Source organism: Paramormyrops kingsleyae, chromosome 18 (assembly GCF_048594095.1).
Source record: "Paramormyrops kingsleyae isolate MSU_618 chromosome 18, PKINGS_0.4, whole genome shotgun sequence".
Classification (NCBI taxonomy): domain Eukaryota; kingdom Metazoa; phylum Chordata; class Actinopteri; order Osteoglossiformes; family Mormyridae; genus Paramormyrops; species Paramormyrops kingsleyae.
In genome coordinates this window covers 22,879,785-23,001,680 of record NC_132814.1, presented here as the reverse complement: position 1 = coordinate 23,001,680, position 121,896 = coordinate 22,879,785, and the positions used below count along the sequence as shown (strand labels likewise).

At 44.8% G+C, this 121,896-nt stretch overlaps 1 protein-coding gene and 1 long non-coding RNA gene across 2 annotated transcripts; both read left to right on the top strand.

Moving 5' to 3' along the window:
* The first annotated feature begins 650 nt into the window (after positions 1-650).
* On the top strand, positions 651-81,435 carry LOC111855220 (chemokine-like protein TAFA-2). Its single transcript, XM_023834024.2, has 5 exons — positions 651-1,146; positions 45,811-45,924; positions 70,679-70,828; positions 71,702-71,826; positions 80,611-81,435. Exons 2-5 carry the CDS (start codon positions 45,813-45,815, stop codon positions 80,620-80,622), a joined length of 399 nt encoding a protein of 132 aa, XP_023689792.1. The 5' UTR covers positions 651-1,146; positions 45,811-45,812; the 3' UTR covers positions 80,623-81,435.
* LOC140579526 (uncharacterized) lies at positions 7,300-9,765 on the top strand. Its single transcript, XR_011983512.1, has 2 exons — positions 7,300-7,720; positions 9,520-9,765. It is a non-coding gene; the product is annotated as an uncharacterized lncRNA (long non-coding RNA).
* Positions 81,436-121,896: the final 40,461 nt, after the last annotated feature.

Genomic DNA, 121,896 nt, shown 5'->3' with positions numbered 1-121,896 from the left:
CTTACAGTCAACCTCGACATCAGAAGAAAAATCAATGTATACCATTATCGTCAAATAACATTAAAATGTATCATGTTAGCGAGCTCAGTAGTTTAGTTTACGGAGAAGCAGCAGGCTATAGGAAGAGGGAGACGTTTCTTGCCTCTAGGACACACATCGTCAGGGGGTTTCCTCTCCCAGTCCTCGCAGTTTACAGACAGGGGATTCCCGCTGACGTCACGCCAATGCAATTGCCATCTTTTCACAAATTTTGGTCATCAGTTCCTATTTTTGCAATCCCAAAATTCACCCTATATTAAATTATTGTTTTGCTTTGTATTTGTTTGACAAACTACTAAAATATACGTCTAATTAATGTCAGTTGCCTTTGAAAGGATATCTTAAATACATTTAATAGAAAAATTTTGGAAGTTTTGTCGTTACCGTTATTTCATACATACTACTTTTTATTATATAGAAGAAAATAACATAACAACTTCTGTTTGCATACAATACAAGCATTTTTTTTGTGTTTTATTTGGGGAGCTAGTCTCTTTGTTATGAGACCACTAGGTGGCGCTACACCACCGTGTGGTGGAAGCTCCTCTTTCCGCGTCCCCTGAGAACTATGGAGATGCCAGATGCAGAAAATCAGTGTGTTTCACACCGCGTCCCGATCCGGCCGCGGCGCGTCGAACCGGGCAGCATCCTTACCCAGAAACGCATCCCTCAGAAGCGCGAAAGAAGGGAAAGAAAGAAAGGAGCAAAGGAAAAAAAATAAATGGAATACAAGCTGGGCTGCTGCTGGTGAATATGTAGCTAAGCATCCATTTAAAGTTTTTAATCCTGTTTTTCTTTTTTTTTTTTTGCTGAGATGAAACACTGAGAAGGACGCGGAACTTCCCGGACCCAGGCATCACAGCACTTCACCTGTGCGTCCGGAGAGGGAGTTCGCTCCGGCGGGGAAAAAAGGCACCTTCATTATTACTGAATCGGGGCTTTATTATTGGTGATACTTAAATTTCAAGCCAAGCGCGCAGGTGATGTGTCCCGTGGGAGCCTTTCCACTCGAGGGAAAGGGCACTTCTTGTCGCTTTATGTTTGACAATGGAGCGCAAATGAAAAGAGCATCTGCTTTGGATTAAACTGAAAAAGCCGCACCAACAGGTATGTATGGGGAAACGTATACATGGTTACTGTATGCTAAGCGTTCTCTTTAATGTTACACACACACACACACACACACACACACACGTTATATATATATATATATATATATATATATTAATGATTGCGTCTAAGAATAATACGATAATACGCTACGATAATAGTGGCTGAATGGCAAGGATGGATATTTGCTGTCTTTCTCGATATGCTTATATCTTGTGGTATGCATTGGTGTGCTTGTGCTTGGAAGGTGTGTGTGTGTGTGTCTATGTAGAACTGTAAAACTGCCGTTGATATTATATTCTGCTACTTTGTGTAACCTACTTTAATTTTGGAAATAGTATATTTATCATTATTGTTGTTGTTATTATCATACTTATAATTAGACAAATAATAATTATTTTTATTATTATAATTATTATTGCATCATACATGAATGTCAAGCAAACTTGTTTTCTTTCTTTATAATTTCTTTGGTGCTGGGTGGGACAAACAACGCGCGTGTGGTCCGATTGCTGCTTTACAGTTTCTAAGCTGCAATTGCTTCTTCATTGCTCCATGATGTCCCTAGAGCAGCTGCATGAATTAATATCAGGAGCACCTTTGTCAGTCTGAAAAGCCATCTCCAGAAAATGCGCTTCTGCGATCCGCCTTTAGCGCCACCTCTGCGCATAAAGTCAGTTGTATTAAGCGCGCGAATGAGCTCCCGCGGAGCGGCGCGCGGAAAGACGCAGTGGAAAAGCTGACACTTAAAAGGCAACTTTCTTTGGGAGAGTATCCAGCGCGGCACGCAGATTTTTAAGTTTGGCTGTCACAAATCCCCTTTACAAAATGGAATTTATAAAACTGCAGCTGTTAACACCCCCCCCCCCCCAAAAAAAAAACAGCTGGAATTTAAAAAAGATGAACACATGAGCTTAATATTATAATATTACAATCTCATTTCAGCTTTGTGAAATACTTGGAAATTCATCTCCACTGCTGAGGACAATCGTTATAGTTCGCTACGTGGGAAAATGTAGCTACATTCTAATCTTACGCATTAGCTTATAAGGCCGTTACATAGGTACATCTATCAATAAATATATCCGATGTTAGAATAGTGGTACATTTGCTTGTAATTTTTATCGCCTGTTATATGGATGAACAGCGCTTCAGGATGGTGTTTAGAGACGAATCGTCTCCATCCCACGTTGGAGCGGCGATTGACGCGCGTTGACTGCATAAGGAACTCAAGGCGAGGATTATTTATCTATCTATCTATCTATCTATCTACCTATCTATCTATCTATCTATCTATCTATCTATCTATCTATCTATATTTATTTATTTAATGGGGGGGGGGGGGGGATCTCTCTTTTTGGGAAACAGGTTGCCCCGTTGGCTGCTGTCTTTTTACTTTGTCCTCCTCTGATCCTGGAAATCGAGGTTATGACACACTATCCCACTGCACAGCACATGCAGAGATGGACTGAGTTTTACAGAATCTTTAAATCTAATGAACGTTCTACAGCTGGTGGATATTTTTGGTTGCGATTCAGCCCTACATTACTAACATATCTACATTTTCATTTATAAAAACGTCCTCATTATCTAACATGCATTAAATTCCTGTACAACATTACTGATCTGGCACTAAAAACAAGTATTGTTAATGACACGCGCCATTTGTTATCCGCATAAACAACAAACAAATATAACGTTGATTAAAGGTTTAAAAGGAGGACAACGTGACGTGAGATACCCGAAACGATCTGTGAGTCAAACCGAATCGCATAAAACAGCACTTGCCACTGTTTTCATTGCCATCGTCTTGAGTCATCGTCATATCATCTTCTAAGAATGGCAGGAGCTTGCGCGTGTCTGTGTTTGTTAACCTTTTAGGTATCTGGTGGTCTTTTAGATATTTGGTGGTGGAGTGGATCGTGGCGGGGAAGCTTTCCATGTGACAGATGCGCCACATGAGGCCAGAAAGGGCCGGTTACATGTGTGGCGGACGTATAAAAATAAGGCAAGCTCTGACGTTTCTCAGCCACTTTAGCGTGACATCTTTACTGACATCTTTTAAACATCCCACAGATCTTGATGGAAACAGAATCATCTAGACAGCTGTTGGCCTTTAAATAGCTACGCTAACAGGGCTGGGGTTTAAAACTCGGCTGCTCCGGATTGTTATTCCGTTACGTATTGATAAATTAGACAGCTAAGAAAAGGTTACTCCTCCAATAAATGCAACTAATGTATAAATAACAGGGGGAGAAAAACCGCACCATTAGACAGATGTTTTGAAGGAATTTGGGTCCGTATAGACTGGATGAACTTATCAGCGAAACGAGGCTGCGATTTCAGCGGCACTGAGCTGTGCGGTGCCCCGCCGTGAAGACCGCGATTTAATTTCTTTTCGGCAAATGACTTGAAGTGCTCCGGCATGGCAGGCCTCTAATGAGAGCGGCTGTGGGGCGAGCAAGCGGGGAGGGCAGCGGTAATTTTGTTTGGGAACGTGAATTATAGGTCACGTTTAAGAGGGCTCCGTGAGGGTCTTCCCTGCTGCTCCTCACTGCTCCTCATCCCCCCCACCTCTCAATCTATCTACCCCCCCCCCCCCCCCCTCACTACTTCATTGTAAATGGGTGTTCCTACAGTCAAGGCCGTCCGGTGGTGGCAATCTCTTGTTGTGAGCTGCGTATCAAACCCACCAGGGTTAATGGTGGTCTCCCCGGCAGGTACAGAAACACTGAAGCCCTCTCTCACACCCATAATATGCTACCATACAATTCTCCGGCACCTTGGTCCCTGTAGTGGCTTTGTAGTGTGACTTGGGTGGAGTATTTGTATGTGAATGTGTCTCTGTTGCTTTCTTGCTCTGCTATTGTTTGGTACTGATGACGGGCAGACTGGAGAGCCAAACAGGTTTGCGTTCTGAAAATTCTCCACCTCTACCAATTGGTTTTCATATGCTGATGCTGGTCTCTTCACCATCCATCCATCCATACACACACCCATCCATCCATTATAAGCTTCCTTTACCTGACAATAGAATCAGCGCTATGCCCCCCCCCCCCCCCCCCACTCTGCCTCCCCCCCATGCCTGTCGTTAAATCGCATTTAATAACAGGTGATTTGTCTGAAAACATGTGACCTACAGGCCAGCGTGAAGGAAAGCATGTCTGAGTGCATGGTATTCCCGCCATCTGCTCACCGGCGCCCCCCGGCTGAAAGGTCAGGCATGGAGGAATTGATCAAGAAAGTTCAGCCTCATAAATGTCCAGGGGAATTTGCTGCATGGGCTGTTAAATCTGTTGGTTCTGAGCTTGAAAATCAGGGAACAGATGAATGACCACTGAGCCCACAGTCTAGCAACTAGAGACCCAGAATGGGATGTACAGTAGGACTCCTTTGCACAGATATCTGTTCTATTCACTGGGAGCTTCCTGGAACAAAGGCATAGCTTGTATTTTTATACAGATATCCCTTTTGGGGACGTGCATATATTTATAAAAATGCTCATATATACATAAAGCTGATGTGGAACTGTAAGGCAGTTTTGTGATGGTGATCCATGATGGCGGAGCGCCCCCTGGAGGCTGATATTCTGTGGTAGGGTGCTCTCTGATATGTGACATAGGGGCAGATTTTAGGATGCTGGCATATGACCATAAGGCAGTGTTTACAGTGCTGACTTACAATTGCGGGGGTGGCCTTTATATTGGTGACTTACGGCTATGAGGCAGCCTTTATAGGCCTGACATACGACCGTGAAACAGCCAGTGAAAAGCTGACTTACAGCCGGGATGCGACGTTTACCAGCGTGAGTTACGGCAGCGAGGCAACAATCCTGACTTTAAACCGTGAGGCATCCTTTACGATACTGACTAATGACCGTAAACCTGCCTTTACGATACTGACTAATGACCGTAAACCTGCCTTTACGATGCTGATTAATGACCGTAAACCTGCCTTTACGATACTGACTAATGACCGTAAACCTGCCTTTACGATACTGACTAATGACCGTAAACCTGCTTTTATGATGCTGACTAATGACCGTAAACCTGCCTTTATGATACTGACTAATGACCATAAACCTGCCTTTACGATGCTGACTAAAGATCGTAAACCTGCCTTTACGATGCTGACTAAAGATCGTAAACCTGCCTTTACGATGCTGACTAATGACTGTAAACCTGCCTTTACGATGCTGACTAATGACCGTAAACCTGCCATTACGATGCTGACTAATGACCGTAAACCTACCTTTACGATGCTGACTAATGACCGTAAACTTGCCTTTACGATGCTGACTAATGACTGTAAACCTTCCTTTTTCAATACCGACTAATGACTGTAAAACTGCCTTTATAATGCTGACTAATGACGGTAAACCTGCCTTTATAATGCTGACTAATGACCGTAAAACTGCCTTTATAAAGCTGACTAGTGACCATAAATCGTGACTGATTGTGGGGGATGTGAAGCAGCTACTATCGTCGCTGTATTTGACCACGGTTTGACCTTTGTAATGGTGACTGTGGGTCAATGTCTGTACTGCAGAGACATGACATTATTCATGGTTACACGGTTCAGGGTTTTAAGCTCAGCTGTGATCACAGTTGACCTTTACAATGCCTCGGCTTGACCGTGGCTTGACCTTTATAATGCTAAAGCATGACCGAGGGTCACGCTGTAGGTCCCTGTGATAAGATCACAGCGTAGCCTTTGGGATGTAGAGACGTGACCGTGAATTAGGGAGGGTGACTGGGTCCCTTTGTGCCACTTCTGATGGATTAGCGGCATGGAGGTACAGGCTGGCATTTCTGCCATCCCAAAGCAGCCCCTAATTTGAACGCTAGATGTGGGGGCATGGAATCTGACTCAGTGCTGCATCTCCCCCCAAAAAATGGTATTGATTTCCCACCATGAGTGACATGTCATTATGAGGTGCCGTTCTGGGCCTTTCTGCCTAGGGTCCCTCCATCCGCACCTTAGACCCAGACAATCTTGCGTTCAGTGAAGGCACAGAACAGGACGAGAGCCTTTAAGAGAATCGCACATCGGAGCTGTTTGGAAGTCGGGCTCTCGTTTTCAAATCACGTAGCCGGCCGGACTTCTCTCGTTTATTCTAACATTCCCAGTAATGAGGCGGCAGAAAAGCTTTCACTTTGGTTTCCTTTGAAATAACAAGCGTACAGGAAACATTCCAGTCCCCTTCCTGTTAAATCTGACCGGCGTGACGTCTTACGAGGATGCGATAGCGGGGGCGGTGGCAGGTAGCTGTGAAACGGCGTCTCGGAAACTAATTAATCGAGGCGCAGCTTCACGAAACAATTACTTTTCAAGGACGAGGCTCATTTTCCCTGGACGGGCTGTGAGATGCAGTCACCGGTGTCTCTGTCACACGCTGTCACGCGGCATGCCGCACCGTAACGTGGGTGCCTCTTTAGATGGATGATCAAAAGAGGAAGGGCCAGGTGAAGGAAAGGGGATGGAGGCGAGGCCAGTGGGTTTCCGTTGGAAGGAGGCGTGGGGCGATGTTTTCGGGGCTTTCTTGTTTATTGTGAGGTATGAGAACAGGCAGCCCAGTGATTAAGGAGCCTTCCTTCTCACCTCGAGATGGCAGCTTCTCATTGTGAGGCTGTACCACAAAAAAATACAATATTAGTCTAAATGATGTTAGTGATCCTCCACCTGTTGTATGTAACAGTAATGTATGACCAGCTTCCTCTTGGAGCAATGCGGTATCAGGATGGAGAGTGCCCATGGTAGTTTTGAGGGCAGAACAAAAAATGATTGAGTTAGAGAGATAACCAATCAGATTATATAGGAGGCAGGTCCAAGCAAGTAGAGGAGGCAGGACCAACCAATCAGATGTCCTGGTTCCGCCTCCTCTAGTTGCTTGCCCCCCCCCCATACAATCTGATTGATTATCTCTGTGAACCAATCATGTTTTGTTCTGCCCTCAGAAAATTTTAATGTTGGGCCCTTGAGCAAGGCCCTTAATGCTCAAAGGTGTGCCAAATAAATGAGACGTAAGAAATCGGTGGAGCTGAAGTTTCAGGCCACGTGGGTTCTGCCCCAGTAGGGGCCACTATAAACCCTGACACAGTCACTTACGCGTAATTAAGGTATATAATTATGCGCAGTTTCAGCTGTGGTTAAGAAGCTGGAGACAGTCATGTGGAGAGTGTGAATCAAATTCTGACAAATGGAACTGCACCTCTGATATGATTGCTAGCCTGCATCGTAGTGATGAATATCCGGTTGTAAAAAATGATTAGTCCAGAACTTAAAATATGTGTCGTTAGCGCGGCTCTCGGTGCCAAATTATGCGAGGCGCGCACCGTCAGCAGGTACGGACCAGGCTGCCGAGAAAACCGACGGCTGGCAAAGAAACGCCGTCGATTAATTATGCCGTAAAGACGGACGGCTGCTGAAGCGAGGTGCGCTTCCTGAGCCCTTGCTGTCGGCGGCGGAGGAGAACCAGCCGTGGCGGTTTCTTCCAGGTCCCCGGCGGGGTTCTACGTGGGTTTGTGGGGATCAGCCAAAAGGCAGAAGCCCGTTTCTGCGAGTTCGCACGGTATGGACCCTGCGGCCGCGTTGTCTGCTCTGCGCATCGCTGATCTGGCATTTTCTCGCTTTCGCGTCTTTCAGGGATTGACGGAATTCTTCCCAAACGAAAGCCGTTTTTTAAAAACTTGTATTGGAACGTTCTTATAATAGTCGGCGGACAGTGATTCTTGGGAAATGGCCGGTTTTGCCTCGGATAACACCAATCGATTCTGTCTTGCTAAAATTTTTCAAAAGTTTCAGTTCATTTTTTTTGATGATGCGAGCAAACTGCATTTTTTAGAAAACAAGGAAATGGGTGACATTTTCCCGGGATGAATGTGAAAGTGATGATGGATGGCAAAAATTTAATATTGGCCGACTTTTTGGGTGAAATCATTAGATTTTTTTTTCCACGTTAGGATTTAGAAATGATTTCTAATTTTACAGAAGCTGGCCCACAATCAGCTTGTTCTTTATCATTATTAATCATAATTTCAAGAATGAAGTATTCCAACATTTTACAAGTTGTCATTTTTACTGCAGTAATAACCAGTCCTGATAAGCTGGTAAGGACCAACAGGTATTACCAGTTTAATGGTCTGTGAAAAGTGCCATTTTCTTGCCACTATATAAATAGTTTGATGTCTAACATGAGTAATTTTTCACGTTTAAATGCTGCAAATTTTCAGAGTGATTCTATAAAAATTGATTATAAGTCACATCTGAATTGTTATATGGAGAAAAGATGATCAAACTCTTCTCCAAACTTTAATTCCAGTCCAGACCAATGAAGCCTCTTTTCCAGGCTGGATACCATCTCAGCCAGTCAGTTGATGGCCTCTGATGCTGATCAATTAGGATGTTAGTTTAAAAAAAAGGGGGCTTGACACTTTGACAAATATTGTGTAAAGAATCAATCAGATCAATCAGATTTTTGAAAAGAAAGGAAACTGAGAAAAGGTGTGAACAGTTTTAAGGCCAAATTCCTTCATAGAGTGACGTGACTCATCAAGGCCAATGTGATTTTCGGAAGAGGCATATTATAATAACTTGCCAACTATAATTACCCATATGTCTGTTTGCTGTGTGTGTGTATGGAGCCTACAGGGGTAATTTAAGGTAATTATGCTCAGCAGTCTTAATGATTATCCATGCGTACATCTGCTTTTCCAGTACAGGTTCACAGAAACGTCTTGAACCCTCAAAAATGACATGTCAGTGTTCTAGTAATGCTGTCCCTTATGGTTTGGTTAAATGAGGTCCCAGGTAACTAAACCCATGTAATTTTGCTGAAGGATGTTAAGGTCAGTCATCCATGTTCATCTTACCTACTTCGGTCATGAGTCCTTGTCATAAAATGTCTCCTGTACTGTTTTTAACAACAATATTTCTCATTCACCATCTGCACCAGAGTTTAGGGTTGTGTGCTGTTGTTAATCCAATCAGGATACACAAACTGTACTTAACTACTAGTATTAGGAATGTCATCTAATGAGTTAATATTAATTATATAATATTAGTGTTATAATTATTGTTCTCTCCTATCTTTTCCAGTCTATGTGCTGTGCTTTTGGAAGGTTAATGAGTGCAGTGTAGATCTCATTCTTAGTGTGATGACTTTTGAAGCACCGTTTAATAGACTGAATGGTGTGCTTGAGTGATGTGTGATGTTTCTCCTCATGTTGGGCAATGTTGGGATGTTGCTGAGGTCTACAGGCCAGAAACTGCAGGCAGTTACCCCGCCCTTGCAGAAATGTTTTGCACACTCCACTTTCATTCAACATGACGCCCCCTCCTCAGAACAAACCATCGCTTCACTTCTTCCAGTTTGACACGTCGCAAGCTGTTCAGATCCTGGCCAGAAGCCGGACTCAAAAAGAGCCGAGAATGTAACTGGCTTCTTCCTGTGGGAGTCTTCCGGAAGCTTCCCTGGTTGACCTGTGGGCGGCACGACAGTGTGACTTGTTCCCCCGCTTGACAAGTTCACTCTGACCTTCCGACCTCCGAATCCACAGAAGATTCCGGATGCTGGTCGGTGTCCCTATAAACTAAAACACTCACTCTGGTTCCTTATGTCTGCCTCGATTTAATCATTCAACATTAAAACAAGAGTTGTTTCAGAATCAGAAACATTTTATTTGGCAAGTACAGAAAACACAAAAGATTTTGCTGCATGTTGTGTACAATTACACATACAATCAAGACAACACAAATAATAAAATAGAGAGAGAGATTAAAATAAAAATGTGCAATTAATAAATAAGCATACAGACATGTAAAGGTGAAAAACCCATATGTAGGGCAGAAAGAGCCTTTGGGTGTCTGGTAATAAGCTTATGAAGTCAATAAGAGTACAAAATTCATTCATTGGTGAATAAGACCATTCATCCATAGTTTACAGTTACTTTGTATTTCTCCCTCATAAAGAATCAAATTGAATCTCACACAATCACACAAGGAACATAGTCTTGCCTCTTATCAAGATTACCTCTTGTTTGTTTTGCTGAAAAGCCTAATTAGACCATTGGTTACACTCTTTGTGTGAAATGGAAAACAAAACTGTGGGAGCAGCTTTCATTCTGTAATTTGCAGGTGGAGGTCTTTGATTTCATGCCAGAACTTTGACTTTGGTGGCCTTTGACAGACACCGGTGACGCATCCCTGAGAGGGAACAGTCACTGTACCTTTGAGTATGTAGTACTCTCACAATCATCCTGTTTCATATATGTGTGTAAGAATCAAGTGCTAAATTCCTCAGAAGACCTGTTAAGCTGTCACCCGCTGGCCAATCTGTGGTCCTCTGGGTGGAGCTCCCGGAAGGAGCTGGTGCGTCTTTAGGGCGAGGAAGGACTTGGCAAAAAGCTGAGGAGCTGGAAACTTCTCCAGCAATTATCGCTGATATCTCGTTAGCGGCAGTAGCGTTAGAATTGCTTGCAGCTATAGTGGCCCCCGACGGCCGATGTCACTCGCTTGTGGTCACGTACCTGCCCCAGGGCTGCTCGTCTGATCACCTCAGAGATTTGAACACTGTGGCAGTCAGGGTGGACAACAGACTGACCGATTGTGGGCGTTTCAGCGGGTCAAGTGGCAATCATACAGTTATTGCAATTAGCATGGGCAGGGCTAACATTAGGTTAGCTTTTCTTCTTGGGTCAAAAGTGATTGAAAGCGAGTTGCCTTACACTCCCCTAACTGCTCCTGGCTGCAGGAGTATGGCCTACCTCTCTGTGCTTGGGCTCGATCATGGTGCAAACCGTCTCATGTTAATTACGATTCCACAGGTCCCGACTTCTGACAACCGTAATTAGCGGCATTATGTAGCTTTAGCCTGTAGCTTTTGTTCTTTTAACACCTGACCACCTAATTCATTTGAACTTCTAAAAGACCTTTTAAAGGAATGGCTGGGCTTTAGCGCTGGTTAGCCGCCGGCTAGCTCCTTCCTGCTGCTTGGCTGGCCTTACGGCCTCCCCCTCTCATTAATTGATAACTCTCGCCCGTTGCCGGGGGCCTAATGCATTTACTGTTCTCGTTTATTTTTTGCCTTTTTAACTCGGATGGTTTTTCTTTTCCCCGACTCATCCTCCTGTCTGCCAGGTTGCGATGGGAGCTGCGGTCCTCTTGATCAGCCATTAGGCCGGGTTATCCCATGTCTGGACTCCAAAGTGTGCCTCTGGAGAGCGTGGCCTCGTGAACACCAGGCAGTGGGGGTGGTGGTGGTGGTGGGGGTGGGGGCGGGGGGGGCATGCTTTTAAAGCTCAACATTCCATCATGAGGAGCCCGAAAAGGAGCCAAAGGACAAGATGGATTTTCAGCGTCTTCCATCTTCCATTAACAGGTGCTGCTGGACAATCACGTTACGGAAATTTAAGCGCTGTTTTAGTTTTCAGACAAAGCAATGCATGTGAAATTTGAAATTATCTTTCAAAACATGTTACTGTTTACTGGAACTTGTATTGGAAGGTTAATTGTCCCTAATCAGCAACCGTTAGCTGTGAATTGCACTGCGACTTTGCAGGGGTTGGTTGTTGGTTGTGTGTTTGAATCCCAGCCCCAGCTGTGTGTGTGAAGCTTGCATATTCTAACAAAATAGGTAAATCGGTGTCTCTAAATAGCATGTAGCATGTTAGTGTGATGGACTGGCATCCTGTCCACGGTGTCCCCTGACTTTCCAGGGACAGGCTTCCCATAATCCTCTGTCGGATTAGTCGTCTCATTTTGATCTTTGCTCAAAGACTGACGGGGAGTGTCATAATGGGACACTTCTTCCCTTAAACATTCCAAACGCTGGTACATCTCTGCCGTTAATCCCTGATCCTGGCTCAGTCTCCCTCTACAGTGCAGCGGATTCAGGAAGAGCGGATGGATTCTGAACTCTGCTTTGGGAGTGACTGAACAATCAATTGAGGAAATATAGAGGCAATTACAGCATCTCCCCCTCACTGATAAAATAACTGCAAGGGAGGGGACATAAATAAATAAAGTCAGATAAATAAATGTACTGGGGCAGAAAGGTCTTAGCCACTGTGACAGTGGTGTAATTAATGAGCTGTGTCAGATGGCCCTAATTAAAAGCAGCAAGGTCCACCGTATCCCTTTCAACTATAATTTCGAAGGATCCAAAAGTTTTATTTTTCCCACAGTAATAAAAAGTTGCATTCAGAAGTCCATAAACTGTATTACACCTGAAGGTGCCATGAGATGATTTACAGAGGACCCGGCGGGCCGACTTTGAAATTATGCTAGTCAACAAAAGATCCGACGTTTGAAGATTTTATACGTCTGTCGTCCCCTTGGCGGACGGCATGATTAAATCTGTCACTTTGAAAAAGGGGAATTTATATGGAAAGGAATAGTGTTTTTACTGGGGATGTCAGGTGCTTTTCAGATTCTGACGAAAAAAATACAGCGCATAAGGCCTACTTAGGAAATATATTGCCTCCGTCTATCATTAGTCATTAATGGCGGATTCACCGTAACGCAGCGGCATGGGATTATCATCGGTGACGCAACGGCATGCAAACCCTAACAGAAACGTGTCTTTTTTTAGAAAGTGCTGGCCTGGGAAAAAAGAGAGTGAGAGGAAATAAAGAAATAAACCTTCAAATAGCAGGAGAAATCGGGAAAAAAACAATGAAATATCGGCAACACACGGGTGAAACGAAAAAAAAAAACAACATAAAAAGCAACCGGTGGGGAAGGAGCCGAGGGGAGAGGGCTTTATTCACTAGCAGCTGTCAAATAATAAAGGTTATTAAAGGCGGAAAATCAGCCCGTTTTCCAACCCATGAAATTATTTTAACAGCGTTCACGGCAATTAATAAATGAGGATCCTGTTCATCGCATCAAATTAAATGGAAAATTAGTGTACCCTGCAAGATCATCAACAGTCCGATTTCAAACGCGTGTTCCTTCATTAAACGTAATTAGACATTTACCCCTTTGAGCGCTCCTTCGTTTGGAAACGCCGTCTCCGGTAGTTCGGAGTTCAGAGTCGTCTTTATGTAAAGACTAGCGACTGCTCCAGGGTTTCAGGAATGGAAATGTATACCTACTCTGCAGAGGCTAATTATGTAAGCTTATGTATGAACTTTAAAGCAGTTTAAATTGCCTTTATATACCATGTGACTGAATATTCCGTTTTATTTGTCAAATATTTTATGACATGCTTTTATTGTATTATTTTGTTGTTTTTATGTTGTTGATTTTATGCAAGATTATACAGGGGTTCTAAAATTAATCAATATAATGTAAGATGTTGCATAATATGTACCAAATCCTTTTACTTTTATAAATAATTGTGTTATCCTAATCCTCTCCCTTAAGAGGATTTTCTGAACATTTAAATTTTTAATAGAAATTTGTTTTCTTGTGATAGCGTATTTGTGTGACTGTTCGGCTGCACAGTTTTCTTTGTGTTCTTGTTTAGGCAGGAAAGTTTGAGGACAACAATAATCGCTCTCTGTGTAAATGCTTATTTCCTGGGCCTGGTGACTGTGGCCTGTAGGTAAGCTGGTGATCAGTCTCAGTGCACCTTATCCCTAGGGGAGCCGCATCGTACGATTCCTCTGTTGTGATTCATACTTTTTACATTGATTACCTGTTGATGTCGAGATTCTCTGTTTGACTTTTGTACATAGAAATTCTTATTCGCACCATCCAATCCGTTACAGTAACAGGACAAGACAGCACAACACAAACCAAAGGCAGTCAAAAAAACATCAAAGTAGACCTATAACTAGGAATAAAACAGGTTTGTGACCATTCCGGAATGCATTCGTCAATTCCAATCCAATTCAGAAAATGGAACTGGAGTTTAAATCTCCCTGAGATTCAAATTCAATTCCAATTCTGTTCCCCATAGTTTATTTACGATCTCAACTCCAGTTCCATTTGCTGATTTGGATTGGAATTGATGAATGTATTCCGGAATGGCCCCAACCCTGGAATAAAATAATATGGAAAGCAAAGTGCAACGTGCAAAGTAATGCTCTGTCCATTAATGTGTACTGTGCCTTTTAGAGTTGCTGGACTGCAGAGGGATATAAATATTTTGATCTCTTAATGTAAAAATGAATATCTCTGTAAATTTTTAAATATATTTATAATGATGTTCTGTAAAAATACTTTTGAATTTTGAAAATGCCAGAGATGTTATGTGTTTTTAGCATGTAACTGGTGCATGATTGTTAAATCATACTGTTCAGTATGATGAAAGGATTTTTTTGCTGCCGTTATTAATAACTGAATGAGCTTCCCCAAAGTGTAAAAAAGACAGTGGTCTCCAGCAATGTTTCCTCTGCAGTGTGTTGATCATGGATTTCCAGCTGTCTAAAATTGTGGCTGAGGGGGAATTGGATGAGGGAGGGGGTGTGGAAAGATCTCTCTGGTTCCTCCGCATGTCCTCTAGTTGCGGCGCATCCTACGGACGAGTCTGCTTCACTTTCTGCTCTGCTGCAGAGGGTTGTGTGTGTTCTCACTTCATGAAGCAGTTCTGCCTTTGATTTAAGTCTCCGGGTTACCTAATGGAGATGTGGCTACACTGCCGACAAGGGATTCGAGCCGGCGACCTTCTGATTACAGTCAAAGGGGCATAATCTGCTGCACCACGTACTGCCCCCTGTTGGAGACCATGGAGGGACACAGCCATGTCCTCATAGCTATGGTGGTGGCCATGCTTTGGCACGGCATATTTGCTACGGTGATTAATTTCTACGGTGACAGATGACGGCTACATGAGGCCAGATGGGTGAAATAAATCGGGTGGAGGAGGCCGGGTTGGCAGATCAGGTCTCCGAGTAAAAGCCCTTTTACCCCCTGTGAAAAAAAAATCTACGTCCCTCGGCCAGAGTGACAGATGGATCAATCCATCACCGTACTGCGGGGGGAGTTCATTAAAGTCTGCGAGATGACCGGCACCCCGAAACAAGTGGGCTGCAATGGGACTGATTTGCACTCGACCGTCGTGATAAAGCCCAGATGGAGGATTTCCCCCCCCCCCCCCCCCCCCCAAAATGTGGTTGGAACCCTTCAGTGATGGATGACCTCAATCCCCCGATGGAGACATGAGATAACCCACAAGTTTTATAGGGTATGTACTGGCATAAAACTCACCACTGCTGATAGGGCCGCCATACCCAAAGACTAGCTCCTCATTTATAATTAATAAATATGTTTAGAAATACATTTTACTATTAGTTTAGTCTTATTTTTCTCTGCTGCAGCGTAGCTGAAATAGTATCTATGTGTGCATGCACGTTAGGGATCGGCTCATTATGATAGGGGCAAGAGAGAGATAGTAGGGGTCAAAGGTCACAGGCCGCCCATGGAGCCAGATGAGTTTCCTGTGCTGATGTGCAGTAGGTGCAGGCGTGCGATCTGCTCTCCCTGCACGAGCTGAGCGGCCCGAGCTGGCCCAGTGCCATCGGGCCAGACGTTTGACTCCCTGGTGAGAATAAACAACGGTGGTGGGCGGAACAGCAACAGCAAACCCCTTGGATGCCTGCACTGTGGCTGGGGGGGGGGGCGGTGCGGGGTCTCGGGCTAAACCCTCACTGGACGGCGGGTATGGACTCACGTCCCCTGGGTTTTTGAAGCGCTGCAGCACAAATAACACTCTCGCGAAACGCTTAAAAACCTTCTCTAGCGCAGTGCATGGAGGGCCCTTGTTCCTGTGTGTGCAAATAAGCCTGCCACCCGCTCTTATCGTGCCGGGAAGCCTTCCTGGGCAGCGAGCACCCCCGAAGCTTATTTGGTATGCTCCCTCATGTCTATCCTGCGTGATTCGGCATTCCAGTTGCCCTCAAACCTCCCCAGGTACCATTGCAGACCCGACTACCAAAGGACGTCCCCGCCTGGTTCCACTCACCCTCCCTCGCTGACCGGGGGGGATGTTCTCCAGCTCTGGCTGAGCTGAAGCTTGGCCAGAGTGGTGTGTCATGGGGCTTTGAGGTGGCGTTACGTGGCCACCCTGCCTCACAGTTGTGGTGTTCAGACAGCGTTAAGGGGGCTTCCTCACCGTGGCGATGCTAAGCAGTAATGTCCATCAGGAAAAGTGCCCGTTAATAGAGGAAATGCTTTTAGCACCATTAAATTCACTTAGGGGATAATGGGGAACCTATTATTCTTTTTAGACATTCATCTATGAGCGAAGCAGGGTTCATAAGCACCAGCTAGCTATAAAGAGGCGCCCTCTAGTGGTCATTCTGCACTGATTTTTAAACACTGATACATTTGCTCTTGGCTTCTTGGAATTAGGCCCAGAAAGAACAACGGAAATGAAAAACACCACCTGACCCGTGTCAAGAGGAGTGTCGGGAAAATCACAGGCATTTTTTCAGAGGCTTATATGCCTTCTGACTGTAACATGGATGATTCTTGAAACACTGAGAAAATTGGTGTTGTGTAACGTGCTTGTGGTTTATTAGTTTATGAGAAGTCGGTTCAATCACCAGATGGCCATTTAAAACCCATTTTCAGTGTCTGTATTGTTTCTGCTCTGATTTGAATAGTTATTTGAATATTACTCAGCATTGTGTCTACAGAATGAAGAGCACAGTGTGCGAGGAAAGATATACATCCACAGAGCTTCATGCTCTTAACTTTGGGTTATAAATGAACTGAAAATGAGAGCCTCAATGGAACATTTCATGAAATCTCTCGTTCTTCTCTGGCAAAGAGTCAGAGTCATCAAGCAGAGCAGCTCCTGGTCATTTTCAGACACAACAGTCATTTGTGATCAAAAGTTCACCAAATAAAATGCAGCATATTTTCTTGAATCACGCAGTAATTATGCCCAGGAATTGTCCGTATTCATGCAATTCTCGGAAGTCGGTGACGTGCATTTCTGAAATCTGTGTTCCACTTTATGTAACTGACATCATTTAGAGCAAAAGAAAATGGAAGGGAGGGGCACCTGGGGGCCAATCCCATTTGAGGGGGGAGTGGGCACCCTATGACTGGCACACGATCAGCACCTATGAGCCACGGCGGCCACAGACTTCAATTTTAATCAGAATGTGTGAAATATGCTACAGTTCTCCTACCATCTTCCTGGTTGTGCCAATTCTGACGTTCTCTAAGGACCTTCTTCTATATATTGAAATATACAGACATTTAATAACTGAGCAACCTGCTATATGACTGCATTAACTCTGATGTATAGATATCGATGCAGATATACTGCGCTATTTTTGCTGTTTGACTGCTGTACTGTAACACGGCTGGCCTGCTAGAGGTCTTTTTGGTGAATATTTGATAACTATATAGATCTAGGAAGCGGTGCTTCACCATTTCATTGGATTCTTCTTGGTCGACACAAATGTTGATTTCCCAGTTTCCCTGGTTGAGCCGGCTGACGTCAGTGATGTCGACAAAGCTGAAGTCATTGAAGATTGTGAAATGGGGGGTGGGGGGGACCATCTGCGGGTGAAAGCGGAGGAAAAGCAGAGGAAGGTTCCACATCTGCTGGAGTCCGTTTCATCTGCCTGTTTCTGCGTACCATGGTACCTAGCAGCGATGTCCCCCTGTTAGCGGAGCCAACGGGCGAACAAAGAGCCAGTGCTGATTAGTTTGAGTCTAGCAGCAGGTATAGGGTCCACAGAGAAGAAGTTCTGGCATTTTTGCTGGTGGAAATTTTGACTAAGCCAGGCCTTGCCCAGAGCCAGGTGACAGCGCTGCCAGGGGTCATTCTTCCCTGTCCTTAGAGTGTGTCCCTCGCAGAAGTCAGGGTGGTCATTGGCCTCAATCCTACTGAAGCAGCTCCCAGGTACAGTAATGCTATAGTACAGGTGGGTCCACATGTAGGTTCACCATAACAGCACAGTTTGCATGAATATTCCATCCATCCATTTTCTTTAACTGCTTGTCCTATGCAGGGTTGCTGGGGGGTCCAGAACCCATAACAGAAGCTAGGCACCAAGCAGGGAATAACAGGGGGGGGGGGGGGCAGAGGAAACGACATGCAACATGTAACATGCAAACTCCACACCTTGACCCGGGGCAGAGATTTTCCCAAAAGTACTAACCATGTGGTGCGTCTTAACTGTTAGCCGTTAGCTCGGGATGGGTCACGCGGAGTCACCCACCATGTGGTGTATATTAGCTGTTAGCCGTTAGCTCAGGTAGGGTCACGCAGAGTCACCGGCCATGTGGTGCGTCTTAGCTGTTAGCCGTTAGCTCGGATAGGGTCACACGGAGTCACCCACCATGTGGTGTATATTAGCTGTTAGCCGTTAGCTCGGATAGGGTCACACGGAGTCACCTGCCATGTGGCGTATATTAGCTGTTAGCCATTATCTTGGCTAGGGTCACGCATAGTCACCTGCCATGTGCTGCGTCTCAGCTGTTAGCCGTTAGCTTGGGTAGGGTCACACCTCATCTCAACGATTTACATATGTTTTTTTTCGCCTGTAAGGGGGACGATGCTCTCCTCTCTCTCTGTACATTCACGTCCGCTCTGCCATTCGCCAGCCCAACTGGCATTTATATCCCATAACCGTCAAAGTCAATAATGACTAGCTGGGTGTCGCCGTTGCTGAGCACGAAGCTTGGCAGCCTGCCGTGGAATCGCTTTTCAGCACCTCACAATATCTAGTGTCTATCACAGGCATCTTGACGGTCTTTCTCTTGTCCCCTTTTGTGCTTTGTTATTTCACAATAGGTAAGATATTCAAATGTTTAGCCTTGAGAAACAATGGGCAATACATCCGATGATAGCCGTTTGTTTGGAAGTCCAGCAGAGCCTCGCTTCAGTCTGTCAGTAAACAGGTAAACATCCTTTGTCTCCACAAAAGAGTCCCATATCTCAGTGTCAACACATTTTATGAAAGCAGGCAGACTTTCATTGACGCTGCTGTCGTTATTGGCACTATTGATGAGGGAACTCGAGATTTTTGCTGCCTTGAATGTCTCTCCAAACATGAGAGGCACGTGAGCATACAGACGACATTTGCACAGTATTTCTGGATTGAATTAAAGGCTTGAGTCATAATTAAACTGTACGGGTTTGCTGACCTTGTATATATGCTTTGGACATCCATGAGAAAGCAGACCCTTTTGTTATGTCGACTAAAGCATTGTTAAATCCCCTTTATTTCCTCTAGAGGAAAATTAATAATCCGATAAGGAAACGTTTGCTCAGTGTTTCAGGAAACTGGAGCTCTGACTTAAGCTGGATATGTAGGATATTTATACAATGAACGGGCAGGTGTCAAAGAATTTTGATTCATGCATCTAAGGAGAAAAAATAAAGACTTCAAATTTGAATCTTGGGAATTTGGCTTGGTTCTGGGTGGTTATTATTCCTTGAGAAACCGCACGGAAAGTTCCATGTTGTTGTCGGCAAAATCCAGCTTCTGATCATTGGACACAGCCGATCTGTGCTAAGTTAAAGGCTGGGTAAACGACAGTCGAACGTTACTAAGGATGCTTTTGCATAGTGCTGTTTACAAATATGCTCTCAGTGTGAGCGATTTTTAATAAATATTGTAGTAGCGGAATAATCGACTTCGGTCCAGGGTTATGTACCTCTGTTTCTGCAACATGATACACTTTGTTGCAGTAACTTATCGGTCTTGCCTGGATGAGTTAATGACTGCTGCCACTTTTGCTACTTAACTACCATGCAGCAGAAGTGCAAAGCCGGATTTCTTACTTCAGAGGAGAAGTCCGACGTGATTTGGTTTCATGCACGATACTGGAATGGTTTTTCGATGTTTTCATAAATATTTTTTTACCAATACTGTACCTTGCAAAACTATGTAATTGTTTGTCCTGGCTTTCTCTAGGGGCCCCAGCTGAACACTCAGCGGCCCCTGGTTGGACCCCTACTGTCACTCACCTATTCAAAACTTATCATCAGCTAATGACAAGGTTGCGCCCTCTGTATGAATGAAGGCCATTCTTATGCCCCCTACCTTAAAAAAATCCAGGAATCGCTCCCTGGTTTTGTCCTTCAGTGGTGCCGAATTTTGTCAGTCCTACAGCACCGCCCTGGTGGGCTAGACACAAAATGCGCTGCCCTTCGGAGGTTGAAAGGAGCCATGTTCCTGTCCCCAGCCCTCTGTCGGCTTGTGCTTCAGTTTCCGTCGTTAATGTGCGATTCTGACATCGCGGCTTTAGCAACATAACTCAGCAGGTGTCAGGCCAGCAATGGTAACGGGCTGCACTTCCTGTTGGGGTCATACAAGCTGCAGAGGGAATAACTTTGTTTCAAGTATTACTGCCTAATACTTTTAGAATGCTGAAGGACTCGATTCTGGTGGAATGGGAAATGGGCACGGCAAGAAGGATCCGGGACTTTATTTGTGGAGGAGTCAGGAGAGAACTGGTTCGTGTTCAACAGAGTGGAAACACACAAGAAAGAAAGTAGGCAATGGTCAGTGGAAAGGGTGCCGGTAGGGTGTGGGGTCAAATATCAGGATCTGGGTGAAGTTGAGGGAGCAATCTTGCTAATAAGTCACAGGTGAAGTGGAGGAACAGGCTCATCATCCCCACATTTACAAGATATGCTCACTACTCCTCGACTATCCAGCTAAAGTCATATACTATGCAGGTAAAACCATCTTTAGTCTCAGTACTAAATGTTATGCATTTGCAAAACAATATTATGCTTCCTTTATACAAGCCAAATGGCTGTGAATTGTAAAAGTAACAAAAACATTTTTATTGAGCCATTTGCCTGAATATAAATCGGCACGCTCACAACTCCTATTGTCTAGAAATACTGCATTATACACGAGGCTGCCTGAAAATCGGCACGCGAACAGACCTGCAGCTTTATTATGTATCATCATGCATGCATTAGGCATCGCATTGCATGCATTACAGAAAATAAATGAACTAATGCTGAATGCATGCCATTGAGGTTCGCTGCCTCGGATGTGAATAGCTTCTGTTCTTCGATCCTCCTCCAGTCATTTGTGGCATCTGGGCAGATGAGTGGTACCCGTCGGGGCATGTTTAATTCTTGGGGAATCCAGTGTGAATTCTGCGTCTTTTAGGTGTGATGCGTTTTCAAAAGTGCCACATAATATAAAATGGAACTTAATTGATCTGCGCGTGGGGAAATTTCTTTGTCCGGTAGCAAATAAGAAATACGACAAATGATAATGTAAACAGAAATAAATACGACAAAGAATAATGTAAGTAAAGAGACAATAAATGCATAAAGGGAAATCAGTAATAAAATAAGCCGAAAACTAATAGATTAAATTAATTAGAGAACTGTGCAAAACAATGTACTACTATGGTAAATATAGTGCAGCTGTTGTGCGAATGACAGTTGTGAAAAATGGAATATGTACCTTCATGGTGTGTTTGGAGTCTGTACATGCTGAATACCGCAAGGGGAGGTGCGTGAGGCTCAAATTTGAGTGTCTGGTTAAAGAGACAGATTAGTGATGGGCACCTGTGCACCGATTAAAGCAGACTTTGGCTTCCTTCCTGTAGTTTTATTCTCTATTGCTTGAAGAACAGGAAAGTAAAATAAAAGCTACTGGCAGAGATTCTGAGGACGCTTAACAGAGGCTGCGGCACGTAAAGGACGGCGCTAGCGGTTAATGCCCGCCGCGCCACAGCTAGCTAATGTCAAACTCTGTCGGTGGGCTTGAGGCCCTCAAAAGTAGCGAATACTGACAAACCGCAGAAGGTGTCAAGGTGGCACTGAGCCGGCGGCCTGCATTAGACGTCGTCGAGGGGCTCACGTGCGCTGAAAGGGCTACAGAAATTCTTTGATATACCCGCCAATCTTGAATTGAGCGAGACTGAGGAGTTATAGCCCCTTTATGAGGATTTGAGAAAGTGGAGAAAGAAATCGACAAGTATATATATGTGACAGACCTTGGGATGCTAGCCAGCACTCGAGATTTGGAGGGAACATTAAGGACTGGCTGTTAAAAGCTGGCTACACGGAGAGGCTGTGAAGAGAAGGCGGGACAAATATGCCCAGCGAGCAGAGCGACGTCTAGACGTAATGTCGGGACAATCAAAGGCAGCTCGGGCAAAGCTGACGCGTTTCGGTATGTGACCGCTCTTGCTATTGGCTGGAATCCTGTCGAAAATGACTCAGCAATTAGCACGTCGGGGGCAAAGTCAGGCGCCCCACAAAGAGACAAGACAGGTCAGTGGCTAAGAGAGGAAAAGCCCACTGACGCAAAGCGAAAACCGACCTGCGGTGTGATACACGAAATGGATGAGGACTAAGAGTCGATGTCACTGGATGGCATCACAGCGACAGTCGTTTGTCTTCTTCCCATTTATTTCCCGAACACAGACACTGTGATTGGAAAGACAGTCTAAGTCTTGGTACATATAACAAGAACGAATCACAGCCATTCTGCAAAAAAGCAGGCTGTACACATTCAGCTTGAGAACGTCTTGATATCGATAGCATCGCAGGAGGAGTGAGTGAGCGTCATCCATCAACGGTGGGGCTCATTAAGGAGTCTATAAAAATGTCTTTGAGGCAGATGTTTGACAGGAAGCTACTAGATACAGACGGATGCCAATCATCAGCCCGGTGAGGCCAAGCATCCACCGGGCTGCAGCTTCGCAGATGAAGGGCTTAATGCTCGACTTGCACTGGCACTAACAAGGAGGAGTCAAGTGAACTTGCAATCTCTATCGATTTAGGGCCATTAAATAAAACCTTGAAACGAAATCGGGTTCCTCTGCTGGCTGACGTCTCACCTGACCCGTCAAAAGGCAGGAGTTTTCAGAGTGTGATGTGGCAAAGAGGTCCGTATGATCCAGGCTGATGTCCGGGTGAAAACAAGTATGATGATGAATCAATGGCATTTGCTCACAGACGTCAGGAGGAACATTGTACTCGATGCAGACAATGTCTTAACCAGAAGATGAGGGGTGCTGTACATTGTTGTCGACATACCATGAGCTGCGGGTTTCCGTAGTTAAATTTAAAGCCCTTACAGCTGAGGTCTCAAACTAACAGCCTGTGGGTCAATTCTTCGTTTTCTATCTTGTAATTTTTTCATGTAAGTCTGCAGACTTGTTTCCATATAGATTAGCAGAATAAAGACGTATGTTTTTTGTTTTTTTTTTGCTTTATCTCGTTTCCCTTTCAGCTCATAAAAATAGCTCAGGTGCCCCCCCTTAGGAGAAAAGCTCTTAGATAGTGATCCGCAGATCATTTGAGTTTGAGACTCAGAGAAACCAAACCCAGAAATGTGAGGGTGTGCAAAGCTTCCTGGGGATGGTCAAATTTCTCCTAACCATTGGTGAACTTCCTGTCTGTGAACTTCACTAGGATGTCAGTAGGACTTTGTGCCTTAACTGCAGCTGGGGACTGTTTCTTCACGTTGGAAGAAAATGGAAATATGTGGCAGGGGTGAGAATGGCGTGACTGAGAGACACTAGTGCTGGAGTCAGAGAGGTGGGATGTTGTTGTGAAACTGTGTCCTCACCTTTCATTTTATTCATTTGCTCTTTCTCGTCAAATCCTCCATGACACCCCCACAGACATCAGTCGTCAGTCGCTGATCATGTGATGCACTTCCATTTTGGGTTTCAGTTCTATAGTGTCAGTCTTCCAAGCATTTATACTGCAATACCAAGCTTCAAGCTTACAGATTTGCAAAAAAAGGTGGCATCACTTACTGTAAGCTAAAATGCACTGTCTGGGAAGCTAGAAACAACAAATAAGGATGACACATTTTGAACAGTCTGACATTTCTGAAAAAAAAATTCCTCAGCCTACATGTTGTGAATTCTGTCAAAGGACACCTCACGTACGTCTGTGTAGAGCAATTTCCCAGACCGCAGCACTGGGGATTCGCACGGCTGATATGCACGACAACTAAAAAGCTTGAGAACATTCTATTTTATTAGAAATTATGACCGTCCCACCCTGAGACCTCCCAACCGGTGAATCTCACATTCGGTATTGCTGGGGAGGCACATGCGCTGGGAGACGCGCTCTTTTGATTTCCACTTTCATTATACTTTCCTCTTTTTAGACAAATGAGGCAGCCTGTACTTTTAGTCATACCGCTGCGACTGCTTCGTAGATCACCTCGCGTCGTGCCGCACACCTGAATGTCACAAGCATCCAGATTTACCGCTGCCTGGAATCATGCATTTCCCTGAGTATCTTTTGAATAGGATGCCTGTTCTGGAATCAGTGAGCGCCTGTGTTTGCGTGGATTTCCTGTCGCTGCCCCGGATTTGTTCCTAAATGGCTCTGTGTGTGTGTTTGTGTGCTCCGTGACGGACTGGCGTCCCGGCAGTGGTGTGTCCTGACTTTCTGAGCCCAGTGATGATGCTCTTTATTACTTTATGTGTTGATCCTCTGTTCAGTGGAATATTCCGCTTAAGTCAATTTTTAACCGAAAGTTCTTTACTTGCCTGACTAAACAAGCATATTACACAATGACCCAAAGGATCTTCTGATCACTTACTCTGTACAGGGACAAATGGGACATGGAGCATATCCCAGGCTACACACAATCATACTCTTCAGGAAACTTAGAAACACCTTTTAGGCTACCTGCATGTCTTTGGACTGCAGCAGTGATCCCGGCAAACATCTACGCATTCAGCAGCAGTGGGATTCAAGTCCCCAGCCGTAGTGGTGTGAAACTCTAAGCCACCGAGCCAGAATGCCCGCCTGTTAAATTGATTTCATTTAAAGGAGTAGAGTTTAAGATTTCAGTCCGATGGTTCATAGCGCTCCCTCGCCACCACGCAAGGCTGTGCCACTGGGTGCAGGGGGCCTCAGCTAACGACCACACTATGCTCGAGTCTCTTCCTGCGCCGAAAATTACCTTTCGCTCGATACTTCGGCATGAGTTCAAACAAAAACAGACAGAGAGCATTGCTTCCTGTGGCTCCTGCCATTTTTTTGCTCGCCGTACTCCTCTGCCCCCCCCCCCCCCTCGAACCCACTCACCAATATAAATCACAGAGAGAGCCTGGGGTCCGTCCTCCGCGCCTATCTGCTGGGAGTCTTCAAGCACCGCCGGGATAATGAATACCCTTCGGATAATTAGATAGTCGCTGTATATCTGTCAGAATGGAGGCCGTCAGAACAATAGCTAACATGGAGGTAGCGGGGGAGGGCAGCCTTCCCTGAGGTGAAGGACAGATGTTGAGGGTCTCTTCGTTAAAATGTCCCATGGCATCTGGCTTCCGGCTCTGTGGGCTACTGACAAATCGCTAGTTGTGCGTGTGAGCACCACGTAGCTTCGACGCCCGAGATGAGCCGTCGGACAGATGTTCTGCTGGATGGTGGACTTTTCAAGTGGTAGACCACCGAACCGATCAGCATAAAAGGTGCCTTGGTCCAGTCCATGGAGACCTGGCAAGGTAAAGGTTTCGATGCTAAGCTGACTTAGCAACCTGAACTGGGCTGATACCTTCTCGAGAATGCTGAGCGCGACTGAGCTGCTCCTTGATGTTCAGCACGACTTTGTACAGGTTTGGATCCATGTATATTTCAAAGGATGCAAATAAATGCACAGCCTGTTTAATCAGAGCCTGGCTTGGCAAGAACCGAACCGACTTCTCCTTTGCTAAGGTTAAAGGCCAAGGTAGGCTTTGAAGATCACTACGGGTTTCTGCACGACTTTCGTCCTTGAGTGGAATCTACGGCAGCCCAGGGTAAGACCTCACCTCTCGGTACCGGCTTGGCGGCCTTCTGTCAACGGCCTTTGTATGATTCATTGGTCAATTATGTGAGCTTCCGCCTTAGTGCTCAGCGACAGGACCCGTCTCTTTGCACAAAAGTAAGCATTGCGTAAGAGCCAGCAATGGGGAAAGAGAGTCAAAGCCCAGGGGTTGGCCAGTCGCTTGTTTGGGAAGTGGGCTAAACCAGCTGGTGACCAAGCGCACAATAATCTCCCCTGGTGTATGCCTGGAGGCATCGCTGCTATAGGTCGAGGCAAAGCTGGATTACATAACCAGGGCTGTGTTTGCTATTAGCTTAGGTCCATCTAGAACAGGAAAGTGCCTTTGTTTGCTGAGGCCTGGAGCTGTTGTGTAGTAGAATGGGACCCTGCGTTCAGGTCGGGGTGGGAAGGTGGTTTATCTCCTGAGTTTTGACTCCCACTGACTCTTGGCATGTGTGTGTGTCTAACAGACTTCCACAATGCCCCCATGCTGGCGGGACAACTTGTCACCTTTCATCAGTGACGCTGCGGCGTTTTCTCCCATAATGCTTTGTTTGAGTATGGCAAGCCTCTGCCTCTCACGGTTTAAATACTGCAGCAATTGTCTTGTTTCCTCCTGGGGGCGATGCATCGTCCCGGCTCTGGCGGCGGGTTTAAAAGGCGGCGGCTTTTACGCATTCATGAGGCGGCAGTGCTTTTCAGAGATTGCTCCGGAAAACGGCTCTGCCATCGGCGATCGGTGCTGCGGCGTTCTGTGAGAGCGCCGGAGATAAAATTATATTGAGAGGAATAATCTGAGGGGCCTGAAAGGTTCTGATCCACTCCGTATTGGGGAGAATGGCGTTGTCTGATCGCTGTGCGGCTAAGCGGGTTCAGCCGGGGCCTGTCTGGTGGAATGGTGACAGGAGGCGAGATGGATCTCAGGAGCTGTGTGATTCCCGCCCACTTAATCCCCCCCCCCCCACATCTTTAAGCAACTACGTTATGAGGAACATGCAGGGGCGGGTTTATTATTTCCGGAGCCCCACTCCAGAAGTCATGTACATAGCTGGCAAGTAGAGTCAGAATAATGTATCTAGCTGGCTGGTTAGTAGAACATGCTGCTTCAACATCTAAGAAGGAACGTGTTTATTTAATATTTAGTGTAGTGACTGTGTTTGGCCAACAGGGGGCCCCCCAAAGCTCAGGGGCCTCATATTAATGCATGGATTGAGTGGGGGTAAACAGCGCTGCTGGGTATAAGGGTAGAATGCGAGGGTGTTTCTTCGGGGGTGTGTACAGTGGAGGCCCAGTTTGTTCAAGAGCTATATTCTCTTTCCCGTGAGCGTAAATGGGGTCGTGAATGAAATGGAGGATTGAAAGGTCAGCCGTGTTTTTTTATCCTCCAGGAAAAATTCGTGCTCTTTGGATTCTGAGGTGTTTTGAAAAAGTACAGAGAGATGCAGCCCACGATGTCCTACACGCACAGGATCGGACACTCATTTCATTAACCTGCAAATGCCACATTCGAAACAAAGTACAGCAACTAGCCGAGTATAAAAATCGGAGGAGGTGCGGATTTCCTCGTGTGACGTCTACATCTTCTTTTCCCCAGACTAAGCGCTTTGCAGTTTGCCCGCGAGGATCTGGTGTGATATATTACTGCCGTGATTCTCCATTTTCCTTACATAGCTGAAAGTGGTGGAAGGCTGGTCTGGAGTGAATCTGCGTGTGAGTCCACGACTGTGTGTATGTGGCGTCTTACCAGACCATGGTTAGTAACCGCGGAAACCACGTCTGGAATGAGCTGTACATCCATCTGTGACAATCCAATCAGATACTGTGAAAGATGGTGACATCCACACACTCTAGGGTACAGAGCTGGCACACTCTTTAAAAGATGGACAGAAGGTGAATGTGTTCAAATCAACACATTACACACTCATGAGCTGGTACTGTTTTGCTGAAAAAAGATGGCCATCGTATGCAGGTGCCCTTTATAAGAGTCATTGCAGTGGTAAATATTTTTGTCTTTATTTCAAGGTCAGAATTGTAGATTCTGTATGTATTCCTCACTGGGTAATCATTAGGGACGGGCCATCCCAGAGAATCATGGGTAATTAGTCATTGCCCTTTGCTGTCACACATACTTCATATGCCAATACCACCTGAATCTTTCTACATTTTGCTCACGGTGGAATTTCCTTTGTGCAGTGCATTGCAGTGCAGTGCAGTGCAGTGTGTAGCACCAGCGCTTCTGCCTCGGATGGGAGTTGGGTACCTGCCCCTTGTGTCTTAAAGCTGCCCTTAACCTGTGCCCAGCGATGCACTGGCATTCCTTCCAGGGTATACCCAGCGATGCACTGGCATCCCGTCCAGGGTTAATCCTTTGAAGTACTGGCGTCCCATCTGGGCATCCTGTCCATGGGTGTCCTCAGCCTTTTACCCTATGCACCCTGGAACCAGCTCTAGGCTCAGTGACCACGTTCTCCATAAGTGGTTGATGGATGGATTAACTATACTTAAGTTTAGCAACACTGATGCAAGCTTGCTATCGAAATGAAATGCCATCCTATTAAAAACAAGCGTACCTTTAAATAGAAAACAGAAAGGTAAGCGGGCATTTCAACGAAAATGTCTGTGGCAGCGTTAGGAATGGAATCGATCACCGGCGACTTAGTTGGGGGTGTTACTATGGAAACACGAAGCATCCTGGGTCTAATTAGACGTGGATTTTGACCTGTCCTGATGGCCTTTTGCCATATATGTATAATTACTTTGTGGAGCCTTTCTGCAACCAGGATGTTCGTATGACACAGGTGAAGCCTATTTGGTAGTTTTGCCAGCCCTATACTCAAGGTTTTTATATTAGAAGATTTAAGGTGAATCATGAAAGAGCCAGAACTGATTGTAGCACTGAGAACATTTGATATGTGAAAGTGAACACACTCCAAGCCTCCAGCGTGTGTCTCACTTTCACATGGCCAGTAGGGGAAGTATTTCCGTATCTCTGTCTTCCTAGGGTGTCGGATGTGTAGGGGGGGCCCTCTCACCTTGTGTGTGGGGGTCCAGAGAGCTGTGTCAATGAGCATCCTTCGTCCAAACCATCATTCAAATGCTGTCTACTTTTAGGAGGATTTTAAAATCAGATGTCAAAATCAGATGTCAAATGATAAACTGATATTAAAAATGTTTTGCTAAGTGTGTGCAAAAATGTTCCTTTGTAATCAAAGAAAGGCCTCGTTCCCAGTGCTTCCGGGAATAGGCTCCAGAGGCTCCATGATCTGGAATTCCAAACGCACCTAAGGAACATGGATGCATTGGGATTATTAATACTTTTTGCTGCAGTGCATCAGTGGGCAGTGCTATGATCTCACACCTGCACTGTTCAAACCCCCAGCTGCAGGAGTAGTCTTCTGTCTGCCCACAATCCATAAGAAGCTGACGATTCACTTTCTTTTTAGTTACTTGCTTAACTTGTGCCTTTGTCCAAGATCACTGACAGCCATTCAGGTACCTCTTGGTCATGGTGACGGTGAACCTTAGGTCACACCTGCTTCCTGGTTCTTATGAAGTCTGCTTTCCATAAACGTAGGTCTTTCTTCCCCCCCACCAATTCGTAATATGGGCCCAATCCCTCAGTAGGTCTGACCTGTGACCTCACTGTCGCCCCTCTATGACATCACTCTTACAGGTCAGAGTTTGGTTCAGCTGCAGCCGATTCTGAAGGATTATGAGTTAATGCTGCTTGAGATTAAACTCATCCCATCGAAGACACTTGCCTGTTTGAGTCCACTATGGTTCTTTAACTTGATTAATACCCCTTTTTCCATTGCCAGATTTAATCTATTTGCTTTCAGCTTCATCCCTTCTTTATAGAGGCTCATGCTCATCAAATTTTAATTAATTTCACTTGATAATGATCCTTGGAAATAACGTTCTGTCATGGCTTAGACATCCTCACCAGTAGGGGGAGCTTGTTGAATCCTAGACATGTGAAAAAAAGTTTTTGTCGGTTTATGTATATTTATCAACTTCCATTGATAAAACATATTTAGCAAGTTCCCTAAAGCAGGACTCTGGATGCCCAGACCTTTTGGTAGCCAATTAGACTGAGATCACAACCTGAACAGCACGACTCGTTTATATGCATCTTAAAGGGCGAGTTTGAGCACACTGAGCTCCGCTGAAAGCTGGCGTGAGAGTGCAGTAAAGCCACTTGTGCCCTCTTCCTGTTGTTTTCCCCTGTCGCAATTACAGACCTTCCTGCGGCAGCACAAGCGGGCATTTCGGAGATGTCCGGCCACAGCATTCTCCTCCTGCGGCGCCGCTTTTCCTCCCTCTCTCGCCCGAGAGAGAGTCATTAGCACGACTGTCACATCGACGGCTGCTGGCATCGCTCGCCTCTTAACAAGAGCCCCAGCTGAATATGGCTTTAAATTAAGGACTATAAAACCCGGTGGCCCTGCGGTTGGGAGTCTGCACAGCCCCTGTTTTGAGATCGGGGAGCGAGGTGACATTTTGGAGAGGGTGTGTTGCATGAGTAACGCAACGGACAAGAACTGCTTTAACTGCAAAGGAGAGTATTTTAAATAAGCAAACTCATAGTGAAACAAGGTCATTGCAAATATGCATGAAAGTCCGTGAAACAAAACACATTTATCCCTTGACAATCTATAATGAATGCCTTGATTCCTAAACTGATTGGCTAATCTAAGAATGATGAAGGCTTGTATATAAGGGCAGTAATATCCAGATTTTATCCTCTTCTAGAGGTCAAGTGCCACAGTGTTTGTGTCTTGCTTTGATATCAAAATTGACCATCATTTCCAGGGCAAGGAGATTTACGTCCAGAAACACGGCCAGTCAACAGCGCAACAGCTGTCTGTTGAATTGTTTTCCTTCCTGTCTGGCAATTCAATATGCTGACAACACACAGGCTGATTCTATAAGCAGCAGGAACATTTGCATCATTAATTACAGCGTGCTAATATCTAACACACACACACGTTTTGGGAATTTAGAGATGATAGATAACTTTCTGCATGTTTATGGACTGCATCTCAGTGCTCAGCGTCACATTAGTGCATTAGCATTGAGTGCTAGCTATAACGTAACATAAACAAAGTTCAGGTATCTGTAGGTATTGTCACATTAGCATATTAGCATTAAGTGCTGGCTAGAATGTTATACAGACAAAGTTTGGGTATCCATATATATTGTCACATTAGCACTGAATTCTGTCTAGAACGTCACATGGGCAGAATTCGTGTCTCCGTGCTCAGTGTCACATTAGCGAATTAGCATTGAATTCTTTCTAGAACTTTACGTCAACAAAGTCCAGTTACCGTGCTTACTGTCACATTAGCGCATTAGCGTTGAACATTAGCTAGAATATGTTATACAGGCAGGTTTTGCCGTCCGTGTTGAGTGTCACATTAGTGCATTAGCGCTGAAGGCTGACTCCGCCCAGCCTATTTTGGTTTATGTAGCCAATCGGATCGAAGCAGAAACAGAAGACATGCTAGGCCATATTCTGCTTCTTTCGGCTATCGAATTTCACGTGCCAGTGGAAACGGTCGGCCCGCCATTGGCAGGAGCCCATGAGCCTGCCTTGTGTGCATATATACAGCACAAATGATCACTGGCCCTCCATTCCCTGTTCATCTAATCCTCCGCACTTGAATATTGGATTTAGTCGTCCATTACACATGGGAAAGCCGGAATTACTCCGCAAATGAACCAGTCATTTCTGAACCTTAATCCTCCGAGTCTATTTTTCTTTTTCCTATTCCCTAGGGACTCATTTTTTAACCATTATCTTCTGCCTAAAATGTTAACCGGCTTGCCGACCCGATACGAGATGGAATATCATTAAGTTAGCGCAGGCGGTGGTGGGGGGGGACACACAGTCCTTCAATTAAAATATGACCGGTGGACCAATGATAATTTTGCACCTTCGTTTTGACGCAGCAGGACACTGTGGATGCTCCACAGAGCACTTTAATTGAATGAACGGAGGCAAGACCCCTGCTTAATAAAGTGTAGCTTTTTCTAGCTAGTATGGGGGGGGGGGTCACTAGCTAATGCCAGGGTCTGTAATCATTTTTTCTGATGCCAGGAAGTGAAGTGGATTATTTTATTTTCCAGGGTTCTCCGCACCTGAAGCCGGCACTCCAGGTTCCCGGTTTTCAGAACAGCTGGATTTTACCGACGTGGGGGCCTTTCTGCTTTAGTTGTACCGCCCCCTCACTTGTTCTCAGGTATAAAGCGTGTCAGTAAAAATGGCCGTTTTCTTGACGGCACAGTCTGCGTGTACATGATGCATTGTCAGCCGGGGCATCCCGCTGATCATCACCTCCCGAGATAGGAACGGTTCCGCACCTTATGCGTTTAGTAGGCGTCTCTGGTTGGAGGTTTAAGAATTTCGCCGTTTCTGAAGAAGTCGTTACACCTTTCTGAGGCCAATCAGACAGTCTGTCGTTTAAATTACGGCATGTGGATTTACTGAGCCCTGCGGGAGGTTTTCAGAGAGCAGGTGAGATTTAGTTCCTGAGTTTTTACACACGAAAGCCTATGCGTTACAGATGATTGGCTTTCAGGATGTGCCGCTGGATGGGGGCGGGGTGGGTGGGTAGGTGGGTGCCCTGCCCCTGGTTGAACAGAAACACACACGGCTGATTTATTAATGGCAGTGTCTGAGCCCTGATATGCGTAATCGGGGCCCAAACATGGGGGGGGCGGGGGGGGGGGGGGAGCTGGCAGGATGTGTTGGAAATGAACGCATTAGAGCGACGGGCCTCATCGTCTCGTTAACAGTGCATTTGACACTGTAATTAAAAATACCAGCGTGAGGCTGCTGGATTGGCAAGATTCCTTAGGGACGATATGACGACCGGGTGGGGGGGTGGCGAGGGTGTGGTCGCCTCCACTGTGTGTGGGGGGGGGGGGCACCTGGAACTAATCTTTGCATTTGGTGTCTAAAACAGGCAGCATATCGCAGGTATGCCATCAAACACACGTGATGAGGCCTTGGGCTAATATGTTCTCTTTTTTTGGCTGGGGGCAGCGTATATAAGTTTACTGGGCCTGTGATCAGAAGGTTGCTGGCTGAAATCCCACAGTCAGCAAAATGTTCTCGCGTTTAGGTTCCAGAGCAAGGCTCTTAATCACCAATTGCTCAAGCGACTGGCTGACTCTGCTTTCTCAAAAAAAGACACTTTGGGTAAAAGTGGGGTGCTAAATAAATAAAATGTAATATAAGTACCTGTCCTCTGTGACGCCGGGGCCTACAAAGGAGAGCAGAGAATCGCCTGATTTTTAAGACCCTGCTTGGAAGACGCGGTGCTGCAGAGTGGCATCCTGTCGCATACTGGGGCCTGCATGCAGCCAAAATCGAGCGTCGCATAATTTTAGCGTAGCCGTTATGGCGGGCTGCGGGGCGCTCCCTGATCCTAGAACAGCGTCAAGATGCCATGGCTCTCCTCACCCCCCCCCCCCCCCCCCCCCCGGTTAAAGTGCTCATTAAAGCCAGTGCAGGTGTCTAATGTGCATTTACATTTTGATGATCATCGCCCCCAGCGCGGCTTCTGCTGTGCAGCCCTGAGGACGCCCTGCTTCTGTTTAGCCAGCTACAGGCTAATAAATATGTACTAAACGAATTCCCACATGCAGTTTGGTCCACGCTCGATAGAACAAGAACAATAACCATGCGCTTAGGTGTAAAATTAAAGATTAAAGAAGGCGAGGGAACGGGAGCGCCGCAGAGACACGGGGCGATGGCAAGGAGCGAAAGACCCCCTGGGAGAGAGTCAGCTCTGTCAGGTGATGGGACAGTCTGTGCTAAGACACAGGAAGAACCCAATGTCTGTGTCTTACTAGTTTTCAGTAAATTACACAGAGGGTTGGACCTCTGTGTCTGTGAGCAGAACGTCCCTGGTTCAAATCTCATGCTTGATCGAGTAGTCACATCTCCACTGGGTCCTTGCACAAAGTCCATAATACCCCCTGAAAAATGGCTCAGGGGTGCTGGATAGACAGCTCGCCCTGTGCGTAGACCCCAAGCTTCATTCTCACCTTTATGTGTGTGCATGTGTCTTTAAAAAGCAGAGCATGATGGGATATATGAAAATTGAATGCCAAATATTAAAGCTTCATTGCAAAAACACCTGCACTCATCAGGTCAGAGGTCATCATCTAGACCAATTACATGTTCCGTGTCCTGCTACTGGTCAGTGTCATGTGACTTACTACTCCCGCATGAACGCTAGCTAAACCTTCTCCGTCACCATTAAACCCACTGCTGATTTTCACACCGTTGCTGAATAGCACCGCACAGCATTCATAGGTAATTAGCCCCACTGCTAGGAATCCAGAGTGAGAAATTTGTCTATCCGACAAGCCGACTTCTTGAGGCTTCTGTTCCCTCCCCGCCTGACATGCTTTGACTGCTTATGAAAAATAAATAATGCACCTTAAGCGTAACTCTGAAATTTGACATGACAGCTTTGGAAGCCCTGAATTTGCTTTTCTTAACATCGCTTGTTAATTACCATGGTGTGGTCTGGCTGTAAGCTCCCTCTGGTTAGGACGAGGGATTATTTTAACCATTGCCGATACCTTCCGGACTTTACTGAGGATCACTGACAGCTTGTCGGCATTAGCTGGATTCCTGTGTCAGGTGGGAGGACCGTAGTGTTGTTCTGGCAAAATCTCCAGTTATCCCTGTATCTAGCTGTCAGCCCTGTACCCAGCATCCGTATCCTCAAGCCATTAGGATTCTCAACCCGAACATGTGCAGTGACTTGTTTTTACAAATGTTAATTGTTTCTGCCTCTTCACTGCATCATACTCACCTTCCCACATCACTCTTTACTTTTTTCACGTTTGCATATACTGCCATTTGCACTCTGTGCACAATACCATTTGCACTCTGTTTTCGGAATGATATTTCTATGCATAGCTTTTTGTTTGTCTTCTATTCATCCCGTGTTTTCGCCTGATACCTCCCATCCATCCATTTTCTGTAAATGCTTATTCTATTCAGGCCAGGGGTCTGGAGCCTATGGACACGAGGCAGGGAACAACTCAGGATGGGACACCAACCCATCACAGGGCACACTCACACACCTATGGGCAACTTGGCCGTTCCATTTAATCCCAGCTTGCTTTAGGACTGTGGGGGGGGGGAACCAGAGTACACATGGAACCATGACAGAGACTCGAACCCTGGTCCCAGAGGTATGAGGCGACAGCGTTAATCGCTGTTCTATGTACCTTTATCCATACTCTCTTTTTGCACAGTTGTAGCAAGTTGTTCCAATATAACAGCACGTGTGAGAAATAAAGTCGTGAATCTTGAATAGGGGAGCCTGAATCTTATCCTAGACTGGGTCCACCTTGGCCGCAATGCCATTCTATGACACATAGGGCAGACGCACTGTGGGCTGTTTAGAGACAGAAATTCACCCAACAGCATGTTTTTGGACTAGAAGGAGGAATCCTGCATGGCAGAGAGGAAGCGCACAAAATGAGAAGTGGGATTTGAACCCAATCCCTACAGGTCCGATGCACTGGTCAGAGGCTGGTTTGTTGTTTGTGGTGCCCCACTCAAGAAGTCACTTTGGGCCCCCTGCCTCGCCAGTGTAGTAACTGTTTTTGCCCACCAGGGGGCCCACGAAAAATGTGTGGTTTGAGTGGTGGTACCGACCATCACTGGCATCAGTTCCAGTCACTATGCTGCCCTGCTCCAGTTATGGTCCAAACCCTAACAGAAAGCAGTGGGGTACATTATAATCCCACCAATAAGAATGTTAGACGGCCATTTACGGGCATTACGTGATTCGATAATAACAGAGAAGCTATTTTGAAGAGATGGAAGATCAGAAAGCTCTTAACTAGGAAGCAATATTCACAGGACCTCTATAATAAAGGGAGACCCCCCCCAAAAAAGAAAATTGAAGGCACAGAATTTGCATACGGTAAAATTTCCGGAATATTAAACAGCCAGACATGAGCACAGCCGCACCATTTATATCGTAAATGAAACACTGAAGAAGGTGCAGGGACAAACATTACACTGTCAGGATTAATTTTAATAATTGAAGAGACTTCAGTCTAAAGTCCCAAACAGGCAGAGAGATATCGAGATTGTGTATAATTCAAGGTGACCCCCACACTTCCTGCTTTTTTCCGTCCCTGTCCAGGGAAGCGGTCCAGTTTCCCCTGTAGGTCAGACTAAAGTCAGCCCAGGAGTCTCATTAATGACGTCTCCAGGTCACACGTCACTAGGATTTGCTTTGACTGACATTCTCCTCAGCCAATAGGAATCCATGATACTGAGAAATATGTATACTGAAGGTTTGTCTTGTCATGAAATGTTACGGTGACACGAGTGAGTGATGTTGGGTGTCAGGCCCGGTTGGTCACCACCCCGGTGTCATTTACATGAATATTTCTTTTAGAAAACAGGGTCAGCCAGTCCCTGAAGTGACTAGGGGGTGGGGGTCAAGGGCCTTGCTCAGGGGCCCTATAGCAAAAGCACTCGGCAGACCCTGAGATTTGAACCACCGACCTTCCGATCACAGGTACAGCCTCTAAGCCATTTGACCGTACCCCACTCCCTGCGGTACTGGCTCTCGAGAACATGCACCTTTTTCTCACACCTTTCTCTTTGCTTTCTTGCATCCATTGCCATCCCCACTCCCCAGGCCATGCCCCACCCCCAGTCCCCTGTCACATGATCATCCTTACAGCCAAACATATCCTCTTACACTCATATAACTGAATTTACGTCCATAGACACTTTATGTAAAATGCCCTCACTTGCAATAAGCACCACTGCAGTGCAGATACTCTATAATACCAGTTTGTTCCTACATATCCTGCATAAAGAGACTATCATTCAGTATCCTGCATACAGTTTACCTGACAAACTCATTTCTTGTGTAAATAGATTTTTTATAGCTTTATACATCAGTCATATCGTCATATTTTAACGATTTGCATTTATTAGGTATTCAGATTATTTAAAACCCTTTGAGTTCCTTTAATTACATGTTTGAAATGTGAAAGACGCTGGTGCATACACTCATTATTTGTAGGGTAATACGGCTTCTTGTGGCTGGCAGAGAGATACAGAAACACACTTTAAATAATGAATAAACCGGCAACTCGTGAACAGAATCGCTAAACAAACAGGCAAACGATCCCGGGCTCAGCGAAGCATCGTCGGTGATGGAGCCGGCGTTACTGAGGGCTGAAGCGCGGAATGAATCACTAAGCCGCCTTATCTGCTAGACATTGGGCGAATCTCTGCAGGGATTAGCCGGTCGTTAGCAAGCCAGTGTAGTGCGAAGCCCGAGTGCAAATCAGCAAATGAACTGTACTGCTGATGCTCGGAATGCCAGCGAGTGCGAGTCGCTCTCGCGCATCTGCAATTCCTGCGGCTGCATATGCATGTAAACGTCACCAGGTTACGCTTTGATCTTTTATTAAAAGATTTGCTTATCATTTAAAATTTAAAATAAAAGTTTAAGAATATATTTCAAATATGATAACCGCGTAGAGTTCAATTTCCTACAGATGACTCGGATTACTGATGCTATTTAGTTTATATAGGCCTACAGCTTAAACTGAGACTGAGTTCCGAGATTTTAAGGTCTGTCTTTTTTTCTTTTGGTGGTGAGTTTTATTGTTTAATTCTTCCACTAAATAAACTTCTGGGGAGGCTGAAGTGACATTTTGAGCGAGACCTCAGGAACAACAGACCCGCTCCCTGGTACTGATGATCGTTAACTCCAATGACACGCCTGTGATTGGTATGACCTGGTGGTGCTGAGTGTATTACACCAACATATGTAACACGTTGCTAAAGACCAGGAGTTTGGCCCAAAGACTCATCCGTGAAAACAAAACCTGCTAAAACTGCCTCTTCAGACCCATGCTGATTGTACTCTTGATATAACTGTTGTGAGCTGTTACTGCATTCTATGAGAAAATGCAAGCTGAACGCATGTCTGAAACCAGGCTGTGGCATCCATCCCAGATGCTACAAACGCTGTTAGAAAACAGACTAAAAATGGGAACATTAGTAATTTTTATGTTGCATCATTTTCTCCTCAGAGAAACATACATATTTGCATCTGCTTCATAACATCTGATGCAACAGTGTATTGGTCAGTGGGTTAGGACTCTGTGTCCCTGGCCAGAAGGTTATTGGTTCAAATCCCCTGGTTTCAGGTTGGCCCCCTGAGCAAGACCCTCCAGTTGCTCCAGATACTGGCTGACCCCGATTTCTGAACTGTACAATGTTTTGGGTGAAAGCATCTGCTAACGAAATTAATGTAAAGATTCTGCTAGTTAAATATCATGACTTGTGGTGCGAAGGGTGGTTGTTTGCACCCACGAGAGGGTCTTTGTGGTCACCCTGGACCTCCAAGCAAAGTAGCATAGCTGTAAAAGTGCCTATAGATGAACTGCATAATGATAATGATGAATTAGCATTAATAATACAAATGCGCTAAGAGCAGCGAACAGCAGGCCTTTCTGTTTGAGCACGGAAGTCGGAGAGGATTGTTCTGCTGTGTTACCATCACACTGGAGGTCACTGAAAGCCTCCGGACTCTCTTACATTTCCAGTACATAAGCTTTTACCTCTCAGGCTGCCGATTTTAACCTACAATCCCTTGTAATGGCTCTCCATTACTGCCTAAACAGCAGAGGGCTACAGATCACCACTCGTGGGAGTGTTACTTATACAAAAAAACTCTGAGGGCAGAACAAAAAAATTATTGGTTCAGATAGGTAACCAATCAGATTGTAGAGGAGGTGAGTCCAAGCAACTAGAGTAGGCAGGACCGAGACATCTGACGTTTAGACTCCCACCAGTCATCATCCTCTACAATTTGATTGGTTCTCTCTCTGAATCAATCATTTTTCATTCTGCCCTAAGAACATATTTTTGTGCAAGTGAAACTTCCATGAACCAGATCACCGGTGTAATTCCATGAAGTTTGTCACTTTGAGATCTTCACATTTTTTTCTGCGTGTGTGAGAGAGATTTTCAGTGCTCTATAAAGCCCACTCCTGTGCTAATTTTGCACAGTACCACATGTCCATAAAAAATCCCTCTGATAATTGCTCACCCATTCGAGAAATAAATAACAGGAAAACATTAGGATTTAGATGTGAGGCCTGCCAGTAGCTCGTCTCATTTTCAGCTCAAGATGCTCGTCGTGAAATCGACGGGTAAATCACACGGCACGGCAACACTGCAGAAACACTTATACATTTACAAATTTGAGTCACTGAGCTGGAACGGTGAACTATGAATATCAGCTGTGCTGGATTGCAGATCAACATGTCTGTGAAAGTAAAATCGATGCCCACAACAGTGTTACATTTTTATTTTTAAGTGGTTTCGTCACTGTTTATTTTTCTAATCGTGCTTCCAGTCGGATTAAATGGGAAAATGAGACTGAAGTTAATATATTTTTGACTGCTTCCTGTTCACTGGGCAGAAAGTTACCTCACAAAATTCAGATTTAACCCTGAACAGACTTTGACCTGATTTGATTTTATGTTACACTCATGGCCTGAGAGAGGAAACCATCAATTGTCCATGACCGCCTGTCTGATTCAGGGTGATTAGGGGCCTGGAGCCTATCCCGGCACGGGGCACAAGGCAGGGGCACCTAGGTTGGGATAGTAGGCTATCGCAGGGCACGCTATTGGTAATTGAAGATGCCAGTCCACTGGCTTTGGGAGCAAACCAGCAGAGATGCAAATTCCACACCCTCAGAGCTGGGATGGGAATTGACTTTACACCCATGATGTGATGCTGATGTGTGCTGGCCACTGTGACACGTTATTAATCACAGAACATTTCATGCATATAGAAGGAAAGTGCAAACAGGGACTTTAAAAAGTGAACCGCGGACGTGTTTCCATAAAAATGAATTCCTTAACCTCATCCGGATTTGTCTTTATACAGCTTTGCCTTGCTGCATTTGTATTCTGTGGAGAGCAGAATTCATGGACTTGTGTTTATTTTCCAATAACCACATGCATACCTCAGTATGTCCCATCAGTCATTGTGCTAAAACATTCAGCATTTTGGTGTTTGCCTTTAGGATTGTGATGTTTGACTCCATTCCCTAATTTTAATTTGTGTCTATGAATAATTGAGTGCGAATGCGAACTACCTGAAGAAAAAAAAAATATTAAAATGGTAAATTTTACTACTTTGTGAAAGAAATAGTTGTATGTATTGTGCATTCCTGATTCGTTGAATATGCTGATTACCTTACAAGACAGATACCTGCGGATCTGCTTCCGTGTTGTGGGATGGTGTGTGGCTTGGTGGGTTGGGATGCAGCGTCTGTCGTGAGAAGGTTGCTGGTTCTAATCCCTGGGGGATTTTGCTCTTGGGTTTTTGAGCATACCTCTTAAGCCCCGTTGCTCCAGTGATTATCTGGAAAAAAAATGTACATCACTTTGAATAACAGCTTCTGTTAAATAAATGTAAATGTTCCAGGACCTTGTGAGGAACCAGCGCTGTGAATGTTTGGATGTAATATCTTCAGAGATGCTCACTCAGTCTGTAGGTTTAGGTGGAGATTTCACTGAGGGAGTGAGGTTAAAGGCCTCCTCTCATGGGCTGCGCAGACTCTCCCGCTACTCTCCTGCTTTTTAAGGTGTAATATCATCAATGCTGACTTGGCTCCCATGTTACCACGATGCCTGCTAGCTTCAGGTGAAGCTGTGGACCCCTGCTTAGTGTGGGCGAACCTCAGATCTCGGTTCTCCTCCTCTGCTTAAACCCTTGAGCGTGGTCATGTGATGCTGTTCCACCAATGGCTATTTTTCATGTCCTGCAGCTTTCGTCTGTCCCCCCCCCCCCCCAATCCGGACAGCAGCTGACTCCATTCCAAACACCAGCCTCTATACCAAATGACCCCCCCCACCCCTGGCCCAAACCAAGGGCTGTGATGTTTAATTTGGCCCTCAGGTTTTTCTGTTCGCTTACGTGAGCATCTCGAAAATGTTGAGGAAAAACATGCCAGCGTTTCTGCGGGTCTCCTCTCACTGTACCGCTGGCAGACACCAGTCACCTTAACTGGTTGGAATATTTTGGAGATTGTACTTAATCCGCCATGGTTGAGTAGACAAACCCCCCAGAAAGTGAGTCTCCCGTGGTAGAGAACCTGAGAGTCAGACTCTGGTGGGAGTCTAAACATCCAGGAGTCAGACTCTGGTGGGTTGCTGGTGGGAGTCTAAACATCTAGTAGTCTGACTCTGGTGGGCAGCTGGTGGGAGTCTATACATCTAGGAGTTAGACTCTGGTGGGAGTCTAAACATCCAGGAGTCAGACTCTGGTGGGAGTCTAAACATCTAGGAGTCAGACTCTGGTGGGTTGCTGGTGGGAGTCTAAACATCTAGTAGTCTGACTCTGGTGGGCAGCTGGTGGGAGTCTAAACATCTAGGAGTTAGACTCTGGTGGGAGTCTAAACTTCTAGGATTCAGACTCTGGTGGATTGCTGGTGGGAGTCTAAACATCCAGGAGTCAGACAGAATGAGGGGCTGCTGGTCAATATCCAGACCTATAGTCTGGGATTTAGGACAGTGCCTTGTTTGAGAGCTGGTCCGTAAAGCAGAAAAGCCTTACCACCACATACTTTTCAGCTGAGGACCAAGCAGATCAACGTCAGAATCTGATCATGTGGTATGTGTGAGGATTCAGGATGGCAGTGTGCACTCATTAACTGGTCACCTCTGTTACTGTGACGAGGGTGTTAATGACGTTATTTTGGAAGACAGACAATTACAGGAAATGCTTCCATTTTTATGATGCAGGAATGAGAATTATGTCAACGTGTTTGCTGCCTGTTGTGTTAGTGAATTAACCTTGGTGCGTGACCGTGGGCACCTACACGGCGGCTGACTGTGCAGGAGGCATGTTCAAGAGGTTTCCATGGGGATTATCAGCATCCACGCCCTTGCACGGTGGTCACCTCACGTTCATGCCCCATGTGCCATGTTCCTCTGCCACCCCCCATCTTTAGCAGAACCTACCCCCCCCCCCCCCCCTTTCTCCTAATTTGAGAACCCTGCTCAATCCACCATAGACTCATATCCACACCTCTGGACCAGAAAACAGGCCCCTCACCCCGTGCCCCACTGCTCTCCACTTGTCGGAAACGGAACCATTCCGCGCTGCCGAGCAGGGATAGACGGACGGGTTCAGGCGCATAGGCTGAGCATCTGCAGCTGAGGAAGCGGCATTCCAAAGGGACTAATTACGGAAGCGGATCAGCGCGGACGCCTTGGCCCTGAGCCGTCTCCTCATCCCGCTGAAACGGGAGCAGCCCGGGATGGTCCACAACCTCCACATCCATCAACAACGGCAGTGAACCCCCACCCCCCCCCCCCCCCCCCGTTACTCCTGTAGAATGGAAATGCGGACAGAAAAGTCGTCTTCATGCTCGCGGTTTCTACATTCGCCGGGCGTTTTTCTGCCCGCGCTCCATCGCGCCTTTGACGGCGCGTCCGATTCCGATGTGCGGAGAGCGATGAAATAAAAGAGACCTACACATCAAATGCCTTCTCCGAAAAGCCGGGAGCTCCGGGCGGGGGGGTGGTGGTGGTGAGGTGGGGTGGGGTGGGCGGTTGGGTGCAGACTGTCCTTGAGTCCGAAACGGCGGCAGTGGGCGGGTGATGCTCTCCTCCAGGCCGGCCGTTTGATCCTCACAGAGAGCGAGTCAAAGTCAAGCGGTTTGGCGATGGTATTGATCACAGAGGCTCCCCTTCATGTGCTCCAGGACGGGCTTGCAGTTGCCGGGGGGGGGGGTGGTGGGGGGGAGAAGTTTCTCACCAGAAAGTTGTGTCTGAGCTAGGCTGCCTGCTATTTTGTGGGATGAGGAGTCAAGGTCTTTTTTGGGGAGGCGCTGGTGGTTTTTTGGGATTTATGGGGATGGGACAGAGTCAGGGGCGACACAGTGAAAGGGATGTGTGGCACAGTAGGTTTGGAAGCTGTATCGGTAACGAGAAGAGTGTCAGTTCAAATCCTTGGGTTCTTGATCAAGGCCCTAAACGTCTAGTTGCACCAGGGACTGTCTGACCTTGCTTATTAAAAAATGTCGGGTAATTTAATGTAATGCAAACACTGTGTGGCTGAGGGAGAGAGGGCTGAAAGTTGAATTTGAGTGTGTGATTTGGGAAGTTAGAACAGGAGTCACGCCAGCCTCCAGCAAGAAGCAGCATGTTTGGCAGATTCATATCTTCAAAATGTGGGACAGGACAACAGTGTTGGAAGGAAACAGGATGGTGTGTTGCTCTGTGTTTAAGGGGGTTGTGTTTTTGATCAGAAGGTTGCCAGTTCAAATCCTGAGATCAGCAGAGTGATTTCACAGGAAGTCATGGCAGCCCCTAGCAGGAAATGGCATAATGAGCCCCTCCCCCTCCTGAGGGTCTCATTGGGGCAGTAAGTAGCTGTGGACCACAGTGTTCAGTAGGGTATGGACATCTCATGACCAATAAGAATACACCCCCTGTCTGTGCTATGTTATATTCCTCCTGCCTTCCTCTTGGTTTCTTCCTGTTCTCGAACCCCCCCCCCCCCCCAGTTGATACCCAGGCAGAAAAGTGTCAGGCGGCTCTTAACCATTTATTTAGGACTGGAAGCTTTTTGCACATGCAAAATGCAAACCTCACCTCACCCTCCCCCCCTACAGAGCCCCAGGTCGAGGTTATTTCTGTCAGAGAGGCTAATTGCTTCAGCTACGAAGGTGGAGCGGGAGCCTGCAGCATGCGGTGACACCGCGGCCCGCTTTATGCCTCCTATTAATAGGAGGTCGATACGTGTGGTCCTCAAAGAGCAGAGGTCCTTTGTGTCCCTCAGCAACCACCGTAGAGTGCCCACTCAAACAGTGACCTCGTCTAGCTGAGATACGGCAAAAGGTGGCAGGCCTCTTTATAGCTTTTAGCTGTGTTTTCGTTTTTTTTTTTTTTACTTTATGCAACGCCGCTGAGACGGATGATCACCTTGGCCCTGATTGGATAAGCAGCAGCTGACAAAACAGACGAATGAAACGCATTCCATTTCACTCTGCTGACACCCTTACGCAGAGCAAAGCTGGAACAAACTGCTAAACCATCCCCGCAACAGATACGACGCATGCATTTTTGGTTACGCATGACTGTTTAGACTCATACCCAAAAAGCACCAGCAGGGAAACCTGATTTTTAACACTTTGCCCAAGCAAGACACGTCCAACATTTGTTCAGTTTCAAGAGCTTTTAAGAAAACAAGTCATGTTAGATCACTATTGGTATGCCTGTGTGATACGACACTGTGCCTGTGTGATACGACGGTGTGGCATGGCGCGTTACGACACTGTGCCTGTGGTTGGCTCAATCCCACGGCTGGCAGAGTGATTTCACCATTGGGCCCTTGAGCGAGGCCCTTAACCCCCACGTGCTCCAGGGACACTCTGCTGCTGTGGATAAAAGCATCTACTAAATAAATAAAACGTATATGTGGATCACTCTGATGAGACTTTCTCTGGCAAACCCAGAGAAACAAATCTAACCCCCTTCTCCCCAAAACATAACACAGTTTCTTTTCTTAGTGTTTTGTAAATCTTTTTCTCACCCTGTCACTGACGGCAAAGTTCCCAGCTGTCACTGTCATCGTGTCTGGTTTTCCCAAGCATTGGGAAGGCAAACTGAATCCATAGCACGTCCCTGGTTATTCCGAATTGGTTTCAGAGTGCACTTTGAGTTTATTTAAGCCAGTTGCTGTGGGGCATCACAGTCGGTTTCAATAGCTCGTCGGAATTTTATTGGCACAAAAATGTTTTGAGGGCAGAACAAAAAATGATTGGTTCAGTGAGAAAACCAATCAGATTGTAGAGGAGGTGGGTCCAAGCAACTAGAAGAGGTGGGATCAAGACATCTCAGTAGTTGCTCCTGCCTCCTCTAGTGGCTTGGATCCACCTCCTCTACAGTCTTATTGGTTATCCCTCTGGACCAATCATTTTCCATTCTGCCCTCAGAACATTTTTGTGTAAGTAAAACTCCCATGTGTGTTTGAATAAAACGGCACGCCAGTCTTTCATTTGTCAGCTGAGCTCTGCATGTTTGCGTTGTTCTTGGCCTCTGATCGGAGAACCTGACACCTTTCATGGAGGAGGTAGGTCCTCCTGCCGCAACGCCTTTGATCATCTTCGGGAAAGGTTGGCCGAAGCCTGGGAGATGTGTGCCGAGAGACTTCATCAAGACGATCTTCACAAGTGAGCAGGGAGACCCATGTTACCCAGTCGGGTTTGTTCACGACAAGCTGTGGGCACCGTAGACAGTGAACAGCTTAACCCAAATTGCAGTTCCCTTCAGAGAAGCCGTGTCTCTTTAGTGAACGGATCACAGAGAGTAACAAGCAACCCCTCGCATGTTGAGACCGGTAATTAATCCGGCCTGAAAGTTAAGGAGGTGTAAACACAAAGAGAAGAAATGTCACGTCAAATATCCGTCACAGCGCCGCTAGCTATTTGGCTCCTCCGGCGTCGATGCTGTGCGCTGACTAGGGAGCAGGGACGACTCTCAGGCTGAGAACCTTCTGGAAATCCTAGCAAAAACCCCAGTGCCCCCCCCCCCACCTCCATAGAGATGTGGAACAGAGGAAAGCCACCATCATACAACCTACCTTGAATGAGTGTAAAGCATAAGAAGACATTAAGCGAAGTGATTGATTGTCATACCACAGCACACAACAACAAAATGTGTCCTCTGCATTTAACCCATATGTGACATCATAGGGGGCAGCTATTATTCAGCATCCAGGGAGCAGTGCATGGGGTAGAACCTTGCTGGTCAGAGATTCGACCCCATAACCTTCCCAAACCATTAGACTGCTGCTGCCCAAACACAGTCACCTGAGCTATAGGTATGTCCCGCCCCTGTGTTGGTAGCGAATGTGACGGGGAGGGGATTGTAATGCTGGGGTGTGTTTGTCTTGCAGAAATGCGGCAGCGGGGGCTGTGCAGGACTTGCGGCTGGATGGTGCTCCTGGCCTCCTGCCTTGTGGTGCTCTGGGGCCGGACAGTGGCAGCCTCGGCGCACAGGAGTCACGTAGGTATGTGGAAAACGTGTGGAACCCCAACGTGGCTCCACACGTGCTGAAGTGCTTCCTCACCCGTGCTGGAGGGCCACAGCCCAGCACACGTGTAAAATTCACACCATATGAAAACTCAATTTTTTTATTTTTCATTTGAAACCCAGGTTAGTTTTAGTTTTTTTTCCAGATGGTTTTATTAGTTTTTATTTTAAAGACATGTTTCTATTTAGCTTTCATATATTTTAGTTCCAGTAATTTTTAGTAATTTTATTTTTAGGGATAGTTGAATGTGCCTGATTTTAGAGACTCCTATAGGAGTACGGAGTGCACTTATGTCCTCAAAATGGGCAAAACATGTTCCAGGTATTATTAATGGCAATTAAAGATAAACAAATCATTACTTTAGCTGAATAGTATTTAAAAATGGCAACAGAAAATATTAGATGTTCGTTTTTATTTTATTTCAGTTAGTTTCGGAAGCAGTATTTATAGTTTTATTTTAGTTGTAGTTTTTATTTCATTTTTGTGTCATTTTATTTTACAAAACTGGTTTCATTTGGGATTGTAGCCCTGCGTGTGAGAATTTGTCAGTTTGCTTCCACTCTTATTTTCAGATGTGAATGTCAGGGGATGTAAAAAAAAAAGCATTGAAACTCCATCCATCCATTTTCTGAAACCACTTGTCCTGTTCTGGTGTAGGGGGGGGGGGGGGTCTGGAGACTATCCCAGAGGCTACAGGCACAATCCAGGATGATGGGGCACCAACCCATCACTGGGCACACCCAAGAAACCATTCACTCACACATATGAGAAATTTGTTAACTCCCATTAACCTCGGATGGTGGGGAAATCAGGAGAACCTGGAGGAAACACTAACGACAACAGGGGGAAACATGCAAACTCCACACACAGAGCCACGGCCGAAACCCTGGTCCCAGAGGTGCGAGGCAACAGTACTAACCGCTGCACCAATATGCTACCCTGGTGTTGAAAATATATAGTCTATTTTTGGAAATTAAGCAACCCCTCCCCCAAACCCCCAGGCCATTTCCATGGCCCAGTGAAATACTGGTTGTGGACTGGCAGCTTGGAACCCCTGGTGTAGGACATTTAAACCGCTTAAAATTCCTTTAAAACCCCAAGGCCACATTTGTGCCCCGAGGTCACATGACGCCTCACAGGACCGCGGTGTTCTGGGGATGAGAGCACAGCCTCCGGAAAAAGTAACAACTGACCTGCAGCGGAGCTCCGACCGGTCCCAGCGAGAGGCCGGAATCAGGATAATGAATCACTTCCGCCGGAGGGAATAGTGGTTTAAAGGTCGGAGAGGGAGGATGTGCAGTCGGGAAGGACCCAGGAGGGAGACTGATTCTGAATTCATTTGGGTCCGCTGGTCAGGGGAATTCCGGGTCTTCTTGCACACCTGTGTTTGAGGCTAGTCATCATTTTCACATGTGCTTAGCAGATGTGGGGAAATGTAGTGGTTATAGCATAGGGTCCCGAAAAAATGCATTTCTGATGCATTCCAGTAGAGGGAGGCTTTTGGGCTGGATACTCTGTGTCACCCACAGTCTTCTGCTGGTTCTCCCTCAGCAGCTGACTGTCCTGGGTGGTGGGGGTGGGGTGATTGATTACCAGGCAGGCAGCTATGGCTCAGATCACAAGAGCAAACCAATCATCCCCGTCATCATTCTTTGCAGTGAGGTAATCAGATAATTACCCCATGCTGCCCCCGGTGGGGCCAAGGTGAGTCGCGGACCAATAAACCCATCGACCCCTTTGTGTTGGCAGGTCACCTAACTCAGGCATTTCGGTGTTAAACTGCGCCCTGAGTGGAGGAGCTTCCTGGCTCCCATAATGCAAAGCAACGAAGGTGGAGTGTAATAAGGTTGGCTGCTTTGCAGGAATTATGGCCCCCCTTATAGCCCCCACCTTCAAAAATCCTAGAATTGCCACTGGAGTCCCTGCTATTTTCAGACCTAAAAAGCATTCTTTCTATTTGGATAAGGCAAATACCACAACTCAGAGAGTAACAGTATTGGCTCGATTCCTGGGAGATAAGAAAATGAAAGCATTGCATGAATCAGATTCTGAATAGACACTCCAAAATGAGAGCAACGTCTTTATTTTCTGTGGCCTCAAATCGCAGCTTCAACACACTGCTCTAGTTCTGCACAAAACCGCTGCTTAAAGTCACAGTCGCATTACCATTAATGAAAAACGGCGATGTGTTGGATCAGTGTGACAAGTCCAGTCCGCTTCTTATTAGCTACTTTATTGATTACTTTCGGGTCTAACCGAGCCAGTTTCAAAGCGCACTTTCGACTTTTTTTTTTTATCTTTGTTTAAGCATTGCAGTTTTAGCACAAACAGTTCTGTTTAGCTGTGCTTCATTTTCCTCAAGGTGAGAAGGATCCAGCTTAAGGGATCTGGAGAGGAATCCATTTATACATCCCCCTAATCTGACAGCTGTGAAGGCAATTAGCTCTCATGCTAACACAGACATTTTTTAAGCGTCACTCGTCTTCTCGATAGTATGCTGGTCACTTAAACAAATTGCCTTCTATCTTTAGCCGTTAGTAATCATGGCCATTTAAAAAGCGAATTACTTCCCGTGTATTTCATGGCCTGCTGTCACTTTCTGATTAGCAGATTCCCTTATTAGCGATGACATTTTATACTCACTAAATTTCGCCTCTCTTTAAAACTAAATATGAGCGGCATGAAAATAATAATAATAAAAGTTGTATTGTTTCTTGTTTTGAGATTGCAATCCATGTTTCAAAGTTGAAGTCAGGCTGCCGAATGTGGATCCTTATTTCCGAACTATAAACATCGTCTCCAGAATAATAAGATGCCAAAATAGAAGAAAGGTAATGAGGAAACATCGCAAGCAGGATGACAGGTAGACAGATATGCATTTAATGTGTATCATCTCAAACACTGTAGACAGCCTGATCATCTTCGCGTTTCAGCTGAACGCTCATTAATCCAGACAGAAAAATCGGGTGTATTGTCCTAACAGTGATTTAACCCCCATTTTGATTGCAAATCAGTCCATTGCATAAATACTAAAAATATTCAGAAGCGTTCGAAAAAAAATCATCATTTATATATTACTCGGAATACATGTATACTTTGCATTCTTATTTGAATTTTAGTATTTATTAAGGGTCAGTTGATGCAGTGTTTTCTAAGGCTGCACGTAAGATTGATTATTTCTTTCACCTTTAACTTCCTCTGATTAAACTCCTTTCACCTGGATTAGATGCGGATCATCTGTCGGACAGCAGAAGGAAATGCAGCATCCATCACTATCTGTGTTTCTGCCATCCGATATTTCACCTGCACCATAGGAAGACCTAAGGAAAAATACTTAAAAGACTTAGAGTTCATTTTAGTGAGCGCTTTACATTTTTATTAAATTACATTTCAAAAGTTGAAACAAGGACACAGTAGCTGAATAGATAGAGGATTTCTAGACTTGACTGTTTCAGCCAACATGATTTTGCAGAATTTACATAAATCGTATGGAAACCTGTGCCAGGAAGGAAATGCATTAGACAGTCTGTGCCAGGAAGGAAATGCATTAGACATAGTCTATGTCAGGAAGGAAGTGCATTAGACATAGTCTATGTCAGGAAGGAAGTGCATTAGACAGTCTATGCCAGGAAGGAAATGCATTAGACATAGTCTATGTCAGGAAGGAAGTGCATTAGACAGTCTGTGCCAGGAAGGAAGTGCATTAGGCATAGTCTGTCAGGAAGGAAGTTCATTAGGCATAGTCTGTGTCAGGAAGGAAGTTCATTAGGCATAGTCTGTCAGGAAGGAAGTTCATTAGGCATAGTCTGTGTCAGGAAGGAAGTTCATTAGGCATAGTCTGTGTCAGGAAGGAAGTGCATTAGACAGTCTGTGTCAGGAAGGAAGTGCATTAGGCATAGTCTGTCAGGAAGGAAGTTCATTAGGCATAGTCTGTGTCAGGAAGGAAGTGCATTAGACATAGTCTGTGCCAGGAGGGAAGTGCATTAGACAGTCTGTGCCAGGAAGGAAGTTCATTAGACATAGTCTGTGTCAGGAAGGAAGTGCATTAGACATAGTCTGTGTCAGGAAGGAAGTTCATTAGACATAGTCTGTGTCAGGAAGGAAGTTCATTAGACATAGTCTGTGTCAGGAAGGAAGTTCATTAGGCATAGTCTGTGTCAGGAAGGAAGTGCATTAGACAGTCTGTGCCAGGAAGTAAGTGCATTAGACATAGTCTGAGTCAGGAAGGAAGTGCATTAGACATAGTCTGTGTCAGGAAGGAAGTGCATTAGACATAGTCTGTGTCAGGAAGGAAGTGCATTAGACAGTCTGTGTCAGGAAGGAAGTTCATTAGGCATAGTCTATGTCAGAAAGGATATTTGGTTGAACTTTTGATTTAATTGACTGCGTGAGTAAAGCATTCCTACCATGTGGAAAAGAGACCTGAAATATCTCACTCTACATGCTTTGGGAGAATGCCTCACACTCATACATAAGGTTATGTCCTCTAGGTTATGGCCAGAGGTGGAGATTTCAGGTCCAGGGAGTACAAATCCAGACCAAGATTTTGTTTCTACCAACCAGTTCAATATAAGGAGTCACAGTCACAGAGTACTCAACTGACTGGTTGAAACAAAATCTTGGTCTGGATTTGTACTTCCTGGACCTGAAATCTTCACCCCTGGTTACGGCTGATGACAGACTGAGGAGGCCGAGGTGTCCAGCTCCTGCACTGTTGGGGCGCTGCTTCTTACATCATCTCATTTGATCTCTCACCATTATCTTACTTTGATGGGGCTGTAAGGGCGTTCATCTGCTTTGTCATATCCTTGTATCTAAGAGATCATTGCATCAGACTTCTGATGCCTAATAAAAGCCATATTCACACATGAGAAATCCTAGAGTATCCTTCTCAGTTTTATCTGTGGAAAACCCCTAAATTATATACTTTTGAAACTGAGTAAATCATAGAATTCTAATCATGGGTTGGATCTAAGTTCTCCTGCTATCTAATGATAACTATCTCTACTTCCCATGTAAAGTGAACTTCAAGAATATACTTGGGCATTAAAAGGTCTAATTCCTTCATTATAGGTCATTCAGCCTTCTGGGTAATTTTTATGGGTTCAGATTTATCAGGTAGTGTGCATTTTCTATAGCAATTTATTTATTCTGAGGTACGTCTGAGTCCATCCAAGGATGTCTGGGGTGTGCAGCCGGGTGTATGTGGCTTGTTGGGTTAGGCCTGCGATTGGAAGGTTGCCAGTTTGAGTCCCAGGACCAGCAGACCGATGTTGCAATTAGACTTAACCCCTCAGTTGGCCAAATGGGGTAGGAGAAAAGGCATTTCTCCATGGGGATGACTAAATTCTGAGTATTCACGAATTATCCAAGTATTGCGACTGATCTGTCACAGGTCACATGGACAAGGATGGTCGGGACCCAAGCATAATGACAATGTTTGCTTTATTTAGTTAAAAAATCACCCCAAATTCCAAACTGGTACGTCCCCCCAGGTACCAAATACAGCCTTGTAAATGCTCTTTATCTTGAAGCTGCAGTCCAGACTGTCAATACTGAAGAGTCCTTCCTTATCAGTCCCGTCCGTCATCAGCCGTTAGCGGGCGCTAATGTCTCTCTGTGGCCTAATTCTCGCGGCACCCCAATCGGAACCCCCCTCTGGGCCCAGCGACAGCGAGTATCGGCGTCAGGTCCCCCGAGAAGAAAAACTAGATGATAACCCCCTTTCAATTACACCCCCGCCCCCCCCCACCAGCACTGATTGGTTTCGAGGAGTCAACCTAGTTTCCTTAAGAAATGCCAAGGCCCAATACGCTTGGAGCGAGGACAGCTGAGAAAGAGCGACGCAACGTAGCTAAAACGCTCGAATCGCATCAAAGGACGAATCAGCCTTGCCTGCGGTTTAATTCGCCCCTCTGTGGCACCCCCCTTCGCAGCCAGGCCATTACGATAGTTTCCCGAGGATTTCAATCTGCTCTCTACCATTTTCTGCACAGCGAGTGGAAGAGACGGCAACGCGCACGGTGATTTGGGCGTCTTTGTGTCTCGAAAAGCGCCGCATAAATCTAATATGTTATTTTCCTTCTTTCTACACTCATCTCTTCATCCTGCGGCACTCGCCCCAAACTCGCAGTGGAGAATCTCTTGCCCCTGGTGCAGTATCCAGGCCTCCTGGTACATTAAGGCTGCTATTTTTTACTCTCGTCTCTGTGCAGATGACACGGTGTTTCCCAAGTCAGTAGTTCAGGTAATTACCCTCTCTAGCGTGATATTTACTAACGCAGTGTAGCTTAGGTGAGAGGCACACTGACTCCGCGGGCAGTGCTTTTAGCCCCACACCTACAGGGTTTTGGGGGCAGGCCTCCTGTCTGGGTGTGGAATTTGCATGCTCTCTCCCTGTGATGTTGATCAGTACTTTATGGCTTCTGAGGTTATTTGCACATCCTTTTTCCCAATGCATCACTCATTAATTGCTCATTTTTGTCTTTTGTTTTGTCTATTGTTGTGCTGCTGTCTGTCCTGTACTGCGCTGCTGTCTGTCCTGTACTGCGCTGCTGTCTGTCCTGCACTGCGCTGCTGTCTGTCCTGTACTGCGCTGCTGTCTGTCCTGTACTGCACTGCTCTATGCCCTGTACTACACTGCTGTCTGTCCTGTACTGCACTGCTCTATGCCCTGTACTACACTGCTGTCTGTCCTGTACTGCACTGCTCTATGCCCTGTACTACACTGCTGTCTGTCCTGTACTGCACTGCTGTCTGTCCTGTACTGCGCTGCTGTCTGTCCTGCACTGCGCTGCTGTCTGTCCTGCACTGCGCTGCTGTCTGTCCTGTACTGCACTGCTCTATGCCCCGTACTTGCTCTCTTGCCTGTCCTGAAACCTAAAATGTGAAACCTGTCACGTAGGCTTCTTCCTGTGGTTCACGTAGGCTTCTTCTCATCTCTAATTGCTCATAGTGTGTGTTTGTGTGTATGTGTGTGTGTATGTATGGATTAGTTTTATATTACATTGTGGGAACCTAATGTCCCCCACAATGTGATAAAAACCTGTTATTTTGATGTGGTGGGGACCATTTTTAGGTCCCCAAAAAGATCTGTTAAAAATGTCAAAGGTCTCTAGTCAAAAGTATTTAATTTGGTTACTTATGGTTAGGGTTAGGGCTGGGTAGAGGGTAAGGTCATCATGTTGGGATTGGAGTTTGCCTCATAGAAATGAATGAAGAGTCCCCACAAAGATATAATGACAAACCTGTGTGTTTGTGTGTGTGCTCCTTAGAGTGCCCCCTGCCTTGTTCTCTATGCCCCCTGGGAAAAGGCTCCATTCTTACCTTGTAAGCAGTTATGAAAAATGGATGCATGAATTTAGGTCCCAAGTTTAAATGCCTTGTTCTGCTCAGAGATCCCACTGCATGCTCACCTGTCAGCATCTCGTCAGAGGAACCCAGTCGGCTGGGGGTGTTGGGGGTCCGAAGGCAGTGACTGCCAGGGTACTGGGAGCGTGTCGACCCAGGGCTGTTCAGAGCTGCTGATAAATATCCATGGTGGCTCCACAGGTCCTGGTGTCACTTCAGGAGCAGGTCGGTGGGCTATGAGAGGTGGGGGAGGGAGGAGAGGCTGGTGCTCAGTGAAAGGTTTCCCTCTGACTGAATGGCCGTGGTTAGGAATAGAGACCCGTTGGAATTTCTTCAGCTTGTAAAGGACCTTTGGGAAGAACCTACTGAATCAGGCAGCATCTAGAACTGGGGTCTCCTCTTTCAGACCTTGGCCAGACTCTGCGGCACCACAGGGTGATTCAGGAAAGGATGTGCTTCTGGTGAAAATAACAGCATTGTCTCGGGATAATACGTATCATTATACTGTACTCCGAAGGAAATGAGAACGGAATTTCAGTTCCCCCCCGGGGATGAGTTCTATACAGCCGGGAGAGTTTAACATTGCCGTGAGGATGTCGCTGCGGTGATGGATGGACAAGTAAAATGACGTGGCTGTCAGGCAGTGATGGGCCAATTTTTTGATGGGTTAACCTTTCCAGATTTGGTCAGGGGGAGTTGGTCTAAGCGAGAACCAGGGGTCACCACAAACAAGAGAACATAACAAATGTGTGGCTGAAGTCATAGGGGAACAGCTCAGATCGTGGGACCTGGTGTCAGCACTTTCCGGGTTATTCCTTACAATGAGAAACCCAGCAATTTATACATCTTAGGGGAATGGAGCAGGACTAATGAACAGCCAAAGCCCCAGTTACCTTTGTCCCCCTTGAGATACGGGGTCACATGACTGAGGTCACATGACTGAGAATGGGTCATAAGAACTGCAAGTATGATTAACAATGACGAAACATTCTGCCATGCACTCCCTATTCAGTGGAAAGCATTGTTATTAATAGATGAATACTCTTTCCTTTAACTTCCTAAATCTCTTTACACTGTTCGCCCCAAGGAAATATGGGATTTTGTTCAGTCTGTTGGGTCTTAAAAAATTACCACGCGAAAACCCCAAACATCATCTTTCCTCTTCTGCCACATTTGAAAGTGTGCTTGAATTTGTCAAAAAGTGCTTTAGATGTGAAGTAAATGGCCAAAACTGACTTTTTTTTTTTGACTTGCTCTGAGCTGGGGAAGAAAGAAAAAACAGCTTCTGCTCACATTACTGACACACCGTAATTAATATTTAGTCCAAGGGACGGCACAGGGAGGATGTAGGACAGCCAAAGCAGTGAGCTGTCGTGCCAGTTATCTGTGCTGCCAGTCGCTTGACAATAATCCTTCGCTCTCTCTGGTAACACGTGGTTAATCTTACCGATATCAGCACACAGTGCACTTGGGATTTGTGTAATGCAGGGCTGGACTCTGTGGAGCATAAGTTTCATCACGTTACCAGATTACCGAGGTGCTTGGAAGTTGTATCTTCTGACCCCAGGACATCTGCTGACTGCAGTATCGCACTAAGCTTGCCAAACATGTTTGTGAGCGTTGGCAGCGAGGCCGCCAAGGAAGGGAGACTTCAAATTACGAAAACAAAATATCGGCCGTCTGGGCAAGGCGATGTTCTGTGGGTGTTCCGGCATCATTTTGACATTGTACGTTACATACAAGTATGAATTCAGCAAAAAACGCTAATCCTTTATCTGTAGCTAATCCGTCTGCAACACTAAACGTGCGGTAAACAGGCATTTAAACAGGCAGAAAATATATTGCTATTTTCCTGCATCTTTTTGCAGCTTAGTTTAATGATAAATTAGAAAAAATCAAAGAAAAATCGTTCTGTCATCCACGACCCTCAGCTAGCTATTAACGCGTATTTGCTAAAAGGAGAGTGTGGAAAACGAGTGTCAGTCTAACCCAGAGAGACAGATGCAGGTTTCGGCTAATATAGCGGCTGACTAAATATCTCATTCCCTGTAAGTCGCTATGTTCTGTTCAAGATAGCTGATGGAAGTGATGTCTGGGTCTGTCTGGGAATCTCCACACACTCCTGTCCCTTACAAATTGACTTATAAAAATTCAGAATCAGAATCATCCCTTATAGAATGAGAACTAGAATCCTCATTATTGGTCAGGCTCCCCTACATGTACTAGGAATTTTGTCTTGACAGTATTGGCGCAAACTTTCAGAGACAACACACAAAATGGAGACTAAAAAGAGGATTAACCAGATTAAAAATGTATATAATAATGCAAATCAGTACAGATAACAGGTATATACAAAAAAGTGTTGAAGTGGATGTAGACGTTTAAATATCGCTTAGATCCAAATTCCCCAATAATGACACATTATACATTAAGTACAGATGTGATGTTTATCCGCAAAAGGACAGTAGGAGCCAAGGAGTCCAAAAGTGCGCAAAGAGTTTGTGAGCAGAAGTGCAGAGATGTGAGCAGAAGTGCAGAGATGTGAGAAGAAGCGTAGAGATGTGTAAAAGCATGTTGACGACCACCGCTGTCTCTCTCCGTTCAAGTGCTTTGGGATTTCAGGCGCCCTGTTACTTGAAGGAAAATATCAAATCTGTGTTGTGCCAATGTCAGGGGTTAGGGGTAATGTTGTGCAGTTACACGTTTTTCCACAAGTCGACTCTATGAATGAACCCTCCCCCAGTGCATTATGGGTGATGTCTTATTTAGACCCATAGCAGATCTGAGACACCAATTAGGACAAATATGTAAACTGTCCCCTCCCAGCCTTTCCTCAGGGTTTCCGATAGACGTCCCAAGTCTGAAAACAGGAATACACAGTGGGTTTTAATTTTGATTAAGATTGCAGGGTCCCTATAATGATTTGTGCTGATGAGTACAATTAGCCTGAAAAGTGCTGACGGCTTCGCCGTAATTGAAACATAGAGAGTCAGCCCAAGCCGACCAATTAAAGCCCGTCCTAAGTTAGTTATGCATATCTGGTTAATGGAGCATCCTTCAGTTTGCCGGGATCCAGATTGGCTAACCCTCATCTCCAGTCTCGACTGGGATTTATACACACGTCCCTGTTTGTTTCCCTGTGAATCTGGGATGTCGTTCCCTTGGTGGTCTTGGCCCTGAGGTTTCCACTGAGCTTGGCTGGTCTTTCTCTTTATCTTGCCCCCCCCCCTATTTATTCCATACTCATGCCCCCCCCCCCCCCCTGCTGTGGCGTGACATTTTCACCGCAGGCTCCTGCTGTCTCGGGTGACAGGCTTTCACTTCCACTGGCACTGGGGCGTATAAAAGAAGGAGGCTTTTCCGAGTATCATATTGAAACAACAGCTGCGGCAAATTCACATCTCAGAATCATCCTGTGTTTGGTGACAAAAGGCACTTGGGTGAATTCAGGTAACGTGAGAGACTGAGTAATATGGGCCGATTTTGGGAGCGCGGTGGGGGGGGGGGGGGCGCTGTTGCCTCACCCCTCCAGGGTTGGGGGTTTGAATTGTATAATATTCTGGCTCCGGGTTCCTTGTGCAGTGCAAAGACATGCATTTAGGGTAATTGGCGTTTCTAAATTGCCCATAGTGGGTGAATGGCTGCTGGAAAGTATGTGTATATGTGTCCTTGTGATGGACTGGCCCATCATGCAATCAAGATAAGAGGTTGCAAGATAGATCGATGGATGCTTGGGACAATTTTGGCATGCTGGAAAGGTTTCCTGTAATGGTAAAAGCCAATCAGAATAATGATTACTGAAAAATGGATTTCATTGGTGTGATGTCACAATGGAGAACATTGCACATTATTATAATTTACCTCGGTGCTAAAGACACTGTTTCCTAATGGTGAAGACATTAGTTCACAAAAGAAGAACCTATTATTAATTAACTTTTGTTAATTACTCCAATAGCTGACAGAACTTTTAGTTTTGGACGTTGAAACAGGAAATTCATGTTCAGTGGCTTCACAAAGGGTCAAAATCACCCCTTCTGGGATTTGACTGAGTTTCTAAGCGAGCAGATTATCGGCTGGACTTGATCCACACGGCGATTTTAATTTAAGCTGATAGCCAAGATAATTCATCAGGACACCACTATGTTTCTAAGGTTAAGCTGCTTGCTTTCCAAGCAGTGGATCTACAACTGATAAAATCCCCGAAAGCCTTAAACCTCTTTCCTGTCAATCCCCACCGTTCCGGGATTACAGGGACGTCTCAGAGTCTGTCATTCCCGATGCGATCGGGAGGCACAGAGACATCGGCAAGAGGCAGTCGTTTTAATAACCATGCGGCGAATCCACTTCTGTGCAAAGCTGCAGTTTAACCGGCGCAAATCCAATCGGGGCGGCATTCTGATGCTGCTGACAGGGAAGAATTTAAATGCGACACGGATCATGTCACTGGACCGGCCGGTCGTAACTCTTCCATCACTCACATGGCACCTGGCAGTGGGCTCTGCGCTCTGGCCGCTACAGCCAACGTGCTGGCCAACCAAAATAAAACACGAGGTTTAAAGACGCGGTCAATCAATTGTCATTTCATTCCACACACAGTCCTGTGACCCTGAGCTCCCTGGCACATATTGCAGGGGAGAGAGGAAAGACAGGACAGGCCAATAAAATCATTAGAAAAGAATGAAGGTAGATAGACCTTGTAAACAGCATTTGGTGGTTATACACTCCTAGGGCAGTTCGAGAACTTTATAGGAACGGTACAGGAACCCATGGGGGACAAAAACCTTTCAGCCACAGAGACGAACTCTCCCTCAAAGTCACCCCAAAGCAGGACCAGCAAACAGACAAGTGCTCTGTACTGAGTCAGGAACTTAAGCGTTTATATACGACACCCATATTATGCGACGCAGATCATGCGATCAATCACACGCAGAGGTCAATCCCAAGCATGTTAATGGCTTCCCGGTAATGGTCTGTTAATATAGCTCAGGTTATTAAGAATTTATAACCGTAATTTTCCCCCCCGTAATATAAAGTAGCTTGCAGAGCCTACATCTGTGGTTGGCTCGAGTGAGGAATGTGTCATTACTGTCGGCTCTGTGAAACCGAGTAATTTCTTTCCGGATTAATCTGGGACAAGATAATACACCATTTTAGACGCATTAAAACTTTATGGCAGCACCTCCAGTCAAGACAAATTGCACGGAGACTCCCGTTGTGTGGGGCTCTCTGTGGGGTGGGGGGGGGGCGTTATTTCTCTTAGCGACCACAGTCGTTAGTGTTCCTCCTCTTCGGGCCGTGAGGAGTGCGGCTTTAAGCATCGTTTGGGCGGAAAATATTGCGGTGCTATTGTTTGGTTGCTGGGGAGGTGAAATGAGAGTCATGTGACTGAGCTGGAGGAGAGTCACATGACTGCGAGGTGATGGAGTGGGATGTCCAGCGGTTGCTCCCTCCACGTTGTGGTGTGTTTCTCTTCCGTCTGATCGACGCCCCCTAGAGCATCGCGGCGAATTTGCATCCTGGCCCCGAGGGAAGCCGCCCGTTGGGATTCCGAACCCCGCTTGGCGTTCGTGCTCCTGGAGCGTCGATAACGGGAATAAAATCACCCGGCTCTGCCGCGTTGGCCTGTGACGGCGTGCCTCTTTTCCCAGCGCGGATGCAGGCAGCAGCAGACGTGTCATGTAAACTCCCCACAGCTGACTGTATTTACTGCACCGGTGGCTTGGCTAATTATGCCTGGTTCTCATCCATCTGTATACATCGATATTGCAGCTATAACAGCTGTAAAGTCATGGCAACAACTTTCCAGAAGGTACCATAGTGCTTAAGGACTTAAACCAAAGCAGAAGGTGGCCGCTTCCTGTTGTAAACTTAAGAGATCCCTTGGGTCAGGAGTGGGCAATCTTATCCACTAAGAGCCAGTGTGTATGCAGGTTTTTGGGATAACCTTTAAGGTCAGCTGTTCAAACCCAGGTGTGAGGACTCTTTAGCTAATCAGTCCTCTAATTAGGGAGTTGCAGCGAAAACCCGCATACACAGCGGCCCTTTCTGGATAAGATTGCCCACCTCTGCCTTTGGTGGTATTTCGGTCAGTGGGCTAGGATGCTATCCCTGTGATCAGAAAGCTGCTGGTTTGAATCCCAGAATTGGCAGAGTGCTTTCGCCACTGGGCCGTTGAGCGAAGCCCTTAACCCCCAGCTGCGCCAGGGACTGTCTGACTCTGCTTTCTGAAAAGAACATACGTCACTTTGGATAAAAGCATTTGCAAGGTTAGAAAAAAAAATTAAAAATCTGAGTATGTCCCAAAAATTCAGCTATTTAAATGTTATGCCCTGGAGAGCAATGAGACCCCCCCCCCTGCAAGAATCTCGAGGGCCGCTTCACGCGGGAAAGGATGCGGTTTTGTCAGATGGCCCCTGCCAGGCTGTCTGGAGTTACGGATGCATTCCCTCCCTGCCGACACGTCCCCCCCTAATATATTCGGGGGCACTTACGGCCCAGACCTTAATAATGTTTGCTGGGCCACCGTTTACGAGTGATATGTGTCCTTAGGATGGGAGCTCGGCTGTGACAAAGAGCCTGTAGATTCCCAGACAGACCTTCTGCAGCTGCTGCCCCAGGACTTAATAACTTGGGAGACCATTAACTTATAAGAGGTGCCAGGATCCTCAAGAGGCTGTAATTGATCAATCAGTACTGGCAGCTATGCGGCTTGGGTGGGGGGGCTGGAGATGTATTGCGGTGGTCAGGACACCATCTACTCCCATGGCCTCATCTGCTACCACTCCCTGCCAAACCCCAAACAGCATCTCCACTGTGGCACAAAAAAGACCAGGAAGAACAAAAAAATCTTACAACATTACTGATTGGCTGCTATGACCAGTCTGTGTGGAGGCCAGGTTTTGGCGTTAAGGCCTGTCTCTGTGAAGGCCCAGTTTACCTCCTAAGACCAGTCTCTGTGACGGCCAGGTTTTGGCGTTAAGGCCAGTCTCTGTGAAGGCCCAGTTTGCCTCCTAAGACCAGTCTGTGTGGAGGCCAGGTTTTGGATGTCAGGCTCACTAAATGGAGGGTGATTTTATTATAGTAATTTATCCAAATCACCGCAGGACCCGACGTGGATATCAAAAAGAATGTAACACTTTTTCTGAGGCACTGTGTGAAAGAACTCAGATCCTTTCAACACTTCTGTGATTCGCAGAAATTACTACATTGCATTTCATACAGATTTAACATTTCATCCAATAAGAGAACGCTCAACAGTAACCAGGGAAAGCTATGCATTTATTAATGCTCTCCCCATCAGGAACACAACCAGTTGTGTCGTTTTTGTGGTAAGTGTTGGAACAGCATTTTTTTTAACTGCCAGACTAAGGACAGTGTGAAACAGGGCACCTGGACACAGAGGCTTATATACATCTATATACACTGCAGTGTGCATGTAAACAATACATCATACAGGGCTGTAATAATTATAGTGGATTACATAAACAAATACTAATCAGTTAAAGTGATCAGTGCCAGTCTGGGGTGGGGGGGTGAATATTCACAGGAACGGGGGTGATAAGAGGAACGTTTATAATTAAGTCAATGTTTTTTTATTATCAAATCGCGCACAGGTAGGTCCAGCTTCGTGAGCGTCAGATCGTATTGCAGTTTTCATTGGTCCACGTTTTGCATACCTGCCTTCACTGTCTTACCTTAATTAACCACCGGCTCTCCAGGGCACCGCTTCCATTTAAGGTTAACATTGACTGGGAGAGGCGCCGCGGTGGGTCTGAGCCAAACGTAACGCTTGGCAATCGGACCCAGACGAGCGTGCCGTCGGTTCCCCCGCTTCTTCGCGGATCATTTTTAGTAACACCCCCCTCTGTGCTGCTCCCGTGAAGCGTCCTGAGCGCTGCTCGGTGATGCACGCATTTCCCCGGCGCTTTGTACCTCTCCCTCGTTATCGCCCCCTCATCGTTTTGCACCCTCTTTTATACCTTAGTCCCCAGACATTGCTTATACTGAGAGGGGAAAAAAACATAAAAATTCTGATTACCGACAGAAAACAAGAAATGCTACACAAGTAATTCTGCGTTTTGCTAGCTCTATACTACAGGCTAATGTCATTATTGTTTTGGATGCGAATTACTCACAATTCTATTTTGCTTTTCACGTGCAAGGTAAGCGATAGGAATCCAGTAATCCACTATTGCAAGGAGCTAAATGCTTTAGTGCCAAATTCGGGATATGATGAATTATAACCTCCCAAAAGAGTATGGCTTCAATACCGGTAGATTAAACTGAACACCGTCTGGATACTAGTGTGGCAGTAATTCAGAGTGGTGTAACGCTGTTTATTCTCCAATCCCTGTTACTGAGATGCTTGAAAATATAACAAGACATTTGGCAAGTATTAAGCTTCTGCAAGGTGCCATGCTTCCGTGGTACTCTGCTTCCGTATTTTTTTTTTTTTTTTTTAGCTTACGACCTTTTTCATTTCATCTTATTTTCCCGCGAAATGAGATGTAAAGGCTCTTTCCCGCCAACAGTTCGCAGCAGCTGAGGAGAGGTCTTTTACTGCTCGCTAATGTCCTTGGCACCTTCTTAAATTGAATTTTAATTTCAGCTATGCAGGTTTATGCCTGGAGACAGATGAGTCAATCTAGCTGACTAATGTAATCTAATTAAACCCAGGTCTCCCGAAGATTTATTCCGACTTCCCTCGGAATGCCGCCCATCTTGCTGCATTGGGGCCGGATCATGTCTGTGCGCCGGGCCTTGTGCAGTCACGTCGTAGTTCTGTTTGCTTCCGATCTGTTCCTGGCGCGCTTTGAACTTGATGTGCTGTTCGGTGCACCGACAGAGCTCCGTCCGGGGTCGAGGTCCGTCGCAGATACGGCTGTTGAACATTTCTGCTCCTTAGCAACGTTGAGACGAAAGCCCCTCAGAAAACTGCCAGCCGCCTTGTGGTGCTCTAGGGTGCAGAGCGACCAGGAAGAGCTCGACTGAATGGTTGTGGCTGTATTTCCAAGAGGAAATCGGATGCTTCAGGAGAATAAAATCATAACAAACAGTAACAACCAACTATATAAATGGTAGAATAGTTACGTCTGCACTGAGCCCTTGAGCAAGGCCCTTAACTCCCTGTAAAATTCTCCAGGGTTACTGGATAGATGGCTGACCCTGTACTCCGACCCCAAGTTATATGACTTTAAAAAAGGAGAGCAAGATGGGATATGTTAACACCAACATACTGCAATGTACCTATTCCCATACTAGTGTGCAAATACGAATAAAAGACTGCGAATGTCATGGAGACTCCTCTAGATGCATCGCCTGTGTTTTAAATACACGAATGAGCCAGTTAACTAACTGGTTCGATCACACTAAATGCCACATATGGACTGAGGCCCAGAACAGGACCGCAACAGAGTGGCAGTTGACATGTATTTGTGTCCCTTCATAATTCATACCCCCCGTCCTGCTGCATGTAATTTTTCCTGCTCAGATGTCTCCTTCACGCATCGTCGTCCCTCCCCCCCCTCATCCCCTGGTTGACGTACGTAATCTTGACACCAGAAAAACACTACCCATCCCCACATTTGCGCTTTGGACGTCTCCTCCCATGCTGGCTGGCCGATCCCATTACTTATTCATGACTGTTTCCGTGGCGATCCGTTTCCAGCTGTTTACATCACATCTGCTCCCACCCACACTGGCTTTCTGTGTTTTTTTTTTTTTTTTGTCTTTAGCTCCTTTATCGTATGTATCGAGAGCTCGCGCAGATCAGGGCTTTCTGGACCGCGCTGCTCAGAACCTTCCAGACGCTGAAAAGCCAGAGCAGCGATCGATACCAAAATTAAATCCGCAGCCTTGCTGCCTTAATATGGCTGCAGCCTTTTTCGGATATTGGGTGAGATGTTGTTGAGAATAAACTTCACTGGGCGTGATCCCAGCATAGAGAGTGACACTAAATGTATGTTTCTGCCAGCGTACAAAGTAATTTGATTTCTTTAAAGGGAATTTCAGTTTTTTTATTTTACTAGTTCACTTGTAGTGTTTAAGTACCATATGGCTGTAATATTTGTGAAAAACGTTAGTTTGAGTCATGCAGCTTTGGGGAGGGGGGCGGATTATTGGGGGCATACAGGCAAGAACGGTTTTGATGTGAGGGTGAAACACTTACTCAGAAGAAATTAATTTAATTTCAATTTGGACGTAGGCATCGGCGAACAAATAAACAGAGAGAGAGGGCAGGATAGGAGTCAAACTCCGCATGGATTTTTCATGTCTGAGACAGAGCAGAAGGCTGCAGGGAAGGTCATGTGACCCTGGGACCAGGGTCACATGACCATCTCTGCCAAGACAGCCATGCCTCCCTCCAGGTTACGATATTAGAGAAATGAACCTGGAGAAAAGAAGAGGGATGAAAAAAGAGAATCGGCAATTGGTGAAGAGACGTAGGTCGCCGTGCGTGCAGCTGCGGGTGGAAACCTCACCTGCTGGACCCTCTCGGGCTTTACTGAGCAAGCTCAGAGACGACGCTGCCGGTAATGAAAGCCTGGCTGCAAAGGGACCACGCACACGCTGCCATTTTCCACCTGACAGCCCGCCTTCGGACGCAATTCCAAAGCCGCGTGAGTCTAATTCAGCGTAACCCCCTTCGGCCATGACTTCTGGGGGTTAACGGCTTATTAATCCCGCGGGGGGTCCCCGCTGGCCCGTAATCGCCGATACAGAGCCCACAGTGAGGTGCCTGGACTCCCCGCGGGGAGCTAACATGGGTGATACAGTACTATAGCTCTGGCAGAGGCTTTTACGGGAGGGAAACAAAGGGGTCTCGATAAAACGCTCCATAAAAGCTGACAGGCGTGCAGGGGCAATCATCGCATTCAAATTCATTTATTCCTTTCCTTGAGGGTCTGCAATGTAGCCGCGTGAGGTTATGAATGTGCCCGGCTGTGCATACAGCTGCACATGACCCCCCGTGACCTCTACCCAGTCAGTCACAGCTGGATCCACTCTGCTGATTGAGATAAAAGGGCCAGTCGTGCCAATGAGGGGAGTCTGACACCGCTTGTTGCCGTGGTGACCTGCCAGGCACTGTGCTACTTGGTTCCTATTTCTTACATTACTTATGTAATTTCATTCCTATCCCCATGTTGATTCTGTTGGGTTCCAGTCCTTGTCCCTGGATTGTTTTGTATCGTATTTACTAGTGAACTGAACTGGCATTCTGGTGTGGTAGTTTCCCCCACTAACACGAGAGTATGGGTCTTGTACAGTATGTGGTCTCAAATCCCGTCAAGTTTCAGGATGCATGGCGCATTAAGCGGGAATTTCACCTTTCGCTTAATCACGGGGGCTAATATACAAACAGCAAACCCATCGTGATGTCGCACTCTGTTTATGCACCGGTCCCCCGGGTCTGTACACGCGCGTCCTCTTCACCGGTTAACAGAGAGTGGGAAGGCATTAGGTTAGCATTAGCGCAAACGAGAGCGAAAATGTAAATGTCCCTCGACAGATTTTCACCTTACAGACTTCAGTGCTTTATGGCTTTGCATAAAAATGCGTTACAGCAGTAGCTGGCATCCTCCCAGGGGGAACCGCTTGCAGCCCCCTTGTGGGCGACGTGCCACTGACACGGAATGTGTAACTAGACGGCGTCGGCCACGGGAAGCTAACCGGGACGCTCGCTCCGGGCTGGACGGGGAGCGGACACTGGCATGGGGGGGGTGAGGGGCAGGAGGGGAGATGGGTTTAACAGCAGTGGGGGAAAACGACACAATCAAAAGAACCATTTTAGTTTCTGTGCAAAGGAAAATGACAATGGACCTGGAGTGAAGTTAGCTGGGTGGTGCAATGGTTAGCACAGCTGGAGACCAGGGTTCGTGTTCTCGCCCTGGCTCTCTGTGTGTAGCGTTTGCATGTTCTGCCCGTCTCCTCGTGGGTTTTCCTCTGTGCATTTTGGACTCCCTCCACAATCCAAAAATATGGTAACTGCCCTTACGAAAATTAACCATGGTTTTACTATGATTAAATAACCATGGTTTACAATGGTTTGCCGTTTTTCATGGTTTGTTGGGTAACTATAGAAACCATGACTATGGTTTTATCATGGTTTCGCTACAGTTAAACCCTAGTATAATCTTGGTCATAAACCATGGTTTTTGTTTTACCATGATCTTTCCAAACCATGCTTTTTACAAACCATAGTAGTACCATAGTTACCATGAAGTGCTATATGTAAACCATGGTACTACTATGGGTGGTACCAAAGTACCATGAGGTACCATAGTAAAACTATGGTTACTGCATAATAACCATAGGAAACCATAGTGAATTTTCATAAGGGTGGAACTGCCAAATTGTCCATATGTGTAAATTGTGTGTGTGGCCTGTGATGGGTTATTTCCTGCTTTACTCCACACTGCCGTGACCCTGCATAGGTCAAGAACGCTGGCCGGTGCCAGATCAACGAGATGGGGAACATTAACCACAGTGTTACCTGATACCCAAAAACAGGCCGCCTCCTCATACAAATGACAATGTGCATTTTGCAGTGTAATGTATACAAAGCATTATGGTAAACCATGAAGGTAACCTACAATCTCAACAAATAGACATAAGAGCTTAATCCACATACAAATGACAATGTGCATTTTGTGGCGTAGTGTATACTAAACATTACGGTAAACCATAACCATATAAGGTAACCAGACATATATGCTAAATAAATTCAGCAGAGGTAAGAAACCAAAAACCTTTGAGGAATCCATGACTGTGCTCATAGCCTTCTCCCCAGGATGGCTCATTTCTGCTTTATTACCATTTGAAAGAGGTTCTCAGCAGACTGATGATGCCATTCTGAAGCATGTGAATGGCCTTTCTTTGCTCTGCTGGTGAGTGTCACTAATTTACATCGTCTGCTGTCCAAGCCAAGGCCTCATATCTCCAGACTTCGCCGGATTCCTGCATAGTTTTGCAGTAAATCTTAATTAGGGCCGAGACACTGGGTGGGTTGACTTGGTGGGATGAGATTAGCGCCACACCTGCCTGGTCCCAGGAAGCACGTGGGCACACCCTGTCGCTCCCGTACCCCCACTGCATGCACGTAGTTCCGCCTTCCTTTGTTCATTTTCCAGAATGACACACGGCCATTTTTATTCATCCATAAATCCGCAGACACACCGAACGTAATAAGAGAATAATGGAAACACTCTGATCCTGTATGAAATGTTACCAGAATTTAGTCTGAAATTTACATGGACTGATGTCTATAAATTGCTTGCAGTGTGTGACTGTGATTATATGTTATATTATATTATATTGCACCCCATCCACTGTGTCCCCTACAATGGACTGGATTCATGTCCACTGTGTGTTCTTTATGGTGGCCTGACACCGTATTCATGGTGTCCCTAATTATGGGCTGGCACCCCAGCCACTGTGTCCCTTAGGATGGAACCGGCCTCTCGTCCAAGGTGTCACCTAGTTGGTGTTGTTGGTGCTTTGGAGAAATGAAAGAACATCTGTTTTATGTGTGAATGAACATAAATAACCTTGTGATTATGAATTGCTTCTGACAATACAAGAGGAGAGATTTTAGCTGAGATTCTTCCTGTATTTGAATGTCTTAACTCTCCTGCTCGCTCTTCTGTATTGTTTTACGTCTATGAATTGTCCAGCCTATTAATTCATTTTGGTGTGTGGGGTAAATTAAATCCTCAGCACTGAGGCACACATTACCCACCCACGCAGCCATCTTAATCACCGACCCCCGACTGCATTCATCTCGGCCACGGTGCTGAAGGTCAGGCTAACCGAGTTTCCCTGCTGACAATTTTCTGCGACCTTCTGGTCATGGATCCGGGCATTCTTTGCTCCGAACGCGCGAGCAGGGTTCCGGTAATGAGGCTCCCCTGTCCTTCCCTGACGGGATCAGACTGACGGAGGTTTTCTCTGGAATCCGGGCCAAACCGGAGCTCCACGTGATTCCTGTGGATTTGGCAGCGGCCCACAGCCAGCCAGGCTGTTGCAGAGGTCGCTAATCCCGGACCTATACTCCTCTCCTTCCTACCTGGATTTCTCCGGAAGTCACTGTCCCTGTATACCACTGTATACCTGCTGCGGTTCAGCACCTGTGCAATGCCACTAGTTAGCTATCTCCCTGTGCTGATGAGATTGTCATGGAAACTATAACTCCTATTAGTCAAGATTCTCTGTTTGCTTTTTGTACATCAGTACAGGAACTCACGCCACCCAGTCAGTCACACGTAACATGTGGCAAGGTTAGACAGGACAAAACAACGCAAATGCACTCACAGGACATCAAAGCAGACATGCATTTAGGAACTGCAGAAGTGTGTATTTATGGAATAAACATGAAATAAATAGTAGAAACGGCCGACACAAGAAATATTGCTAAATGAAGTATAAATATCTGAAATAAATATAAAAGAAATGGCTGAAACAGCTAATATGGTAAAGTACAGTGCAATGCACAATATTGCTCTGTCCAGCAAAATGTACTGTGCAACATTCCCTGCGTGCTATAGGGTCTATTACTCTGTTTTAACCAGGGCAATCTGGCAAAACTACGTTACCAGAGGCAACATTAAAAAAACCAATTCAGCAGAGGCCTGGGGAGCACAGACACTTATGAAAATGGCTTCACGTTCGCCTCGCTTCTCCCGCAATAAAACAGCGAAGGAGGAAGGAACACTTACAGCAGCTTTATACCGTCGTCTGTGAGCCTCTCGGCCATTTCTCTATCGCAGCTCTCCTTGGATCATTTAGATCCTAATTGTGAAACTTAATCCGTAACACATAACTGTTTTTGAGTCATCCGGCGGCAGTAAACGTGCCTTTCGGTGCGAGTTCACCTTCTCGGAGCTGCCAGTGACGTGCGCTCACTGGCCAGGTCCTTATCTCTGCGGGCTGCGATCTTTCGAGTGTGAATAGCATCTTATTGATTGGCATGAAAATGTTTTCTAATGTTGCAGATTAGGTTTGCGGCTTGCTCGCTAATGGCTAGATGGGGGTTCGTTTTCAGTCTATTTGCGAATTAAGTTCCAAATTGAAAATCTATATAAACATAATAAAGGGTGATTTCAAAAGTATACTGAAATACGGCTTATATTTTTCTTCATCCAACAGGGCAGGACTACTTGTAAAAACAGATATATCAAAGCTTTTTTGTTCCCTTTAGTGAAGTGCTGTTATATAAATCTTACTAATGAAGATGTAATTGTGTTTTTCTTTGGAGACTAATAAAATCAAACTTGTTCCTTCTGTGCAAATTTTACTTTTGATGTTTACCATAGAGGTATATGCATTATTGCAATAGATCGAATGATTATTAACATATTGAAGCTATTTAGTTTTATTTTTCTTATCCTTTATTTCATTCGGAAGGAGTTCAGCTGTTTGAATAACATGTTTCACATGTGTTTGTTAGCTGGCATTGACGTGTGACTGTATTTTGACTTGGGCCCTTCGAGCCCCTGGACTTAGGGGGGCCCCGAGGAAAGTCCCCCGCTTTGTGAGGGCGGTTCGTGGCCATTTTCAGATGAAGCCATCCCATAGCTATGGCGGTGATAGTTATTTAATAAAGCCCAGGTCTGTCAAAACTGCTTTGCTAGTGTGGTTTTTGGCGCCTTGAGGTCCCTTCCGTTACTTCAGTTGTCTCAAAACGTTCGTGCTCAGGGACCTGTGATGTCTCAGTCTGCCCATGAACATCGTGTTCCAGGCTTCTGAGAGAAGATGACTGTCTCTTTGATAAGGAGGCACGTAGATCTAGCCATGATAGATAGATAGACATAGTATTAATCCCAAAGGAAACTGCATGTTTACAGTAACGCAACACACACATTAACATCAATAAACAATAACAATAAATAATAAATGATGATAAACAGTAACAGATCCTCCACAGATCTCATCCACATGGACAAAAACAACGTGGATCCCAGAAGAAGATCAGAGCGTAATCTGTGGAGCCCACAAGCTCTGATTCCATAGAGCTGACAGATCTTCCACCTTCACACTTCTGTCTGACTTTATTTGAGCTCTGTTGTTGCATATAATTACTGCAAATTTCACACTCAGGGTCAAAGCCGAATACCTCGTAGGTTTGGCAGGATGAGCTGGAAATAGTTGTTCTTTCTCCTGAGGTCAAAAAAGAGAGATTCTCTATTTTTGCTTGACTTGTTTTTTTTCTTCCTCCATCTATATATACCAAGCGTTCGGTGCCTGGAGGACAGTCTGTTCATCTGGAGAGCTTCTCCTACCCAGCATCACGTGTTGAAGACCTCATTCCAGTTACGTTTCGCTTTAGCTTGGGATTTTTGGTATAGTATAGGAAAGTGAAGATATCCTTGGATCATTTATGTATGTTTTTTTCCCCTTAACCTTGTCTCTGAATATAAAGACCCCTTTTTCATCAACTGTGTGTAGGACTTCTCTGATGTTCTGCAGAAGTCCACCTTAATTGCCTCTCCGTGTCTCTCCTTCGACACTAACAACACAGAATGTCAGCTGGTGTTTACTTTTACCCGTTTTTTTCTTGGTGTGATGGTTGGCAATCATTCATTACCGTGATGAACAAACTGGATACATAAAGGGCCAAATGTGAATGCACAAAAAAAAAAAACACCTCAAAGAGTTCTTTTAAGGAAAAGAGATTCAATTTCCATAGAATGTCTCTCTCTTTGCTGGTTACAGTGCTATTGCCAGAGTGGTGGGGGGGTGGGGGTGGGGTGCATTAATGTTCTTTGAACCTTGCCAGTTAATGCTCTTAATTGGCCAAGTGCCTTTTCTCTCTAGTTGCGGTGCAGAACAACTTTTTAATCTTCCTGTTCATTGTTCATCTGTAAACATCAGAATTTACTCTCTTTTGTTCAAGGGTGAAAGATTGAGTGAGTGCAAACAATGGTAGAGTCCTATTAACATGTGGGCTATTCCTGGTGGTTTGTTGTGCTGTCTGTGAGGGAGATGGCCACCGTGGCCCCCGTGCCACGGACGTGGCTCTGAAGTTGCCCTTCCATGTGCCGGTATCAGTCCCATTTCGTGGTTTTCTGTGACACAAGTTAATGTTCTTTGTACTGCAGAAGGAAGCTGCAGAATATTTAAGCTTCTAGGGCCTTTACTCAGAGTGTGACTCACCGGTTTACGATGCTGTGCCTGCGATTGGAGGGATGTTGGTGCAAATCACAGGGTTGACAGCGATTCCACTGTTGGGCCCCTCAGCGAGGCCCTTAACCCCTAATTGCTCCAGGGACTGTCTGACCCTGCTTTCTCAATTGTATGTCGATTTGGAGAAAAGCATCTGCTACATAGCTAAAATGGAAAAATAACAGAACCTGCAACACACTGGTGTCTGTCTGTCTCGCAGTGCACGTCAAAGCCGGCACGTGTGAGGTCATTGCGGCCCACCGCTGCTGCAACAAGAATAAGATCGAGGAGCGATCCCAGACCGTGAAGTGCTCCTGCTTCCCTGGGCAGGTCGCCGGGACGACGAGAGCCGCGCCCTCCTGCGTGGATGGTAAGACCCTCCTCCTCCATCCTGCACCCCGGATTCGCTTCACATGCTGTGCAGACAAGGGGGTCATTCAACTTCAATTCATGGGTGCTGCAATTGACATGCATGGGCATGTCAAGCCGCAGTGTTTACCACCACTCAGTCCAGGCATTTGTGGGGCCCCCAGCTGGCCACGAACAGTCACTACACTTGGGGTTGGGTGGGATGACTTTTTGAGAGTGGCCCCAGAAACAGCAAACCATGCCACTGGACATGACAAACGTGGTGGACATCTGGAGAATCCTCTTTAGAGGTGTAGTAGAGGCACATTCTCAAAAACAGAAGCCATAACAACCCAGTTATTAAACTATTTCTCACTTGTGTGCTCTTCCCCTTATGCTGACATTATTTTGTACACTGCAAGGGCATGGATCTGTTGGAACGTCCCAGAACTTCTCCCCGACTGATGTCTCGATGGGCTCGGGGAGTACGTTATCAACAATCATTCAAACACGCCCACGCAGGGGCTTCTCAGAGACAGCAGGGAGGCTTAGGAGCGTCAGGCACGCGGCGTACAATGAAAGCAGAGTGAGCGGGGGCCAAGTCATTTAATACCGTGTCAACACTGTCCACTTGACAGCACGATCGATTTTTATCTTATTTTCCGTACTGTAACAGTGCCGGCTCAGCCTGCTGGCCTTTCTGGTGCTCGGAGCACACGGAAATGTCAAATGAGCCCCGATACCTTTCCCGGGCTCGGCCTCTGATGAGCTGACCTTAAAGTCGACACCTTGGACGTTCCTCTCCATGCTCATAACATGCGACCATGACATACGAAGCACTGAACACAACTACAGGAAATGCATTGTGCTAATTGACCTTTTTGGTCCTTCCCAGCCTCCATAGTTGCCCAAAAATGGTGGTGCCAAATGCAGCCGTGCCTCGACGGGGAGGAATGCAAAGTGTTGCCGGACCTGACTGGCTGGAGCTGCAGCACGGGTAACAAGGTCAAGACGACCAAGGTGGGTAGAAGGGTGAGCTTGGGCATCTCTGCAAATCAAGTGTCGTCTGACTTGGCTGCTATCTGGGCAGCTTTTGGTGATGTATGTGTCCTAGGGTATGCTGACACATACATCCCGGCCAGCAGAGGTCATCATAATAAATCAGGCGTATTTTTGGAGCTGAAGGAGCAGCCAGCGATGGTGGAAAATGCCTGACACAAGAGTAGCTATGTCATGATCAAAGATTTACAGTATACATAAGGTTAAATAAACATACACAAAAGTACAAGTCAAAAAAGAGTTTGTACAAAAGACCATAAACCAAAATCCAATCCAAAGTCAGAACACCCTTTCTCTTCCAATCTTCTGGTCTGCTTTTATCCTTTCCTTGACGGAGGTGGGACTTCCTCCTTGTTGGCAAATCAGAAGTTTCTTCCAGGGCCAGTAGCTTGTAAAACAGATCTCTGCCTCGTCCGACCACTGATCTACTAGTTCTTCACCTGTTTACCCTGGTTAAAATCTCTCAGCAAGACTGGATGCTCTTATGTTTTTCTACTAGGAACATAGTCATGGTGTCCTGATTTGAGCAGCTCTTCTGTTCAGCTCTTACAGTGTTTTATAATATACAACTAGCTCCTGTTCGAATGCTAACTTGTACTTGCTAACTTGCCATGGTGTTCTGATGGTATCGCAGTCGACCGTGACACCCTTTTTGAGTTTGCTCAGCCTTTAGCCTGTCTGGCTTTTTAATGCGTGAACCTGCCCCTGAACGTGGTTGGAATTATTATTTGCTGCATTAGAGGGTTTAGTAATTGGTGGCTGATTCACCAGCTGGTCATATTCTCCTCTGGCTGGTTTGAATTTTGGAATCTCCTCATAATTTGTGCCCAGACCCTCCTCCCCCTTCCCCAGGGTCGGAGAGAGAGCCCCCTGCTCTCTCGCCCTGAGGATCCCTGCCGCAATTAAAGTTTGATCGGGCTCGTTAATAATGCAGATGGCGTATCTCAGCTAATCAGCCGCACGGTGGTTTGGGCGCGGTACGCAGGGAAGAGGGAGGGCTTCATAGCAGATCGTAACTTAAGGAGGAGGAAAGAGGAACAGAACTGCGAGTCGTCTTTGCTGCAGAATGCTTTTGCCAGGAGTAACAAATTGTGGGCCGCGGAGGAACATATCATGTTTAAGGTACCCCCCCCCCACCACAGAGGCAGAGAATTCGAGCTCCATCTTAGCTGGCCTCAGATGTGATATTGCTGGAGGAAGACAGGCCTCCCTTCTGGATTACCGTGTGAAGGAACATGGAGAAGGAACATGGAACATGGAAAAGGAACAAAGATGACCAGCCTCCCTTCTGGATTACCGTGTGAAGGAGCATGGAGAAGGAACATGCAACACAGAGAAGGAACAAGGAAGACCTATCTCCCTTCTAGATTACCCTGTGAAGGAACATGGAGAAGGAACATGAAACATGGAGAATGAACAAGGAGTCTCCCCCCTCGATTGCCCTATGAAGGAACATGTAGAAGGAAAATGGAACATTGAGAAGGAACAAAGATGACCAGCTTCCCTTCTGGATTACCCTTGAAGGAACCTGAAGAAGAAACAAGGAACACAGACAAGGAACAAGGAAGACCTATCTCCCTTCTAGATTACCCTGTGAAGGAACATGGAGAAGGAACATGAAGCATGGAGAATGAACAAGGAGCCTCCCCCCTCGATTGCCCTATGAAGGAACATGTAGAAGGAACATGGAACATTGAGAAGGAACAAAGAAGACCAGCCTCCCTTCTGGATTACCCTGTGAAGGAACATGGAGAAGGAACGTGCAACATGGAGAAAGAACATATACAACATGGAGAAGGAACAAGGAAGATCTGTCTCCCTTCTGGACTATTCTGTGTAGCAACATGGAGATACTCACGCTGGAGATGAAGCTTTCCTCAAGCCCTGTTCCTGCACTCTGGTGGTAGCATCAGTCAGACCCAGTGCTTCATCTCCTTGGTGGATCCTGCCTGGTGTGTCAAGCTTTATGTGTGACAGTGCGGGCCTCTTGCCTCATGTGTGTGTGTATGGGGGGGGGGGGGGTTGATGGGATCTGCTGGATGATACAATACAAATTGGTTCAAAGCCGAATGAAAGGGCCACCTCTGCTGGATCAAACTATGACTGTCCATGGCTCCAGGGTCCTAAAGACCCCCAGAGACCAGCGGCGTTCCTGCAGTTCCGAGATGAGGGATTGCCGAGAACTTTGCATCAACACCGCTGCCACAAAGACGGTGATTCCTGCTGTGCTCAACAAAGCAGCTTCTGTTGTTTCTCTCTGTACCTAAGGGTCTCCGCAGCTGTTTGCTTTCACTCCCCGGGCAAAAGGGGGAAGGGTGTTTATCTGCCAATCCGACCTGTGTGCACTTTCATCTGGGCTCAATCCTCCCCTAGCCGGCGTTTCAAAGCCGACCGCGGACCTTTTTGTGCGAGTCGCTGTGCATCTTAAGGTCGCTTTGGCTTCTGAAGTTAGGGAGATAGCATTTTGGGTCGGGGGTGACGAGCAGGAGCCTGCGGCCCGCCCATCTGCCTATGTCTAGGTCCTGACAGAAACCCAAAAAGAACCTGGTTACTGAGAGAGAAGCAAAACAGGACAGTCCCATATAAACAAACCAGTGACAGCAAGGGACACAGCATTGCATGACTCTCAGTGACCTGACACTATCTCCCAAAATGGCCACCGTAACTGGAACATGAAAGCCTGAGACAGTTGACTAATATAATTTGTTATTGCTTAATATTTTTATAGTTTGGGAAGTAACTGATGTATTCAAGTCAGTTTCATTTTGTCTCAGACAGGGGGAGCTGGTGCTGAAGCTTGCTTAGGGTGCCACCTGGAATGGACTGGGATTGTTCATATTTATATACTTATATTGACTTACAGATTCTGAAGAGTATAAATTAGCTGGCTAAGGTGACGTATCTTAATATGCCTTAACGTTTTTCAGGAGAATTTACTTTATTGCTGTAATTGAAAACAACATATTCATTATAATCATGTGAGATGGTTACAATTCTGCACTGAAATGGGGGGATGCTATCTGTCTTTCACATTTAAAACTACTTAGCTACTTATTTAGAGCAAATTTATCTGGGTTTAAAAAAAAACACAACTATAGTACATGGAATGGTGAATATTGTATTACTGACCCATATTTATGCCGGTAAATTAGCAGCTTACAGCAGCGACTCTTTACAAAGAGTCGTTTAATGTGGAAGGTCGAGCTGTTAATATTGTAAATGCTGATTGAAGGTTTGTAGGCGGTTACAGGCACTAATGACAGCTTCATTGCTGCGGACCCCCTGCTCCATTTTAGCAGGGAATAAAGTCATTTGCAACGGGAGGCGGATTCTTGAAGATAAATGCGCCATTAAAGGAGGCTTTTCCACGTCGTGCCTTTGATGCCTCTGAGCAGATGTCTAATGTGAAGTGGCGGTTCCGGCCGTGAGAGGAAGCGGGTCCGGACGAGCTCGGTGCCGGTGTGGTGCCGGATGTGAGCTCGGTGTCGTCTTTAAAATGCAAAGCGCTCGCCTCTTTTCGCCTTTGAACTAAAGTGCATTTACTAAGTAAATGCTCATTGTTTTCACGCTTATTTATTTTAAATACCCTAATGGACCATTTCGGAGTATATTGCCCCTGTATTTAGCCTGACTGAAGTGAAGTGAAGTTTGTATTCCGACGTTTGTTTTTCCTTTAATTCTAAGTCAATGTGCTCAGCTTGAAAAACAACACAGACATTTCGCGATATGCAAAAGACCTGGACATAACTTGAAAACTGCATATTACATGTACCAGCTAATTTAGTAGCGTGCATATAGGGGGAGATGGCCGCTAAAAGTCACATGGGCAATTTATTCTGTGACGAGGTTATTGGTGAGAAATGTTACAGAAAATCACATCCTACATTTTTTTAAACATATACACGCGATTGCTTTTCATGAGAGAAGCAGCACTCTGAGGTAACCGCATATTTTGTCATTTTGATTTTTGACCAATTATATGAAAAAAAAAACTAATGCTAGTTTTTTATGTTTTAGAAACCTGCTGTTTGGTTAATTGTAAAACTGGCTCATGTTATAATGGAGGAATTTGTTTAGCTATATTTAAATAAATCATCCAAATCATAGGCTAATAGCATGGTTGTTAGAAAGGCTGCCTTGGGAACGTAGTTATTTAGTTAATTTTCCCACCCGGTCAACGTGGATACGCACAACGGTAGCGACATGTTATCGCGCCTGTAGGCCTGTTCGCTTACCTGGTGTTGTGCGTCAATGAATATAATACCACATCCACATCTACATACCCAGTTTGTACTACTGTTCGCTTCTGTAACCCATCGTACATCCTGACTTACAAGTTCCATTTATCTGACCAAATTGACCGCCTCTGCCAGCGTTAAACTCCCGACAAAGGTGGATGAAGTTACAATGAGATTAGGCTACGTGTGTTTGGGGCAAGTTGTCATTGTTACATTTTAACAGGCTACCCAGTGTGTTATTTCTTAGACACTTTGTTGGCCATCTGTGGATATATAGGAAATGCACTGAAATGTTTCTAATTTGATAGTGCCAATGAATTATTTCAAACACGTCATTGCCATTGTATTAATTATTTCCATTTTGATCTATTGCCTTTTTCATTAACACAAACCCTTCAATCTAAACAGGTTTAAGCATATCTATTTCTTTAATGAAATAATTGTGTAAATATGAGATTTTTTTTCAATGTTCTCCAGTGTGTTAGTTCTTCAATTCAATGGATTCTTATAGTTTTATAGTTTCTATAAATATTTTATTCATGAATAAAATGTTGGATATTAAATTGTTGATTACAATGTCAATTAATTACACTATGACAACTTGTCCCTGACGTGTGAGGGGCACGTTGTCAAAAGATACTTATTGATAATTAAATCAATATGAAATTAGCAATGAATATACAGTACAATGCATATTAAACTGTGCATTAATCACTTGTCTTTCTTCTGGCACGGTTATGACCATTCAACGAGGCTGCGTTTTCTAGTAATTCTGGAAAAACTCAGAATATTAAATGAGACAAAGTTACGGTTCCCCCAGCTGCATAAAAATATTGTGATTCCTATCACATTAAACATAAGTAACAATCGGATTTATGAAATATTTGCCTTTAAAAATCACTTTAAGTATAAGGCAGTACAGTCACAATCATAAATATGAAGTCGATCTGCGTTACGCACACGGCTCCTGAACATTCAACCACTTAATTTTAATTTATAAATTGCTCATCGCCAGACAGAATTGCTGTCGAAAGTGCTGGAATTTAACCAGCCTAAGCCAAGGATCAAGGTTAGGAGGAACCTTACAAAAAAGCATTTTCACAAAACGCCCAAGACTGCAACTGAAGGGGATTGCTTATATTCTCTGCAATTTTCTTGGTCGTTATTAAGGGATTACCGAAGGAGGTTTATGAGAATTGTTACTGGGTCAGCCTTATGTCTCCGAGCGACTGCGACTTACTTTAATAAGACAGTACATTTCCCAGCTTTTTGCGAAAAGGAGGAGAAGTTGCAGATATCTGGGCTTTTTTAAGTCGGAATAATCACAATGTAGTAAAATGCATACGGTAATCCACAACGCAAAACCAGAGTACGGTAGTTTAAACCGAAAAGAAATCAACCCCAAACGACAAGTTAAACACGGCAGAAACAGAAGCTTCTCAGGTCAATGCGGGCAAACTGCAGAACGTGCATGCAATGCAATGTAATCCTGTTTGTATACAATATACAACTATTTAATTAAGAAAAGTGTGAGTAAAATTGCGAAGCATAAGGGCACAAGTAAGTTCTCTCCATTCAATCCTTGTCGCCCCATTTATGCGGGGTCATAAATTGATATTGACAGTGTGGCCGGTGTAGAGCGAACGTGATGAATCGAGGGTATAACGAAATCTATTTCCCTCCCCGTTCACCGTCGTCGGAAGGCGAGAACAAACTCAGCCGAGGCTGCTCCTTCAATTTCTCATCTTCCGATGGAGCCGGGACTCGATCAATGGCAAATAATATCATATGGATGAGAGGACACCATCTGCTCCTCCCGCCGTCTCCCATTCCGGGGGTCCCGGCGACAAATTGGTACCGGCAAATTCTTACAAACGAGGTACAAAGGGAAACAGGGGCCGATAGGGGTTCGAGGGTGTGTTTTTTTTTTTACTCTATGTGCGTGCCTAAGATTCACCTGTGAGAGTAGCTGGACATGTGGAGAAACACGTGTCCGATGCTGAAGGATCGATCCCGGGAGTAGATCACGGCTGCTCGTCTCATATGCCGCGAAGTAAAGCATCAGCGCTTATCAGGTAGTGCTGCTTATTGACTAAAACAGTATCATAAATAAAAAAACACGCATTTACTCTCAATGTAGCGGCTCGCATTAAGTATGTATTACTATTATGTAATGTATATTGCACATTTCAATGTGATGTACTTCTCGCCAATGTAATACGTACGTAGACACGATGGGGCTGACAGGACTTAAGATGTTGGTCCTGTTGGTAGTTGTAAGAAGATCCATCAGCCTTGTGTGTGTGTGTGTGTGTGTGTGTGAGGGGGGAGGGATCCCGGCCTTGATGTAGCAAACATGCTTCAGATGAAACCACATTCCGTCTTCTACGGCCCTTAACAAATTGACCAGGCGCCTTCCGCAGGAGGCAGATGGCCAGGGGATCCTACCCGGAATGTGGCAGGAATACGCACCGCTCGGGTGCGACTTGAAAGTCCGTCCATCGGTAAGATGGCCATCACCTTGGCAAGATCCCCGGTGGTGGAAGAGACATGGAGCACACGGCTGTGAGGGGCGGGGTTTCCCTGTCAGGGTTAGCTTGGGTAGCGCTGTCAGTCATGATAAATCGCAAGACGTATTGATCGAGATCGCGCTGCCGGATGATGAGTTACACCAAGTGCCCGACCTCTTAGTCAGGTGGTACAATAATAAGATCGAGTCAAACAGCTTCGTTAATTTCTGTTAAGGTGCATTCTGATGGGAGTCATGGTACGTGTTTTACAGCTTTATAATGTGCAGATATCGGTATTTTAAATTTTCTTATTAGTATAAAATATAAATCCTTGTGAATCCTGCCTGCACTTTCTTTCGCTGCTGTTCTGTGAAGTATCCATGAAGAATTCATAATAATCAAACAAGCTTTCAAAATGCCGACTTTTTAAGAAGTTCTGCCCTGCGGTAAAATACGACGAGAGACTGCAGCGTTTCATTCATTACTTATTGTTTAACCTTTTTTTGTTTTACTAATATCCAAATACCAAAAAAACCCACATAATTAAATATTAATTCTTTACTTAAGTTCTTTTGACCTGAAACATTTTTTTTAATAACAATATGCTTTATCTCCCCTCAAAGCAGTACCCAGCTAGTTCGTTGTAGAGTAAAAGGACAAACACTGAAATAATACTTTCCATTGAAAACGTTTATAATATGGTACCAAGCTTTAAATTCGATAGAGTACGTGTCTGTATTTTTGTGCTAACTTGTTTCTTTTTAAATCTTTCACTCTTGTGATGTAGTCCATAAACAGTTAAAATAATTCAATGCACTTTGGCGTGTTTCAGCATACTCTGATTTTCCAATTAAAATGTGCACCCTGTTTTTCATTTGCGTTAGTTTTGCACATTCTGCTATGACTGGCTGTCTGCAACAGCTGACCTCATCCTGACTGTCCTTTTGTGGCCTTGGGAGGGAACCTTTGTTGGCTGGGGAAGGGGCTGGGGGAACGGATCTCACGCGCACATTCCATTCACTGAGGCGGCCCTTGATGAGCGTCGGCGGCCTGAATTCTAAGCAGACATTTGATGAATGGTGAACTTTATCGAGGACGTCCCCGATAATGGAACCGGCTCGCATCTGAGCACGCTCCCCGCGGCTGTGTGGGAATCGCCGGAGGCGTGGCCTTGCATGCAGATCACGGCCAATGGCTGCTCAGCGTTGGTGGGTGTCTGCTGGTCCCATTTTCGCTCGGCAGCCTGACCCGGGGGGTCCGGTCTGTCTTATTGTGTACGATGTGGGCTCGCTGATGTCAGGGCATTATGTTTCCAGGTCAGGTGACTGCACCGAAACGCAATTTTAGGGTCCTGCGTTATCACTCCGTGTGGTTATATTGCACCACGCAGATGGCCCATCTCAAGGATCTGCACCAGCTCGCTTGCAATATCATTACCCACCCCAGCTGCGGTCCATCTAGCAAAGTAATCTTTTTTTTATCGCTGTAACCGTGTGCTGTAATATTGAAGGTCAGCTCTCCTTTATTATAGAACTGACGTAGACATCTAATTCCTCTCTCCTATTCAAACTCTTCCCTGTGGTCCCAGGCTCTTGGCCTTTGCTCCTCACTTCGATATTTCTTGGCTTGTTTTTGTGCAACTGTAGAGTCACGTTTGGAAAACACCTGACATATCAGGACTTTAGTTTTAAATCACACACATGTGCATCATGAAAAAGTATCTGAACAGAGCAAAACAGAAGTTTTAAATAAAATGAACTACATACTTCTGATGTCTTGATTTATACTGTGTATAAGTTTGTGTTAAATGTAAACATACAATGTGTACATTTTCGCCCTGGGTGACTTATATGTTTATGCTGGAGCTATGTGAGTTTTTAACTGACCTTCTGCAGATTCTACTTCCTGTGTCACAACGTGCACTTCCTGTGTACTGACTCCATGATGGCACCGCCCAGAAAATGACCATCATAACTGATGTCTCCTTTTTCTTTCAGGTCACGCGATAGTTGCACCCTTCGAGACTCCAACGCCCAATGAAGGATGTCCGTTTTTTTTTTTTTTTTTTAAATACACACGTACCCACCAACCTATAAATAGCTATACAGAATATACTAACAGTCCCAAGACTGAACCACCCCCTGTCATGGCTGACTGGGGTTCTTAAATGCCAGCCCTGTCTTTTGCAGAATATCTGCAGATGGACGAGAGACTCACTGGCCTAAGTATCGCAACGACTAGACTTTTCAGACGTCAGCCTTTATCCCATAAACACGTGACCATGAAATCCACCAACGAACTGCCACACCTTTCCCCTACCATGCTGATGAAATTCCTTCACGTTCTTTCCATGGATCCGGCTCTGGATGAAAGTGACTCTCTACTGGGTTGGGATCCTTTGAAGCGGAACAAGCTGGTCAAAGACGAGGCTGATTATCTTAAAAGCCAGCCCAGATCAGTGGCCTCCATGCTAGAAGAATTCCACCCAAGGACACTTACACTACTTTTTTGATTAACTGAAGCATTTTTTGTCTTTCAAAACAAGATTTAAAATATGAGACTCTTTCCCTTTTTGAAGAATCATATGGGCTAAAAATTATTTTACAAAGGGCCTCCTTAATTGCAGAATGATAGAATAATCCAAGTAGATGTTATAATAAATGTTTAAACGTATAGGACTGTAATATGTGATTCACAAAATTAATCAGTCAACTAAGTCAAGCTCCACCAGTTTTAATATCTGTGTTTTTAAAGCCTGGTAAATGCTATTGAGTACATGTGTCAGTATTAGCTCAAATAAAACAATTTCAAATGAAAGCAAATCCTTTCTTTTTAATTAATGAGCTTTTAATCTGATGTTTTTGTGGGTGGGGAGTTTGTGTGGTGTTACAGAGTACAGCTCTATAATCCTGGTCCTGGAGACTAACTTTGCCTGGTTGTATAGTCCCTGCTTATTATGTATGTGATATGTTACATGCTACAGTCTTCTCTGGGGGACGGCTCACTGGGTTAGGCCTTTGAACCCCGTGCTTGGCAGAGTAGCCGCATCTCCATCGGGCCATTGTACAAGGCCCTAAACCCCCCCAGAAAAATTCTCCAGCGTGCTGGATGGACGGCTGACCCTGTGGTCAGATCCCAAGCTTCACTCTCACCTCTGTATATGTGTGTGTGTCTTTAAAAAGGAGAGCATGATGGGATATGTGACCATTAACAAATGTCATACAAAAGCTTATAAAAAAAGCTTCATTCATGTATATATATACATTATATCCATTGAATTTCCATAATGCTTATTTGGTGCAGGGTTGCCTGGAGCCTTTTCCAGTCTATCGTTGAATTGGCACTCATATGGGGGCACACAATAGGCAAATTAGCAATGTGCTTCTCAAACCACATTTTCAAAATGGTGTCAAATGAACAAGTCTTTCAGTCAACTGTGAACAGGATGGAAGTCATTCATGCATTTTTATAAAGTTTAATTATGTGCACTGGTGTGCGCCCTCTGATGCATACAGGACGGTCCCCCCCCCCCCTGGGAGAGGCTGCAGTTTAACACCCAGACCAGCATCTGCATAAGTGCTTATGGAAGATGGATGGAGGAAATGATGGTTAATTACGTATTTTAATTTAATGATTCAGATCTAAAAAAAATTGATGCATTGCTCCTTAATATCAAAGGTGAAATGCAGACATACATGTGGAGGTGCCCAATGAACTGTAGCTTCACCTGGATGAGGAGCGTGTTCCTCTCTAAGACCGTGATTTAACAAATCTGTTACAATGCATGGAATACATGTCATCCTCATCTTCTTTGTTTTACTGTACATTGCTGCTTTTATTTGGGGGGGGGGGGATTGTTTCTGTGCCAGATTCACCTTGACAGAATTTGCATTCAGTATTGAGACTACTAAAGGCTCGTCAATGTGGCTGCCTGGAGAAACAATAAACTTAAGCGAGATAAAAACGAAAAAGGTGAGGCAGAAGATATTAGCATGACATCTTCTGCAAGTGCTTTGACAGGGGTAATTTATAATTAGGCTCACCTGATGGTGGGGGATTATTTACGGAAAGTGAGATCACAGGCTCCCTTCTCCGATGAGTTGGTAGCTCACAGAGGGACACGGATGCTCACAGAGCAACAATGGATTTCATAGAGGCACCCAGACACTCACAGAGACCCACAGGTGTTCACAGAGGCGCAAATATGCTCACAGAAGCACACAGGTGTTCATAGAGGCACAAATATTTTCACAGAATTACATACGTGCTCACAGAGGCACACAGGTGTTCACAGAGTACCAGTGTACTGATAATAAAAGTATGAATATTAAATAAAATGGTTTATTTGACCTTTAGTGATTAGAACTTGTTGCAGCAAAAACATTGTAGGATATGCTCCTTATAGGCAGAGATAGGTTGAAAAGAGAGTGTTCACTTCCGATTATCCTCACACAGTTTTTACGTCCATGTATTTACAGAGAGTGATGCATCTTTCTAACAAACTATCTCAGGACACTTTGCATTCTGCCAATTGAAAATGCAGACAGCAGAGAATTAATATACACTCAAATTATAAAACAAATGTTATTGTATCCAGAGGGGAACTACTGTATAACCTCAAGTCTAGTTATCGCATCCAAGTCTGGTTCAAGTCAAAAGTATCTGCCATCATGTCCAAGTCAATTCCAAGTCTTTCCATCAGTTTTACCGAGTCCAAGACATCAAATTTGTGAGTCCAAGTCGAGTCAGTTACTCGAGACCCCACCTCTGAATGTTACCAATATTATTATAGGCCAAAACGCAATGCACCTTGAAAAATAAATATGAAAACAAGTCATATGCTTTGCCTTGGTTTGATTAATTCAATATACAATTTTTAAAAATGAAATTCTTCATCATCATGCAAGTTAAACAATGTGAACAATTAATTTTCCTGGTGGGAGTGAAATCTGGTGCCCATTTTCGTATGTTTGTGTGAACTGTACATAAAACAAATTTCAAACAATTTTACACCATTTATATCGTTTCATATTTTTGGTCTTGGTATTGGATGCTTTGAGATGAGATTGGAACTAACATCTTTCATGTCTAACTCTAACGTTTGTCTCAATAGACCAGATCATGCATCCTTAGAGAAAATGGATTTGTTCATCTGTCCACTATAAGTAATTGACTGTCCAATTGGCAAAAGATACTGAATATCAGGAAAAGGATGCAGAAGGCTGCTCAGAGGCACTAGCTCTCCCAGAGTGGGTGGTTTTGGATTTTGGCAAGAAATGGGAGGAGCACGGGCGTCCTTAGGTCTGATCACTATAGCCCCGAGTATTTTAGCCCTGATGCCAATCTTCCTTCAAAAAAGAAATGTCAAGTCACAGGTTAACTTGACTCAGCCCCAGATCTTTTCAATAGCTAGAAACTCCCCTGGGGAGGAGCTGGAAAAACCCACAAGAAAACTGTGAAAAATACTCATCCCTAATTTTCACTTTGAAATTAGTTTCAAAATGAAATGAAATTTGCACGGCACGGTGGCACAGTAGGGGGCGCCATGCCCTCACACCTTCACCATTGGGGGTTTGATTCCTGCCCTGCCTTTGTCTGTGCGGTTTCCATGTTCTCCCTGTATCTGTGTGGGCTTCCCTCTGCCATCCAAGAAACATGCTGTTATGGTAATTGGTGTTTATACTGCAAATGGTTCGTTGTGTGTGTGAGCGCGAGTGTTAGCCTGGACGCTCTGGTGGACTGGGCGTCCCCTACTTCATGCCCTGCGTATTTCCTGGGAGAGGCTCCAGGCCCCCCTAACATGTTTCAGAAGCTAAATAAATAGCTAGTGAGTAGACTCAGGAGATGGTAGCTAGCTGGTTAGCAGAACATGCTACTTCAGCATCTTCTAAATAAGGAGCGAGTTTATTTAATATTTAGTGTAGTGACTGTTTGTGGCCAACAGGGGGCCTCATGCAAATGTGTGCCTTGAGTGGTGGTAAAGACCACCACTGGTTCCATGCTCTCAGTGACCCAATAATGGAAGATGGACAGAATGAAATGTGAATGCTACTTGGTGATTAATAAAGGGATGAAGATCATGTTGAGCATGATAGCATCCTTATATGTCACTTGGAGCGTTTTAAGCTTTTATGGAGCTCATAAAAAAATTACCTTTTTTTCACCAAGTAAGAAAAGCCACAGATAGAGAAAAAAAAAATTAGAAAATTAATGAATCGCGTAAAAAGAAAATAATGTATCAACTTAATGGTTCCAACCTCAAAATGCTCGGCAGCTTTCATCTTTACATAAACATTGCTCGCGTTATATTCGTTAAACCAGTAAGACGCCTTTCTCATTTGACTAATCTCCCAGTGGAATCCGCTCTACGGTTTCAAGCTTTTTAGAAATCCAGAAAATGCGGGTAGCGCATGTCATTAAAAGATTATCGAAGGCAGGGAGGGTGTGTCGTTGGCACAACCAGTCTGGGTGGTGGTGAGAGAACGGGCAGAACGGGCCCAGCGTGCGCCTGCCTGGTGTCCCTGTGGTCTAAGGTTCCATGGAGACCTCCTTGACTGGACGTTCTCAGATCTACTTTTGTTTCCACATTGAAAATCATGTCCTTCAACCCCGTAGCTGACAAACATGAGCGCCATGAAGAATGAGATATTAATGTGAGAAATTGTTGGGGAAGTGTGTGGATGCTATACCTGTGACCGGATGGTCATTGGTTCAAATCCCCTGGTCGGCAGCATGAATTCACCCTTGGACCCCTGAACAAGGCCAGTAAGCCCCAATCGCTCCTGGAACTGGCAGACTCTGCTTTCTCAAAAAGAAATACATCTCTTTGGATAAAAGCATCTGAGAAATAAGTAAAATGTAACACTGGAACATTCAGCCACTTCATTAAAGTATGTATAACTCAGAAATCTGGTTCTAATTATTATTTACTATGAACCTTTCCACACAATTCTATTCAAAAATGCTAACTTTTGAATTCCCCTTTGCCCCACCCTAAATAACCCTACGCAGGAAGTATTTGTGTCCTGTCAGGGTGGAGCTCAGGCACTGAGCTGGATGCCACGCTGCATACAGGAAGTCACGAAGGGGGCCTTTTGCAGCGGCTGCATGGCAGGGGGCAGGATTCTGTGGCCCTGGGAATAAACGTTACCATGTAGGAAGATACCGGAGGAGGTGGACGCACGCAGCAAGCGAAGTGGCCGAGCAAACGTCGTTTCCACGAAGAGGCCCTCAGGTCTGAAGAGCCATTAAATAAAAAGGAAAATAGACAGGAAAAGATTATGTACAGTAGATCAAGAGGGGCTTCAAATTAATGGCATCTGAAGCACCAAGCGGTGCAGATAAGTGCTGCTGTCACTTCCTGTAGCTGCGGTGGCCACACCCCCCATAAGTCACACGGCGGGGTGCTAAACTGCTCACACACGCACGCACACACACACGCCTCCATACCACACACTAAGGGCGCTCCATCTGTTTCTGTCTTCTGTCTCCGCAGGTGTGTGCCATTCCCACATTTACATTGGGGGTTGCGGATTCACCCCTAAAACCTCGCATTTGCATGGAGCTCCTAAGTTTTGGGCCGCCTGTTGGCTATGAACAGCTACTACACTAGGGAGGGCAGAGGGCCCCAAGTGACATTTTGAGTGGGGCCCCAGAAACAATGAGCCCACCTCTGATTATAAGGTCCCCCATTGAGGGTCTTTAGCCTGCTGGTGATGTACCTCTGGTCCCTACCCTGAGTTTGGGAGCCCAGGGTTCGAGCCTTACTCCTGTGCTGCCTCCATGTTTTCCTCACAAACAGTTTATGTTCATCTCTCATTTCCTTGCAGATAGATGACAGATAATTAATTTGCCTTGAGCAACACAACACCAAAAATGGCAAGTGGGGAATCTTAGCTGGTGTGTTTGCTACTACAGTGGAGGAGCCGTGTGGGGCTCAGCAAGTTAGGATGCTGTGCCTGTGAACAGAAGGTTACTGGTTCACGTCCCAGGTTCAGAATAGTGGTTTCAGTGTTTGTCCCTTGAGCAAAGCCCTTAACCCCCAGTTGCTCCAAGGACTGTCTGACTCTGCTTTCTCAACTATGCACTGCTTTGGATAAAAGTCTCTGCCGAGCAACAAGCTCCTGGGAGCTTTACTTGTTCTAAGGGCAGAATGAAAAATGATTGGTTCAGAGAGATAACCAATCAGATTGTAGAGGAGGTGGGTCTAAGCAACTAGAGGAGGCGGGACCAAAACACGTCCTGTACTTGTTTGGACCCACCTCCGCTACAATCTGATTGACTATCTTACTGAACCAATTATTTTTCGTTCTGCCCTCAGAACATTTTTGCAGAGGTGCTGCTTCTACAATCTAGCTGTAGCGCCTTGCCCATCTTTAAAACCGACTTCTTACATTTCTAGAATGTAATACCCATACAAGAAGAGTCAGAAGGTAATTGACACAGGAACCCGGGATTGAGACACGTGGCTGAGTTACCCTTTCCTTAATGAACAGGACTTCATGTAACATTTTTTTTGTAATCTCATTTGCCTGGGGGGGTATAAACTCACAATTGCGGACTAATTTCTGCTATCGAAGACGCTAATGTTTGGATGCTAGTACTGGATTTGCTGTGCTGTTTGTAGTCGCCAGTGTCAGTTGTCCTTCCTCCAGCAATGGTTGCACAGTTTCTGCATACTATACGTGCTACATTGCAAGGTGTTATATCTTAGTTTTGGGTTAATTTACGTAGCACCTTGGTCCAAGAGAAACACTGTTTCGTTTTTAACTGTGTATTACTCGACTACTTGACTTGACTTGACTTGACTTGACATCATCTCATTGTCAGAATGCCCCTGTTTCTTGGTGTGGATACTCTGTGTTTATGTGTGTGTGTGTGTGTGTGTGTGTGTGGAGGGTGGTGGGCAGGGCTTGTTTTTTCCTGCAAACATTTCCTCTCTTCTCTCAAGTCACTTTCAAAGAACACCGTGTTGGCGCAGCTCAGGGGTACCGGGATCAAAAATTAAAATTCTCTCCAAAGAATACATTATTCAAATCTCCAATTAATCCTATTGTGTGCAGGCCAGTTTAGCTACGCGAGCGAACAGCAACGCAGGGACAACGCTGGAGAATCATGCATGAATATTCAGCGGCTGACATTTACATCACAACCTATCGGCCTGTGGCATGAGCCCATTGTTAATTGCTGAATTCCCGAATAAAGCTACAATAGGATATTTATAACGCTGTATTTGTAAGGATGTCAAAGGGTTCTTCTAATTAGCATCCAGCTGTTTGCTAAATGTTGTTAAATGTGTTGTGAAATACTATTTGCAAAGTTGTTCAAATATGTTGGTTTTCAAATAACAGATAAAAAGGTTCATGAGGTCTTTGTACAATGTAACAATGTAAAAATGATCTTTTTATGTGTAAAATTCTAAATATAAATGACATTTTATTAGATCATGCATGAATTACTTAAACGTACCTATATTTCAAAATGAAGGGTAGAAATCTGATAGCAATGATCATTATCGTAACATTTTCGACTCAATGGCACCACGAGCAGCAGTGTGCATTTCTGGCCACGACGCCAGAAGTTGGTGCTGGGAATCGTGATCTGTGTACTGAGCTCCGAGCAAAGCTGAAAGCAGGACAAACGGGGGCTTAGATGGACAAATCAAAGCATGACTTTCTCCACCACACCTACTGCAGCCTGCTCAAAAGCCAGACCTAACAGTCACCTGTGCTTCAGATGCCACACCACTGTGCTTCCATACTAACAATACCCAGAATTAATGGAAACAGCATAACGGTGTTGCTATGTTTCATAAGGTACATTTTGTTGCTTTGTCCCAAATTCAGCTAAATTGTGTTCACTCACAATATTTTGATTAACGAAGTGAATCCAACAAAAATATAAGCAAAAAAAAACCCAACAGTTTCAGCAATTAAGAAACTAAGCAGCTTAAAATCTCTCCGCTGTGCCGGACCGGACAGTCGACGATAACCCTCTGCTTTCACTAACATTCCCGGGAACGACGCCCATCCAAAGTGACGCCGGCAACAAAAGACCGGGCGTTTTATCGTTTCCGTGCCACGTCCCCCCCCCCCCCCCCCCCCCCATCTTCCCGTGTGAAACCTGTCACGCCGCCCCGGGGAGGTTGGAGGGAGGGGCGTCCTGGGGTGTCTCCCGCATGGCGATACGCAGCTCCGATAGCCATGCTGGACAAAATGAAACTGTGTGTTCGCTCTCTCGCTAACTGCAAAATATTTACAGCAGCAGTTATTCTGTTATATTGTGAGACGGCAAGACTGGCACCCAAAGGAAGCAGCTATTTGAGAATCAAATATATCCCTTAGATCAGGGAGCAGCACCATTATCCAATCACAGGCTAGTATGTGCAAATTGGAATGGAAATGTGACCATTCAGATGTCTCGGGACAACAGCCAATTGCATGCTTTCATACAAAATGTCTTAATGCTATTTGTTGGAATTCACTTTATTGACTTGTAAGTATTGTGTAATGTCATCCTGTATATAAAATTACACTGTAACGTAATTCACACCCATCCATCTTCCATTAACATCTAACTCAGGGTCACAGTAGACCTGATGCTATCCTAGACAGGACTGGAGAAAGACCTTGTACAACATGGTGGCCAGATTAGAGAGAATGATTGTACTGGGGTGGTACTGGGGTCATATTTTGCCAAAGGTATATTTTCTTGACCGGTGGGGGGGTCCCTCAAAATTATTAGTTGGCAGCCCTGTCCTCTTTGGTCGGTTTATTTTGCTGATTGTAAAAATCATCCACTAATCGTCTTGCAAGCAAGACACGTGCTATGAATCTACTGATCTATGGGATCTGTTTGATAGAATTAAATATTCCTTATTTCATTCTTATTCCTTGGTGAGGGATGGCAACTTAGGTGGCCACATATTTACTGGGGGGGCGGGGGGGGCGCATGAACACCCCTTACTGTAGATCCGCAGCTTGCTAGCAATGCAGGCTACAAGCAGGGTTGCCATGCTTTCAGACTCTCGCGCTCACGCAAGATATTTTACGTCAAATCTAGAGGAAAAACACCTGGTAAAATCACCTGGTGAAAAATGTTTCACTTAATTGTGCAACTGTGAAACACTGACAGTTTATTAACACAGACATTTAATATCTATGAAGAAATTTTTAAAATACATACCTAATACCATGAGGCTCTTCTTCTGGATAACATAGTAAGGCATTTTAGTTTTTGAATATGAAAGTCTTTTAGCTATAGAAATAGTGATGGACAGTGTGGGCACAAGTTTCTCTGGATGCCTCAGAAGCTGGGCGTGAGCTTCCCAGATACACTGGCCCCAGCTCCGTAACTTTGGAGATAAATTTAGGTCTAAATTATGGTTATTACTTAATTGTCATAGAGATATTGTAACTACATGAAATGCAAATTCAAAGTTTCAAATGTGTACTTCTGTCTGATGCCTAAGTTGCATGAATACAATCGACATTTTACAATTATTAATCATAATGTACCAGTTTACGATGTTCGAGTTGCGATTAGGAATCGCAGTTCATGTATTTACAACTTCAGAACTACATTTACAAATCATTAATTACGTGAAGAAGAGAAACTTACGTTGCCAGCAGGGCTGGACTGAAAGCGGAACTTATCTTAAATAGATGTTACAAATTAAGAGTCAATGGTTGAGTACAATATATGCTCGGCAAGCCTTTTAAATGCGGAATAAAAATCAAACTGCAGACTGTGCAACAAAACTCAAAAGAGAGCCTTGGGACACCTTTGTCTGCACGCTTTGTTTTGTCATGAATTCATTTGTAAATGAAATAATGCAAATATCAAAGCTAGGCACAGAAAAGAAGTGTTGCTTAAAACACTGAATTATTGTAAAGCTTTCTCAAGGCAATATACTATTATACTTCCATACTAATAATGCACAGAATTAACGTAAACAGAGCCATTTCGTGGTATTATGTTTAGTATTGTACTTTTAGTTGATTTGTCCCATATTCAGTTAAAATGTGCTCATATAATATTTTTCATTATCAACAAAAACAAGGAAGTCAGTACAATAAAGGCATAAAGAAAACTGCATATAAAGCAACTTAAAAAGTAACTAACCTTCTGGCTACAGGGAAGAGGGCAGTAGTGGCACAGATAGGATTTTTGAATTGGGGGGGACAAAGGATATTTTTTCCTTATGCAAAGACGGCAGATGCTGCTTTTTTGTCCTGTAAGTGGGGGGGGGACGGATCGAGGTCACTCTGAATCTGAAGGGGACCCATCCCATCCATCCCTGGTGGTAACTGCATGCCTGGAGGGCAGCCACTGCGGGAAGGATTAAACAAATGATTCAATACACAAAAGGGGGAAGTGAGTGTTTGAAGGGTAGGGAACAGAAAGTCAGGGGTCTTAGTCAGAAATGAAGACTCCTGTGAACAGAGAAAGGGGGGAAATGCAGCTTCAAACCCATTGCAGCCCCTTCCTCATGACCCCCGCACCCCCAATCCACACCAGCAGTCCCTCTAAATAACCCGGAAATGATCTGAACTCTAACGATGTCTGGCTGCCTTTCACTAACGGGGTCCCCCTAACCTGGGGCTGGTGATAAATCACCATGGCAACGCAGAAGATCACCCAAACCCCTGCCCCTACCTTTCCTGCCAGCTCCTGACCTTTGTGTGAACACAACACTCATTTTTTATTTACTCTAAACCTCAGGGGAATGATAGTCATCTTCTAAATATAAGCCAATTAAAAGATTTTTTATCATAAAAAGATCCACTACGAGATATTTTTGACTTTTGCTCTTGTGTGATATTAAGTGTTATTGTTGACTGGTAAGATTGTGATGTCTGAAACTTGTGAAGTTCCAGATCTGAAGCTGCTTGCATGACTTGCAAAATAACCTCTGATGACAACTGAGAAACTGGCCTGGTAAAGTTTCAGCCCCCCGGTGGAGAATCTGAAACCTGTGGTGGGATGAGTTGGCAGTCGTGTAGCACTACGGCGCATAAAACTCTGGCGGATCTCAGCTGTGCACACACTAAGCCCTTAGTTATCCACAGCCTGCCATATCATCTCTCTTCTGCTGTTCGTGGTCCAGGGTACAGCTCGAAGAATCCTTGCTCTGTATTTTTTTGGTATGTTAGTATACACTCACCTAAAGGATTATTAGGAACACCTGTTCAATTTCTCATTAATGCAATTATCTAATCAACCAATCACATGGCAGTTGCTTCAATGCATTTAGGGGTGTGGTCCTGGTCAAGACAATCTCCTGAACTCCAAACTGAATGTCAGAATGGGAAAGAAAGGTGATTTAAGCAATTTTGAGCGTGGCATGGTTGTTGGTGCCAGACGGGCCGGTCTGAGTATTTCACAATCTGCTCAGTTACTGGGATTTTCACGCACAACCATTTCTAGGGTTTACAAAGAATGGTGTGCAAAGGGAAAAACATCCAGTATGCGGCAGTCCTGTGGGCGAAAATGCCTTGTTCATGCTAGAGGTCAGAGGAGAATGGGCCGACTGATTCAAGCTGATAGAAGAGCAACTTTGACTGAAATAACCACTCGTTACAACCGAGGTATGCAGCAAAGCATTTGTGAAGCCACAACACGCACAACCTTGAGGCGGATGGGCTACAACAGCAGAAGACCCCACCGGGTACCACTCATTTCCACTACAAATAGGAAGAAGAGGCTACAATTTGCACGAGCTCACCAAAATTGGACAGTTGAAGACTGGAAAAATGTTGCCTGGTCTGATGAGTCTCGATTTCTGTTGAGACATTCAAATGGTAGAGTCAGAATTTGGCGTAAACAGAATGAGAACATGGATCCATCATGCCTTGTTACCACTGTGCAGGCTGGTGGTGGTGGTGTAATGGTATGGGGGATGTTTTCTTGGCACACTTTAGGCCCCTTAGTGCCAATTGGGCATCGTTTAAATGCCACGGCCTACCTGAGCATTGTTTCTGACCATGTCCATCCCTTTATGACCACCATGTACCCATCCTCTGATGGCTACTTCCAGCAGGATAATGCACCATGTCACAAAGCTCGAATCATTTCAAATTGGTTTCTTGAACATGACAATGAGTTCACTGTACTAAAATGCCCCCCACAGTCACCAGATCTCAACCCAATAGAGCATCTTTGGGATGTGGTGGAATGGGAGCTTCGTGCCCTGGATGTGCATCCCACAAATCTCCATCAACTGCAAGATGCTATCCTATCAATATGGGCCAACATTTCTAAAGAATGCTTTCAGCACCTTGTTGAATCAATGCCACGTAGAATTAAGGCAGTTCTGAAGGCGAAAGGGGGTCAAACACCGTATTAGTATGGTGTTCCTAATAATCCTTTAGGTGAGTGTAGGTGCTTGTTCACTGCCACCAATGAGCCGTACTGCAGATCAGTAGCATCTCTGTGCAATTCGACCAATCAGATGGTGGTGACACAACCAGCTCGGATTGGTCACGCTTTCAGTAAGCAGGGCCATGTCAGAACAGTTACAGCATCTCTAATACTTTACATTGGAAAACCGGCATTTCTTTCCAATGATTTGATGTCTCCTTTGACTCTTTAATAAATAAAAAAAGAAAGAAATTTTTGCAAGTGAATGCTAATTCCGCTAGCGTTTGATACTTGCATGACACGGTGGTTCTCGCAGACGTGCTAGCGGAAATTAGCATATAGCAAAACAAAAAAAATGTACGTCATGCGAACCGTACAGTAAATAAGGGTCTCTTAAGTTTAATGTCACTTTACTGAGCTGACTCTCCTGCAGTGGAATACCAAAGCTAGAACTGCGCTGTAACTAGTCTCTCTCAGTTCTCTCGTCATGGTGTGTCTCAGTTCCTTTATGCTAGTGAAAAAGCTCAAGAGATACATTAGCCTACTAGCATTATAACTGAAGCTATCATTTGTAACTATCTGGCTGTGAACAGGCCAACTGTACCAGTCATGTACCACAATGTGCTTGTTAGATCCTTGGTCTCAAGCTAATTCTGTGTGGCTGGTCCTTCTGAAGAATTCCAGCTGCTCTGTGGTCATATTTCCATGGTTCCCCATCCCAGTTCTCCTGGGGTTCTCAAGCTCGTTCCCTGAAATTGACATGCACAGGATACAGCACCTCCCTCTGAAGGTATGACTTTCAGAAGTATTGTCTGAGCGCGTAATATTTCCTGGTCCTTCAGTTGCACCTCAAAGATCAGCGGACCATTTAGCCAATGCTGTAACATATAGAGGGTCACGTGCAGAAGTCATTTATGACATTCCAGGCAAACGCCCTCGTTACTCAGGTGCATTACGACTGTTTTTTGATTTACTTTGGCAGTCAACGCTGCCTTTGTTTTTAACTCCAGAACCCTTCACATTTACCTGCTTGACATAAGTATTCCCGTCTCAGAAGGCACTCTAGCAGATATATACCGTTGCACATTCTATACACACTTCACTTTAAAATCGAGAGGCGTGGAGAAGATTCCTCTGAGGCGTTTTCTTTGGGACACATACATAGCTGCTAACTCAGCTACCTTTACTGATTCTGAAACAGAGAAGCAGTGGAGAACGTTCTTCAGATTACAGGCTTTACCTCAGAAAGATATAACAGTGCGTGGCTTGATTGAAGAGTCCGGAGTTTATTGTACGTCATGCGAAGAGTAAACGATCAGTACTACGCAGTGAAAATCTTACTCTTTATGTCCTTCTGGCCAAATTAAACACAAAACAAAGGGTGAGACTACAAAAACAGCCTTGTGATTTTTAACGTCATAATCTGGATATATTTCATTTATTGTGCAGATTTAATAGCTAAGAAAGCAGTGTTGTGTTAAAAACACTGAGTCAATGTGTAATGTTTAACTCCAGAAAATTCTTTATGACAATTTAAGGGTGCTGAAATATTCAGGATGTGCCAAAGCATACAAGGCAGTGAAATTTCCACATATTTTAATATTATAGAGGCTGACGGTCTTGTGTTAAATAGGTACCAAATGGATTGCATAAAGAACGGGGTCATTTTTTCATTAGGTAAGACATTATTTTTTGTATTAATGTAGCAATGAATTATTCGTAATCAGATAAAAGTTCCAGATAGCTGGTTTTTGTGAAACGAAAAACATGTTTGTTCTATATATACAGTTTGGGGCAAAACATACCATCTCCCCTCAATTAACTCTGCCCAATTAACTGGCTAATTACGGACAGCTGTTTAAATGCAATGCTACACAAATTGGCCGGTTCTGAGCCAGTCTGATCCAATATAAATCAACGAACTTTGACTAACTCTGATGGTCATAAATTGCATAAAAAAGCACTGTGGTACGTTATGCCGCAGTTAAAAGAAATTTCCAAAGATTCAAGGAAAAGGTAGCTGGACAGAAATGTGAATATCCGAGGAAAACATTGATGACACTGATTATGATAAGATTTTTACAGTTGAAGTCAAACACTGATATTGCAGTGAATGTGTGAATTGGGCTTTCATGGATTTGATGTCCAGTGTCACAATGTTTAAATACAGGTAAATATACCTGCTTTCATGGGTAATCATCTTAACAGCCTGTAAACAGCATGTATGTTTCATATACTGTAGATGTTGTGTAGTTACTCACCACTGTGTAGCAATTATGCAAATAATTGAGTGAGCAGCTTTAATATGGAAGAAGTAGGTCATTATGTCTGCATTTTAAATGTGGCAACACATTTCAGCTCTAAATCGGATGACGTTAAACAAACAGAGCAGAAAGGAGCTGTAAAAATGCTAAGTAATCTCAGTATATGCTGTTTGCAGCATTTTATAGTGTATAAACAAGGTGCGTTTAATTGACCAATGAAATCTGCTTAGCAAACAAGTGGTGTTTTGCAGTATTTAATACTTTAACATTATATTTGTTATATTTTGAGCAGAAAAATAAGTTAAAAGGTTAGGTAAGCTCCACCATCAGCTAGCAGTTGTCATCCACAATTTTTTACTTTTTAAAATATTACTATTATTTTCATTAATATTTATTTATGCCACTTGCTGTCCTCCTATTCCTTTGGTTTTGTCTCATTTAAAAGCTTTAAATACCTTATGGCACATGTTTTTTAAAAACCTGTTTATCCATCTGTCCTTTTAAAAACTTGCAGACTATCCAAGAAAACAATCGGGCTTGCTGGTCATTATTGATAAGTTCATCATTATCATAGCCACGAACAGCTGTGCATTTGTGTTCATATTTTCACATCCCCTTTGTATAGAGTCCATCCATCATATGCATAAATTCCAAAGCACTATATTCTGTTGAGCATATATGAGACTCACTCTTTCAGACATGGGCACAGATCCAAAGCCATACTGAGCTGCGTCCCCCCTCCCTCATCAAGAACACAAACAAAAATCCAGGTCAACTTGAGCTGCCCCCGACCTTGCAATCCCTGGCGCTCTTGTGTTCAGGATTTGACACTCACCACCATGGCTCGGGTTCGAGTCCCAGTTGGGGAATGCCATGTATCAGCATTTTGCACAAGCACTTCCATAAAGCTTATTGTATGTTAAACATGTATTTATAATACCGTTTAATACCATATAAGTGTTCACTAACATCCATGTATAATCCTCGTATAAACTGTGCATGGCCTTCTGTTGCTATATTATTATGTCTGATTCTTTTGTGTAATTATCACAAAGATTTCTTTGATGACAACAGCAGAACTGTAAAGATGACTGCTGATCCTTTCAGATACTCAGTGATTGGCCCAGACCTTCTGCTCGTTGATGAAACCAACACAGCATATTCATAACTAAAGATGACCCATTACATCACCGCAGCCAGCACCCGTTCCCCTTCACCCTGCATTGCTATTTTCTTGCATTGCCACCCCCCCCTTCCCTCCCTTGTATTTATAACATGCCTGGACTGGCTGTACTCTGTGCACTGACATGTTCCTTCAGTTCACCTAAATATGGTGCGACAGAGTCAGCTATCGATGCATCTCATAACACTACATAACATAGCACTGAGATGCAATCCTGACCATTCAGGGCATTATGGGTAATTTAAAGACATCATGTTTTTGGGCTACACTACCGTGGGGAGAACATGCAAAGACAGAGCAGAAGCCAGGAATCAAACACACTGCTTTCCTCTTTAGTTAACCATCTAAAAAAAATTATGTAGCAAAGTAATAAATTTACAATATATTACATTGTATTTATCAGCCATGTTTCAAGTTTCATTCATCACGTAACATACACATGCACTGTGCATCTGTATAGTGAAATGTTTTTCCCATCTGCTTCCACCTTAAAAATGAATAAGATTAAAATAACAATAAAAATCAGATAAAGCAAAGTCAATAAAAATGCTATTTAAACTTATTCTTCGAATTGTGCTCAGAAAGGAGAAATGGAATGTGACGGAAGATGAAAATAATAAGGATAAGTAAGATTAAAACAACAATAAAATAAAATGTAAAAGCGATACTGCATACTGCAACCACAAGGTGTAATTAGGTGTAATTTTTTTTTAATTTAAGACCACGTGTCAGTAATAGCAGAGAAGCACTAAATACATTTATTTATTCTGTTAAATATATTCACATAATTTTATTTTCTAAAGTCCTTTATCATGGATAGACCATCATGGTCTTTTCATGTTCTGTGAAAATGGCAGTCGACTTGCTTGCTGTTGATGAAAGGAGGGCCCCACGCCTTGGGAGGGGTTTAATAATGAAGTTAATTTTTAAAGGCAAAACTGAGAAAGAGAGCAGAGGAATACTTCAATTAAAGAACTGTGCTCAGGAGTGGGGGGATTTGGCAATCCAGCCTCCGACTTTGTTTACTAAAAAGCCATTGAATTAATGGCTAATTTTGCATTTTGTTGGTGCAAAAAAATTGCTGGGTGTACAATGCACCAGAGACAGGCTGGGATTTTTATGTTAGAGATGGCGTGAATACCAACTGCAGTGATGCAGAAAGTCATGCAGGATCATAATAAGTAATTCAAAAGCACGATAATAGATAGCGCAACACTTTTCAGTCACTTGAGATAACAGAGTCCATTTGCATAATTAAAGGAGACTAATCAGAAGGTAATATACCCTGTCATCCGTTATTGAAAGGGACTGGAGGTGTTTCCGTGGTTACATTCAGTCTCGGGGGGGGCAGCGGGGGGCCCTTTCATGAGGGACGCAAGGCATGTTTTTGAAATCTTCTCTTAGAAATGAAAATTAACCTTTATGTACTCTGGAGCCCCATAAATATTAAAGATCCATGCATCCTGGTTTGAGTGCGCAAGTCTTTCTTTGTATGAGTCACGTTGCTGACGAGACGGTAACGTGCAGGCAGATACAGGTTCAACAATGCTAACTTTGCTAAGACTGTCGGCCATGACACTTTACCTAATGAACATTCAGCGATGGGAAAAATATATCATCCTAAAGGACTCACTTGGAAATTTCTTATGCAGCAGTGGTGGGAAGGACGGAGGATAATTATTCTTTAGTAATTATTTCTTTTATTTAATTACTTCTCCCAAATTATTTCTCATAATGAAATATGGCAAATTAAGGTGTTTGACGACAGCTGACACACGTCTGTAAACACAAGAGAAGCTACGGTGCCGTGTGAAGCATGCAAAAGGGATTTAGTGATCTGCAGACTCGTGGAGACAGCAGATGCAACAGAGGAGACAACATATGTGTGAAAATGTGCTTTTTAAATAGCATTTTCTTGAAAGTCCCTGGTGTCACCATCATATTTTGTTGCTAATTTTAACCATGGCTTAATGGCATCTTAAACTCACAGAATTCAGACCAGGGGTCTCCAACTCCGGTCCTGGAGAGCTACTATCCAGTAGTTTTCTATCCTACCTGACTTCTGATGAGCCACACTAGTTCTCAGGTAAATACCAGGATTTAGACATTTTGATAAACTTTGGCATGGATTGCTCGATAATCTATTTATTCTAATTATATTTTTGAACAAATAGTAATATTAAAATAGGCTTTAATTAACACAATATTTAATTACATAATTCATTGTATTGCCCACATGCACAGGAATTTCCTCCTTGTGGATGTTGTTCACTCTAACACTTAATTATTTTATAGTAGTTAGATTCTGAACAAACACCAGTGTAATGAGATTATTAGGCAGGCAGTTTAAGAGCAGCTAATGTCACACACAGTATATACTGTAACATCAGCAGAGGCAGGTCAGTACCCCTCACATCCCAGCATTCTACCGACTTTGGAAAAAAAAATGGCTGTTTTGACATTTCAGTTTTTAGTCAGGCACTTCAATTTAAAACGACACCTGCATTTTTTTTTTGCCTTTTTTAACTAAGCATTTTATGCACATGTATCCTGCATTCAATTATTTCTCTCCGAGTCGGAACCCAGATGAAAACGTCACGAAACGTCACGAAAAATGTCACTTCCCATCAGAAACACGCCTCTTTTATGACGTTGATGTCGGACAGAATTTTGTTGACGTCATTTCAACATGACGACTTACACAGTCAACAGTAATTCTATTTTATAAATATTTTAAAATGTTTATTTCGTTAAGTGTATTAATAGTTATAAATGTAATTGCACGTATTTGATTTAGAGGATACCATATCATGACCGTAAACAGTATCCTAGCATGCAATATCAGATTTTTACCAGACTTGTTATTGTATTTTGTTTGTTTGTAGTTTGCCTCTCGAAAAAAGAATATCGCTATGAATAATGAATAATAATAATACTAAAATATTTTTAAAAGCTTTTAATGTGGTTTGACTAGTTTGTGCTTCATGTTTGTATGTCTCTCGGAAAAAAGAATCTCACTCCAAATCTGCTAAGATATAAAACAACAACACACAACAGCGTGTTGATGGAGGCAGCCATGTGTGTTCCGAGATGTGGAGGTTCGAACGGGAGATCATCGGATGTGATGTCACTCACCTCGGAATTTCCGAGTTCCGAGAGAAAAACGAACGCACCAATATTACTGAGAATTCTTTCAACTGCTACATTCCTACCCACAATCCATCAGGCTGGGAGCCATTTTGTCTGTGTTCTTCTGCAATCATCAGTGGAGGTCTTCCTTGGCCTACCAGTCCCTTTGCGATGAGCTCACCAGTGCTTTCTTTCTTCTTAATGATATTCCAGACAGTTGATTTTGGTAATCCTAAGGTTTGACCGATGTCTATAAGGGTTTTATTATAATAGATTCTTTCATTAGCGCAGCTCTTCTCCTCATGTTGAACAATGGCAACCACAGACTCCAAATGGTATAAGCAAGCCTAGGTATCTTATCCCTGCACCAATGAATCAATGAAACACACCTAAGCAAATCAGAAACATCTGTGAAGCCAAATGTCCCAAACATTATGGTGCCCCGCAATGAGGGGGATTATGTATATAAAGTGTTGTAATTTCTACATGATGAAACCTAAATGTATGCAAAAAACTTTATATTAAAGCCTGAAATGTGCATTGTAATCATGTCTGAACTGTTTGATTTTCTAAATTTTAAACTGAGGAGCAGAGGGGTAAATCAAGAAAAAATGTATCTTTGTTCCAAACATTATGGAGGGCATTGCACTAGTTCGATAATTCTTATTAAATTCAGTTCTCTGCTCTGCCTTCATTCCTTTGCTTGACAAGGAACGTGACTGTGACATAAGGGTCTAAAGTAGTAATTTATCTGTATCAAACCGACCGAATACGACATGGAGATGTAACAGAATTGATCGCACCCCATGAGTCGCCGGCTCTAACAAATTAAGCGCTGGTTTACTCACCATCTGCTGAGGTTGGTCCAGTCTGCCACCTTTGCGAGGTGAACATGTTTGCTAATGCATTAGATACAGAGATGAAAGAAACCGTGCGTGTTGCATAATGAAAGCTGACAGAACACAAACATCTCGACAGCCTGCTGACAAGCTGGTAAAGAGCTTCCACCACTCTGATCCGTGGTGCAGAAGCACCTTTGCTTTGTTTGTCAGTCACGTTTCCCACTTTGAAAACGAAACCTCGTAATTTTTATGACCAGATATATCATCTCTGATGTTTTCAGTTGCACCTCTGAACATATATGAAAAAATGGTGATATGAATATCTGTGTTCTTCTTTTTTTGGACAAAAATGTAAATGTGTGGAAAATTCCCTCTTTGCCCTCTCGAACTGAGCTATTTTTTTTAGGGGGGGGGGTGTTCTCTGGAGAATGTGGGACAAACACATTCATACCCAGGGCTGGTAAGACTCACCAAAGCTTAGCATAACTAGAATAAATTAGAGCATAAAACAAAGGTCATGCTGACTAATCCTGGTACCTAACGAGTCTGGAACCCCACTGTGAATCATGGGAGCGAAAGATGAAGTTTTAATTTCCTCGCCAACTGCATGAATTTTCAGACTTAATGAAAATATAACGCATCTCGTCTGAGGAGTGAATGAAGGGACGCGATCCGTTAGGGACCCAGTGTCCCAGTTCTCCAAGACTCATCACGGTTCAGCTGTTTGATTCTGGAATCGTCTATAGCTGATTGCCTGTAGTTGGTGGGGGTTGGGGGCGGGGTGGAGGGGGTTAAAGTGGCTGGAGAATGGGAAGATTTGACTGGGTTAATTATGAGCTGCAGCCTGATCTTGTTCAGGTTGATGGGCTTTTACGGTGTCTGGGGCAGAAGTCATCTGTGTGATCTGCTGGGATAGAGCCATCTGCAAGTCGCCCAATTTATGTCTCCAAGGTGCCTCTAAATGACTGTGGAAAGGCGTGACCCCTCAGGGTTCTTTGTCCACAGTGAAAACGCCTGTCAGGTCCTGGGTCGAGCCATTTCCTCATCATGTTGATGTCAGTACCCAACTTGATAATCGGTTTTTGACATTTTATGTGTTTAAGGTGTGAAACTCTCACTGTTCATGCCTCATGAAGCAGCTGCACATCCCTTTAGTTTTTGGATGAAGACCAGGGGTGAAAAACCAGGTTTGAAATCTCTGATTAATGAGCAATACCCCACAGACTGCTACAATAAGCTGTGCACCAGGTTATGTGACAGAGATGTGACAACATGAGGAGAGGATGAACCAAAGCCAGTCAGGTGACAGGTGATGATGCTTCTGTTTGACCTGAATCTAAAAACAGTAGTACCATATAAGGAAATTAAATGTTACGCTAATCCACAAAAATTAAAATTTATAAGCGGTGAGATGGAAAAAGTTAATTTGGCTGGCTAGCAGCATTCTTGTCAAGAAAATTTACATAATGCAGTATAAGAATTTATATGAGGAAGTCAAGTGACCCCCCCAAGGACTCAAACCCCTGTCCCACTGGTGTTTCATCACCCGCTGGTGCTTGTTCTACTGATTTTCCGTACCACTCATTTGCAGTTCATATCTCCAGGGCTATTTTAACAGGAAGACAGCACTGGATTCAAAAGCTTTACTGTCATTTGAACAGGTACAATGAGATACTTGCTTGCACAACAAATAATGAACAAGATATAGCAAGTACAGTAACACAGTAGTGTTTAAGGTTTATGTACATCCAGTATACGTACATATATAGAATATATACTGTACATTACACAGAATATACGGTACATATATACGATATATACATTACACACAATATGCGGTACATATATAAGATATATGCATTACACATACAATATATGGTACATATATAGCATATATACATTACACACAATATATGGTACATATATTGGATATATACATTACACATACAATATACGGTAAATATATATGATATATATACATTACACACAATATGCATTACATAGTTACATGGGCGTAATTTCCAGGGGGGTTAGGGGGGTCATGACATCAGATCCAGCCAATATAACCCCTCCAATAATCATGTTTCCCCTGTAATGGGTGGAGACCTTGACCCCCCAAAATGTTCCAGCCAAAGTTACGCCCTTGCATATATACGATATATACATTACACACAATATACGGTACATATATACGATATATACATTACACACAATATACGGTACATACACTCACCTAAAGGATTATTAGGAACACCATACTAATACGGTGTTTGACCCCCTTTCGCCTTCAGAACTGCCTTAATTCTACGTGGCATTGATTCAACAAGGTGCTGAAAGCATTCTTCAGAAATGTTGGCCCATATTGATAGGATAGCATCTTGCAGTTGATGGAGATTTGTGGGATGCACATCCAGGGCACGAAGCACCCGTTCCACCACATCCAAAAGATGCTCTATTGGGTTGAGATCTGGTGACTGTGGGGGCCATTTTTGTACAGTGAACTCATTGTCATGTTCAAGAAACCAATTTGAAATGATTTGAGCTTTGTGACATGGTGCATTATCCTGCTGGAAGTAGCCATCAGAGGATGGGTACATGGTGGTCATAAAGGGATGGACATGGTCAGAGACAATGCTCTGGTAGGCCGTGGCATTTAAATGATGCCCAATTGGCACTAAGGGGCCTAAAGTGTGCAAGAAAACATCCCCCACACCATTACACCACCACCACCAGCTTGCACAGTGGTAACAAGGCATGATGGATCCATGTTCTCATTCTGTTTACGCCAAATTCTGACTCTACCATTTGAATGTCTCAACAGAAATCGAGACTCATCAGACCAGGCAACATTTTTCCAGTCTTCAACTGTCCAATTTTGGTGAGCTCGTGCAAATTGTAGCCTCTTTTTCCTATTTGTAGTGGAGATGAGTGGTACCCGGTGGGGTCTTCTGCTGTTGTAGCCCATCCGCCTCAAGGTTGTGCATGTTGTGGCTTCACAAATGCTTTGCTGCATACCTCGGTTTTAACGAGTGGTTATTTCAGTCAAAGTTGCTCTTCTATCAGCTTGAATCAGTCGGCCCATTCTCCTCTGACCTCTAGCATCAACAAGGCATTTTCGCCCACAGGACTGCCGCATACTGGATGTTTTTCCCTTTGCACACCATTCTTTGTAAACTCTAGAAATGGTTGTGCGTGAAAATCCCAGTAACTGAGCAGATTGTGAAATACTCAGACCGGCCCGTCTGGCACCAACAACCATGCCATGCTCAAAATTGCTTAAATCACCTTTCTTTCCCATTCTGACATTCAGTTTGGAGTTCAGGAGATTGTCTTGACCAGGACTACACCCCTAAATGCATTGAAGCAACTGCCATGTGATTGGTTGATTAGATAATTGCATTAATGAGAAATTGAACAGGTGTTCCTAATAATCCTTTAGGTGAGTGTATATACGATATATACATTACACATACAATATACGGCAACATGGAAGCAGGACAAGATGGTGCTGAAGTTAAACTGGCAGTGGTAAATAAATGACAGTGGTGAATTATAGTGGGAGTGTCGCTGTGTATTTAATGTCCTTGTTTCAAGAAGAGTACTGACCGCAGCCTGACGGACGAGATGACGTGGCCGTATACAAGCCCCGAGATAAGCGGTACGAGGTGCTAAACAACGTCTGATGGCTTTTTAACTGCCTCTTTATTGCACGTCCACCTTGGCTTACATGTTCTCGGGTATCCGTTCGGCGTAAGGATCTCCGCGAAGAGAAGGATCCGTGTAATTTTATGTGTAATGGACATGCACTGTGATGGTGAGGCAGCCATCCTGCGATAAGGCAGATAATGAGATGTCAATCACAGACGCGTCCGGGTAAACAGCACGGCCAGCCGAGTTCGCACAGATGAATAATTTACACGTTGAAGCGTTTGCTTGGCTGATTGCAGACCAACCTGTTATCACCTAGTCCTCTCCATGAGTATTTGAGCTTTGCCGACTTCGTCACGTCTCCTTTGGTGTCCTTCAGGTATAGGCAATGAAAGTTCGGCAAATGAGGACATTCGGTTCCATGGGAACTGTTTTCCACTTGGATGCGATTCGGGTATGTGTATGTCATTAGCTTTAAGAGAGCCGCCTTTCATTGGGAGGACCTTAAAGTTCATAATAAATAAAATCTCCCCTGCAAAAGCTGTGCAAATAACTTTGCAGTCGGCTTGAAAGCCCTGGCAGCTGATAAGAAATAAATGTACATAAATCTCATTTGATTATTTTATCACACATAATAATCCTCTTCTCCAGTAACTCTATTAAAGTACATTAAGGATCTGGGATCTTACTATATAGAAGAAAATATTACACAACTAAAATAGGTTCTGAGGAATGTATGCAATCTTTCATGAAATGCCGTTAGGTAAATATTCAGACACGGTGTGAGACTCATGTGTGTTCTGCTTCCACAAAGACTGAAGTTCCGCACGGGGGCGTGTGGCTCAGTACCTTCACCTTTTCAGTAGGACACCAAGATCACAGAAGGCTTGCTGAGCATGACGTGACCTTTCAAGCTTTTATTAATATTAGAGCAGAGGAAATGAAGACAGACCGAAGGGAAAGTAAGGGAGAGCTTCACAGGGCTTCTTGTAGATGACAGACCAGTGGATCCCTAAACACTGGGCAGAACAAACCCCCCCCCCCCCACCCACCCACACAAATGCTTCAAATACTAAATAAACAGCTAATGGGGAGTAGAGTCAGAAGATGGTAGCTAGCTAGCTGGTTAGCAGAACATGCTGCTTCAGCATCTCCTAAATAAAGAGTGCTTTGATTTAATACTTAGTGTAGTGACTGTTTGTGCCCAGCAGGGGGACCTCAGGTGATATCACTGTGTTCCTGACCTCAGGAACCTCAGGGGCCCCAGACCGATGCGTGGTTTGAGTGATGGTAAACACTGGTGCTGAAGGAGAAGAAGAGGGTCAAAGATACAACTGAGGAGCACAGGTACAGAGCTCCACCTCCCTGAATCCATTGGGAAACCTGATTGGCTATTAACTGTTTTATCCGATATTGCAGCTTCAGTCATTTTATAATGAATATTTTGTGAACATTGAGTCACCCGCCACATCGGCATGCATGTGCCTGGGAAACAGAGTGAGCATTTGTTTATAATGGTACATAAACAGGCAGAGAGGAGATTTGCAGCCGTAGCCTATCTCCAAAGGTACTCGACCTCAGATCCAAAAGGCAGAAATAATTACCGAAAGAATGTGCGATGATTGTGTGTTTATGAAGTTAGAAAATTATATCCACTTTATTTCCTGTCAGGACTCTTTCCGGCATGTGATTTTAATGATTTAATCTCAGTTTCATAATTGCCGTTACAGAATTCGATCGCTTGTTGGCAGCAGGACTCTCAATCGCTGCTCATTTGGGGCTTCATAAGGTCACAGGTAAATAATGATCAGTCAGACCCCATAGTGACTTTATCCAATCCACTCCCTCCCGCACAGCAGGGCCACTTATATCATCAGAAAGGATAACATGTCCTTTACGAGGAAAACTACTACTTTATCTATTTCGATAATGTGTTAATGTTCCAGCAAGGTCAGAATTATGCAGCAGGTGAGGTGTAACTGATGTGATATGAATGTGTTCTTTATATTTTGACGTGTTTTCTCTACATCTGCAGATTTATGTGTTTGTATCCTTCTCATAAGCACAAGATGGGGAAGAATTCATATCGAAATGGATTAACTGTGCTTCCGTGGGTAGATTAAACCCAGATCTTAATGCTGTTCAAAGATAGAAAATTTACCCACACACCACGTGAAATTAACTGCTGTGGAGACTGTGTATCGCACAGTAGGTGTTCATGCAGCGGTATTGTAAGGTAGACTTTACGCATTTTTACAGAGTAATGATGGTGTAATTCAATGTCTGAAAGTCGCTACATCTCGCGTGATGCGTTTTTATTGCTTGTCTAAGCGCTCCTACGGTTTCTTTACTAGCTGCTTGAGTGATTTATCTTCATCCATTTGTTGGTGTAATATTGAGGGTGGCTAACTTGAATAGTGCCATTACAGAAGAAGCACGTTCACAGTGATATCACAAGAGGAGTACACCATCCACTGGTGGGGGGATTCTGGGACACAGCTTAGCACTTCAGTTCACAGCAATCAAAGGACTTTTGCTTTTAGACTTGACTGTAAGGTGTGCTTTATCGAGAAGCTACCATGCTAACCAGCTAATCCAATTTTCAAGTTAAATTACCCTGTCTTTGAGGTAATTTAGCCAGCTCCCAGAGACCCTTAGTCTTTTTCACACGGTTGAGGCTCACTAAGTATTACCTTTTTTCCAGAATAATAGATCTTAAAACAAATTTGAGGAAGCACTTCTTTACGCAGCGTGTAGTTAGAGTATGGAATAGTTTTCCTGCTAGTGTAGCGGAAGCTAAAACCATGGGTTCCTTTAAATCAGAGCTAGATAAGATTTTAACAACTCTGAGCTATTAGTTAAGTTCTCCCCAAACGAGCTTGATGGGCCGAATGGCCTCCTCTCGTTTGTAAATTTCTTATGTTCTTATCTAAATGTGTGCCAATTATGTTTTCAGGCAATGCTAATGCTAATGTTTTAATGATACTGTGTAGCTAGGCTCTTTGGTACAAATGGGGCAGGTAAAATCGTTCGAAGGTTGGATGTCATTTGAGGGGCAACATCTGCACAAATTTTTGTGTCGGTGATCTAAAAATGGCTGCAATCCTCTTGAAACTGATTATTTAAAGTTGTGTAAAATCGTGTTCTCCAGCTAATCAATAAAAAGACGCAGCCCACTTATAGTCTCACAGTCAATATTAATCAATAGTTTATGAACAATTTTAAAACTGTTGATTGGAAATGTTGAGCCTACCTATCTGTGTGGTTACGGTGCTGTAGCTACAACTGTATGACCACATTAGGCTTGGGTTACATATGGCTGTGGTTTCAGCTATTATTTTGAATTATTTTAAATTTGAGAAACGAAAATACAACTACAACTAAAATACGAATGGCAATTCCTGCAACAGGCAGGACATTAATGTAAATTTAAACCAAAATGGCCATATAATCATGAGTACTGTGTTTCCATTATGGCAGTTTGTTTCATTTTAAACTGTTTACTTTGCAGAACTAATAACTTTTGTATGAGGAACCCTGAGAAATGTCGTCGTCATCGCACCGATCCACACTTCTGTAAATGCCACGATGTTGCCCGTGAAGTGGCATTTAATTTTCAGGGCATGACACAGGTGACGACATGCCCTCTGTGGAGGAGGGAGGAGCCTCACACATAGACCATGTGTAACGTGAAAGAGAATAGAGCACCTTCCAGTATCTACTGTTAGTACAGAATACAAAATCACATGACACTTTTAAGGATGACAGGCTTTTCAAAACCCTGATGCAATATCATCTCTGCAATGGCAAAGTGGAATTTTTTTCTACGCCGAAGTGACTGTAGTCCTGGGTCAAAGGAATGGGACACACCGCACTACAGGACCTACATATGGGTAGTTAACAGTTTAAAAAGGCTGTCCGTTCCTGCAGAAATGAACATGGGTCCTCTGTATCACATGATCACACATAAAGGTGGCCAGTGATTTGCCTGCTATTGTAATTTAACAATCAGTGTGCCTGCTGTCTTTTCTGTAAAAATTAAAGTAAAACTGTAAGCTTTGTCATTTTAAAAGGACGATGTTAAAAAGCCAAGTTATAGAGATGTCTGTACTGTATAAAACAGACCAGCTTCTTCTCATTTAAGATATTTATTATGCCTGCTTCTTTACCTCACGCTCGTCCTCTGGCCCCCAAGATATCTGCCCCTTGGCCAGTCTGTTGGGGTTATTTCCCAGCTTTCCCATCAATTGGTCTCTCCCCGTGACACGTGGCAAGGGATGCCAAAGAAATTCACCCTTCATATCTCAGTTTTTGTTTTCCAGCCGGCGGCCCTGGCCTTTTCAACATCATTTTTAGTCAACTTTGAACATCCGACATGCAAAATCGTCCTGTCACAAACGATTCACCTTAGTATTCTATGTAAAGGACCCAGTAAACCATTCATCAATTTTTGATAGCCCTTTATTCAATTAAGCCTGTTTGAAAACAAAGACATTTTCTTTACAAAGACAGAGAATGCTGACTGGTAAGATAAGGGGTCTTTACATTTATTCAGTAGATGCTTTTGTGTATGTTTTGAGAAACTGGTGACCGAGGGCCTTGCTGAGAGGCCCAGCAGTGACATCATTCTGCCAACCCTGGGATTTGAGCCAACAACCTTCTGATCACGTACATGGTATCTGAAGCCACTGAGCCATACACCACCCCCTTTACGGCTCACTCTTAAAGGGATGGTTGAGCATTTTCCGGAATACATCATCCATCAATTGCCATCCAGTGCAGCATACACAGTGAGTCTGGAGCCTATCCAAATAGACAGGGGAACCTTGGCTGACAACAATCATGTTGACTTATACCAGGAATAGATTAAGAACAAAAGATATGAATGGCTGAAAAGGCTTCTGATCAAAAGTCTCTGGTCTGAGAATGTGGCCTGAGCAATATATATCTGTGAGAAAATTGTCAGTATTGTGTAGACTATTGGTCATATGATGATACATTTCCTGATAATACCTAGCAAATGTAAGCTCGCTACATATCTGTGAATGGCACATAATTACAGAATAAATAAATCCCAGGTCCATCCATCCATCCATCCATCCATCCATCCGATTGTCCAGTAAAAGGTTGCCGTGTGTGAGCTGAGTCATTATGGCACACTCCAAAGAAATAGTACAGTTCAAGCAGTTACTGCTAATTTTATACATCTGAAATATGCCTGAAAATTTTGCTGAGAACATCATGAAGAGAAATAAGGTCTTTAGGTCATGAGATATGAATGATATTATAAATTCCCTCTATGTTTCTCTATCATCAGCCCCCTTAACTATATGGATTCAGAATAACAGTATAAGTATATATGTACATAAAGATATAAACAACATATCGTAATATTAGAACACATTGTACATACAGTATATTGTAAGTAAGATCATAAAACTGTGATGTCCTGTTTTTCATGTCATTCTGAGATTAGTAAGTATATGATATTTAAAATGCACTGGTGGGCGTCATATACAGTGAAGCAGAGTGTCACATCACATCACATGACCTGGCCACCAGACCTCAACACAGTAGAAATGCTTTTTAAGGAGTTTTACCAGAGAATGAAGGAAGTGGCCCATGAGTGCTCAGCCTTCATGTGGGTCCTCCTTCAGGACAGCTGGAGAAGCATCTCAGGAGGCCTCCTCGTGGAACTGGCGTAGAGGAGACAGTAGGGTCAGAAATTGGGGTTAAGGGCCTTGCGCAAAGGTCCAATGGTGGATGACTTTGTCAACCCTAGGATTTGAACTGACAACCAACTGAGTCCCAACCCACAGAGCTGCACCCCTCCCCCCCCCCCAACAATATATTTTTTTGGTCAGTGCACAATTCCATATATTTTCTTTTATAGTTTTGATGTCTTTATAATTATTATAGAATGTAGAAAATAGTACAAATAAACTTTTGTATGGGTGGGTGTGTCCAAACTTTTGACTGCTGCTGTATGTAAAAACCAACACTCCAAAATGAAAAGATAAAAAAAAACCAGCATGGGATCAATGCAGTGCTGTGATTAATTTTTTATTTTATATTTTAGTTCTCTCACTGTAGCTGTGTTGGTTTATGCTGCTTTATTTCATGATGTTTTATTTTATTTTATTTAATAGTTTAGCTAAGTTCACTTTTTTATATATGTACCCAGGCGCCGATAAGGCAGCTAAGGGGTCCTGAAGAAAAAGGGGCATTTGGTTAAGTGAGTGTTAGACTCGTAGCAGGAGTTGCCTTTGTGTGCTGTCTGTTAATTGTTTGAAAAACAGGTGGGATTATATATTTGTTCCAACTCATACACGCCTGGTGGTCTTTTATTTTTCACTCGAAGTACGTAACAGCAGAGGCTTAAATATGGGACGCCAGGTGGTAGCTGGGAGATGGGGGTCAAACGTGGCCCCGGCCCCAGCGCCAATGAGTCATGTCAGCATGAGGCCATTAACCATGCTCATGGTCTATGACTCCACCACAAACGAACAGCTCTCAGTCTCTCTAAATGGGCCAGGCTCCAGCAAGATGCCTCATCATTCCGCACCAATTCCGGGCTCCAGACCTATCCTGCGGAATAATCTAGCAGCCCCTCCCATCACAGGAATACGGGAACCTGGCACACGTAATGTGCATTTCATCATGGGAATCTTTGTAATGATCATCTGGGTGTGCGAGTAAGAGGAACGGTCTGGGGAGACAGGGGCGATCTGCTCTGAATTACACGCCTACGGGGTCATGCTTATCTAACATCTGTGCGAACGGGAGAAATTTACAGCAGGATGATTATGATGATACCTTTCCAGGCGACTGCGTCTGTACGATCCGGAAGCCACCCGAGAATCGGTCTGTGCGTATGCGGGGGTGATGGCCGAGTCAAGCCGGCGTTGTTAGTCTCTCTTCATGTGCCATTAGACGAACATGCGAGGCGGCCGTGTGTCTCGCGCTCAGGTAACGCGCTAATTAGCTCCGTCGCTGGCGTCCTGTCAGCAGGCACGTCGGAGGAAGAACAGATGGTAACATCAGAGACTTAATAAGGCCACTTGGGTCTGGCTGGGCACAGGAGGGGTTCGGGGTACGGGCAGCGGCTGGGGGACGGCGACGTGAACGTGGAATTCCCAGCAAGAGAGGGCCGTGTTCCAGGGTCTGCGCCCTTGCAGCTGTCACTCCGAGAGACACGCAAGACAGACAGGGAGGGAGGGGCAGGAGAGGGTTTGTGCCATCGCGTCGTCTCCGTGAGCGCGTGGAGATAATCACGATGCCTCGATTCCCGCCACGCTCCATATCCGAGCACTGGGCCGACACTCCCCCTAACAAATCCGGCATAATGAAAACAAGGGAAGAGACACTAATGATTAATTATGTAGCTGAAACACAATGTCCTCCCGTTTCCTCTGTGGCAGTGATAGATTACTGCTGAATCTCGCTGACTGATTGGCTAACGAAATTATGCAAAGCTCTCTTAGCATCCATGAATCACATTTCTGTTCTTATTACTTTTTTATTTATTTTTATTTTTTCCCTCTCCTTGTTTATCTCGGCTTGAACGTCATGGCACCCGCCAGGCGGTAACAGGTACAGGGTGCAAAAGTAAACAGACAGAGGTGTCACCAACTGCGTCTTCCGGCATGTTCCACTCTTGCATCTCCTCAGTTATTTATCATCCTCTCCTTCGGGCTGTGGGGGGGCAGGTGGCAAAAATTCAGTGCCTGAAATATGGTTTCCTTATAACTGTGACGGACCACGCCAGCCTCAGCCAATACACTTCCTCATTAACTGTACAATCCCATTTTTCGTGACTCTCCACCAATCATGAGGGACAGAGAATGAAAGGGATCGACCCCAAGTTCTAGATCTTTGACATGACTCTGAATTTGCAAATTTTAATCAGCTTTCGGACACATACATATTTGCAATATGAAGCAGTTACTGAAACGGTTGACTTTGTTTTTCCGAGGGCATGAACAATCGCCAAAACTAAAACAACTTATTTTTTTCCTGATATTTTGACTGGATCGAAGTAAAGACAATTTATTTTCCAGGACAGGAGGCCGGAAGGAAGCGGAGAGACCATCAGCTGTAGAGCAGCATAGGAATATTTCCAGGGCAAGCTGAGGAAGTGAGTTTATAAACATGATTAGATAAACATGATTACTCTGAATGTGCTGGCTAATCTGGTCGACTTGCTGTCTTCGCACAGAAATGCGTTCTGGCACTGTTGTGGGTGTCAAGCCCTCAGTGAATCACACTCCAGAGTTTCCAGGGACACATCCAGCTGCACTAACTGGAGCAGTCGCGGCTGAAAAAACCCCAACGTCGGTTAGGCGCTTGAAAGTAGGACGCCAGCGATAAGAATACCTGCGTGCCTTTTAATTAAGTCCGATCCCCGGTGAGTTTCCCGCCAGACGTTGGGCGTCCCAGCGGAGAACATTTTTAACGATGCTCCTCGGAGCGCAACCACCCGTCTCCACGACCCCGGTCAGGCCGCCGGGTGTGTGGCATGTGAACGTCCTGCTGAATGTGTGTCTCCGGACTCCGCTGTGACGAAACGTATCCCCATCCAGTGGGACACTGTGCTTCAGGAGACAATCAACCAAAGAAAGACCCTCGGCCACTTTCCTACCCTTGGCTTATGTGAAACTGCCTGTGGGCATCACCTTGGCATTTACCGCAACGCTGGTAAACTCGAACTAAAAAAAGCCGCTTAAGTTTTGTCAAGGGCTGTACATGTATTATTTGTTCCACCATTTTGAAACTTTGCCTAATTCCTTATTTGTGTGTGCCGTCCAAAAGCTTGCTGTGTGAAACCTCATTGCCTCCTGTGCTGGACAACCTCTTTCCACCTGGCACCTGTCTCCCACTGTCCCTGAACCCTTCGATTTGTGTGTTTCCTTGGTGTAAGAGTCTATCCAGCACTTGCCATATGGCAAGGCACAGTTTTACTTGGTTTACTGACACTTATTATTGACTTCAGCCAGGTGTATCTCGGTGAGCACAGCATGAATAAGCTGCATTTGACTTGTTGTGGCGCTCATATGCTTTCTTATACTACGTCTGTACTTTATTCTGCTAAATTAAGTGGTATTACAGCATGAGACTCTCTCTGGGTGGGCTAGTGAGCAGAACTTTGACAGGCCGGGAGAATCTGGTGACCGGAGTGAAGTTTTAACAAAAATAGTGGCAGGGAGGGAATCAAAATAAAATTCAGTCATTTTGACTTCACACCAAAACCGACAGGAAGGAGAAACGGGGAAACAGATTGGAAAATGGGTCTGTGGAAAGCTCGAGATGAATGTCAGAGGCTTGGATGTGAGGAAATACAGATCGAATCATATGTGATAAGCAATGAGATGGAAAGAAAGTGATTTTGTTCTGCTTTGAGATGTAAGTAATAGTTAGCGCAAGCTGCTCTAAGTCTGTTCCGTGCAGCTATAAGACGTAGATGTGTAAATGGACCAAAAGGGGGCAGAGATGAATCCCTGTCAGTATGTGCAATGCTGTGCAATGCTGGCAGACAGGACCTTGGAGCTGCAGGAGTCCATGGAAGCTGACAGATGTGCTGTGAGAGTGTGTCCTGCTCATATGGGCCTCTATTGACTGACAGGCTTACTCTTTGGCTTTAGTGGTGCGCCGAACAGGGTCCCCTGGAGGGACGCAGCTATCTCTGGGGGAGTCGGCCCCCGTCCGAGTATCAGGTAGATGCGTGGAGGGCAGCAGGGACAAAACTTGACACAGGGTGGCTTGCTGGAGCGCAAATACCATGTGACATCTGAAGAAGCACAATGGTGGACACGCCCCCATCACAAACCCCCTGCTGAAAGGTTGCTCCTAGAAAGGGGAAGATTCAGAGTCAAGGTCCAGTGATGCGATTGGCTGCCACTTAGATCCAGTTGTTACAGTGTTACTTCTTGTGGTTCCTTCGTCTGCAACGTGGAAGAGCCCTCCACTGCATGTTTTCTCTTTGGGTTTTGAAGTCCACGGGCCCGATTAATTCACGATTAATTCGCGATTAATTCACCTTTTATCAAGGATATGTCACTGTCTCCCACTCGCCTTAAGGTCATGGTGAGGCGGTTAGCATTAGCATCAGACATCAGGATGGGCCCACATTTTATAAATAAAGAGGGTGAGCAGCACATTCTCTCTCTAATTAGACCGACAGTGTTCACAGCGGGAGGGAGGGGGGATCTTGCGAGAGTGTGGAATGGCGGCCCTGGTTAATTACATTGCTGTCCACTTACATTTTGGTCCTCATTAATCTGCAAACCCGCTGTCCTCTTCTACGCCTGGACAGGAACAAGCATAAATACCGCGCAGGCTGATCCGGCCAGGAGGGGAAGATTATGGCGCCGTCCGTGAGTGAAATGTCTTCTCTTCAAGAACGACTTCGGTTCTTGGTGTGAGCAGGGGCCATGTGAAACTGTGTGGTCCTGTATCCATTTATATTTTATTTATTCGGCAGACACTTTTATATAAAGTGATGTGCACTTTTGAGGAAACAGGGTCAGACCCCGGGGCACCTGAGGTTTAAGGGCTGTTCTCAGGGGCCCAGCGGTGCCACTCTCTGCCAACCCTGGGATTTGATCACGGGCACAGCATCCTAACCCACTGAGCCCATATCCACAACAATTTCTGCTCTAGTTTAATGAGATCAGATATGATCAAACCATTTCGGCAATTTATCTTACGTAGAGCTCATCTTTTGAAGCTATTTAGAAATCTATTCTGCTAAATCAGACATGGCTCTTCCGCTAGGTGATTTTTTTGTCATTGTGCAGGCGGGCGACACAAGTAAATATATATGTGTGGGTACTGCACTCAGTTATCCATAAAAAACTTGAAACATATAGCGCATAAATAAGAGACAGAGTATTATCTCTGCTGTTGTCACCTGATAGACACTGCACGTTTTCCATATGACCCCAAAACATCAACAAAACACAGGAGCTCACCACGGGGAGGATGCATGGTGAGGTAGTCTTATCACCGGAGCCCATTAATCTACTCCCATATCAGACACAATCCATCTTCTCTGCCATCCATTTGACTGAGGGCAAAAATATCAGCGAGATACCCTCACAGATCAATCTGCTCGATGGCCACGGCAGGGTGGCTATTCATCACCAGGGCCCCGTCGCTCCCGCCAGCCCGTCGCCATGCGCCGCAGAGGAGGCAAGAGCTCCGTCTGGCCTGGCCCGGGGAGGGCGGGCCCGGTGGGGGGGGGGTCAGGCTTTGCACTCCGGTGGGCGTCTCGCCTCAGTCCTGACATCTAATTTAAAGGTGTCTGGCAGGTGGGGGGAGACACGGAGTCGACCTGTCACACAGGTCGGGGGACACGGCGGGGCTGCTGGGGGTTCGAGATCTGTCCTTTATCCATCTGATGTTGGCCAAATAATACCTCAGGTGATTGAGAGGCGGAATTGTGATCACCCCCCCCAGGCCGACTGCAACTGGCGTTTTTCATAGTCAGAGCGTACAAGGACAACTTTGGGAACTTTCTGGGGGGAGGGACAGGGTGTGCTAAAGTTTTCTGACAGTTCGGAATTACTTCACACCTCCACCTCCCTGAACAATGCCGCCAGGGGCGGGGTGGTTGTTTCTGGGGCCCCACTTAAAAAGCCACTTTAGGCCCCACCCTCCAGATGTTTCAAAAACTCAATAAATAGTTAGCTAGCAGAGTCAGAAGATGAGCTAGTCAGCTGGCTAATAGAACGTGCTGCTTCAGGATCTCCTACATACGGAACATGTTTGTTTTATATTTAGTGTAGTGACTGTTTGTGGCCAACAGGGGGGTTTGTGGCTCAAACCTTGAGGGCCCCATACAATCGTGTAGTTTTTGTGGTGGCAATCATCTCAACTGCCATAGCTGCATTTTCCCATCTTTCCCATCAGGACCTCATGCGGTGGCAGAAGCTTCCTGCGTGTCTGAGGTGAGATCCCCGTCACATCTCTCTTGTAGATCTTCAAGTGGGCTGGGCTCTATCTGCCCTCTCGATCTCACCCATGCTGGGTTTTCTCACCACATGACGAAGGGAAAAAAGGATAGAGGTCTGTTCAAAGTAATACGTGCGATTTATCTCAGTAGGCAATTAAAGCCAAATGCTTCTAAAAAGAAGAGCAAGATAGGTGTAATCTTTCCTGTCTTGGTGACCTAGAGCCAGGCTTTATTTACATCATTTTTAAAATTGATTAAGAGAAAAATATTTCATGAATATTAATTTTAGGTATATAAGATGAAGTCGTGAAAAATTGCTGAGTTTGTGGAAGTGATTCTACCTTTGGGTTTTGCACAAGACCATCCCATTATTTGCCCTACATATGAGTTTTTAAGATAAAAAATATTGCAGCATTTTTGTTTCAAGTAATTTTTCTCTGCTGATGTCTACTGTTCTGTTCTGTTAAGACTTACTTCCTGTGTATTATCAGCAATTCTGCTATTTTTAGAAGGAAGTCTCGGTGGGTTGGGGGGGGGGGGGCATGGTGTTGGGGGGGGGGGGGGGTAAATGTCACTGTTCTGTTTGCGCCGTTCAGCAGAAGTCCTTGAAACGCGGCGCTGCCAGGTTGATGAATTGGGTCGTGCGGTTCCACGTGGCAGCAGTTGTGCCCCCGCTTCGCTCAGGCCCCGATGGGGCCCCCAGAGATGGGCGCGGTGCCGTCTCTCTCATATATAACTATTACTGTGGCCCTCTGCTCGTACGGCCATCTGTTAACACGCCGTGTTTACACGTTCCTGTGGCACCGGCCCATGCATCTTCCTCACTAGCAAATCCGGCAATTCTGTCTTCAGCCCTAAAACACCATAAAACCCATAAAATTGTGCCCCCCAACACATCAACACATCAACCCATGAGAATTAACACAAAATCTGTACCATTAACAAAGGAACACATACTTGCACCTTCTCTCCAACCTGAGGACTTCCCATTCAAGGATGCTAACCATGTTGAAGGAGAATGAAAAAAATATGAACAACATATAAAAACGCGAAATCTGTGAACTCCAGCATTCTCACACCTTGTCGAACTGAGCATCTGGTCTTTAATGTTACCCTGGATCTACTGTTTTTGTCGTGGCTCGGCCACTCGCCGAATTGAGATTGCGCGATAAACAGTCACGGAAAGTGCTGGAATGTTCTTTAGAGCCTCTTCCTGTCGGTTCTGATCCTTCTGCCAGGGTCACATGAAGATCAGCAGAAACAATCAAGTATTTGCATTTGGACAAGTACAAGCACAGGTACCTTGGAATATGTGTTACCTTTCACATATCCCATCATGCTCTGCTTTTTAAAGACACACACACACATATGAGGTGAGAGTGAAGCTGAATAAGACAAGCAGGTACATAAAATGGATAGATGGACAGATGGATGGATGATAATAAGAACTAACATGAGACATCCTTGAAATTCATCCTTGAAATAACAATGGTAATATTAAGTGCAAGCATACTGCCTATTTATACATTTCTTGTGTTATTTAAGTCCTCTGACAGCCAGGAGCCAGTAGGACTGATGCAGATGTTAGTAGCTGGGAAAGCAGGAAGGTGGTGAGTGACACGAGGAGTGAGAGAGAGAGAAACAGGCTGCAGTTACGATCGATAGGGCAACGGCTGCATGGGGCTCGGTGGGAAACTGCTCCCCACTAAAGAAGAGCTCCACCGCACCCAGCGGTAGTGTTTACCACCACTCCAGAAACACATCTGTGTGGAGCCCCTGAGGTTTGAGGGCCCCCTATAGGCCACAAACAGTCACACCAACAGCAACATGTTCTGCTAACCAGCTATCCAGCTTCCATCTTCTGACTTGCTAGCTGTTTATTTAGTTTTTGAAAATTCCAAGGATGGGGGACTCTGGAGTGACTGCAAACCAAACAGACTCAGTCGCTGCGTTTTATCCAACACCATCCGAAGAGGTAGGAACCGGGACCTGCACCAGGAGAAGCAGTGGGAAGAGGATGATGATTATGATAATGATGATGAGGAGGAGGAGGAGGATAGAAGATGAAGGACGAAGAAGAACGAAAAACGGCTCTGTCGTGACGCTGGGGATGAATGACTCGGTGTCGTGGTGAACTCTTTCACGTTTCACATTGCACGCAAAGGAACAAAGACTGGAAATAAACTGGATAGCGAGGGATCAAAACAGGAGGACTGGAACACGGTAGGGCACATGCAACGAGAAGGTTCAACTCCATTGACCTGACCATCGAAGACAGGACAGACAAGTACTTTTACAAATAGACTAATAAGGGGCAAGAGGCATAAGGAGTGGCCCATCATGACCATGTGAGGGAGGAGACCAGAGGGTCAGGCGGTCGTGGTGGGCAGGATGTGACAGGCATATTTCATGTAATTTCATTTTAAAGATAATTAATTGATATGGAAGACTAAACTGCTGCTCAGAGCAATGAACTCCAGTGACTTCAGTAAAATCTTCATATAAATGGATCAATTGGTTTTAGACAACAGCGGCAGCTAACAGCTGGAAATCTATAACTGACTGGATCTGACGGAGAAAACCAGGGATTCCTATTTAACACCTACTTAGGGCCTCAAAATGTCGTGTCGGCTGGGGGAGCGTGAGTGAGAGAATGTGCAGCAGTCACAGTGCAGTCATTAAAGAGACGTCGCAAGTCAGAGAGCTGAGGTACTTTAATATCTCCGAGTGGCTTGGCGTGGGTCACAGTGAAAGAGAGAGGCAGAAAACAGACGTGATTTAGCGTTTAATTATTTTGATAAATACTCCTTTACGGCGAACCTGAAGCGTGGCGTTTAATAAATGGACTCGTAAGTTTTGCGTAAAAGTTTCTCCTTTCCTGCTAATTTATGCTAAGCTAATCCCCCAAGGGCCTCTCTCTTCTTCTTTAATTTTAGTGATCCTTTTTTTAATCAATTTTCTTTTATCTCACAGAAGTTACTCTAATACCTCTATATCTTACTTCGTTCTCAGCGAGATTGTGAGGGACATTAATTATTCAACAGAAACAGTGCCATAAAATATGTTAATATTGATTATACATTCACAGCACCTAAGAAGATTATATTTTAATATCTTGGTGTGAATGGGATGTATTATGGAGTGACGGCAGAGAAGGGAAACAGATTTGTAACCACCGTGTTTGGGCTGCCAGCTCGCATTTTTAATTCAGGGACGTGAGGAAATCGAATTGTATGGTTTTTCGTGCCAGTGCTAGACGAGTTGGGGTGAATCGGTTCAATCTGTGTGCATGTGCACGCTTGGGGTGAAGGGCCATGGAAGAAAAATCTTTATTTACTTGACAGTGGGTCTTTCTGCGGCGTCTGTGACTTGGCAGAGGAGAACAGTGCCTTTTGATGTGTCCTGCAGTGACCAGGAAATGCTCAGTGGCTGATTGTGTCCACCTGGACCCTGTCTCGTACGGGTCTGGTCTTGTGCCAAGACCCTTATGTCTATGATTTTTTGAGTACGCCACGGCCAGATCCTGCTCTGATGGTCCTGTGTGAGCCTGTCACTGATCTCTAGCCTAACCTTGGTCCCCTAGATCCGTGACATCCTGTAACCCGGATGAAAGGTCACAGCATCATCAGCGATGCACTATTGAGTAGTCAGATAATAATGAGAGTTGCTCCCTTGAAATCACAGTATTGGACTTGGATTTAGATACTAAGGAATATTGACAGTATTACTGAGTATTTTTTGTGGCTCTTACTCTTGCCTTTTTGGGGCCTCAGCAGAGTGGCCAGTATGGCCTGGGTTTCCAGCCTGCACTTACTTATTTAGCTTTGTTTCATTTATACATCATAACATATGCTTGCCCCGCAGTGATCGAACCAAACTCATGAATCTCAAATCCTGGTCCGAGGCCCCTCAGTTCCTAATCCCTAATTTGCCCGCTAAAGCTTTGGATCACATCCTAAACGGATCATACCAGGCAAGAGTATTCCGGATCACTCATTATCCACTAGAACATGAGGACGCGCCTTAATTTATCCGAGTCCTTTCATTCCCCACTGCTCATCCTGGCTTGTCGGACTGTCTGGGAGGTTTTCCTGCCATCCCGGCGAATGGGACCAGCAGTGTAATTATCACAGCTGGACGTCGGCCATGATTGAAAGGCGGCGTCCTTATCGGTGCAAAGTTTACACCCGAAGCTGCCATATTTGGCAACTGCCGATTAATTTAGCCTGATAAAACTGTTAATTAGCCCCCAACAAATTTTTCGCTTCCCCACATCATTTTTCTCTGTCATGGCTACCCCCCTCCATGTTCAACACCTGGACCCCCCCCCCCCCCTACCCCCCCAGCCACAATGCTTTCTGAGATGTCTGATGTGCTGTATGTCTCCTTGTGCCTGACAGCCATGCTCGTGGATTGTTGTCTTTGACTGATGGAGGAAACTGATGAGGTTGCCCCCCCCCCCCCCCACCCTGTGTGCTTCACAGGGCGATCCATCTGGGGAGACATGGGCCACAACCAATAAAAAGGCACGATTTAGCCCCGCCCCCCTCCTTTTAAGAGTCAAGATTCTAGACTTTTCTGTTACACTACACAATGAAAATCCTACGGTGCATGTCCTTCTGGCCACTGGTAAACGGAAATTGAAGGCGAAACACAACAAAATAATGAAGGTGTTTCAATAATAAATAAGACAATGAAAACAGTGCCAGGCAAAGCTGCAAATATTGTAAGTACTGCAAAGGGCTGGGTAGGAGAAAGAGGAGGGAAACTGGCCAGTCCTGTGTGCTGCGGTACAATGCAACAGCCAGAGGAGTGTGTGCAAGGCCCAGGTAGTTGTGCAAAGTCTGCAGAAGAGCGGCTGTCAGGAAAGGAATTTTAAAGAAAATATCTGTCCTCTTACAGTAGATATTTAGCTTTTTTTGCCTTACAATTTTGTCATCAATTTTGCCATCACAGATACTAAAAAAACACTGTGTAATTAAAAGTATATGTTTAGCATTTAACGAGAAAAGGCTGCGTTTGGAAAGGCACATCACACTGAATTAGATGATTGTAACGTTTTTCGTTGTGCCCTTGGGGGATTGTTACTCTGCGAAGGCAATTTAAACGCTGCCATTGTGATCTCAGATTTATTAAGACGTAAGTAGTGAGTTTTCCCTGGAAAGGACTGGTTTGATCTGGCTATTGTATTAAACTGGGACAGTTTTATTTGAGAATGAATGAAACCCTTCCATCAAAGTGGTTTAACCCATAACGGCAGCAGCAAAACATCTCAGCTTTAATTTCCGTTTTCCATTTTGAAGCTTTCAGATCCATTTAGCGTGATTTTTGTATGCTGAGTGTTTATACTCCATAATGTACGGGGGGGGGGGAGGGGGGTGCGGATCATTGGAGTGTTATATCTTCAGAGCTGGTACACATCTGGGCAGCAGTGTCCCTCCAGAGAAGCAGTGTAGAGAGCAGTAGCAGATGACGCACGCAGGGTTGCGATCTTCCGGCCGTTCAGCTGCTCTGAAGCTGACAGGCCATCTGGGGGCGGGGGTCACCAGCACCAAGACAGGAAAAGGACTCAGCTTCATCATTCCTCGATGCTCATTGGGTACGCCGTGATTGGATCAGCCTGCCACCGGATCCTCGGCCTAATGACCCATGGCAACCCTTAACCATGACGAAAGGTCACAGCAGGCATCAGCGATGCACTAGTGAGTAGTGAATGCGTGCTGGGGGCTACTCCCTTAATCATAATGTTAGTGTTTTGGGGAAGTGTGCAGCTCAGCAGATGAGGATGTGGTGCTTGTGATCAGGAGGTCGCTGGCTCAAATCCTGAGGTCAGCAGACTGATTTCACTGAACCAGTTTTCTCAAAGAAAAAAAAACCGCTTTGGATAAAACTGTTTGCTAAAT

Bases quoted from the DNA above. Each gene is read 5' to 3' on its own strand.
- LOC111855220 (XM_023834024.2), top strand. From the start codon at position 45,813: ATGCGGCAGCGGGGGCTGTGCAGGACTTGCGGCTGGATGGTGCTCCTG. The intron at 45,925-70,678 runs GTATGTGGAAAA...TCTGTCTCGCAG, and splicing joins GGCGCACAGGAGTCACGTAG to TGCACGTCAAAGCCGGCACG. The intron at 70,829-71,701 runs GTAAGACCCTCC...GGTCCTTCCCAG, and splicing joins CGCGCCCTCCTGCGTGGATG to CCTCCATAGTTGCCCAAAAA.